General features: G+C 46.6%; 8 protein-coding genes across 16 annotated transcripts; 4 read left to right on the top strand and 4 right to left on the bottom strand.

Moving 5' to 3' along the window:
* Positions 1–3,543: 3,543 nt before the first annotated feature.
* Positions 3,544–5,282, bottom strand: RPL35 (ribosomal protein L35). Its single transcript, XM_083875563.1, has 4 exons — positions 5,228–5,282; positions 4,818–4,954; positions 4,394–4,475; positions 3,544–3,761 (listed from the first exon to the last, which is right to left on the bottom strand). Exons 1-4 carry the CDS (start codon positions 5,228–5,230, stop codon positions 3,612–3,614), a joined length of 372 nt encoding a protein of 123 aa, XP_083731689.1. The 5' UTR covers positions 5,231–5,282; the 3' UTR covers positions 3,544–3,611.
* Positions 5,283–5,931: 649 nt separating this feature from the next.
* On the top strand, positions 5,932–42,882 carry SCAI (suppressor of cancer cell invasion). Its single transcript, XM_083875815.1, has 18 exons — positions 5,932–5,984; positions 13,701–13,762; positions 16,700–16,831; positions 22,777–22,872; positions 23,480–23,566; positions 24,105–24,203; positions 24,852–24,948; positions 25,702–25,800; positions 26,413–26,565; positions 26,746–26,847; positions 27,414–27,515; positions 27,999–28,077; positions 30,103–30,202; positions 30,669–30,750; positions 35,144–35,216; positions 35,771–35,944; positions 36,025–36,125; positions 37,227–42,882. Coding segments are annotated over exons 2-18 (1,728 nt in total). The 5' UTR covers positions 5,932–5,984; positions 13,701–13,760; the 3' UTR covers positions 37,377–42,882.
* Positions 42,883–42,903: 21 nt separating this feature from the next.
* GOLGA1 (golgin A1) lies at positions 42,904–59,961 on the top strand. 2 transcript variants are annotated; one of them, XM_083875814.1, is made up of 23 exons: positions 42,904–43,067; positions 43,423–43,731; positions 45,329–45,419; positions 46,546–46,620; positions 47,095–47,192; positions 47,691–47,723; positions 48,243–48,371; positions 48,642–48,811; positions 49,197–49,308; positions 49,432–49,527; positions 49,751–49,876; positions 50,710–50,805; positions 51,239–51,334; positions 51,592–51,744; positions 51,978–52,073; positions 52,778–52,867; positions 53,664–53,766; positions 54,039–54,157; positions 54,374–54,535; positions 55,024–55,083; positions 55,630–55,794; positions 56,637–56,723; positions 57,521–59,961. In XM_083875814.1, exons 2-23 carry the CDS (start codon positions 43,597–43,599, stop codon positions 57,599–57,601), a joined length of 2,373 nt encoding a protein of 790 aa, XP_083731940.1. In that variant the 5' UTR covers positions 42,904–43,067; positions 43,423–43,596; the 3' UTR covers positions 57,602–59,961. The 2 variants fall into 2 exon arrangements, with proteins under 2 accessions (XP_083731940.1, XP_083731939.1); XM_083875813.1 differs by having other exon boundaries at positions 42,905–43,067; positions 54,039–54,196; positions 57,521–59,959.
* Positions 59,962–60,495: 534 nt separating this feature from the next.
* Positions 60,496–63,360, bottom strand: ARPC5L (actin related protein 2/3 complex subunit 5 like). The gene is made up of 4 exons (XM_083875816.1): positions 63,185–63,360; positions 63,003–63,075; positions 62,627–62,803; positions 60,496–61,073 (listed from the first exon to the last, which is right to left on the bottom strand). The coding sequence occupies exons 1-4, from the start codon at positions 63,322–63,324 to the stop codon at positions 61,011–61,013; spliced, it is 453 nt and encodes a 150-aa protein (XP_083731942.1). The 5' UTR covers positions 63,325–63,360; the 3' UTR covers positions 60,496–61,010.
* An 85-nt stretch (positions 63,361–63,445) lies between these two features.
* On the bottom strand, positions 63,446–66,470 carry PPP6C (protein phosphatase 6 catalytic subunit). 2 transcript variants are annotated; one of them, XM_083875959.1, is made up of 7 exons: positions 66,360–66,470; positions 66,141–66,236; positions 65,987–66,052; positions 65,539–65,680; positions 65,066–65,145; positions 64,734–64,943; positions 63,446–64,245 (listed from the first exon to the last, which is right to left on the bottom strand). In XM_083875959.1, the coding sequence occupies exons 1-7, from the start codon at positions 66,432–66,434 to the stop codon at positions 63,997–63,999; spliced, it is 918 nt and encodes a 305-aa protein (XP_083732085.1). In that variant the 5' UTR covers positions 66,435–66,470; the 3' UTR covers positions 63,446–63,996. The 2 variants fall into 2 exon arrangements, with proteins under 2 accessions (XP_083732085.1, XP_083732084.1); XM_083875958.1 differs by having other exon boundaries at positions 66,141–66,470.
* Positions 66,471–66,543: 73 nt separating this feature from the next.
* RABEPK (Rab9 effector protein with kelch motifs) lies at positions 66,544–68,722 on the top strand. Its single transcript, XM_083875850.1, has 7 exons — positions 66,544–66,615; positions 66,706–66,842; positions 66,931–67,083; positions 67,159–67,320; positions 67,553–67,702; positions 67,882–68,031; positions 68,214–68,722. The coding sequence occupies exons 1-7, from the start codon at positions 66,557–66,559 to the stop codon at positions 68,474–68,476; spliced, it is 1,074 nt and encodes a 357-aa protein (XP_083731976.1). The 5' UTR covers positions 66,544–66,556; the 3' UTR covers positions 68,477–68,722.
* A 496-nt stretch (positions 68,723–69,218) lies between these two features.
* On the bottom strand, positions 69,219–73,188 carry HSPA5 (heat shock protein family A (Hsp70) member 5). Its single transcript, XM_083876012.1, has 9 exons — positions 73,125–73,188; positions 72,791–72,929; positions 72,354–72,585; positions 71,987–72,124; positions 71,621–71,733; positions 71,142–71,532; positions 70,634–70,871; positions 70,275–70,442; positions 69,219–70,095 (listed from the first exon to the last, which is right to left on the bottom strand). The coding sequence occupies exons 2-9, from the start codon at positions 72,904–72,906 to the stop codon at positions 69,536–69,538; spliced, it is 1,956 nt and encodes a 651-aa protein (XP_083732138.1). The 5' UTR covers positions 72,907–72,929; positions 73,125–73,188; the 3' UTR covers positions 69,219–69,535.
* Positions 73,189–73,466: 278 nt separating this feature from the next.
* Positions 73,467–102,369, top strand: GAPVD1 (GTPase activating protein and VPS9 domains 1). Of its 7 annotated transcripts, XM_083875914.1 has the most exons (27): positions 73,912–74,089; positions 79,880–80,079; positions 80,418–81,261; positions 82,437–82,523; positions 83,649–83,783; positions 83,882–84,071; positions 84,987–85,067; positions 85,868–86,028; positions 86,815–86,944; positions 87,713–87,838; positions 88,674–88,847; positions 89,140–89,277; positions 89,877–90,011; positions 90,588–90,707; positions 91,158–91,235; positions 91,370–91,743; positions 92,264–92,351; positions 92,728–92,808; positions 93,461–93,583; positions 94,068–94,197; positions 94,567–94,676; positions 95,309–95,468; positions 95,792–95,979; positions 96,640–96,853; positions 97,364–97,436; positions 97,803–98,000; positions 98,690–102,369. In XM_083875914.1, exons 2-27 carry the CDS (start codon positions 79,895–79,897, stop codon positions 98,828–98,830), a joined length of 4,464 nt encoding a protein of 1,487 aa, XP_083732040.1. In that variant the 5' UTR covers positions 73,912–74,089; positions 79,880–79,894; the 3' UTR covers positions 98,831–102,369. The 7 variants fall into 7 exon arrangements, with proteins under 7 accessions (XP_083732036.1, XP_083732040.1, XP_083732042.1 ...); XM_083875916.1 differs by lacking the exon at positions 84,987–85,067 and having other exon boundaries at positions 86,815–86,881; XM_083875915.1 differs by lacking the exon at positions 84,987–85,067.
* The last annotated feature ends 6,935 nt before the right edge of the window (positions 102,370–109,304 follow it).

Here is a 109,304-nt window from a genome sequence, read left to right as displayed (position 1 = left end):
GCTGATGCAGGGGCTTTCTCCATCTCCCTACGGGTGCCTAGCCAGGCTGGCTGGCAGCCAGGAGCCCCAGCACGCAGCAGCCCCCAGCCCTGGGAGCCCCAGGGCCACCTTTGCCCCCGGGACGGCGGGAGCAGAGCCCCGCAGTGCAGCGCCTGTGTCCAGACACTGCCCGTATTCATGGAGCAGCAGGGCCAGGGCAGCGTGGGGGTACGTCCTCCCCCAGAGTGGCCAACAAAACAGGCATTCAGGGCTGGGTGCAGGCGCCTGCCCCAGCAGGCCCAGGGACATGGCATTTTCCTGCCAGGGCTCACAGCATCGGGCTCGTGGTCACCAAATGCACCAGACACGCTGCTCCCATGCAGGGCCAGCTCTTCCAGCCTGCCTGTGCTGGGCATGGCACAGCCAAGGGCACTGGGACGTGCCCAGGTGGCCACTCCCAAGTTCCCTGCCCCACAAAGCGTTTGGCATATCCCTCCATGTCCTGCTGCCCACACTGTGTCCCACTGTCTGCAGAAACCAGAGGCAGCCCTGTGGTAGCAGTCAGGGCAGCAGCCAAGGATTGTTCTGAAGGAGGAAGGTGACAGGAGCAATGCCAGCAGCATTAGGAGACCTGGGAGCTGTGTCCATCGCAGCGAACACCAGCCAAGGGAGGTGGGTCCTAGGCTTTCCTCAGCAATATTTGGTTTACTGTTGGACTCAATCTGGAGGGTTTTTCCATCCTAAAAGACTGATTATACAACTCACATCTGCCTCTGCCCCCTCTGCAACCTCTCTTCCTCCAGCCCTCAGGCCCTGCCCAGATGCAGAACGGGGTCCAGGAGTGGGTGCTGCCAGCTCCCACAGACACCATCCGCTCCGGGCCGGTCCTGCTGTGCTGGGCAGAAACATCTGGTCCTGTTGGATGTGTTCCAGGGCACAGGGCCAGGGCTCCCTCCACAGCAGCACCAGCCCTGGGCCGTGCCCTGCAGCCAGCCAGCAGCTGCTCCTCCATCCTCATCCCCACCCGAGAAATTATTTATTTGTTCAAGAACGTCTTTTCCCAGGAAACCTCTCCAGTGCCGAGGGACATTTTCAGTTACAAGGAGCAAATAAACAGTTTGAGCGTCTGAGGTTCTGACGCTCTGCAAACACCGGTGCTAAGCCCAGGGCCAGCGCCAGCAGCTGTGCGGGGTCAGCACTGCAGCACGGCGGGGTCCCTGCAACGACCCCAGAGCCAGGCAGCCCCGTGCCAGAGGGGGACAGGCGCCACACAGCCTGCAGGCGCATAGGGGACATGCTGTGTGGTCCCCACAGAGGCAGCACGACACTGGGATGCTCTGGGAGTGTGTTACCCTTAGCTGGGGGCTCCTGCCACTGGCCTCTCTCCTTCTGGGGACCTGCAAAGCTGGATTCACTCAGCCCTGACAGCAGTGGCTTCTTCCAGGGAGCTGGGGCAGCATGGGCACCCTCTGGGGCTGGCTGGTAAAGTGGGAACCAGCACAGACCACTGGAGACCCCAGCCAGGACAGGCTCTGCCTTGCTCTCACAGCAGGGGCAAGAGTTTTCTCTCCACCAGTGCCCTGCAGGAAGCTCATCACTTCACCTCTGTGTCCTCTCAATCAGTTTGTTGTTCCTGGTCACTTAAAGGGCTGCTTGTCTGCAGGACTTCTCCTGTAACAGGACAGGGCAGTTCTGATGGAAGGGCTGGACTGGTTGGTTTTGTCACACAGCTACCGGTGGACGGAGTAATTCAGCCCCAGGATTTAGTGCAGTGCCAGAAACATGCTCACCTCCTCAAATGGCTGCTGTGGGCTGTGCATAAGCTGAAGCTTGAGCTGTTCTCCAGTACTGCCTCCCACTTCAGCATGGTGATGGCTCCTGGACGTTGAGTGCCTGCTTAGTTGGGGTTTTTCCCCAATTTTGTGTTTCCCAGCCTCCCGTCACTGACTGGCATGCCAGTGATCTGTACCGATTGGATCCTTGAGACAGCAGATCCTCTCTTGGCAGTGCAGCTGCTCCTGTGGCTGGGGTGGAAGGCGACACCAGGAGCACACTCTTACACTGCCACTAGTCTCTGCAGTGCAGAGTTCATGCCATGTTTGCTTTGTTGTGTTGTCAGGAATGCTGGCAGAGCTGTCTGGCTCCCCTCAGCCGCACTGCTGGAGCAGCACAGGGCACACGCCTCTCCAAAGAGAACCCCGAATGCAGCCAGGTATGATCTGGCAGCAGCCACCTGCCCCAGCCTGCCCCATTCCCAGCACAAGGGATCAGCCCCTCTCCTGTCTCCTGGCATCACACTCCTGGGATGGCAGTGTGCCCATCTGGGATTCTCACAGGAGGTGCTCCTGGGGGGGCTGTGTGTGCATGGCAAGGAGCTGATGCTCCCCGCGGAGCAGCTCTGCTGGCCACAGCAGGACACTCAGACATGGAGACACAGCCCTGTGTAAGCCTGCTGCCTTCCTGGGAACGGGAGTGAGAGCCAAGGAGCCGGTTCCCACATGCAGCTCCCCCTCCCAGGGCATGCTCTGGCAGCCTGGCCCAGCCCCGTGCCAGCCCCGCTCCTCTCGCTGCCAGACACGTCCTGTCCTCCCCGGGCCCCAAACAAAGCCCCGGCACAGCCTGGGTGACATCACAGCACAGCCACCCCTCGCAATGCCACCATGTAGGGGAAATTCCCTGCACCACACTTGATTATGCCTCTCTGGATAAAACTAGCTAGAGGCTTAAAAAGTCTTAATTGAGGCAGCAGAATTAAGATCTTTTTCCTAAACAGAATCTGGATCCAATCTAGGAACTCCCTAATGGATAGGGATTTTTTTATGTTCGAATGCATTGGCTGCACTAACACAAACCATGAGTGCTGCAGCCCTCACACTCCAGCAGCACTGTGGAACTCTTCCCCTCAGTCAGGACCAAAAAAGGCTTTTAGAATTCCAACTCCATCTGAGTCCCAAAGGACTCCATGGGGGACAAGCAATTTAACCCATGCTGTGCTTTGCAGGTAGAAAGAAGTGTGGAATTGTGAGGCCAGGAGTGCCCTGGGAGCTCAGCAATGCCACCCTTGGAGCTCAGACCTTTTTTACACCCTGAGCTCATGTGCCCTCAGCAGCACCTACACCCGGTCTGAAAATACCCCTCTCCCAGGGGGCTCTTGGGAGCTATGAGCTGACCAGGGATCTGAAGTGCTGACCAAATGCTGACAAGTTTCCATGAAGTCCTGTAAAATCCCTTGGCTAAATAATTTATTTCTATTAACACTTAAGATAAAACTTTAAACTGTGACAAATGGTGATAAATATCAACTGACTACCATTTTTTGTGAAAAGCTTCCGTTTTACATCAATCTCAGGTTAAATACTTCTTCCATGTTTGGTTGAACCAGCCTCACAGATCTGTACCCATTCAGTGCCTGTTCCTCAGAGGAAAATAAACTGCCAAGTCCGTATTTCCATTAGCAGTCACAGTTCAAACACCTTCTGTGAATCCTCCCATTTCCCTCCATTAGGCTGATGACTCCTTCACAGCCTCTTTACCCACCACTAGCAAAGAAAGCACCAGTGACACTTCCAAACCAAACTCCATTTAATGAGCCATCCCCAGCCCCCCAGCCCTGAGCTGCAGCTCGCTCAGGGCTATGCCTTGATGGCGAATTTCCGGGCCGGGTACAAACGTTCCTTTCGCTGCTGCTTCTTGGTCTTGAGGTTCTCCTCGTGCTTGTTGAGCCTGCGCCGCATGGCCCGAGTCTTTTTGGGCCGCAGGTCCAGGGGCTTGTACTTCTTGCCCTGTTTGTGAAGACACACAACAGCTGAGTTCGGATACAGAGCTCCCACCACAGCGCCAGCACCACTGTCCAAACCTCTTCTCCCTGGGACTGTCATTACAGCCTGGAAGTTTAGGAGACTCCTCTCCACTGGGAAAGATGAGTGGATTGTAACTTTTTGCAGCAGCTCTGGCTCAGGTTTAAGTAATGCCTAATCTTATAAGCACCAGTTATCCAGCACCTCTTGAAAAGTTCTTTTTTTCTACACCCAATATAATCTAATTAAAACTCCAGGAAGTGATATTCTAAAAATTACAGAACCTTATTGCATTAAAGAATTTCTTGGGCACCTGTGAGGTGATTAAATTTGAAACAAAAGAGTTATGTGCATTTCTGCAAATTACATCTCCCAGGAAGCTCACCCCATCCCACAGCAGGGATGCTCCCAGAAGACTCTCCTGCAAAAGCAGACTCATACCAAGCTTGCAGAATTCAACCATGACCAGAGAACTTTAAACTGTTGTTTAAAAAACAAAACATAAATGATAGTTTTTCATTGAGTTTTAAGCTTCTAAGCAGCAATCCTTCCCACAAACTTTGTAACTGTGAACAGCAAGAGCATAAAGGCCACTTACAAAAGATGTTTGTCCTTACCTTGTAGAACTTCCTCAAGTTCTCCTTCTGGGTCTGGTTGATGACAGTTAGCACTCTGGCAATGGATTTGCGCACCACGCGGCTGCGGGAGGGAAAGAGAAGGATCTCAGGACAGGCTGCAGGACCAGCTCTGTGGATCCAGCCCGGGGCACAGAACCCCCCACACTGTGCCTCACCACAGCAAACACCGGCAGCGCCCGGCTCATCTCTGCCCAACACCTCTGAGCAGAGCAGAGACACACAGACCGACCCTCAGGCCTACTGAGATGTGCCCCTCTTCCACGCCGGTTTTTTTTTTTTTTTTTTTTTTTTTACAGTACACAACAACCGCTGCCTGCGAGAGCAGCTCCCAGACACGGCACACGGCCCACCCGGGGACTCGGCGGCCCCTGCCCAGCTCCCCTCGCCCCCCGGGCCCACTCACATCTTGGACAGCTTGGAGGCCGCCCCGCCGGTCACTTTGGCCACACGCAGCTGCGACAGCTCCACCTTCAGATCGTCCAACTGCTTCAGCAGCTCCTCCTTCTTCTTCCCGCGCAAGTCTCGGGCCTTGATCTTGGCCTGCGAGCAGCGGACAGGCCGTCAGTACCCCCGCCCGAGCCCTGGGCCCGCATCCCGCCCGCCCTCAGCCCCCGCAGCGCCAATACGCGGGCCCAGGCCCCGGCGGGATGTGGGCGGACGGCCGGGATTGCCGGTCCCGGCGGGACGGGGGGGATTGCCGGTCCCGGATGCCGGTGGATCCCCGGGTGCCATTCCCGCGGAATGACGGCAGATCCCGGGTGCCGATCCCGCCGGATGCCGGCGGATTCCCGAGGCGCGGCCCGGTTCTCTCACCATGGCGGGCGGCGCGGCGCGGAAAGGCGGAAGCGGCCCAGGGACACGGGCGGAGCCAGGGCCCGGCCGTACCAAGGAGCGCGGGCCGGGGGGAGGAGCCCGCGCCCTCCGCCAGAGGCACTTGGTCCCGGCCGGGGCGATGACAGGGAGGGCGGGAGGCACGGCCGGCCCCGGGCGCTGGGGCTGCAGCCCCGCGGGAGCCGCTCGGTGCTGCGGCTGCCGCCCTCGCTCTCTCTCGGCCGCCGGAGCCCGGTCAGAGCGCAGCCGGTGTTCCCGCGCTGGCCGAGGTGCGGCACTCTTACACCGGCAGTGATGGGGACGTGATGGCGGGCGGGGCAGGAGGAGCCGCCGCGACACTGCGGGGCAGGGGCAGAGCTGTGCGCTCAGGCGGCCGCGCCAGACGGACGGACGGACAGACAGACAGACAAACAGACAGACAGACACCGCTCCCCGCGGTGCCGCCGCCGCCGTATCCAAGCAGCCGCCGCGCCTCACGGCAGCGGGGGTGGAGCCTCTCGATTGATGGCCAGCTTAGCCAATCAAAGCGTTTTCTCGCCCGTAGCCTGGGCGCTCGGCCAATAAGGGCGCCCGGGGGCGGGGCCGGCCGGCGCGGACCGGCGGGAGGCGGCAGCCGCGCTCCCCGAGCCTCGGCGGCGCTGCGGCCGCGCCCGCACCGGGACCGTGCTCGGGACCGCCGGGTGCGGACGGTGACCGGGGCCGTCCGGCAGCGCCCGTCCCGCTCCGGCCTGGCCTCCAGGTGTGGGGGGCGGAGCGGCGGCGCGGGCGGACGCGGGCGGGGCGGCGGCAGCGGCGGCGGGGGCGGGCGGGAGCGGCGGCGGCGGCTGCGGGCGCCTCGGGGCAGGCCCGGCGGCGGCGCGCCCCTCAGCGCGGGCTCGCCCCCTCAGAGCTGCGGGCTCGGCGGAGGAGCCCCGCCGCGTGTGGGAGCGCAGGTAAGGCGGCAGGTGCGGGCGGGGCCGTGTCCGTGCCCGGGTGGCGGTGAGCGGTGAGCGGCGGGGCTGAGCCGCCGAGGCCCGGCGGGGCACCGGGCCGTGCTCGCCGCTGTCTCTCCTGCTGACGGAGAGGAGGAACGCGATGTGACACGTCTAACGCTTAGGCCTGGGTTGGCAGCGTAGCTGAAATAATTACCGAAACGACCCCCTCTTTATTAAGTTCTCCGTTCCCGCTCGAGGCTGGGGGTGTTGAGCACGCCGGTGACAGGTAGCGGCGATCGGCATCGAAAAACGAGCCCGTCGGGATGGGATGTTGCAGGATTTTACCGGAGCAGTCTGTGCAGTGCTGGGCATCCAAGCTGCCCGTTTGATGGAATCGTCATGGTTTCGTTCTGATTTTAAACTTCCATCGCAGCAGTTACGTTGTCTCCAATTTTTTTTTTTTTTTTTTTTTTTTTTTTTTTTTTTTTTTGTACAGAAAGGTGTCTTGGACAAAAGGTGACATGAGATGCCCTTGGGGACAGGAACCCGATAGTTGTTATGTTGTGTCATCCCCTCAGATTTCTTGCCCTATAAAAATGTCCATAACCTGTTTGAACATTCAAGATCAAGACTGCAGGTTTTCAGCTCTAGATCTAATCTCCTACCACAGAATAGGACCTGTTTTCATCAATGTCTGAGTTGCACGTCTGTTGTTTAATAACAAGACTTGGAGCTTCTGTGCTTTAGCTGTGTCTGGGCCAAGCACTTCTAGTCCTCCAACCTGCAAAACGGGCCCCTTAATATTAAAAAAACCCTAGATTTTGCACAAGCTATCAAAATGCAACGTGTGATTCATGGCATCTTGTCCAAGCTAATGCAAAGCAGCGCTGTGGGACCATATGAAGACTAAAATGTGAGTGAGTCTCCCAGCATGTGTGTGCTCCTGTGGACAGAGCTGCTCTGGTGGTAACAGTCTTTGCAGATTGTTAAAAATCATCCCAGTATGGGTCTTGCTGTGGGATTTGCAGTTGTAGTTCCTGCCTGGGGTCTCCTCACCTCACCTGAACCCGTGGTGTGATGGTTGTGCTGTTCCTGGCATGGTAGAGGAAGCATTTCAGGAGCCTGGTGCACTGCTGGGGATTGTGTGTGTGTAGAAAAAAGAGGCTTCATTTTCAAATCAGATTAATACAGTCTCATTCAAGATGTTTGGATAAGTTGGACCACGATTTATGTTAAATGAAAGAGTGAGTCACTTCACTAGGAGCAGTGAGCATTATTCTCCAGTCATTCTGGGCTGCCAGAGCAATACAGACAGTTACGAATATGATGGCCAGGTCCTTTACTGCAGGAAATAGAAAAACCATTCACAGAAACTATATGGAGAGAAGGGATATTTTGTTGTGCTACAAAGGAGAATGTGATCATTGTTTTGTCTTGAAATGTAGCTACAATACAGTATCAAAATTCAAAAGTTGGCAATCCATGTCCCTTACAAACAAAGGAATATTTTATCACAATGATGTCTAGTTGGGCTTTGCTCTATGTGTGAGAATGATACCATGTTCAGTGCTCATTGTGCTCTTTTGAGAAAGTCGATCTACAAGTGATAAAAATGCTGAAAGTGTGTTCCAGCGGGAGGAACATGAAACTCATTGTTAATCATTTCTGTGTCCCTGTTTTATTTTGTGGAGGGAGGTAATAAAAATGGAGTGTAACGATTCAAAACATCGAGAAGCTTCTAACCCCAGTCAGTTCTGCACTGGAATCAGAGGCTGGTGTCTGGCCTGGCACGGAGGGCACAGATTTGGGGAGGTGGGAGCTGCAGCTCTCCCGCGGCTGCTGCTCTGTCACATGATGCTCTGCACAGTCCCCTGCTCGCACTGCAGCTGCCTGCCTGCCGTGTGCCACTCACATCTCCCCTCTTCTTGCATCACTTTTATTCTGGTTTAGCTCTCTTGGCGTTAGATGGAGTTGTTGATGGTCTGCTGCAGCACGGATGGATAACGGGAATTCGTTGGATTATCTGGACATGTTACTTTGTTGGCTTATCTTTTATTCTGCTTGGTGTGCTTTGGGTAAGGAAGGAAGATCTCTGGTGTGAAAATCTGTTCTGAGGTGGTATTACTGCCTAAAGAGCTGAAATGGAACTGATATTAAAGAGAAACCCCCCAACACCCCCACTAGCCCTCTAAAGCACAGTACAGCTATTGGATTCTGACCATAAAAACCTGGATGTTGATGTCTTTTTACGCAGAACTGTACACAGTTCTCATTTTTTCATAAAAATGATTGCTTTCGTTGGAGCAGTCTTGGGAGCAGAACAACCAGGACCTGGTTCCATTCTGCAGGCTTGGCTTTTATAGCTGAGGTGCACTGTTGAAGCACAAAAGCTCTGTTCAAGATGTGTAGATTTTAAACAGGCTGGAAACAGAGGTATGGTACACGGAGCATGTGTTGCAGCGGGAGGAGACAGTTCAAAGGAATGGACCAAGTTGTGGGAGCTGCACTGAGGGTCAAATGGAGGTCTGGTTCTGTAAAGTATGTAAGGAAGTTGCCAACACAAATATTACCTTGCAGCTTACGTGTGCTGAGAGAACGCAGCACAGCCCTGCAGCGGGGATGGAGCAGAGTAACCATCAATCTGGTTCCCTGAGGATGTCAGTCAGGAAAGGAAGCATGCGGTGCCAGAAAGCCTGGATGGAACTGCAGGTTTAGAGGACTTGTTGTTCGAAGTATTTTTAATTATTGCTATTAATATAATGGAATACAGAGTAGAAGCTGAGTTTTTAAAATATAATTAAAGCAGAAGCCAGCAGAGGGATTTCTCTGCTGTGAGGTAGAGGCACGGCTCAGGAGCAGTTCCTGCTCAGGAAGGTGAATTCCCAGAGTGATGATGCTCTTCATGCAATTCCCAAGTGTGGTGGCAGCTCCCACCGAACACTGGTTTGGAGGGAAGAATTGACCTGAAGGGATCAGAAAGCTTTCCCAAGCTTGTCCTGCCTTCCCTTTTGTCGGAATACAGTTCCAGTTGGAAGGCAGCCATTGGCACCTTGGCCGAGGATGGGAACAGGCTGCAGAGTGTGACGATAGCTGCCCTCCAGATCGGTGCTGGCCTCAGCTGCCATTTGGGCCAGCCAGTAAATCATTTGGCTCGCTGAAAGGAAGCCTTTCCATCCCACTGCTGTACAATGCAGCTTCATGTTAGCTGTTCCACTTCAAATTAGTGAGTGTACTTAAAAGAGTTAAAACATCAGTTGTCAGAGGAAAGAAAGAAAAATCTTCTTGTAACTGGGATGCTTTTCAGGAACTTGGCTGCTGGGAAGGCGAGAGGCATGTGCTTTTCCGCCCTGCTTTAGGTGACGGCTTAGTTCAAGGGGGCCCAGATTTGGCTCAGTCAACAGTTGTGTTGGCGTCTTGCCATCAAATGTGCATAAAATGGAGCTGACTGCAATTCCCTCCTCACTCTAACATGGAGGGGCAGCCAGAGGGACCCGAGGCCCCTGTGCCGTGCTGTGGGTTGGCTTGGCTGTGGAGGTTACCCTGGGATGTGCAATCCCTGCAGCACGAGCTGTTGCATTGTGACTGGATCGTTGCTTTCGAGTCCCTGGGTTATATTTTGGTGTCTTGTCATAACTAATGCATTTCAGCCCTTGTTGTGCCTGTGCTCCCAAAATCTCTCTCCTTTCTCGCAGTGGCCTGTGTGCTTTTCCAGATATAGGAGGTTCATCTCTCGTTTGCAGGCTCTTGCTATGATTCTGTGGCTTATGCGCATTGCCACAAAATCGAGATAAAACACAACTGGCATTTTAGCTGCTCCAAGAACATTGTGTGTAAATAAACCACTAAATAGTTCAGCCTGTGAAATGTAAATACACACAGCTCATTGCCACAGCTGATGGTGTTTTTCTGTCTCCCTTCTACCCTCCCACCCCTGCCAAGAGTGGGCCAGCCTGATGGTTTTTTCTCTTGCTCTTTCATACAAAGCAAATGACTGCTAAGTACCATGTAGGTGGTATTCGAGCACCACACAGATTCACGATTTGAATTTGGATTAAAAGAAACTCTTGTGTCCTCTTCACATTGCTTCTGCACCATCTTCTGGAGGTTCCTAGACTCTGATGACCCAGAAATTCTTCTTTGGTTTGACTTTGAGCTTGAGCCTATTTTTAATAGCAAACCAGTGAAGTCAGTAGAGGAGCAGAAGCCCAACTGTGATGACATTTTTAGCCTATGCCCTTTGTTCATCTTATACACAAAAGGTCGTGAACTGCAGTGAAAAGAGGGATCACAGAGGGCGCAGAACAGACAAAGGTGGAACAAATTGTCAGTGGCGGAAACATAAAGAAGAGAAGGGAAAGTTTTGTGTTCTGAAGGCGATTAAAGGCCACGTGCATCCCATGGTGAGATCATGTCTCTTGTGTTCAAAGTGAGTCCGCCCAGAGTGAATTCAGAGGAGTCTGCTGCTGAGGTGTGGCTTCCATGATCTCAGTGTAGGAGGCAGGAAGGGACTACATGGTTTCCATGGCATGATGTTAATGAGCACCTCCGCATTTTTATGAGAGAAAAGATGCCAAAACTGCAGTTCTGGATACAGACAGGTGTGCTTCTAAGCAATAAAAGGTTTTTTAAAGATGTCTGAAACATATGAAAAGCCCGATTCTACAGACAAAGCACTTATTTGAAGTTAAAATAGTGGGATTGACACTGCATGTTGTATTTTCCAACTCATTTGACTGAGAATGGAGTTGAATTTGTGGTGTTGCCTATTTTCCTACAGGAAGTCATGAGACTGATCCTGCCAAGATGTCACAGGTAATGCAGAGGTGGCAGCTCCCATTAACTCTGTGGTCTTACTGTGAAGCTGTTTGCCCATCTTCTCATCTTCTGATGTGCTGAGGAAGGAATTATGCATTCATGTGAGAGTAGTAAACTTTCAGTTTGCAGTGATAAAATTTGTGCAACTTGTATAACAGTTCTTGTGTGAGTGCCTGCTCTCTGCCACTTCCCCTGGCCACAGCAGTGTGCAGCTGGGGAATGCGTGTGCGTGGGTTTATCTTGTTTTCTTATTTATTCCCTGCCCGCTCCTTTCCCTTTTTTAGGAATGCAATTGCACGATCAGGCTTCCTATTTTTTCTTCTTCTCCAAGCAGCTTTTAAATCCCTTGTCTGATGTAACTGTTGTTGCTCTAGGGAGAAAGGTCCTGATCATTATCTAGTAGAGTAATTTTCACAAAATTCAAAAGAAGTTGAAGTAGAGTGATGCGTTTAGTGCATCTGTTAAAGTGAAGGACAGACAGAAGACAGTTGTGTTGTAGGAAGCATCTGGCCAGCCCCTCAGAACGTGTGGAGCCCCGGGGCAGTGGGAGAGCTGGGTTTATTGGGATGTGAAGGGAAGAATCAATCCAGGTCGATGTGGGACCAGGCTCCCTTGTCTCTGTAGGAGCAACTGCTGGTCCTGACTCCTTGTGCACAGGAGTGTGGGTCTCTTCATACACAGGCTCACTGGGGTTTGTGCGTTTTTATTATTTTTTAAAGCGACTTCCCTCTTGCCTGATCTTTAGAGGTAGCAGTATTTTTTGCAAGTTAGCTGTAAAAATGTGTCCTTTAGTAGGAAAACCAGTTTCTTGGAGAAATCCCAATAGGAGGTAGTTGCTAGACCTAGGTATATTTGCAGGTGATTTTGTCAGCCAATTTGTGTATGAAATCAGGCTTTCACCCTTGTAATTAATTTCTCCTTATTGTCCTTTGAAGTAGGCAGAGAAAACATGACTTGACCAGCATTATCAGTTACATGCAACAGCTACTTGTTTCTGTTTCTTAAGTTAAAGTTGCTTATCATTGTGGCATTCAGACAAAAGTGCCCCCACAGCCCAGGCTGTGTCCTTTTCCTCGTGCAATCCATGTGCACGTCCACAGAGCCGTGAGCAGAACTGGGACACGAGTGCTCCGGTTGTTCTGGCCCTGGGTATTGCTGTCCCCCGGGACTGAGCCTTGCCAGGAGCTCAGGTGTGGGCTCAGCCTGCTCCCAGATGCCTCCTGCAGCATCCATAGAGCTGCTGGAAAAGGAGCTGGGTATGTCTGGAAGAGCTGCAGCCACTGCAGTGCAGACGTGCCCTGAGGTGAATTGAACAGTGGTTGGGCTGAGGAATGTCTGTTATTGGTTCCAAATTTTACTAAAAACCTTGGAATAATATAGAAGTCCTTCCTTCCCTGCCTACATTTTATGAAGAAAAAATGGTTTGATGTATAACTGCTCATCGCCATTCCCTCTGAATTCCTGACTCTAGCAGGCATTGATGCTTTCAGTGCTTGTCTGGGGGAATTGCTAATTATTTATTTCAGTGTTTCTTGGGCAGAACCGAGTGGTGTCTTGGGAACTTCAGAGCAGTGGCTCTTGATGGAGAGTTAGGTATTCTGGCAGGAGGAATGAATTTGGTTTCTGATGCATTTTGTGTTGTCTGAGGCTCTGTCAAGACTAGCACTCTGAGCAGATCACATGGAAACACACAGATGGTTTTCCCAAAACGTGCAGTATAGCGTTGAAAGAAAACATGAGACATGAGTGTGCCAATCTGCAGAAGAAAAGGACAGGCAAATAGGGAGTCAAGGTAGGCATCCTGCTTGGTGAAGGTAAGATCAGCTGGTTTTGGGTAGAGTTTTGAGACATGATGGTTCCATGCTTTGTCTATGAGCCATCAGGAACTTAGTTTTCTCCGTGTTGTTGATTTGCAGATAAGAAATAGATACCAGCTGGGTGTCTGGCTTTGTGTCACATCCCCTTTTGGCAGTGATGCTGTGGGAGATGTGTCAGGATGAAAAGTGGAAAGAGAGCTGGTCTCTGACTCAAGGTTTGACAGCTTTAAAATCCTGATAGACTGGAATGTGTTTTCCACCATTGGTTTCTGTAGAGAGCAGTTCTAGGAACATTTTAGTTTGGGGAGGATCCTGTATCAACAAGATAAATTAACAAAGTGTGTTTGCTTTTGGTTTTTAGTTACCACTTGTGCTTCTAAGCAGGAAGTGGGAAGCATTTGAAAACCAATCAAGATTCCATAACTGCGAAGAAGTGATGGCTTAAAAAAAGGCAGTTGGGTTGCACAAGTGCTCTGTCAGGAGGTCAAGGTGCCGTGTTCAGCTAACTGCTGTGCAGCTCCAGGAAACTGCTCCTGATTCTACTTGTCCTCACTGATATATGAGCTTACAGACCCCTGACATCCTCCTGTCCCCTGTGCCCTCTGGTTACACCTTCAGTGTGTGAGGTTTTATTTGCTCCTACCTGTCAGGTGGGAAGTTGTGACCCTCCCCTTCCAGCAGGCAGCTGAATGGCAGCTTACAGTGATCCTGGCTATGTAGCAAATGTAAGAGGATGTAATGCACTTATTGAACATATCCATGCTGGACTTGCATTGTCAGCTTGATTTCCCTGACCCAGAGCATTCCCTCACGGCTCACAGAGCCTGCCTAGCTTTGCAGGCCTGAATTCCAGGGCAGGGCCAGTGGGGAGTGCATACCATTAACTTCAGCACTCTTTTTCCCTTCCAGCTAAGCCTGGAAAACCTTAGCCAAAAGACAGCAAACCGCAGGGAAGTGGAGACGTGTGTGATGTAAGTGACATCTAACTTTAAAAATACTGGCCAGCACCATGAAACCTCTATCCCTGTCCTGTATCCCTCCTCCTGCTGCTCTTCAGCTCCAACTTGAACTGCCATCCTCTGGGTTGTCTGTGACCCTCTGCTACCCTGGGTGCTGCAATGGGATGAATTTGTAAAATCCAATAATGTATTGCATTAAGCAAACCTGGAATTGTGTATTCTGAGAGCTTGTAGGGAAGAACCTGGCACACCAAGTGTGGGCTTGGCTAGCACAGGTTTTCTGCCTTGTATGGCCTGAGGAGTTGGCAAAATCTTTGAGAGAATAATAAGTTCTGCTGGAAGCCACCATTTTCTGACTTATTCTTACAGTCTTTAAAACTAATGTTTCAGTGTCTCCTTCTGCAGACTCTGGAGAACATTTTTTTTTAATGTGTTACTTTGGAAAAATTGTCATGCAAAACAGCCCAACAGTTTCTTTTGCATGAAAGAAAGCAAAAAGCATCAAACAGGGAACAAAAAATTAAGTAAGTGATATTCCTGCTATAGTTTGGCTGTCAAAACTGGGAGAACTGTCTGTCTGCAGATGAGCACAAATCCATGTGATAACTTCTACTATCAAAGGGAAGGAGAGGTCCCCGTTGTGGATGTGCTCCCGGTTGCTTTTTATTTATATTGTTCATTTGGAGCTGAGCAGTCCCTTAGGAAAGAGCCATGTCAGGAGCTGTATTCCTCCCTTTACTGTGCCCACTTGCTGTTCTAATAATAATTCTCCCTCCTGTCTGTACTGCTGCTGCATTACAACACAGTCCTTAGTGCAGGAGCACCTCCTCCTCTCCCGAGCTGCTCCTGATAGTAGCTCTTCCTTTGTACAGCACCAAATACCACCCCCTCCAGAGCATGATAAGCCAAAACCAGTGCATGAGATAACTAATTTTATTTTCCTTCTCTGGAAGCTGGAAAAGCCAGCTTCACATATTTTTCTTGCCTTCCGATACCTTTCACATTAGCAGGCTATAGAATTTCTTGTGTATTTTTTACTGATTGCATAAATGGTGAACTCCTTGCATGTGAGAACTACTTGGTTTTAAAAAACAACCCAAAGGCTTGTTGGTTTTACTTGCCTGTGCCAGGGCTAACACAGGTTATGTTGGCAGCAGTTGGGGTTGTTGGGTAGTATAACTTAAGGGTAGTGTAAAATAAAATTCACTGCTATGAAATGAAAAGACTGATATCTAGATTGTATGAAACATACTTTGCAACTCAAGCAAGCTCCTCAATTTTTGCAAATGTATCTGAAGCTGCTCTGGAGTGCCTGGAGTACCACGGTGGAGCACAGAACCTACGGGCTCGCTGCAGGAATTAGGTCACCCTTGCTGTGGAGCACACAGGACCTGGGGTATTGTCCTCTTCCTGAAATTCCTGAATCACCTCCTGGCTACTTCTGACATCTGTTTTTTTAGGTCTCCCTGTTCACTTCAATCTCATATGTTGGAGCTTTAAGTACTTGGTGTTGTTTGTTCTGTGCTGTGTAAATGTGAATGTGCTGAGGTTTCAGACACAGGCTGGTGCTTCACAGGCTTCACGCTCTTCTTGCCAGGCTCATGCCAAAGGTTGTGACAGCTGGGTGGTATGTTTTGGACTCTGGCACCATATTGTGGTTACCTGACTATACAGAGACACTTTTTACCTTTTTCTGGAGCTCTTCAACAAGTGGTTTGTGCAATGCCCCCATGGCCTTGTACTGGTGCTCTGGTGCACTGTCATGGGGTGTGTAAAAACAAGTCTGTGTGGGCTGCATCTTGTCTAAACTGGGAAACCATGAGACCGCTTGGTTGGCAGGATGGCCCTCTAACTTACCCCAAAAGCTCGGTTGAAACTGCATTTGTTTCTCCTGCATTTGTTAGGCATGAACTATTTGTTCAGGAAAGCATTTCTGAAGCCTCTTCAGTTATTGTGAAGGATTTTTTTGTGATAGTTGCTGAAAGATGCTTCTGGGTGCTTCTCGATGGCTGGAAATAGTGAGTTTTGCCATTTTATGGCTTGGACTGGGAGATGTAGGTAATTGTTTGTGCAAATAGCATCCAAACAGAGCTGCTGCACAAATGGGAACTTCTTGCTTCACAGATACACTTCCTAGAACTAGTAGAGAAGCTGCTGGAAGTAAAAACTCTACATGTACCCAGTTAGAGGTGTCTTTATCTTGCACAAAAATCCTGAGCATGGCAGAGCTGAAGACCCAGCAGCCATTTTCAGACTCTGCCTCTGTAAGCATTCATATTCCCTTGCTTACTCAATACTACAATTATCTATCTTTTCATTCTGGTGGTTATTGTACAATATAATATTTTACTCATATGAAGACTAGAGATGGATCTGCAGGTGTGATTGTGGGCAGTGCAAACCATGGAATTAAACAGTCATGAGGATGCAGAGAGGAAGGATAGTAGGGTACTTTTTAACATTCTGGCTAAATTTGCCTTGTTTTAGCAATAGGAACTATCAAGCTACAGTTTTCAGCAATTACAGAAGAAAATGAAATGTAAAGAGAACTGAGGCTGGTCTCTAAAATCAGCTGCAGGATAAATACCTCTGCAAAAGGCAAATTTGGAGAGGATTTCTTTGTCCAAGTGTGAAACCCAAGTGCTGTTTGTGCTACAGTCCTTTCATTGTCAGTTTTGTGTTTGTGAAGACAGTCCTCAGAATTATTTTATTTTAAATATTTTATTTATGTTACTTTTAATTTTACTCTGTTGACTAGTGCATTGTGCAGTAATTAGTCCCATGCCTTGATCCTCAGCTGTTTTTTTTTAATGAGTCTTGAGAAGAATAACCTGTGGAGACCTGCATGCTCTGTGTTACATCCCCATGGAACTGAACATGTATCTCAGTCTGGATGAGTTCATAGCAGCCCTTGTTTTTTGAGTAATATGGCTATTTTTTTCTTCATAGGACTGAGCTTGCCCTAAAAGAAATCATGTCATCAGGAGGAGCTGAAGATGATATTCCTCAAGCAGAGAGAAAAACGGTGACAGACTTTTGCTACTTATTGGATAAATCTAAGCAGCTCTTCAATGGCTTAAGGTTAGTGGATTTTTGGCAGTATTCCTTCAGAAAAGCCTTGGAACCCACATTGCAGTGGGAACTGTACAACCCACATTTCAGTGATGCTGAAGTGGGTTGTACAGTGACCATTCCAAACCCAACCCAGTAAGTTTGTTTAGGAGAGAACAGTCCACCTCTCTGTGGATACTTTTGGACCATGTATATAAGAATGTAGGAGCAGAGGTTACAGTTAATAGTAAACTAGAAGTTGGAAATCCCATAAAATTGATGGGATTGTTGCTGAAGTGGTGTGTTTGAAGACCACCATTAAGGATTAGTGTGACTGCAGTCCACAGCATGCAAATCCAAATCCAAACCACTACTGTCTCTGTGGAAAAAGAAAGGAATGAGGAGGATTGGTCTGGGTGGGAGGAAAGGAGGAGAGGGAATATCTTTGGGGAAGAAATTTAGGAAGCAATAAACAGAAACATCAAAACCATGCCCTGGCAAAACAAGTGCTTAATCTGAACTGTGGAGAAAGGTAAAATCTACATTTGTCTACTAAGCAGCTGCAACAACAACTGGAAAGTCTGACTGGTTTATCTGCAGGGGAATATACGTTTGGACAGTAATATGGATATCCTGTTTATGTCAATAAATACTGAGTTAAACAGCACATATTCAAAGCTGCTTTATTTCTAAGCTTTGCTGTAGAGTCTCTTAAGTAACAGGGATTTGAGCTACTATCTAGTTGGCAGTTCAGCTTCTTACTGGTCTCTGAGTAATGCTGTATGTTTGGGCCCTTATAGCTTGCTGTTAGTCAAACACAGATGGTTAGCAAAGATGCTTTTAATTCCTCCGCCCCCCGCTATTGATAATCCTTTCATGTGCTTTAGAAGTTGATTACCAAATCGAAAACAAACATTTTGTGCTCCAAAATCTGAATGGCAAATGGGCAGTAGAGACAAGGAGTTCTTGGTGATTGCATTTGACCCTCCATGAAAGACAGTCTAAAGCAAAAGAACTGAGATCTTGAGACCAGGATTTCCAGGACTGTAGATGACATTACACTGGCTTTCTGATAGATCTTACTTGAAATTTTGGCCTAAGTCACTGAAGAGTAAAAATGAACACAGTTCATTTTCAGCCTGCTGCTCCACTTCAGATCAAAGAGGTGGCAGAGAACCTTTAGCCATTCTGTCCCTCCTTTGGCCAGGAAGGGAGATAGTGCTTGTATCAGTTTTTGAGATGAGAGATGGAGTGTCTCAGTATATCCATGGTACTTTTCCAGAAAGAAACTTGTCCAGCTGAATGAAAAGAAGATGAAAAATACCTTTGGGTGAAGTATGACAAATAAAAATAGAGATGGGATTAAGCAGCCAGTTCTGCTGAGTGAAAATAGGAACATTGCAGAATGGGAACCTGCCTCTGTCCTTACTGTAACCTGGCACAGTTACTTCTTACACTTGACCACCATTTCACCTCTAAGACCTGTGATTCCCGTGGGCATAATAACAGGATAAAGCAACATAATTCTCAGGTGTCTGCTCTGTTAGTGCTTCTTCTCTGGGGAGTTCACCTGGAAATGTCTTGGCAAACATCCCAATTCTTAGTCCAGTTGCTTGTTTTTCCCTCCAGCATAATAAATGCATTTGATTCATACCTGGCACCTTCTGTTTTGAAGATGATGATGACCTTTTCTGATGTATTTTATGCTATTCTCTTGCCCCTACCACGTTTCATAGAAAAGAAGTGATGGGGGAGGGAGAGAAGAGCAATGATTTCTTTCCCAAAACCTCCTCTGGGCACTTCAGCTACAGGGAGCTGAGCCTGTAGCTGTGTTGGCAGCTGCTTAGCTGTTGCTGCTGCCAAAAATTGCAAGGGCTCAGCCTGCCACGTCTTTGTTTCAGTAGCATTTCCTTCCTCTCTTCCCAATACAGATGCCAAATACAGCATTTGAGGAAAACATATGATGGTGTGCCAAGGTTGCTGCTCAAAAGTGTACTTTGTGCTCGTGCTCCCAGTGATAGCATCTCCTGTGGTCATGCCTGCTAGGATAACCCAGGGGGGTTGTCTTTCTAGTGTCTCTACCCTGGGCTGTAAGTTAGAATAAGCTGTTAATGAAGTATGTTGCAATGGCTCTCTTCTCCCCTTTCCCCACTCACACTTGCTTTTTTCTTGAAAAAGGCTGGGAAGAGGGAGTGTGTAAGGAAGCAGTTTGTCATGGTGTATTGTCACTGGTATTATTTGCTTTTAAATGTTAAAAAGTGCTTCAATGTGTTCAGTATTACAGAGAAGCCTGAAAGTTCAAGGAATTAAGAATTTCTGCAACTATATTGTAGGGAAGTGATTTGTCTCTTTGTACTGGTCACTGGTGAGGCAGCTTGTCCTGTTCTGGGCCCCTCATGGCAAGAGAGACACTGAGGGGCTGGAGTGTGTCCAGGGATAGGAACAAAGCTGGGGAAGGGTCTGGAACACCAGGAGCAGCAGAGAGAGCTGGGGAGGCTCATCATGGAGAAAAGGAGGCTCAGGGGGTACCTGCTGGCTCTGTGCCACAGCACTTTTATCCCACTGCTGCTCAGGTTCTGGGAATAGGAGCCTGTAACTACTACAAGCCCATGAACATAAAAGGAAATTGCCTCTTTTTATCACCTGTCAAAACTGTGAATGTATTTAAGGCTTTGAATGTTAAACTTACAGTTATTGTAGCCTTCCTCTTTGAAGCATACTGCTGAGTCTCTAGGACTTTCTCAACATCTTTAATGTCCCTGTGTGACAACTTCCATGTGGCACTGGCCAAGCACACCTCAGCACCTTTAATTGGGTTTCAGCCAGTATTATCTGGCAGCATGGCTGAAATGAACTCCTGACAGAGAATTAATTATGAGCACGTAAGTAGCGCTGGTCTTTGTGGAGACAAAGAGTACGGCAAGAATTGGATAAAATTCTGGACTGTCTGTGAGATTTATCCACCAGCTACACTAGTGCAGCAAGAGAACCAGTCTTCTGTGCCCAGTGTGAGAAACCCATCCCTCTAGAACATCAGATTTTGTGTCTTCACATCCCATTTAGAATGTTTTAAAAGCCAATAAATTGGAAATGGTTTCCACTTGTTGTTGCAGGCTATTGTACTGTCCTAAATCACATCTCCAGTCCCTCCTCTGCATTTGGATTCATTTGGTTGCCCCTTTATCCCTCCTGTAGTGTTCAGCCAGAGTGGGTCCCTCCTGCCTGTTCTGAGCCAGAAGCTTGGGCTGGGCACACCCCACAGGAAAACCTGCTGCCTTTGTCTCTACTCACTGCTCTGGAGTCCTTCTGTAGATCTGGAAGTAGCAAAAAGTCTTGCTCTAACATAGGCCTTGAGCTCTCAAGTTGGGTGTGTAATTGCTTCTGGGTCATGTATTCCCTGTCTCCTTTGGTGGGAGGAGCTGTGTTAAAAGCATGCTCTGCAATCAGCTGAGGCTTTGGGATTCTTTTGAGCCATTTCTCACCAAATAATGCACATCCCCATGTTCTATTAACAAAACTGCTCTAATTGTCCTCTTTTGCTTATGCACCCATTTTATTATGGAAAAATTTCTTGGTACATGGAAGCAGCATGTATGATGTTCAGCACAGAGCAGTAAAGGGATGGCAGGAAGGGCAGCTCTTGTCTGCGAAAAGCTGTAGTGAAAGCTCAGTAATGTATTGTCATAAATGAAGTTTTATTACAGCCATGTCAGAATAGTATCAAAAGAACAAGTGCTACTGTCTGTTTCCATGGAGATCCTTCCCGTTCCCTGGGGAGCCGAGGAATCCATGGTATTGTGCAGTTATGCCAGCTGCAATTAGGTGAGCAGGCTGCTTGAGGAATATCCGTGTGGACACCCAGCAGTGGCCAAACCCATGGACAGTGTACTAACAGAGGCTTCTTAAAACACCACTGATTTCCAGATACTCAAATCTAATGCAGCGCAGTGAGGTGAGCTGGGCTTTATGTTTAGGTTATGTTAGAATGTTTAGGCTTGTGCAGAGGAAGGTGTGCAATGAGGAGATGACAGGTGAGGTTTGGAGAGTGTGTTAATCAGCTCACTGATGAGGGACAGATACATGAGCATCATCAGCCCATAATTACCTGCCTATTTCTTTGGGCAGATACTGGTGTTTGAGAGAAGGTTGTTTTCTTGAGTTAGGGTTCTTCAAGTCAACTTGAAGAAGTTCTATAAGTTAGTGCCAGGGAACTTTGATTTCTATAATTTTTTACAAAATAATCCATTTTAGTGTTTTGTATTTTTATTTATATATCTATATATATATTAATATACTTAACACTGAATCTTGTGGAAGGGCTAATTAAATTAAAGCTACCTCTTGCTGTGTTGAAGTCTGTGCTCTATTTTGGGGTGTGTGTTTGAACAGTGCCTTAGCTTCTTTTGTTTAGCTAAAATGTTTACATCTATTACAGCAAGAGAAGGTGATGAATTGTTCCTTGTAGAAAGTGCTTTAAATTTGCATGTGTTGTATCAAGCTGTATCTGAATGAAGATGTTGATACGCTGAAGCACATATTTATATTCCTGTTTACCCCTTGCTACACCAACATACGTTGCAAGATTTTGAGCGGCCAATTGCAAGTTTGAAGGTTTTTTGGTTTTTTTTTAATTTGGTAAAATCCTGTCCAGATTCCTTGGCATCTTCATGGAATATCAGCACCAAGTACTGGAATGCTTTTCCAGGCTGATAAGAGCTGTAGCTGGTAAGGGATTCATTTTACTTGTAGTATCTGAGCTAGGTCCCTCAAGCTGTGTGGGAAGTACAGTTGGCTGACGAGCAGAGGAATATTAATTTCCTTTCCTACCTTGGGTGCTGTTAAAGCAATTACAGTGAGCAGAAACAGGCCAGAATGCTGCTCTGAAATGGTGTGTACTGCTCTGCTTCTCTGATTCCTTCAGAGGACATGGCAAGGTTTCCTAAAGGTGGTGCTTCCCTTGGTCTCTCCCCTCCAGGCTTGGAAGTGGAATGTGCTGCTTTTCTGTCTGCTGAAGGTGGTACATGAACGAGCACAGTGCTTTGAGAGAGCATTCCTTATAGAAATCAATCTTGAATCAAATGAAAGAGGATTCTGTCTCAGAAAAGCTGTTCTACTTCCACTTACAGAGTTGTGCACATCCTTTGAATGAGCTTTGGTGTAGATGTGTAGGGAGTATGTGCTCAGTGGACTCAGGGGTTTGGTTTGCTCTGTTGCATTTGTTCCAAGATTTGGGTCACTTGCAGTAGATGAGAGGAATGAAGGTTGAGAGCACAAACCTTTAAAACCAAAATCCTTAGGAATATGTCATTGTTGTGGGGTGGAAATATACCACAGCATGGAAATCGAGGGGAGAGGTTGGAGAGCAGAACTGAACTGGGTTGACTGACTCACCTTGTATCACTGGAGACTGACAGGAAAAAACCAGAAGTTCTCAGGTTGTGTCATGTCACTAACTGTGAGCTAAAGGGTGACAAATGTGCTGATGGTGTAACAGAACTCAGTGAATGTTAACTGTGAGCATCCATCTGCTGGCCTGACCTGGCCTGGCCTGACTGTTTCTGAAACATGGCCATATCTGTTTGAAAAAGATAATTTCCTTAATGAGTAACAATAAATATTATGAGTCTAAATTAAGTAATTTCCATTGAGTTTTTCTGTATCATGATACTTTAAGAGTCCAGTTTGTCTTTCTGTACATATAACCATAAAATTATTTCTCTTTCAGCAAAAATGTAAGATGGTTTCAAACACCTGTTGCATGTAAGAACATGATCATTTCCTGTTTGGAGAGATCCAGTAACAACAGGTTTTGAGAAACTCTGGCAATCATGGTTCTTGTAGTTCTGACAGAATTCTAAAGTATGTCAAGTGAATTCTGAACATAGCAGTTCTGACTTTGACACAGACATGCTCCTGTCATGTTGGGCTGACTGGATTCTGCTTCCTAATTCTGCTTTTGTCACTGTCTCTTACAGGGATTTACCTCAGTATGGGCAGAAGCAGTGGCAATCCTATTTTGGGCGAACATTTGATGTTTACACCAAACTCTGGAAGTTCCAACAGCAGCACCGGTAAGGAAATGCTGTAGGCAGATGCATTGTGTGGGTTTAAGTGCAGCTTTAATCTCTGGAACGCCCGGGGCCCCAGCTGAGATTGAGATTTCACTGTGTTGTTCAAGCATGAAGAGAGTGAACAGCAACTTCCAGCAGTGCTCACAGTCTATTGAATTAAAATGTTGCAGAGTGTTCAGTGTGACTTTTTTAACAAACCCTTTTGCTTTACCTGGGTGTGTGGTGCTTTAATTTCTTACTGAGGAGGTGATGGATTCTGCAGAGCAGAATCTGGAATGGTGTGAAGTCTGTTGCTGCAGCGTGGGCTCTGATCCTTCACACCTTTATCTGGCTGCATGGTCTGAGCGTTCTCCTGGGAAGTTGTGACCTTTTGTTGTGTGTATTTTGTGCAACACACTTATGTCTGGTTTTGGCAAGTTTATGCAAGATAAATGGCCCTTGTTGTGGTGTGTGTGTGCTGTTGACTCTGTGAGGGGCTACTGCTGGCAATACTACACCAGTAATGAAAGCTGAATTTGGCCCTGCAATGGCTCTTTGTCTTGTCTGGTGGGATGTTCTGGGAAATTTGGGAATCCTTTTAATCTTTCTTTTCTCTCCTGTGACATAGACAGGTATTGGACAATCGGTATGGGTTGAAGAGGTGGCAAATTGGGGAAATTGCTTCCAAGATTGGGCAGCTCTATTACCATTATTAGTAAGTAAGCACAGAAGAGGATTCAGTGGGCAATGCAGGGTTAGTGGCAGCTGCATGCCAAATGTGTGGATGCTCAGTCAGGAGGAATCAGTGATTGGGCTGAGTCACAATGCCTATTTCTGAATGAGGGCCCTGGGGGCTGCATGGGGTGCTGCAGGGAAAGGCCCCTGTGAGCCTGGTGCCACATTGCTGGTCACCCTGGTACTGCCCAAGGACTTTGCTCCTGCCTCTGAAGTGTCTTCCATGTGTCCTGCATTGGAATGTTGTGCAAAAGTGTGATTTACAGGTTTGGGAGTTTAATGTTCCTTTAAACTGTTCAGTGAGCCCATGGTGCAAGATGGGCAGCTTTGATTGTTACCTGAAGTGGGATCCAAGCTCTGACATCTGTCTTCCCAGAGTGAGAGTCTGGCTTTCACATGATGGCACTTGAGGAGGGAGCTCTGCCATGGATGCACAGGAAGGCTGAGGGGGCAGGAAGGGAGGGTTTGGCATGGCTTTCCCTCAGAGGCAGTGAGCTAAAGCCCATGTTCCCCTGCAGCCTGCGCACCTCGGAAACCAGCTATCTCAACGAGGCTTTCTCCTTCTACTCAGCCATCAGGCAGAGGTCATACTACTCCCAAGTCAACAAAGAAGACAGGTATGTCTGAATGGAAGCCCTTGTCTTTTCAAGACTAGAAAGCTGTGTGGAAGCAGCAAGGAGCTATAAACAGTAGGAGCATAACTAGGATAAAATCAAGGAAGTTTCTTTTTATCCTTTTGCCATGATTGAAAAATTCAGGATAAAGAAGAGCTTTGTTGTATGACTGGAAGAATATTCTGTTACCTGGTCCTGGTTAGAAGGCTATTAGCCCCAAAGTTTTGTAATTTTAAATCCTGAGCAGTGTCAGTGCTGGGAGCTGGCATGCTGTGGGTGGAGGATGGGTCAGCTGGGCTGAAGCAGAGGAATCTATTTGATTCTCATCAGGCCTTTCAGGGGAACAGCAGCTCCTACTGCAGTACAGCAAGGTTTGAAGAGCTAGCCATGATATCTGACTCCCATGCCCCTTCATGTAAGGAGGCTGTGGCTTTCTTAAATTATTTTTTATGTCCCTCTACTCAATTTTAACTCAATTTAAACCTCCAAGCAGCCAGGTGGCTATTCATAACCACATGAGTTCAGTCAGAACTCTTAATCTGCAAGTGTTCAGCCCTGCTCTGGTCTTAAACTCCTCCTCTCTCTTACCCCTGCTGCCTGCCTCTATTTTAATCTCAAATTTGGCTGTGGTGTTTTTGTTGTTGTGTCTAGGCCTGAATTAGTGGTTAAGAAGCTGCGTTACTATGCAAGGTTTATAGTGGTTTGTCTCCTGCTCAACAAGATGGATGTTGTAAAGGACCTTGTAAAGGTATGCTAAAATCAGGATAAAGGTGCTGAGGGGTGGGAGGTTGCTGATCCTTGATTTTCTGTTCTGACATCCAACATAGGGAACACCTTCTGTGATTCAGACATTTAATATTGACACTTTAGGATCAAATGGTTTGGTAGCACTGTTTGAACAGCAAGTAAAAATGCTGCAATAGCTGCAGCCCAGACAGGGAAGTGGCCTGGAAGTGCAGCAAAGGAACAGCAAGCTGCTCCCCAGAGCATATGCTTCCCAGCCCCTCTGACAACTTCGCTTCAAGCAGTTCCTGGGCTTGACAGCTTTGTGTAGGTTGCATTGCTGTCTGTGTCACAGCTCCCTTGAACTGCAGGCTGAGCTTAGCACAGCTAAACCAGCCACACCATCCCCTTCCTCAAGGTATTTAAAGTTACTTGCAAGCTGGAATTTGAGTCCTTGGTATCCATAGCTTATGGTAATAACCAGTGACATAGCTGTGAGTGGGATAATTATACTCAACTCCAGATATTCTTTGCATTTGGACCTACGTAAAAGACAATTTGCATTGCCAGAACTCAGTGTAACATTGGCATTCTGTGTGCTGAGGGAGCGCGTTTTGGCTGGCATGTTAGTCAGGAGTGTGCTGCATATGTTCTCGAGGAATTTATTTATTTATTATTCTTAAAGGCCAGCACAGCTAACCAAATACAAGGTTACTGACTGCCTGTTAAAGTCTGTTTTTAGGACTGACTGTGTCTGTCTCTGAACTGTTTACATCAGGAGCTGTCAGATGAAATTGAAGACTACACGCATCGTTTCAATACTGAAGATCAGGTGGAGTGGAACCTGGTTCTTCAGGAAGTGGCAGCATTTATTGAGGTGAGAATACCATCCCCTGTAGCTGTTTCAGAATTTTCTATCTTATTGATGGAAGTGTTCCTGTGTCACCACATCTGTGAGGAAAGCAGGTGTGCCAGTGGAGGGACAGTATGCCTGTCCCATGAATCACTGACATGTGTTCACAGGAACATTTAAATATTGCCAGAATGAGTGGCAGCATTATCATTCACTCTCTTCTTTTGCTATTCATTTCTACAAAGGGAAGGCAAACTGAAATTATGATGAATGTACGAATAGTTAGTTTATTCTGCATGAATTTGTAAGGTTGTTGATGACATTTGACTCCTCAGGTGTAGCAAAGCTGAAGCACAGTCCGTGTCATTGGAGGCAGAATACTTTTTTCTTTCTTACCTTCATGTGCTTGTCCCATGTATTTCTTGCAGTCCCTAAGAACTTTGATTCTCCAGGTGGGGATGCTTTACCCTGTAGACTGCATACAAATAAATAAATACATGTATGGCAAAGTAATTTAAAAAATCTGCCTCATTTTGTGAAATGTTTATTGTAAGTGCTGAGACCTGTGGACTTCTCTCTGACTGCAAATCTGTATGCTTTCCTGAATTCTCGATTTATTCTGGTTGCTTTTTTTAGGCAGATCCTGTCATGGTTTTAAATGATGACAACACCATTGTAATCACCTCTAACAGGCTTTCTGAGACTGGAGCTCCATTGCTGGAGCAGGGAATGATAGTGGGACAGCTTGCTCTTGCAGATGCGCTCATTATTGGGAACTGCAACAACCAGGTAAAGGAAATTCTGGGCACCTGGGTTTGCATCTTTGGAGTCCCCCCCTATGACATCCCTTCTGATCATACAACAGAGATTCCAGCAGAGGAAGGTAGCAAGAGGAAGAGGGTTCTTAAAAATTCTCTCTAAAAATGAATTTATTCACACATAATAATAAACTGTGTGACTCTCTTACAGGTCAAGTTCAGTGAATTAACAATTGACATGTTCCGAATGCTGCAAGCCCTGGAAAGGGAACCCATGAACTTGGCATCACAAATGAACAAACCTGGAATGCAAGTGAGTTCCACTTCAGTAACAAACCTGGCAACATATCTTAACTGGGTTTTTTGTTTGATTGATTGGTTTTAAGTAGTGTACTCCTTCAGTATTGTCTCTGTGCAGAGCAGGTTAGTAAAGGTGGTGTAACTTTCACTAGGAATTAGTGAAGAGTAACTCAAACCCATGGACTCATCAATTACTAAGTCATCTGAAAGTTAAATATCCCCTTCAGAGAAATCATCAAGTGTTCTATCTGGGGCCAAAAGAAAATACGAAGATTTTAATTTTATTTAATTGAGATGAAGTGTGAATTTCGTCACTCATTTCTTGGGTGATACTTGAGAGAGTAAGAAAGCTTTAGTTCACAAGTTTCAGTGATGGATAATTTAAAGTTGTGGTTTGAATACTGTGCATCTTGTTCTACTGTGTAGTAGGAAGTGCAGTATGGGCAGACCTTTTGTGTGGGTAGTGTGTTGGAGATGAGCATTCTAATAAGCAGAAATTTAGAGGGTTATGAAACTGCTTTGATAATATCTGATTGTTGGGTTTTTTTGAGTAGTATTTTGTTTTTTTTCTTTTAACAGGAGTCAACAGAGAAACCAGCCAGGCGGGAAAACCCCCATAAATACCTACTTTATAAACCAACTTTTAGCCAGCTATATACATTTTTAGCAGCATCATTTAAGGTTTGTGAAATTGGTAAATTCATTTGTAATAAAGAGTGCATCAGGAGGTTGTTGCTCTTGAGCACTGTATAACTACTGAATCTCCAGTCCTGTACCCCATTTGAACTGTAAAGAAAGCTTCCTTTGTGAATTGTTTGGGAGTTGGGGTCTGCATGGATCTTGGCGGCTTTTGGGTTCCATACCTTGAAGATCCTCAGATCTGGATAGATACTAAAAGAGTCTGTGTGGAAGCAGATGCTTTCTCAGTGCTGCTTGGAGCTGTAATATCAGCCTAGAGGTTTGTGTGGAGAAAAGTTAGACATTTCATCAGGTGACACTTCTGGTCTGTTGGAAGGGGTATGTGTGGTGGGGCAGGGCAAATCTATGTACAAGAGCAGAGTGGAGGGGAGCCAGAAGCAGGAGTAGCACAATTATAATGACAATGTGTGATAATTCAGTATTAAAATAAACTTGTACCTTTCTTCCCTTGCCACTGGTTACCAGGAGCTGCCTGCCAACAGTGTGCTGCTGATTTACCTGTCTGCCACGGGCGTGTTCCCATCAGGTCGTTCGGATAGTGAAGGTACAATAAAGGAATGCTCCCTGTCATGAACAGGGCTTGAATTCTCTTTATGTTCCAGGACAAGTGACCAAGAAAGATGTCACAAAGCTCCTTTTAAAAGACAACTCAATTTGATTCTCCTGTCTACTTAGTAAGATAGCCTTTATTTTCCACAAACAATAATTGAATCTTTGTGTTTTAATTAGTGTGCATTAACCTGAGAACTTTTCGAAGGACACATCCAGTTTTTGATGCATCTGAAGTATTAAAAGCCTCCGAGTTTGGAAGACCACATGGCTCAGTTGATGCATCAGCACAAAGTTCATAAAATGGCTCAGTGGCACCAGGAGAACATGTGGCCAGGACATGGGTGGTGAAAGGACTCAAGCAGCTGCAGGGACTGGTCTATTTGCACACTCATTAACCTGACAATTCAAGCCCTTCTCATGATTTTTGACAATTCCCCTCACGTCACCGTCCTATTCTTTTCAATCTAGTAGAATATTTGGATGCAGCTGCAATATAAAAGCTGAAAACTGGTTGGCTGAAGTAAACACGGTCCAAAGATCTGTTTATATAATTCAAGAAAAAAAATAAACATTAACATCCTAAATATTGTAAAAACCCCATCTATTTGAGACTTGCATTCCTTTATAAGATGCATGCTTTGTCCTCCCCAGTGCATGATTTATAGAGCTCTCAAAATGTTAAAAGAAAAAAAAAATCCCTGTCAGCTTTGAATGGTGGCAGTGATTTTTTAAAATGCTTTTAACATTTTACTACTTGCTGCAGCTTGGTGATAGGTCCTAACTGAAGTGTGTTCTCTGAAGCCTGTGGTATGTCCCCCTCTCTGCATGTGTTGTTTCAGCTTAAGACCTTTTGGCAGAGGCATCCAGGCTCAGTCACCTGAGGAGCTGCACAGCCAGAGTGCAGCTTTCACTCAATGAATCCATCACAACTGCATTCTTTTAATAAGGTGGTGTGGTCTGCACACAGTTCTGCCTTATTAAAAGGGAGAGCAGCTGCAAGTTGCACTGTGCATTGCCTGCAAGCCGTGTGTTTGGCAGACCATGTGAGGTGTTTGTAACAGTGCTAAATTAATGTTTGTTCTGTTCCTGATTTTGTGTCCCCAAAGCTTCCCTTGAATGGAAAGGCGCCTTGTATCCAAACCTGAAAAAATTGCATTTGGTGGCCAAGTGTGGGTCAGCCAAGTCTGCAAATGTATGACAGAATGAGGAAACCCTAATACTTTATTTTAATAAAGTTAGTGACATTCCATACCCATACCAATGGCAGAAACATTTCTTGGTATCTTGTAGGATTTGATATTTTTTATAGCCTTTGCTTTTGTCTTTGCTCTCCATCAAACATTCAGGGGTAGGCTCAGTTTTGCAAATTCAGCAGAATATTCAGCTTACAGTGTCCAGGGCGTGTGCATGTGAAACTTGTGAATTCTGACTTTGAAATCTTGAAATACAAACATTTGCTACAGATTTGAAATCTGGTTAAAGCTGTTTTGTCCCTTTATCATTCTCTGAGTTCTCTCTTCTCCCCTTTGCAGTGGTAGAGCTGCAAATGACAGTAGTATTTCTAGTCTTTTTGATTCATTTAGCCTTATTTTTTGATCAAATTCTGAATCTGGAATATGCAAACTCATACAGTAATTTTATAAAGGTATTGATTTTCCTGTATCAGACGTGTAATGGGTTTTAATCTTTTTTCTCTATAGTGTAACAAGAGCCAATATTTGGATCATTTGCATTAATGTTTTGTGGGTAAATAGTGAATAATTAAATCAGAAGTTATGAAGTTGCATTCCTTGCTTTTATTTGATAGATGCTGAAACTTCTAAAAAAGCATTAAAAGGGATATGCAGTTAGTGAAGTCTCCACATTCCTCTCCCCCCTCCTTACAAATGTAGTAGTTCAGATTCCCTTAGTTTTCTGGGATTTGTTGTTGCTTCCTCCCTTTCATGTATGTAATCACTATATGTCTATCAGGGGTGAGTTGCTCCTACTGATTTTAGCTTCCTTTTCCCACGTGAAGGTCCGTACGATTTTGGGGGTGTGCTGACCAACAGTAACCGGGACATCATCAATGGGGACGCCATCCACAAGCGCAACCAGTCCTACAAGGAGATGCACTGGTGAGTGTCGTGGTGCACACCTGCAAATTCACAAGAGCCTGTCTTTAATAGAGAAAAGTGCATCAATGCCTCTGGAGTTCAAACTCCTCAGTGCAGGATGTCATAATGGGGATTGGCTTGAAAACTTAGAAATGAATGTGCATCTTTAAATGATTATTTAAATGCTTCAACCTTGCTTATGTAAGTTAATATAAGTTCTTAATTACTGGCAAACTTCAGATCAGTGGTGGATGACTTCTCAAGAAGTTAAACATCTCCTGAACTAATAGGAAGTCCCATAGCCCATATGATAGACAAAATATAGACAATCGTGCAGTTGCTCTCTGAGGATGGATCTGGGGACTGGGGCATGGGTAATTTCTCTGCTTTTTATCTGGCTGTGGGCAACTGTATGGCTGAGACACTTGTGCAGTTTCAGAGCTGTGCAGCAGTTGTGGTGCTCTGAGGTGCCCCTTTCTCTTTGCAGCCTTCACCCTGGAGATCTCTACCCTTTCACCAGAAAGCCCCTGTTCATCATCGTGGATTCTTCAAACAGTGTTGCCTACAAGGTAAGGCCCTTGGAGGCAGTTCCTCGTGTGGTAGGATACAGTGCCAACCCCTAGTTAGCTTACACTTTTAACAGGCTATTTTTTTAAACAGTTTGTATTCAGTCTTTCTTTTCTTTTGAGGTTGTGCATGCTAGTCAGGATCTGACCCTATGAATAGGAACAAGAAGGAGAAGCACATGAACAGCCGCTCATTGGAAAGTAATAAATCCTCCTGGAGGGAAAAAAGGTTCAAGATTTCCAAGGTCTCTGGTGGGAGGTTTACTTTTGTTTTATACCAAAGACAAATCTCGGTGTGTGTGCATGGGGGAGGGAGATAACTAATGTGCTTTTCTTTTTTCCAGTCATCCAACATTCAGTTGCTTTTAAGCAACAGAAAGGAGTCAAAGCATTGAGCCTGATCTTAAAAAACACGGGGTGTCTGTGTCTGAAAAGTGTCTGAACCAAGGAAGTAACAAGCCTCAAATTAGCATCCAGTATTACTGTAGAGTGGTGTTTGCTTGGACATTGAGCCTCCTTCCTGGGGTGCTCTGGACTTACAGGAGAATTGCTCCATGCCAGATCACCTCTGGGAATCTGCAGTTCGGGTAATACAGAAGCAGGCATTGCATTCCTCGTGGCCAGTTGAATCTGGAGAGCATTACACATGTATTTCATTCATGAACGGGGTAATAAGAATGTGCTATATCTGGGGAAAGTGCCACTTCTTCTGTGTTCCTTTTTATAGCTCCATTATGTGCAGTGAGGGAAGGGAACATCCACAGCTGCGTTTCGGAGGAGGAACAGGGACGTCTAGTGGCCAGAGGAACTCGTGCCTTGTTCAGTGTCCACAGGCTGTGCTGTTTGTTTTGAAGGCATGTGTTGGCCAAGGAGAGGTACTAAATCAGTGGTCAGTGTGATTCAGGAGAGTTCTGTATTGAGCCAGGGAGCTCCTGCCTGACAGCCAGATAATGATCTGGCCTCTCTGTTGGGCCTTCAGTTTGTTGTAGCATGATGTATCTCAGAGGGATTTTTAAACACCACTTTATTTAAGTTTGCCACACTAGTTTCAGAGCAAATCTGCTTTTTCTTGAATTCCCTTCCCCATTTAAATGGAGGGAAATACAACTGGAATGATGTCTTTCAGAGAAAGTGAGCATTTGGAAGGGAGTTATTTCCCTATGCTCTTTCATGACATTCATTCCAGTATAATATCAGGGGGATCGGTTTTCTTGCAGGGGAAAAAATATGGCTTGTTTTAGGGTTTTGGTTTGGTTTTGGTTTTTGTACCACCTTCCTCTCTAATAGAATTGTTAAAAGATGTCAAGTGGATCAGTTCTGTAAGAGAGCAAGGCATTCCAGCTCTGAATAGGCTGGGGTTCTGTGTAAAGCTTAGGGCAAAGGACTTATTTGATGCAATGGATTTCCACATGTTGGTCTTGTGAGAATAATGTCAAGTGTTTACAGTAGAATTTGCTTTTTGTATTACATTTAAATTTGATAATTGAGTTTTCTTTAGATTTTATGGGGCACACAGTAAGCAACTGTAACCTCCATTGAGTTTCTTTTTCTGTTCTGCAGTGAACTGACAGGGGTGTAAAACCCACCAGTCTGTTCAGCACAGCTGGTAGCCAGAGCATCCAGCTCTGCCTGTGTGGAAGGAGTACAGAAATGTGAGCTCTGGAAGTATTTAAGGACAGGATTATAGAAGTGGCTGCTAGGAGCACTGACCCAGATCAGAATAGTGTGGGCAAAACTATGAGGAACCTGAAAAGAAATATGTTCAGCATTCCAGAAGTGACATTCACCTTCCTCATCTCTTGCCACTGAACATAGGCAGATGTGTGAGGGCACTGGTTTAGGTGTCTTGTTCTGCCTTCCACTGAAGGTTCTCTGTGGCAGAGCTCTCAAGGTCAGTGTTTCCAGCCCTTGTACACTCCTGCCTGTGGTTGTGCTGGGTCCTTGTCCCCAGAGTGTCCTGACAGAGCTGTCCTGCCACTGTCCCCCAGCGGGCTGGGACGTGTCTGGAGGCTCAAGTGCTGGCATCAACAAAGAGGTTCTCTGCAACCCTGTGAGGAATTGAAGTCAATACTGACTTTTTTCCACATGGCTGCTCTGATCTTTCCTGATAGGACAGGAGCTATCCTGACATTTAAATGTCACTGCCAGCAGTACTGGCAGGAACAGCAACTGCTCACACATCTTTTTCTGCAGCCCGTTCCTGCTCTCCTGCACGCATCCCCGTCCTCTCCCTCTCTCTGGAGGACTTAAATGGTGATGACTGAAAGTATGTCCTGCCAGGAAGTGACTTGCCAGTTTGTCAAATCAGCAGCACTTGAACAGCTTCCTCCCCTGTATATTTAGCTGAAAGTGGAAGATAACTGCAAATCGAGCATATCTGCTGAAAGCCGTGAAAATTTTTTTTAACACTTCCATTTAAATATAGCTGTCTGTGTGTTCTTGAAGGTTACCACTGCATATGTGGATGAAATAATATTTTTAAATCCATATCTTCCTGTAGCTGTGGTTGTCTAGGATCTTGGTAAAATGCAAAGTCTTAAAACCAAACCAAACCAAAACCTCCAGCCATTGAGAATGCAAGGCCTCTGTCAGTGATGTGTTTTAAATACTTAGCTTAGCAAAGCTTAAATGTGAAGTGACTTCTTTTGGATATGATGGGTAGTTCTTTCTTGGAAGGAGGTGTACATGACATGCATTGTAAAAATCAGCAATACTTCTGTTGGAAAACTTGAGTACTGAAGTCAAAAACCAGTCAATTTTGAAACAAAATGTGGTTTATCCTTTTTGGAGTTGTCCATGCACTGAAGGATGGGGCATTCCACATCCAGACCTCCTGTCAACATCTGGATTGCAGGGCAGGTTTTCCTGGCTTGACCTCTCCTGGGACAGAGTCCAGAGTGCTCTCAGCCAGTTCCTGAGACCCACAAGTGACCCAGGGGTGCTCTTGGCTCTTGGACTGCAGGGGCTGTTCTCACTGGAGGCGTGGCTGCTTTGGTCTGTAACTGGGTGACACACAATGGAATTAATTAAACATGTCAATCTGCTCATGGTACTGAGCATATGAGTTACTGGAGAAGGTAAAACCTTGCCAGTGTGTGTACAGTTCAAACCAGCTTTGTCTGGGGTGATTCCTGGAGTTTGAATTGTTTCTTTCACCAGTTCCTGGGCTGGCCTGTTGTTACTGTCTGCAAGGGAGTTGTCTTTGTTTCTTCCTTAGAGACCAAACCTTAGTATCCAGCATTATCAGTCTTGCCTGGGCTCCTAACGAACCAGAAGGGTTTTTGGCACTACTCAGCTCTCTGTCAGAGATGGGAAATGTTTTATTTTGATTAGACTAGATTTTTGTCTCTAGTATTTAACAGATTTAGATGAAATTAATTCTGTAAAACTAATATAACTGGAATATACTGTCTGGAAGGGAAAGTTCATTTGGATTATGCAGAGGCCAAAAGGAATTAAAAAATTAATTTTCTGAGGATTCTGCACAAGCAAATACTAGTGGTGTTTTGTGTCTTACACTTGTAAACTGCAATCTTAAGAATCTAATCTGCAGATATGTGTGTGGCACTTGTATGCTCTGGAGGCAGGGTTTGAGTCTGTGCTCTGAGAAGATGCAGACACAATCACATTTTCTATAGCTTTGCAAGCCTTCAGTTTCAGGAAACCTGTTCTGGTGACATCTAATGAGGTTGTGTGCATGATTTTTGTCTTTTTTTCCTTTATGATATTTGTTTACTGTCAGACAGATACACAGTAGGACTGTTACCTGGTAAATATTGGTGAAAGTAGACAGTGGTGATATTTCAGGTTCTGGAGAAATTCTTGTGTAATTGGACTCTTTGGCAACATTTAAGGTGCTGGTGAAAGAGGCATGAAATGAGGCTGTAAAATGAAGGTTCAGTACAGGAGATGTTAAGGTTGTGGCATACTTACTTTAAAGGAAACTTAATTTAAGAATTTTCTCTGGGCTGTCCTGTTTCATCAGACACAGCTCCTCCTGGTAAAAAGAAAAGGGGAAAGAAATGGTTTTGACTGGGCAGTTCAGTTGGTCTTGAGGGAAGATGCTAAACCAAATTGCTTTCACTTTTACTGCAGGGTATGATTTTTTTATTTTCAAGTGGTATGTTACTACTGAAAGCCATATTTCAATGAAATTAGTGTCTGCCATCAGTAGCAATGAAATGAGAGTATTGTAATTCCTTTAAAATGTAGTTGGTTATATTCCTTCTGTGCTGTGATCTCTGAGTAAGTGAACTTGTCAGGCTCATTGCCAATGCTGAGCTGTGTGAAGGGCATTAGTGTCTTCTGTCATTAATATGATTTGTACCCTTGACTTGCTGAATATTTAAGGCAAGCAAAGTGACCATCAATACTTCAAAATTCTTATCTGTTACAGAATTTCACAAACTTATTTGGACAACCATTGGTGTGCTTGCTTTCACCAACAGCATATCCAAAAGCATTACAAGGTATGTGCAGTATTGCATTTCCCAACAAGCTGCAGTTGCATCACCTGTTTCTATCCCAAAGAGAACTTAGATTCCTCAGGAAAAGACAGCTTTTCACTAATGTGTAACCCCTAAATCAGGTTACCCATCCCTGAAGTAGTATAATAAAGTTTAGCTATTGTATGTGGTAAATAATTTGTTCCAACGCTGATGACATTTCTACAGATGGCTCCAACAAGAGCTGGGAGCAAAGGCTGTCCTACACAGGGACTGAGGAAGTGGCCAGCCCAGTGTGGGCTGATGGTGGTTATTACAACTCTGCTCCCTTTCTGGGAGCAAAAAAGCTGCCCAGAGTCAGTTAAGGTGTCTTGGTGTTAAATGCACGTCTCCAGCAAGCCTTTATTGGCAGTCATTGATCAGGCTGCACAAGAGAAGGTATAACTAACTAACACACAGGAGTAGCTCCTCTGCCATGGAATTTAGCGGGTGAGCAACTTTGTTGTGCGGCAGGGACAGCGTTTCTGTTTCGGGTGCCAAATGTATCCCTTTGTCTATTGATTTATTTTTCCTTTTAGATCAGTCTCAGCGGGGTAGCCTCTTCACACTCTTTCTGAACAATCCGTTAATGGCATTCCTGTTTGTCTCTGGATTATCAAGCATGCGCCGAGGATTGTGGGAGAAGTGTCAGGATTACCTCAGAAAAATCAACCGGGACATTGCCCAGCTGCTGACCCACTCCCGATCCATAGGTATGGCCTGGCCAGGCACAGCTGAGCCTTTGGGGGAGTTGGAGCCTTTCTAAACTTAGCTTTCTTTGCCTTCTGCACAGATCAGTCCTTCCTTCAGTTTTTTGGGGATGAATTTCTTCGCTTGCTTCTCACAAGATTTATCTTCTGTTCGGCCACTATGAGGATGCACAAAATCTTCCGGGTATGCAGGGATGTCTGTGCTCTGTGGGAGCTCCAGGCCAGAGCCTGTGGAACTGTCCTGGCTCAAGTGGGAGGGTCCAAGGGCTGAGCAGATCTGGGTGACTTCAGAAAGGTGACTGATGTCACATGCTGTTCCTGCAGCTTGCACTGAGGCTGTGCCTTTGTGTCTCTCCAAAGGCACGAAGCCTTTGCCTTGCAGGAGCCTCAGTCCTGCACATAACACAGCAGGCACACTCCAGTTCAATTATGTCTCTCTGGACAGCCTTGTCTGCTCAAAAAATTCCTCTGAATAATTTAAGATTATTATTTCTACACAACCAAAAAGGTATAGAACAAGAATATAAGAGGAAGTGGGGAGGAGTGGGTCATTATTTCTGGAATGTATTCATGTGAATGGTTTTGAAAGGTCTTTGAAGTGTAAATGAATACACTAAATAGGAAGATGGTATTTTGCCTCCCTATTGGTTAAAGCTGTGCCAACAGAGAAGTCTGCTCTGGATCTACACCATTTTATGTGAGTGTTGGCATGTAAACTGCCTGCTCCATTTTAAATACTGCAGGGAAAAACAAGACTAGGGCATTGAAAGGTGCAGTATTCAGTTGTGGAACTGCAGATGTCCAGCAGCTCTCCAAGCCTAAGTGAGCTACCTGGGCTGCTCTGATACCAGGGAAAAGAAGTAGGTCTGTGTTAGTGGGGAGAGATTTGCCTCCAGTGTCTTAGATATTTGTTTTAGGATGAGATGAATCTCCCACTGGAGATGCTTACATGTCTGTAATTTCAAGAAATGAACTCCAGCCTAGTAGGTAAGTGCAGGTGAATTTTTTTTTTGTCTCTTTTAGTGTTTTTTTTTTTTTTGTTTTTGTTTTTTTTTCTGCAAAGCCTCAGTGAACATACCAATAATTATCTGAGATGAACAGACATTTGTATTACCACTGTGACCATCTCAGAGTCAATGGAAAAAGAAAACTGAAAATTGTAGAATATTTTCTGTCTCTGTGCCATACTGAATAGATTAGGGTGAAATTGGCCTTTTGCAGTCTTCTTCCTAGAGGGTGTGAAAGAAATGAGTGTCTGATTCTCTTTGTTTTCACTGTCATCTAGCAGGAGACTCGAAATTATCCTGAATCTTATCCTCAGCTGCCAAGAGATGAGACGGTGGAGAACCCTCACCTCCAAAAGCACATTTTGGAGCTGGCTTCCATACTGGATGTTAGGAATGTTTTCCTGGAAAACACACTCGATGACTATTAAAAGAAACTGTCTTACTGCAAGGGGATTCCCTGGCCACAGATTTTGAATGGTGCAGTTTTATAATGTGAAAATCATAAAAGGAAGTACTTGATTTTATTTTTAAATTTAGGACCATTATTTTAAAAAGTAATAATAAACAGCTGCTAGTTGAGCTGTTCCATTCTGTATGGGGTCAATTTTATAAGCAGAAGTTTTCATGTCTTTTAAATGTTAAACTAAAGAATCACTGGAGGTTTATTTCTGGTCTTGTGGCTGTCAACCACATTTCCAACAGCTGATCCTAAGCATAGAAGTATTATTGGTTACCTTTAGCCCACATTTGTGGAAATCCTTTATTTTTATACAATTTTAAGAAATTGGAAAGAAAAAAAATCAACAGAAAAAACCCAATATTTTATCCCCAAAGAGTTTGGATTTGAAATGGTAAAGATGGAACCACACAGTGCAAACCAACAATAGCAATAATACAGATTCCTTCATAACAAATATATTTTTTCAGATTTAGGGAAGTGAGGAGACAAAACTGTGGACAATTAAGTTGCATTTGGAGCAGTGCTTTGAAGTGAATTTGTAAAGATACTTAATGCTCCCTATAAGTTTGATGCAGCAGTTTTCTGTATGAACTGTGTATTGCTGGCCAAGGGCCTGGTTGGGCAGGTGGTCAGTAGGTGAACAAACTGCAAACCCTGAAAGTTGGCCCCCATCTCTCACTGTCATGTGGGGCATCCTGCCACAGGAGGAGGGGGCATCCTTCAGTTTGAGGTACTATTTAGAAATTCCGGAATTTCCAGCAGGTGTTACCCCTGCTTTCAGTGTGTGGATGGAATGTGTGGCTCCCACAGCATGACCACTCCCTGACAGGAGCTGAGAGGATGTCCTGTACAGTGCTGTACCTGTCACTCGTGTGTCTGACCCCTCTGTGCCACAGCCCCTTGCCCCAGGAGAGGTGCTGATGTTCCCCTTGCAGGTGAAACCAAGTGGGAGCTGCCATAACCCCCTGGATGTTTTGCATGTCCCCCCATGGCTCAGTCCTGCCCTGGAACCAGGAGCAGTGAAGGGCTCCCCAGCCCAGGAGCGCAGCATGGGTGTCTGCAGGAGGACAGTGGCCTTTGGGAAGGAGCAGGCTGGAGAAGACTCCTGTGCCTGCTGGGAAGAGTGCTGGCTGGTTCATTTGGGACTGCACTGCCTGCCCTGCAGAGCTAGAGGAGCTCCTGGCAGTGCAGGGTGAGCAAGGATGAGGGAATGGAGATACTTTAAAATAATAAATGGAAAAGCCAATTGTCACTGTTCCATGGGTTGCTAGAAAAGAAGTGAGAGGACAAGTCCAATCCATGCTTTTTGTTGGACCCCAGCCATGCCTCTGTGCTTAGGTGGAAACAGTGCAGAACTTGGTGACTGCTGTAGTATTATGGCAATCCTGGGTGCAGAGCATCACCCAGGGTGTGATCTGGTCAGCCAGAACAGCACTGATGGATCCACTCTGCTGAGGGAGCACAGTGTGGAACAGCAGGAACGGCTGCAGTGTAGCTGGGGAGTTTGCATGAAGGTTCTTTGTAGCTGAGCTGAAGCTTGGACCATCCATTATTTCCCAAGTGTACAAAATCCTGTGAATGCTTGTGTTTGTCCTAAGCAGTCTTGAAGCTGGTACATTGAGACCCCCCCCTTGGTGCTGCTCTTTGGACTCTGGCAGGACTTAATTTCCCGGGCTGTGGAGTCTGTTCTAACGAGTGTGTGTTCGTGTGTGTGCATGTGTGTGCTCGGCGTTTGTGTGTGTATGTACAGTACACATATATCTACTGGCTGGTGTAAATTGTAAATATGTATATATGTATAGGTACTTGTATATGTATTAAAAAGAATGAACCACTACAATGTCTAGATACAAAATTTATATATACACACATACGCCATGTTGGGTGTATTCCACAAGGTGCTGCAGATCATTTGTGGTTGTACTAAAGGTTATTATGGCTCTTCTTCCACTGTAATTTGCTGTTTCCAGGGACTTACCCTTGGACCTTGAAGTAGTTGATAACTGATTCCAGGTACAGGAGCCCTTAGTTAGCCTGGGGAATGGGTACCCCTGTATGTATTACAGTGATAAGATCCATGTATTTACTGTGAAGCTGATCCCTGCCTTTCTGCCTGGTAGGAGGTTCCCAGTTGCTAAAATGTGGGATTGTATGTGGAGGCTAAAGATGCAGAAAGCCTTTAATGCAGCAGCAAGTGATTTGCCCTGCCTGCTGTTCCTCTACCAGCTTGCATGGAAAAAGGGAATTGAGTTTTCCCCAGCTCACTGCCTTCCAACCAAATGCTTTTGCTTTGCTTTAGCTTTTGCTTTGATGAAGCTATTCTCATTTTGTTCCCATCTCTGTGGAAAAGAAAAAAGTATGCTGTTTCCATGCATAGGAGTGATGATGATGATTCCACTCGTGCAGGCTGGTGAACCTCTGGGACATTGCTTGTGAACTGACTGGGAAAGCCTTGGTGGTCCTCACCTTTATTTAGCCAGGCTGATGTGGGGAGTCCTTGCCTGTGACCTGAGAGGCTTCTACCATTTGCAGCCCTTCAAGAAAGTTCTGTTTGCTTTTTGCCAATGTAGATTTCATCAGAGAAGAATGCACTTTTTAAAATACAAAATGCCCTGAAGAACCTGGAATGTAGGAGGAGAATATAGGCCTTGAAAATTAGTTCAGAAGTTGAATCTAGCAGCAATGACTAATGTCCAAGTCAGAAATTAATTCTTGAGGTTCCTAATTCTCCTCTTACCTGCTGATCTTTGTTAGAAGGTCCAGTGCTGGGACATTCAAAGATAAAGATTTTACTCCTGTTGTGTTGGGAGGAGTATGGAATTGTACTGTGGAAGCAGAGGGCTCATACCCTCTGTTTGCCCTAGCTGTAGCTAGGATGAGTGTCTGGTCTTGGATTTTGAGCCCCTTCTTTCCCACCCAAAGAACTGCATTCAAGATGAAAATGTTGATATTTTCCCCTCCAAGTAAAAGCTTGTCTTGTTTGAGCTAAGTCATTCTAAACTTGTGCTACTGTGTGCTCTGTGCTATGGTCGTAGGTACCTCTCGGTGTATGCTTGTGTGTACTGAAGAAAATCTGGTTTCTGTATCTCGCAGTCCTCAGTGTGGAAGCGAAGCAAAACTGAACCATTTTTAAGTGAGAAGAGAACAAATCCTTTTCTTCTCAGGCCTGATGCCTTCCCTGTTGTCTCGCTCTCCCTTTCTCCATGTATCTTTATTACTTATATTAGCAGAGAAGACTTGCCAGCACCAGGCAATGCCAAATTAAAGGGGTAAATTCTGCATGTAATACATTGAGAGGACAAGGTGAACTGGACCAGCTGAGTCCTTACAGGACTGCTCCTGCCTGGCTCCCTACTCTCTGCATGTGGTGTGCTCAGATGAATCCTGCTCCCACAGTAGGTTTGTGCTCCTGCTCAAACTGGCTTTGGAACATCTTGCCAAAGTTACTGCTGCTGCCTTTTTTCCTCTTTGATTTCTCAAAGTAACAGTGATAGGGCAATGCAGCGTTATTGTCTTTAATGCTCTGGTTTTTAGTTCCTCTTGGGATGTGATGTGTCATTTTGCTTTGTGCTCCAGCTAAATGAAGCACTAACTTCCATGAGCTGCACAAACAGGACTTGCTCCCTGGAGCGCATTCTTGAGAAGTTTCAGCACCTTTCTGTGAGTAGTTCATCAAAATGATGTCTGTCAAGTCATGACTGACTAAACCTCTCAAGACTGTTCCCCAGGGAGATGTGCAGAGCTGTTTTTAAAAAGTCATAAAAAATAGATGGGGGCAACAGGAAATTTGGCTTCAGCTAATCATCTTCAAGAGGTATTATGTGAGTAGCTCTGGTCAGGCTTCTCCCCTATGGATGGGATGGAGGTGCTATTCCATAGCCTATCCCTGGCATGAGTTAGGAAGTACCTCCCCTGCCTCACCACCTCCTGTGTCCTGTAACCATGCTTTGCTGCAAATCTGCTCCTTCCCAAAGCTAAAAATCTTGGAATCTGTCTGAATAATCTTGGAATCTGTCTGTTTTGTCTTGAGGATTTTTTGTAAAAGCTTTACTTGTATTTGACTCCTCAGTAACTGTCCGAGTGCAGCTCAGTGGTGCAGCAGCCTCACTCAGTTGTGGGTGTGTTGGTAGCTGGTCTGTGGTGGCTGTGACTGCTCCTGGGGCTGAGGGAGCTCTGCAGGCAGGAACAGTGATATGAACAAGGGAAAAAAAATTGAATACAGAGAGCTGGAAACTGCTCTGTGTTCCTTGTAAAGTCAGACTGGACACAGCAGCTGGGACAAAGCTCTCTAGAGCAGATTACACACTCCTGAAGGAGCTCTCTTATATTGTAACACCAGACTCTTAGAGCAATACTGTTCTGTGACCAAATGTATTCAGGTGCTGTGAAGATCAATAGAGATTTGCTCAATAGAGCAGAGGACACACGTAACTGATTAGATGTAGGAGTGACAGTCAGCCACTTTCTGTTTTCCTGTCTAAACCTATACTATGCCAAGACTGAGGAGAGCTAGTTCAGGATTTCTGAATCTGACATGTTTTTTGGTTAAGGACTGTCTCTGAATTCTGCCCAGATGCACACATAGATGTTTTGTTCCTGGTTTCAGTCCCATTGGGAGCAGACTCCAGCACAGCTCGCTGGCCTGCAGGAGCCCCAGAACAGAACAGATCTCAGCAACCCAGTCCCAGGAGCTGCTCCTTGCAGAATAAGCCCTGCTGGGAGGATCTGGCCCCTTGTTTATTATCATTCTGCCATTGAACTGGTTTGTTGGGAGCAGGATTTTGCCTCATGCAGGCTGAAAAAGCACAAGTTGCTTCTGGCCCAGCGAGAAGGATGAGGGGAGTGCAGGTGGGAGCGTTTGGGAATGCAGAGGGCCCGTGCAGGGAGCCTTTTGCCTCTCTGAGAATCAAATTATTTATTACCAAAAGTAATTTTATAGTGAATTGGTTTAAAGTTATTTTACAGCTGTGTGCCTGTATATCGTATTTTGGTAAAAACGGATATTTTCCTTAAAATATATAGAGATATATAAATAAACTTTTTTTTGGAGCAAATGGACTTTTTTTGCAAAGGGATCTGTAATCGCCAAAGCAGTGTGATGCCAGAAGCGACTCTGGGGAGGAAAGAAGCGTGTTTGTGTCACCGCTGGACACTGCGGGGAGAAGCCAAAGCCGCGATGGAACTGGGCCCTGCCGCTTGTCCTCACACCGAGCGCCAGCCCCGCGTCCCGCTCCTCACCGCTTATTCCAGCCTTTCCAGAGACTTTGGAGCAGATTTCCGTTCGCTTTTGTCCCCGCCCGGTGTTGGCGGTTGTGCCGTGTCCGAGCCGTTCGCTGTCCTGTCCCTGTCCCGGGCACGGCCGCGCAGGCCCCGCCGGCGGACTGTGCTGTCAATAAACCGTGGTAAACGCTCCTGCCCAGGCGCCTGGTCCGCTGAGGGACTGAGGGACTGAGGGAGGGCCGGACTGAGGGAGGAGAGGGAGGGGCGGGGCTGAGGGAGGAGTGAGGCCGGGGAAAGGGGCGGGGCTTTGCCCGGGGGCGGGGCTGGGACCCGGGGGCGGGGCGATGCCGGCGCCGCTTCCGCCCCGTGCGGCGCTTCCGGGTCGGCGGTGTCCGGGGAAGCGGCGGCGGGACCGGCGGGGCCCGGCTGGGCATGGGCGGTGAGGAGCGAGGGGACCGGTAGCGCAGGGGAACCGGACCGGTTGGGCCGGGGCCGGGGCCGCGGGGAAGCGGCGGTGACGGGCCCGCGATGCCTGGGGGCAGAGCAGGCTCCGCGGGCCGGGCCGGGCCTCCCCGGCGTGTGGGTGCGGGCCGGGCTGAGGGGACCCTCTCGCTCCCCGGCCCCGACGCCGTTTGGGGCCGTTGGTTTGGGACTTTAACTGATTCCGCTCCAGGATAGCCGGATTTTTAGCGTGTTGTAGCGGATGCGATGCTAAAAGGTTTTCTGTTACCTTTAAATAATTCATGCTGGTGGGATTTTTTTTAGTGTGGAACCCATTTCTGTTTGATTTTCAGGTACTGCCAGGCCTTAAGGGCTTTAATGGCGCTAAAAATGCAGTAGACCCGTGGATGAGGCTCAGAATTAAGTCTCAGCATTTGGACGCTTTAGAGCAGAGCGTCAGTGCATTAAACGTTGGAGGTCGTGGCTTTCCAAAGGACCTGGATATTTGAGGGCTGTAGAGCAGTAAAATGTTTGCCAAATTGAAGAAGAAGATCGCGGAGGAGGCGGCGGTGGCTCCCAGGCCCGGAGGAGCCGCCCGCATCCCCAGGTCTGTCAGCAGGGAATCCATCACCTCTGTGGGAGCAGACTCCGGGGACGACTTTGTGAGTTACACCTTGCTTTGAAATCCGATTTCTCTGACAGTGGTTTTATTACAGTTTTGCAGACAACCATTTTAAGTCTAGTGTGCGGCTTGAATCGGTGCTGTGGTGTCTTTGTAAATGTATCATTAGCATGAGTGAACTTAAATATTGAAGAGAAAACGTTTGTTAAACACAGTAGTTGCCGTGAGGGTTCTGTTCCCATGTAAACATGAGTTACGAACCTGTTTCTGTACATTGATAAATAGACATTAAATACTGAATACAGCTGTAGTTACGTATAAGATGCTTGTTAGTTAAGTTAAATTACTGAAGCACAGAATCCTAGAATGGTTTGGGTTGGAGGTGACCTTTAAGCTCATCCCCCCCGTCCATGGACAGGGACACTTTCCACCGGACCAGATTGTTGCAGGTCCTGACCCACCTGGCCTGGAACACTCCCAGGGATGGAACAGCCTCAGTTTTCATTTTACCTCTTGGCTTCCTGCTATTCTTCCTACCTGAGGCATTGTATATGTCTCTGCTGAAAACATGTGCAGTGTTGTTGCGCTCAAAACTATTACAATTCACCTCTTTCATTATAAAACATTGCTTAAACAAGTGGTAGAATTCCAGGAGCGTGTGGGTTAAATGAAACCCTGGAATGCTCTGGCACCTCTGCCCTGGATGACTGGCTGTCACATTTTTAAAAGCCTGGATTAAGGCAGTGTAACCCCACTGCTGGAGCCAGCAGGACCCACTGCAGAGCCAGCAGCAAGTCTTGTTTGCTGTCTGCAGAGTGAAGAAGTTATTTGCACAGTTGAGCTTTAAATAATTTTTTTTGATGCTCAGCTGAATTTTCAGTTCTGTTAAGCAGGAGGCTGGAGCGCCTAATGTTTAAATATATTTTATAGTGGATATATATTAGTCTTGCATTTTTCTGAGGGTTTTTTTTTTTTTTCTTTAGCACTCAAGAAATTCTCATGTAGAAGTTCTGTTTACCATCTTGCAAGGTTGTAGAACAGGAAACAAATAATGGCAGCGACCGAAGTCTTGAGTGGTTTTCAGAAAACCTCCAAGAATTAGTTGTTTTATCAATATTCATTTAACTGCTCTTGCTATTGATTTTTATGGAGCAAAAACCACCAGAGGACTCATAAGTCAGTTATGCAGCAGACTTTGTGTGGACAGATTGCTGCATCAGGGCTTCAGTGAGTTTATCCCACCTAAAAGTATTACTGCTTCTTTTCTAATTACTTTGATTTTCTGACTCTCTTCTTTGACCTTTCCTGGTGCCTCTGCTGTAGAGCCTGATTTCCTCCTCCTCAGTCATTCCATTCCCCTGTCTCGTCAATGACAGTTTGGACAAACAGTTCCCAGCCCCAGCTCCTTCCCAAGCCTTGTGCTCTGGGGAACAGGCAGCCTGGCACTATTAAACCCTTGCTGGTTTTCTCCTTCAGCATTTTTTACACATTCTGCTGTGCTTAGTACAATTTTCCCCTCTGTGTGAAAAACCAGTGCTATTCCTAGGCAGAAGAGTGGTTATTATCAGGGACTTAATGTATGCCAGGGTCACTTTTTCTAAATTTTGTAAGTTACAGGGTGTTGCTTTTCTCCCAAGGCTTCTGATGGAAGCAGTTCCAGAGAGGATATTTCATCCCAGTTGTTCAGAAGAAATGAACAAATAAGAAAACTGGAGGTGAAGCTGTCTGGTATGTGCCCTGATACATATAAAACTTGTTACTTTAGGAAACGTTTTCCTTTGAATTTGCATGGTTTAATTTATTAAAAATAAATGGGGTTAGGGTCTTTTGAAAATCGATTTGTAGTATCCCTGTTCATTGACAACAAGTGAGCATCCAGTATCATTAATTTTTTATGAGGGCGACTGGATCTTTGCTGATTTCAGCAATCAATTTATGTGATTCCTTGGAACATCTGGGATAGCTTTCTGTCCCGTGTTTCAAACAATGTCTGTCCTCACTTGTGTGTAATGATTTGTTTCTCAGAGGGTCTGAGCTTTCTGATGTTGGCAGTAACACAGTGCCATCCTTAAAGAAGTGGGCTGGGAAATGAAAAAGAAACAAAGAATTCAGCATAAAACTGTCCTGAGGCTTTTTTCTTTCTAATCCCTTGCTCTGTAAAGCTGTAGTGAAGGCTGGCACTGCTCTTCATGCTCTCCCTGTTGTAGGAGACTGGAGACCAGGCTGAACTGTGTTACACTGCTGCTTCCCAAAGCTCATGAGAGGCCTTGGAAAATTAGGAAAGGTTATAGCCAGATCAGGATTATTTTAATTTGTGCTGGAGACTTATTGGGCTCCTGTTCAGTTCAAGAAAATATAGGCTTCAAAAATTATTTCACATTGAATTTGAAAGGTCCAAGTGCTCATCTTCTTGCACAAGAGAAACTTAAAAGTCCTGGCTGGGGCTTAATGCAAGAGAGGGAGGCTCTGAGTATCAGGAGTCTCATGAATTAACCCTTCCTTGCACCCTCCAGTGCCAGACATCTTTCCTGAACAGTGTTAAATATGTCACTGTCCTGGGATGAAGTGAAAAGGGAGGGAGTAGTTGTTCATTCTCTGGTTCTGCTCTTGTCTGTGTCACTGACACCCCTGGGACAGGCCCTTCTGTTTGTGCCAACCCTGTGGACAGTAGAGAGCTATTTGCTTGTGTTCATTGTTGTGGTCACCCAAGTTTTCCTCAGCAGGAATGATTTTCTGACTGAGAAAATCATTGTCATTTGCCACTCATTTTTTTTTTTTCTTTTATGTTACCCTAAAAATGTCCTTCCCCAATGTCTGTCCATTCCTGGTCTCTTCTTCTCCTTCCTCACACAAGATTATGCTGATCAGATCCGAAATCTGCAGAAGATAAAAGAGAAGCTTGAAAATGCATTAGAAAAGCATCAGGATTGTACGTATTATTCTTTTTTTCCTTTTTGTTCAGTTGAGTTGAAACTTGCTGTGGTTGGAAGGAAAGAGGTTTGGTGTACAGGTGTGCTAATGATTTCCTTTCAAACTGTGCCCCTCTGTGCTGTGAACAGTTAGAACACGAGTTGTTACCTTATTTACAGCATAAAAAGCAGCAGCAGTGTGTTGAACAAAGTTGTTATTGTACTCCTTCTGCCAAATGTGGGGCTAACCTGCTGGAAGGACCTTTTAGAAACCCACAGCTTTGTTCTAATCCAGCAAGGAGCAGTATTCCTGTCTGCTGTTAGCTTTGGCTCTTGGCCAGTGAGGGAATGAGGAGCACAGCACTAGTGCTACAGTCAAGATGGGGATAATTACTTGCAGGAGAAGTCCTTAAAGTCATAAATAACTTACAGAAAAGTGAGAAGCAATTTTAAAAGATAAGTTTTTAATATAGCTGGTGGTTGTCTGTTGATAGCCTCCATGAGGAAGTTTCAGGAGCAGAATGAAGCTCATCAGGCCAGTCGAGCCAAGATGGCTGAAGGAATGGCTTTGGCCTTGGAAAAAAAAGACAAGGTAAGAGAGCTTGAACAGGACTTCTGACTCTTATGACCCTGATGTTTTAAGTGGGTGTTGCTATTAATTAAAATAATTGTTCAGCACTTTGTGTGAGTGTGCAGTGGTGAGGGAAGGAGGAAGTGCTGAGCTCAGTGCCAGGAATGGTGCAGGACTTGCCACTGCTCAGACTGTTCCGACTGGTTTTAACAAGAGCCCACAAAAATTCCTATTGAAAGGTTAAGCTTGTGCTTAGATAAGATTCAATGGCAGTAGGCCTGTTGTCACATTTCTTTTACTTGCATAAAACTTATGTATTTGGGTAGCATAAATGATTCCTCAGCCTTTATCTATTCAAGCATGGGCTGTTACTGTACTGCTGCAGATTATTTTTTTAATCATTACTAAAGCCTAGTATCTCCTAATAATACAATTTTAATTTTTTTAAACCATAATTGCTGTCCTTGAAAGTCTAAAAATGAATTTTGATACATTTTTTCTCCTTTCTTTCTTGTGCAGGAGTGGATGGAAAAACTTGGTCAAGTTGAAAAGGTAATTAACCTTGGATGTTTTTCTGGGGGGGTGTTGTGTGTATTTGTGTGTATTTGCAAACATCATCTTGTACACTTCCAACTCTATCAGAACTCAACTCTGTTCAGTCCTTTTTATTGTTTGGTCTTTGTTCAGTGAGAGAGGCCGATCATTTGCCTTTTGTTAAAATGCTTGGGGAGGTGTTTGTGGTCTTATTTTTCACTGGGGAAAGAATGATGGGTTTTGATGGGAAAGTTCTCCTTCTGTAAGGTGGAATATTGTCCATTTTTCAGAGTTCAGTTTAGATGGTCATTGATGGCATTGTAATGATTTCAGATTTCTTTTTATGGGGTTTTTTTTTTTAAGTTTGGTAATTTGCACTGTGATGTGAATCTGAAAGGATTTCTGTTTCTATGTTGAGCACCATCAGGAGCTCTATGGCTGCAAGACAAAAATTTCTTTCCCAGAGAGTTTACCTAAACTCCCATTAACCTGACATGAGCATACCTTTGATTTCCTTTGGTTCTGTTCATTTATCAGGAAAAGAAAATGCTTCAAACACAGTTACAAGAAATGAGGGAGCAGAGTTTGAACCTTTTCCAAAAACGAGATGAAATCGATGAACTGGAGGGCTTTCAGCAGCAGGAAATTGCCAAAGTTAAGCACATGGTAAGAATACTTCAAACTTTCTATTTGCTAAAATTTTTATTAGGATATTAAGTTAGTGGTAGCCCAGCATTCCTTTTTTCAGCCTTTATGCTTGTACACAGATTTGGTTAGTGTCAAAATCCTAACAGTAGGTACTGAACACAATATTACACAGTTTGTTATCTCACTTAATTCAGCCCACAAATTAGTAAAACAGGCAAGTTTCAGTGAAAAGGTTTATCAGTGTTACTCATCATCTGTAATGCCAAAGATGATCCTTCTAATATTCAGCTTTTGAAAAAGGAAGAATCTCTGAGCAGAGCAGAGCAGGAGCTGGAGGCGCGTGCTCAGGAGCTGACACATGCCAGAGCGGAGCTGCAGGAGGCCAGGAGTGAGTCCTCAGGCCTCAGGAAGGACCTCCAGGACTTGCAGCAGCAGTTCTTGATGCTGCAGGCTCACAGGTATGGAGCTGAGGATTTCAGAGGAGCAGTGGATGTATTTCCCCTGTATTTTTACTTGATGCTCAGTTCTGTCTCTTTGGAAGAGTTTATATACGTAGCAACTTGACTGAATTTTTGCCTCTGCTGTGGCCATGGGGATGTAAATGCCAAGCCAATGATAGTAATACTTTTTTTCGTAAATTATTTCCTTTTTTCATTGCTTGGATGCTTAACTGTCACTTTTTTTGGAAAATTAATAATCAAGCAGTGATTGATGATGGTGGCTGGTTTTAGGCCAAGAAAATTTTGTTGATGCTTAATCCATTTTCATAAGCAGCAGAATTATCTGCTAAAGATTATTTTTCTGGAATGGTATGTCACTTGTTTTTATTCTCTTTCTGTGAAGAGATGAACTAATGACAGCTGAGACAAATGCAGAAAATAAGATCACTGCTCTGGAGTTAAGAGAACAGGAGCTACAAACTGTCATTCAGCAGCTTTCTGTAGACTTGCAAAATGTAAGTTTAAGCCAAGTGAGATGTGATTCAAAGAGCTCCATGTCTGCAGAAATTAGATTAGATATCAGTTATGTGGTGTTGGAAATTTAAGTTTCAAAGTAAGTAATTTCTCAAAATGTTTAGGCTCGAGTGGCTGGTTCTGGTTATGAGAAGAGACTGGAAATGTTACAAGTGGAGCATGAATCTCTGAAGGTGGAATATGAGCAACAGAAGCAAAAGGTGAGATGCTTTCAGATGCATGTGCTGTTGCTGGTATGAAGGTGCACATTTGATTAATGTACACCTTTGTGTAGGTGGAAGTTTGGTGTCTAGAAAGTGTTCCAGGATCATTTTGTCTTCAAATAGGACTTTCCTTTTTACTGACATTTTCAAAAATCAAACTACCACAGATTAGCTGAAAGCTTCATTGCAAAAAAGATGCTGTGATTTATCATTCTCACAGATGACTTTTGAATTTGCTGAGAGAGATAAACTTACTGAACAGCTGCAGGAAAAGGTATCTTCCCTGGAAAACAAGCTAGAAAGAAATCTCTCGGGAGATGAACATGTGCAGGAGCTGATCAAAGAGGTAATTACACAGTTAAAGTCTGCTTAGAAGTACAGTGTTAGTGATTTGTTTGTTTTGGGTTTTTTAGGTCATACATTACTTTTCACCCATGGAAAGAAAGCTACTGATGTCATACAGCCACGTTTGTCCTGTCAGTGTGTTTTGGCACACTGTGCTGGGCAGAACATGTGGTGGCTGCACTGAGCTGGTTTGTATAGATCCTGCACAGATGTCTGTGTTGGCCTTTCTGCATTGTCTGTTTGGGCACTGCATCTGACTGCTTAGATAGAAGAGCAGATTTCTAGTATCCCCATGGGAGGTGGAACAATTTGGGAGTTTTTTAAATTAATCCTTACAAGAACAGTACAAGAAGCTTTTCCTTGTTCTTTGGCAAGGCAGTGGGGCTGGGAGGGGAACTATTTGCACACAGGTGTGCAAACAGAATGTTGTATGCTGAGAACCTCAGCCTCAGAAGTGCTAAACAACAGCTGAAAGCAGAAACTTAGCTGTGGTTAATCCCTTTTCTCTCATTACTTCTTGATCTCTTTCTCAAGCACTGCTGCTCCTGCTCAGAATCAGCCTGGAGCAACATTTCCCCAGCTGGGTCCTGGGGAGAGAGGGGGATGTTTGCTCTTCCCTGGTCAAGGTGCCTACAGTTGCATCACCTTGTGACAAAAGCACTTTGCTTGGCTTAGTAAACTCAAGGCAGTTTAAAGTTTATAAAGAGACATTAAAACATTCTGTCCCATTTTAGTTTGACCTTATTAACGAAATAAAAAGGAAAATTTTAATTACCCCCAACTTATGTCTTTGTCCATCCTTCCTGGTGTTCTTCACCTCAATGCAATCTTCAGAAAGCTGCTCTTGAGCAGAGGCTGGAGGAGAGCAGGCAGCAGGCCCTGGCAGACAGGACACGGCACAGCGAGGCCGTGAACCGCTTGGAAACACAGGTGAGGAGTTTTTAATTTCACCATAGATTCCGACTCTCTTTGTCCCCTATTCCTCCTCCCCTCACTGCACTCCCAGCCTAAGGTGAGACTGCACATTTAGTCACATTTAGTCCTGAAAGGAGAATAATTGATTAGTGTCTCTGGGCATCTCCCCACTGCATGGGTGGAGGAGGGCCTAGAGGGGAAGATAGAGGCTTTGTGCAGATCCTCCCTATACTAAGAAACAAATAACTCAAGGGCAAGCATTGCTGGGGCAGTGCTGTGGTGAAGAATTCCTAAAACCAGCATGTGTTGAATGGCAGCCTCTTTAATCTCTGTGGTTTCAGGGATTTAACATTAACCTTCCCCTCCTGGGCCACTCTGTATTATGCAAACTTTTTTAAATAACATAGATGCCAGTGGATGCTGAATTTAATTCATGGTGTAATTTTAGAAAAAAGAACTGGAAGAGAAACTACAGATTGCAACAGAAACATTGAAAAAGAGCAAAGAAACAGCTGCTGACCAGGATCTGAAGATCCAGAAGCTGGTGAGTATCCTGCATGTTTCACTGACCAGTAACAGCTCAGTCTTCAGCACCCCCAGAGACAATCACTTCTCTGTTTTGTTATTCAAGTATTTGTTTTCTTGCTGTTTGTCTCCTGAACTCTGGTCTGTGAGTACATGACACTGCTGCCAAAGGAATTATGTTCCTCAGTTTCATTGTCTCATGGAATGGTGTCTGATCTTGTCAGAATGATGTCAAAATACAATTTTATTAACGTGGTTTTCTTTATTTCTCTTAAGCAAAGTGATCTAGAGGATGAAAGAAATCAACTGCAGCAACAGATTTTAAGTGAGAAACGTCAGTATGATCAGAAAGTTACTGGGCTGGAGTCTCAGATTGCTGCTCTTGAAGAAGCCTGGGAATTGGAAAAAACAACAACTCAGCACAGGATTGTAAGTACAGAGACTGTCTGCTGGGTTGTGAGAGTCTTCACAACATGGTTTCAACTTGCAGAACTTGCTTGTTGTCTGAATGTTCTTATTCAGTACTCTTGTCATTATCATAGAAGATAATATATATAATACTTTGAGGAACTAAGTATGAGCAAAACATTAGATGTGTTTAATGTTTTAAACAAAGCATTAGAATAATTGAACTGGGTATTTAAACACTCTTTATTTTACAGAGTGAGTTGGAAAAGGAAAATGAAAACCTCAAGGGAAGCAAAGAAGGGTATGAGAGTTCTTTAAAACAACAAGAGTCTGAACTGAGCAGGCTGAAGGTGAGGGATGAACTGGGTACTGGAATTGTCTTGGAACAGAGCTGAGGCTGGCGAACAGTAAACAGCACAGTGGGTTACATTCAGTGCTTGGAGGTCTGTTGTGTTCAGGGTGCAGGTACTTGGAGCTGCAAATCATCTCTGGTACTCAGCAGAAATGTGTTGGAGAAGCATTACAAAGGGCTGATCCTTTTCTGAACCAGAATGCTTGGGTCTGCCTAAATCAGGCAGAAATAATACATATATTGTCAGGGATGTGAAGAGCTTGGAAATCCTGTTAGCAGTGGTGAATACAGAATGGTTCAATGTCAGATTCCACTCACAGTGTTCAAACCAAAAAGTTAAAAACTTAATTTGATTGGGTATTTACAGTTTATCCAGTTTTGACTATAATTTTAGATGGCTGAATTTTTTTCCATAGCTACTCCTGGATGCACAATGGGACTAAAGCTCTGTTGTAGCAAGGAGCTACTTCTTTGTAATAGAGTCTTCAAAATGAAAGATCTTGTAAGCATTGAGTTTATTTGGGTACTTACATCAGTTCTGTGTTGCTCTTGCATATGCAGGGAGCAACAGTCAGTAAAAAAAAACCTAACTCATTTGGAAATTGTGTGTCATAAATGTCATCCTAATGAATTTGGGGTTAAAGATGAGAGACTGATTTATTTATTGTCTCACATAACCTCTCAATTACTTCTGGTTTACAGAGTGAGATGAGCAGCAGAGAAACTGTCAGTGTGGAAATTGCCAAAGCATTGGAAGAAACACGGAAACAGAGAGAGGAATTACAACAGCAGGTTGGTTAATAATGGCTGTTTTAAAATGTATCTGAGACGTCCCAACCTTTCAGAGAGCAGGCTAGGTTTGGATTTATTTATCCTAACGTTCAAGACCATTGGTCAAAATCATATCCACAGCAGGTGAGACAGCAGTGGTTGCCTCAGTAAACTTAAGACTGTTTCAGAGCCCTGTAATCTGTGAGGTGTTACTGTGTCAGTGCCATTGGGAGCCTCTGACATCTGGCAGCTTCTTTTGAAGAAGCCTGTTTGTTCTGGTTAGTTCCTTTCAGTGCCTGTGTCACATCTGGGTTCCTCTGGAGAACATTAGTTGTCAAATTGTACATTTCCTCATAGGGAAGAGCTCATATCCAGTACTAAATGTCAGTTCTAGGTAGTCTTGTTTTGCTCTTCCTGTATAAAAAACAGTGGGTAATGTGAGCTTGTGTTTCCTTAAATAGGAACTGTCAACTGAGCAAGTTTGACTGGAGTTAGTCCCATCTTTTGGTTTCTTTATTCTTCTGGACCTGCTGTAGATCTGTGCTTGCTGGGCCAGATCTGTGTAGAAGAGGTTTAAGGCCATCTCCTGTTTTGCTCAGGGGCTTTGGCAGCTGCCACATGCTGGCTGGGCAATCTGATGGTGGCACAGAAGCCAGGCAGGGTTTAGCTCTTCCAGCTGTAACTTCAGTGCTTGTTACTGAGGGCAGCATTGGGGAGGCGATGCCTGCTGAGCCTTTGAAGGATGTTGGACCTTTCAACATCCTCTTCCTGTTTTATATCTTTAATGACTTCTGTTCATTGTTTTTCTCCTTTGAAGGTTTCACATCTGAACGCCCTAATAAAGGAGAAAGACCGGCTGATTGATGAAAAACATGATCTGCTGCTAAAACAGAAGGGAGAACTGAACCAACTCAGTCAAGGTTAGACCAAATGAGTCCATTGTATCCTAGACAACTTTAAATACAGTCTGTAGTTCTGGCCTTGCCTGGCAGAGTGTGATTTTTCTAGATTTCTCTTCCATATTTAATATCTTAGAATTATCAAAATAGTTTATAGTTCACTAGCAATTGGACAGTCTCTCTTTTGTCTTTCTGTCTCTCTCCTGGCTTTCTGTCTTCATGACAGACAAAATGGATTAGAAACTCTCACCTGATGTGCAGCACTGATACTAAGCAGGTCTCTCTTTTCCCAGATCATGAAGCTGCTTTGCTGCAGGTGCATCAGTTACAGTTGGACATAGAAGCAAGTCAGAGCCAAGCAGTGGAGAAAGAGGAAACAGCAAGAAAAGAAATTGATGAGCTGAAACTGCAGGTACAAGAGTGCCTGTTGGCCAAAGAGCATGAGAAAAATGTGAGTGCAGTTGCAAATCCATTCTGTCAGACTTCCTGGGAAAAGAGGGAGGTTTGCAGGAGCACCCCAGTTCTGTCCTGCCTGGACAACCAAAAAGAAGTCTGGCCTTCTCCCTGGGGAGTGTTCTTGAGCTGAAAATGTCATGCTGTCTCTCCACTTCACTGTTTATTTTTATAGGTTTTGGAGCTGGAGGAGTCGACGAGGGCCTTGAACAATGAGCATTTCCCTTCTCCAGAAAACTCTGTGGTGGAACAGAACGGAGAGGTGGCAGCTGCAGATGTCATTCAACTTCAGAAGGATAACAGAGAGCTGGAACAGCAAGTTGCTGAGAAAAACAAGGTGAATAGAAACAGCTGGTAGTCTTTCCCCTTTTAATTAGGAAGCTGAGTAATTGGTGCTGCCTGTGGTGCAGCCTTTAAAGGACAGGCCTGTCCAATTTGAATCCAGTACACTGTGAGTAAATGCTTTTCTCTGGATTGCACAGGTATCTACCAGCCATGAATAAAAATTGCAGCAAGAGCTGCACAAATCCTGATCTATTTTGGCAGAAAGATGCAGAAATGATACCATTTACAGCTTTCCTGCAGAGCCCTTTTGTGTGAATTTGGTTCAGTTCCACGGCACTGGCACATGAAAGCCCAAGTGTCCTGCCACAGGCCTGCTGCTGTGTGCAGCTGGCAAGGCAAGGCTGTCAGGTTGCTTCTTCACAGTTGTCAGTGTTGGTTAATTATTACTTCATTCAGTACTCGCTTATCATGGGTTTTTCCAGATACCTGGGGGTCCTGACAATGAATACTGTGTTAAACTCTCCTTTGCTGTGCTTACAGATGATAAAGCAGCTTCAGCAAAGGATGGCAGAACTCAAGAAGACTCTCCAGAAGGAGCTGGTAAGGGTTGTGTGTTTTCAGTCTCTTCAGATGGCACTTGCTGGCAGGTACTTGCACTGTCATTCCAAAAGCTTGACTGCTAACCCCCCTTACATCTCTCTGCAGTGGTTTATCTCTCCAAGAAAAAAAAAATCTATATTAAAAAAAAAAATTAGCAGAGGTTTTAAAATTGTTATTTTTGCTCTGATGTTGAAAATTATTCTGAAGAAAGCCCATGTTTGAAAGGCTCACAGCAGATTAGTGATAGGAGAAAATTACCAAGGGATAGTTTCCACCATGGAGCCAGTTCTGTGCTGGTTTGGGTAATGTACATGGAACAATGACATCAGCCAGCTCCTGTCCTGGAGTGTAGAGAGCTGGAGACACTTCTCTGCTGTCACCCCACAAAGGATGAGAAGCTGTTGATGCCCACTTTGTACTCACCTGTGGGTACAACCCTCTTTAGATATCCTGAACCCAGACCCCTCCCAGTGTCAAGCTAACGGCATCTGCAATGTACTTCTCTTTTTCTTCTTTTTTTTTTTTTTTTTTTTCTTTGTTTTGTAGAAAATAAGGCCTGACAGTGAGGTACTTGAGCTACGTGCAAATTCTGAAGTGCCTAATGCTTCTGTGACTGTCACCAACAACTCTGACTTGAACGACTCAAGGGAGATAAACTTTGAGTACCTTAAACATGTTGTACTAAAGTTCATGTCCTGCAGGGAGTCTGAGGTAAAGATACCACTTCTCTTTCTACATCTGTCTTTCTCTAGAAATTGCCACCTGTCACCTCCCAAGGACACTTTATGCCAATACCATAATTTTACAAATAAAAAGTGCACAGTGGGAGCAATAAGACAAAATGGCTGTCAGCAGCGTGTTTGGAAGTACAGACTACTGTGAACTGCATGAAAGGGAAATGTGAGTTTTTAGGAGGTAGTCACATCTGGGTATTAGAGATCTGCATCTACAAGAGATTCCCTCTACACTGCTCTGAAGAGCATTTGGAATATGAAATGGCTGTACATTTAAGAAAGAGGTAAAAAACCAAGAAAAAAAGAAATCACTTGTTATTGGTCTGTAAGAGGTAATTCCTTATGCATTTGGAGCTCCTTCCTGTTCTCCACATGTTCTGTTAAAGTTAGAAAGTCATGCCAACAAAACACTTAATTGCAAGTCAGTGGGTAAGGTAGAAAAATAACTGTACAATTTCATGGTATCCCGAGTGCTTGATTCTGTCACGGTGCACCAGTTAGACTGTGGAGTTTGTGTGCCTCAGTGTGTATTTGAAATGACAAGAATCTCTCCTGCCGGTTTAAACCACTTTTCAAAGCAGGAGCCAAGCTGCTTCTCTACTCTGACAAACCAACCCCCCACCTGTCTCTCCAAAACAATTGTTAAAGAACAGAAGGCCAGGAAACACAGAAGTAAGATGCCATCCTAGTCCACTGAAACTAGGAATAATGGGAGGTTGTTGGTCTGCTGAAGTCTGTGATAGACCTACAGAACTCTCTGTGCTGCACCATAGTCCTGAGTGTAGAGCCCAAGCAACACAACTCTCTGGTTTCTTTCAGGCATTCCATCTCATTAAAGCTGTGTCTGTGTTACTGAATTTTTCACAAGAGGAAGAAAACATGCTCAAAGAAACTCTGGAGTACAAGGTAAGGGTTCTGTGCCATATGTAATCTCTAATGGGATTCCCAGGAGACAATGAAAATTCCTAGATGCTGGGAGATTAGGAAAAGTGTCTTTTTTCCAAATGTTAGCTACAATAATAAATGTAATTTATTATTAAAATGTTAACTGACCACATGCAGGAATTGTCCATTTCAGTGAGGGAAATAGCAGCTTTCTGGTGCTTAGAGGAGTTAGAGCACAGCTCTGCACAGTAAACTTGATCCATGGGGAGAAGCTGGAAGCTCCTTGCCTGAACAGAGTCAGTGTTTAGCAGCACGAGCCTAATTCTGGGTCTGTGTCTCCTTTCATGGGCTAAGATGAGATCTGCATGACCCTGGCTGTGTGGTGGTTAGGGAATGTTCAACAGTGAGTGCTGCCTCAGCTCCAGGTGCTGCATCATCCCTGTCTACCCAGGGAGTTGGGATGTTCAGTCTGCAGATGAAGAGATTTCCTCACATCTGGTTCAGGGAACACTGTAATGCTACATTGACTAAAGGCACTGTGTTTCAATGACTGTAAAGTTCTAATTTGAAATTATTTTAAAGGAATATACAAAGTATAATCTTCAGTCATTTTCACCTGTGGGAAGTGGGTGCTGTTCCTTCCAGATTTGATTGTGTGAAGCTGTCTCCACTTCTTCAGTCTTGAGTCTGCAGCATTCTGATTTATAAATAGGTCTTTGCATCAAATGATGAGAACATGGCTGTGTACCATATTACTTCTTTTCCACATCTCAGAAGTGTGAGCCCTGTGTGATGTGTGTCATGCTCTTGTGTCCTAGATGTCCTGGTTTGGGTCAAAGCCATCTCCCAAAGGCAGCATCCGGCCATCTATCTCAAGCCCAAGGACTCTGTGGCCTTAAGGGAACCTGAAGGTGGCAGGCAGCATCCAGGCACTTCTTTCTGTGAAAAGAATGCTGAACACACTGCTCCAGGTGTGTCTTAATCACTGTCATTGCAGTATTTTGTACAAGAACTTCTGGCTCTGTTTACAAAACTAATGCTGTGCAAGGAGACATTTTCACTACAGACTGAACAGCTCTGGGCTGGAGTCGGGGACCACCTCGGTATCTGTGATGGGAGCAGCTCCTTGTGCTCATCACTCCTGGGTTCCTGGAACCAGAGGGTTCTGAGCACCTCGCTGACAGCAGGGCTGCCAGTTCAGGCTCTTGGGATGGTGATTCCAGCTGCTGTTCCAGGGTGCTGGAGTCCAGTGACTCTGGGCACAGAAAAGCTGCTTGTCTGGCTGTGGGAAGCCAGCAATGAAAAATGTGTTGGCAGAACAGTGTTGAGAGTAGGATGGTTTGCAAAGCCTTTCACAGGACAGGAGCAGGAGCTTTAACCAAAAAAGAACTCTGCCTTGCCTTCTAATACTGACATAACTAATGGTCGGCATTTTTTCATATCACTGTGTAATTTAAGGTGCATTTATCCTGGCCTGCAGTCCTCAAGGCTGCATGTTGATGATTATTTAATTTGAGAGCACAACTTTAGAGTTGTCTGATTTTACTTTTCTTAAAGAAAAATAATATTTAAAATGGTCTTAATTATAGTACCTAATCCTCAGTCGCCTTTAAAACTAATCCATTAGCCTGTTCCATGGGTTGTTAGCAGTGGGAAAAGGGGTAGGAAACCATTTTAAATTTTTAAAGCTGAGTTCCAGGTATTGTAAATCCACACTAAAAAATACCTTTTATTTAAAAAAAAATAAAAAATAAAAATCTAGTGACAAAGGGTGAAGAATGCTGGTACTAAACACTTTAATTTTTTTTCTTCCAAGTCTGCTAGCAACAAATCCTCATAACCAGGATCTGCCTCTTTGGTTGTGGTTTTCTGTACTTCAAATACTGATGCTTAAAAACTGTTATGTTAATAACTGTGTCCTGACTATTATGGTAAAAGAAATGCTGTTCATGAGGGGTTTGAGGGCAAAATTCAACTCTTAGTGAACAAGTCGTGGTTCCAGCAGCTTGTTTTCCTTAATACAAAAAAGAAAGGGGATCAAAGTGGTGCTTCCTCCCTGGAAGCACAATTTTGCCCATAGTTATTAACATCACTGCAAAATCTGGATCCAAATGGGAAACAGCACTAAATCTGACTTCTGAAAACTAAGACCTATTTCCAAAAATCTACGTGTATGGAACTCAGTGAGCACACTGCAGTTCTGGGAATTATCTTACAAGGAAGTTCATACTTCTCTTAAATATATTCAGAATAATTCAAGCTTTCTCCAGTGGAGATCCAGCAGGAGATGAATGTGCAGATCCAGAGGATCCAGCCCCTGCTGGTGTCCCAGACAGCCCCACCTGAGACACAGGTACCCCCAGGAGCTGTCACTGGGCACAGGTGATGCTCCTCAGCCTGGAACCAGGTTGGATTTGTCTGAAGTTAAGAAAACCAACATAATTTTTTGGCACACTAAAGCTTGTCCAAACGGTCTTTAGTAACCAGATTCATGGCACCTCCAGACAGGATAGAGCATGGAGGGGTTCACCCCTGCTCTACTGTGAAAATGGACAATCAAAAAGTACATTTATTTCAATTGTTTCTCTACTGAGATACAGTGGGGTGGAATAACCCTGTTAGTTCTAGGAAGGTTTTATTCTCTGAGATCTTTTCCTTCCTAATGTCCCTTTGCCCTGCCCCTTTTCTGTGGGACTAGGGCTCAGGACTCCCTCACTCCCACTGCTCCCTCCTGGATGACTATTGGGTTTATGCTGATCCTGGCTTCAAAGGTTACTGCTGAACAGTAGGACAGGCAGCCTGGAACGGAGTGACAAAGTAAAATCTTGGGTTAAATATTTACTAACAACTTCAGTTTCAGATCCCAAATCCTCATACAGGATCAACTTACCATAAACTAGTTCTTAAGTGTTGAATTTTCGTTAGGTATCAGAGCAAGACTGGTGTGTATACATGTATCAAAAAGCTAATGCACTTTCCCTTGTCTCAGAACAGTGGTTATACATAATCCTTTCTATCACCATTGGATTTCTTTCCTTCTGTGCTGTAAATATGGATTGTATGATGAAACACTATGAAATTTGTGGTGCAATACATTTTGGATCAAACCCCTAATCTTGATTTCTTTCTTTTTATAGTTCTGGTTATCTCCTCAGGGATGCTATAGCTATTTAGAATTGACTTTTAAAGCATGACCCAAACCCCACCTTTGCCCAGGGTGTGGATGGGTGTGCCAGCTCTGCCACCAAGGCCTCTCACAGGGAGTTGTGCCACAGTGAGGTGGCACTGCTGCCTCCAAAATCACCTTCCCACCAGAACGAGCTGCTGCTGCACTTTGAGCAGCTGATGGAAGCAAGGACTGGGTGGAGCTGGGGCTCTCTGAGAAGCTGCTCCTTGGTGCCAAAGGGCAGGGAGCCCTGCCCAGGCCAGAGGGACATGGGGACAGCCATGGATCCAGGAGTCGTGTCCTGCCTGGGCAAAGCACAGGCAACACCTCTGGTGCAGAGGACACACTAATATAGAAATCACAAGTTCTGAAGTATCTTCTCAACTTTCTAGCATGGACAAGAATATAAAAATCAAATCTAGAGTGATTATATGTTCTATTCACTACATCTTAGAAGTCTTGACTGGAGCAGCTGAGCTTGGTCCCACTCCCTACAAAGGACAGAGTTGGATTTGAGGACAATTCTCTAAGCAGGTGGAGTTAGGAGCAGTCCTACAAAGGTGGACACTGGGTTGGACTGGGTTATTGCAGGCCTGCTTTGGAGTAAGTGTCAGACTTACAATATAGCTGAAAATAAATTTAACTCATGTGATCCAAGAGCTTTATTGATGCAGCAGGCACTTCACTTTACATTAACCCAACCCCAGAGTCCAAGAGTCCTTCACCCACGCGTTCCAAGGTGCCGTTGCAAGCCCTTCTCCCACCCTCAGCTGCAGGATCTCAGCCCAGACACTGCTACCCTGGGACTAAGCAGGACACACGGGAGCTTGTATCACCACATCTGGCTAAAGCAGAATCTGAAATACCTGTTCACTTACAGTAACAGGAGGCAGGAGTGTGCCTTCTCTCTGCCTGTTAAAGAAGGGAGCAGGAGAATGTCTTAGCTCCTATATTTGATAGTCGGAATATGCAGGAATACCTTTACTCTTCCCCCACCTTTAAGGTTAAAAGCATTCCAAGAGGAGGTTACTGTAGGATTTCCGTAGATTGCAATCTCTAATAAAGATGGACCAGTGTAATTTCAGCTCATTCCTTCTTCTGAGTCCAAACCTGACCGTTGCCTCTGTCCAAGTTAACAGTCTTTACACAGTCTTTCTTGCTGTGAGAACTCTTACTATGGAGCCCAGGCCTCCTACTGCCAGTGCCTGTGGGAAAGGAGAGAGGTTGCAGAGTCACCACATCCCACACAGAACAAACACTGAAGAGTTTAGCCACAGAAGGGACTAGAAACTGACATTCACAATCTAACCCTCTTTTGGATCTGGAGGGCTCCAGTGTTGCATGTCACTGACAGAGCAGATGTCTCACCTCCCCTATCCCTGAGGAGGAGCTCGCTTCAGTTTCATTTGTGTCCCTCAATGTGAACAGTGTTTCCTTCTGAAGTCTAGACGATGGAGGTCATTATGAAAAAATAAATATTTAAGCTGACTGCTGAACGTGGGGCATTTACTTTGCAGTCACAATGCAGTAGAGCACAGGGGTATCAGAGCAGTGTGAGATGGGTACACGACTGGACAAAGGCACAGCACCCACCTGGAGCAGGACTTACAGGTGCTTCAGGCAGGTAAATGTTCCTGAGCTACCAGACCTGCCACAGGCCTTTTGCAGAGGACAGACTGGTACTACCACTAAGCTGACTCCATTCTGAGCAAGCCACACATCCTACCAGGCTTTAAACCCTGCCCAGCCTACTCAGACCTGCCTTGTTCCTTTCACAACAGAGAGGACGAGATGCCTTTCATGTCCCTACATGCTCTGAGTACCAGTCAGGGTGATGGTGTGTCATCTCCCATGCTGGGAGCACCACCCACACTTACCTGAAAGCACCTCAGTGGAAACAACAGGGAAAAAAAAAAAAGAAAAAAAACAACAAGCAGAAACATGTTCTTTGCTATCCTGAGAAATTCCCTCCTCCCTTGTCAAGGCTTGGCAAAACTGGTGACAGCAGCCAATAGCTGGAGTCATGCTACATCACAGGAAAAAGCTCTGCACCTTGGGAAAATGAGACCAGCATTCGAGCAGCTGCCCTGCACAGGGAGCTGCAGCATTCCCAGGGATCAGTTTTCCTGGGAGGACTGACAGCCAGGGCTGTAGCTAAAACCCCTGTAGTGGGGGAAGATTTCACTTGGATTCCTGCCCAGGGGCAGTGGCACCCAGCAGCTGCTTCAGGGATGTGCCTCACCCCAGAGTGTGGCTTGTCCTGTCACAGACAGGGAAGAAGGTTCCACAGTCAGTGGCTGAACACATCCCACATTCCCTGTTTCACAACTGACATTCCACAGCAACACAAGAGGCCCCTGCTGGTCCCCAGTGGAATCTCTGGAGACCTCAAACTCCTCTCTTGCTAAACCCTGTGACTCAGCTGATGAAAACTGCCAGACCTGGGGCAGCCTGAGCCCCCTGAGCTCGGCCACAGAGGAGCTGCAGCTGCCCCGTGCACCCAGTCACATCCCCACTCCCACCCCTTCTCCTCGCTGGGAACTCCCTGCCACAAGTTTCCTCTCCCCATGGCAGAGGGTAAGCTCTGAAATACAGGCAAAGGCTTTGTGAATGCAGGCTCAGAGAGACCAAAGATCAAAGGAAACACTGAACTCCTCAGGGATGAGGCCTTGCCATGACCTGGTTCTCTCCAAGGGCTCTCCTGAAAGCACAGAGCAGGACCCTGTGAGTGTGACTGAGCCCAGAGGCGTACACGTACCTTTTCATGCCACTGGAGTAATATTGCACTGCTGTTTTCTGTTGGCTTTTCAAATCCTTTATAAATGTACTTCATTAACAAATCAACACCGTTTCTGTCTAAGGAATTCACCGCTTGTTCTATTTCACTGCTTTTAAAAGACGTGAGGACTTTAAGCATCGTTCCCTGGGCCTGCTCCTGGGAAGACAAGGCAAAGAGAGAAATGTGAGGACGAGAAGAGTTGAGAACGATCCCGAGACTCGTGTTTAGCAAGAGAAGGCTGTGCTCCAGGCTGGGTTATTTCTGAACGCGAGGTGAGCGGTTTTGGGGTTAAAGGAGGCAGGGGTGAGCACACGGGGGGGACAAGCTGCTGTCCCCTCAGGGCCCGCCCGGTTACCTTCATGGCCGGGTTCCTGCTGCTGCCCGGGGAGCTGCGGATGGCGGTGTGGAAGGCCCGGAGCGCCTCCCCTGTGCGGCAGCGGGTCAAGGACTCAAACAGGAGCTGTGCCCCGCACGGGCCCGCCCCGCGCCCCACGGGCCATCACCGCCGGCCCCGGGACCCCCCGGCCCAAAGGATATTGCCTGAGCAGCGCCTCCACCTCGGGGCCGGCATCGGGCTCGGCCGCCGCCGCCTCCTCGGGCTCCTCCACGAAGCGGTTTTCGTCGTACTGGTCGATGTCGAGGCGGCGGAAGCGGGAGGAGAGCGTGCTCCGCGCCATGGCCCGGCCCGCCCGCAGGAAACGGCCCCGCCGACCGGAACCGGAACCGGAACCGGCGCCCGCCCCGCCCCGCCCCGGGTCACACACACCCCGCGCCGGGAAAACACAACAGAGCCGGGGAAAAATCCGAACAATGACTTTAATGTACAAATCCCGTCGCTGCAGCAGGTTCGCGGGTCGAATCGGGATCCCGAGGAAAACGGAACAAACCGGGGACGGGGAACAGCCCTTGGACCGCTTTACCGGGATCCAGGAACGCTCGGAAAAGGCTGGCTCGGTCTGCACGGGCAGCCCCGGCCCCGCCGCACGCCGGGCGCTGACTTTGCTGCTGAAATTTCTTAAAACTTACCAAAAACAAAAAGCTGAACGAGAGACGGGCCCGAGCGGCTCCCGGTGCGTGGTGGTTTAAAGGAATTGGTTCATCTAACCCAGGACTAGGCGAGGACTACATGCAGTAGTACAAATCTCAAGGACATATTACAAATACTCTGAAATTAATCTAGGGGAGGGGGGGAAAAAAACCAACTTGCTACAGACACCATAATACACAATAAATTTAGATAATTTAAAAATAAAAAAGGCAAGAGGCAGCATTTCAGCAGCAAAGTGCTCAATAAAAAGTATATTGTAAAGGGGCAGGGCAGGGAGAGGCGACAGCAGGCAGGAGAGGGCTCAGAGGAAGTATGGTGTGGTTGTCCTGGGAGGAATGACACGCTCTGAGTCTGGAACTGCACGGAATAACTTTGGTTCTCTTGTATTTACATCTTTAAAGACCATGATGGAGGCGATGTTCCCGCAGCGGTAGCAGTAGTTGGGAGCTGACCATACCGTTACCAACTTCTCGTCAAACATGAATTTGTATCCTTCGTGGACCAGCTGGTGTGCTCTGCAGATCAGCTTCAGGTTGTTGATGTGAACAAACTGCAAGGGGAGGGGGAAGGTCAGTGTGCCCTAAGTGTCCTGCTCCTGCACAGCAGGAGGGAGAACACAACAGGGGACTTTGGAGACCCCAGCAGTGAGACACCCCTGTGAAATACAGGTGGAAACACCCCAGCATGAAATCCAGGCAGCAGGGCTGTGCTGTCCCCAGGCTCATTGTTTAAAAAATGGTATTTTTCTCCTAGATCCTTAGGAAAGCATTCCACACAGAGGCCAGGGTCCACTAGTAAGTCTCACCACATCACACTTTCAAAAGCAAGACAGGTATTAGTACCTCTGGCATTTATATTTGTGCTTTTAGGTTCCAGCGCCTCATTTTTTTTCAGTTGGCACAAGAAACGCTTCCCCACCACCACAAGTTACTGGCAGAGGTGTGACAGGGGTGCTCATTGTTTTGAACACCACAGTGAGCTGAGCCCTTGGTGCCCCCGTGCCCAGAGCTGGGCTGTGTGCCCTGAGCAGAGCGTTACCTCGTTGGTGACCTTGGCCCCGAAGAGCCAGCCCGCCCCGCGGGGGCTGATGGCCCACGTGTCCACGTCCTCAGGGTCCGACCACACCAGGTCACAGAAGGCGCCTTTATGGGGGATCTCCTGGTTGCGCTCGATGGTCCGGATCTGGTCCAGGGTCTTGATGTCAGGGGAGAGGCCTCCGTGCACACACAGGATCTGCTCGTCTATTAACTGCAGAGAAATGACAGAGAACTCAGCATTCAGCCAGCCCAGCGCTCCAGGGGAGCCTGCACAGCTCACCACCACCTCTACAGTTCCCATTCACACAACTTGCTGGTAGTGCTTGCACTTACAGCTGCTATTGTGAGCATGTCAAAGACTTTGGTGCAGTATCTCCAGGCGTTGGCGTTCCCGTATTTGGTTTGGCACTCGTCTGTTGGAGAGAATGCTTTGATTCCTCATGGGCCACAGCAAACACTGACAGCAGAACCTGCATGCTCAGGTGTGTCACACGAGCCCTGCCAGGAGCCCTGTGCTGGGTCCTGCTGCTGGCCAGGACCAGCAGCAGGAGGGACTGATGCTCTGCCCGTGCCTGTGCAGCTCAATGTGGCACCACGACACAAGCAGAAACCCCACGTGCCAGAGGAAAAAGAGCAGCGAGATCTGCCTTAAACACATTCCATTTGGGAAACACAATGGCCACGTTAACAAATGACAACACTGGAGCCCGTGTCCCACCCAGCCCCTTGAGAGCCCTGGATACTGTGGCCTGGCCAGGGGGTTCCCAGGGCAGGCAGAGGTGCTGGGACAGGCAGGACTCACTCACCGTAGAAGCCGTACACCTGGGTGATCTGCCTGCTCTCATGGTTGCCCCGCAGCAGCGTGATACGGTCAGGCCACTTGGCTTTTAGTGCAAGGAGGTACGTGAACGTCTCAAGGCTGTAATACCCCCGGTCTACAAAGTCCCCCTGCAGGCAGAGACAGCCGTACGTGGAGCAGCAGCCACACGAGAAATGCCTAGTGACACATCCACTCTGGACTACTTACTGTCACAGAGAAACCCAGCCCTGGGGGGCAGCCGGGCCCCACTCGAGTGTGGGGTGTGGGCTGGGCACTCCCCCGATGTGCCCCCGGGACAGCCGGGCAGGGCAGGACGCTCTGTCCCACCCCGCGGGGCCCGGTAACACAAGGGGTGGGCAGGGCCCGGGGCTCGGGATTTCCCCTCTCGGCCGCTGTCAAACCCGGCGGGGCCGGGCCGCGCCCCGAGCACCTACCATGAAGATGTAGTTGGTGTCGGGGACCTGCCCGCCGGTCCGGAACAGCTCGCACAGGTCATAGAACTGCGGGGGGAGAGAGGCGTGAGGGGCACCGGGCATCGGCACCGCCTCCGGCCGGGGCTGCACCGGGAGCGGCCCGGCCCGGCCCTACCTGCCCGTGGATGTCCCCGCACACGGTGACGGGCGTAGAGACGGGCTGGACGTTGGACTCCTCCAGCAGCAGGTCACAGACATAGTCACAGAGGCGCTGAGGGAGGGAGCGGCGCAGGGTCGGGGTCAGCGCCGGGACCACCGGCACCGTCCGCCCCGGCCCGCCCGCCCCGGCCCCGGCCCGCCCCGGCCAGTCCCGGCCCCGCCGCCGCGGCCGCACCTTGAGGTCGTTCTCGGGCAGGTACTTGCAGAGCCGCGCGATCTCCACGTACTTGTCCAGGTCCAGCGGCGCCATCTTGGCACGGGCCGGGCAGACGCGGCCCCCCCGGCACTTCCGGGCGGCGGAGCGCGCCGGCGGCGCGGGCGGAAGCGCGGGGCACTTCCGGCGGCACTTCCGGCCGGGCCCAGCCCGCCGCCATGGCCCCGCGGGCGCTGCCGCTGCTGCAGCCGGGACGGCGACCGCGCCCGGGACGGTGGTGAGCGGGGCGGGGGTGAGGGGGGGATAGCGGTGAGCGGAGCAGGGGCACCGGCGGGACCCCGCTCTGAGCCCCGCCGTCGCCCCGCAGGTACCGGCTGAGCCTGCGCGGGGAGCGGCCCCGGGGCCGTGTGGGGCTCGGCTGCCTCCCCCTGCCCGGCCGCGTCCTGCTGCTGGGCGGCGCCGACCCCGCCGGGGCCTTCGCGGACGCGCATTTCGTGGAGCTGGGTGAGGGCCGGGCCGGGCCGGGGCGGGGCTGGAGCCGGGACGGGCACCGGGAGCGGCCCCGGGTCCGACCCCCTGTCCCCGTCCGCAGCCCCGCTCCGCTGGGTCCCCGCGGGCTGGCGCGGACTGAGGCCGCGCTACGAGCACGCCACGTTCCTGCCCACCGCCGGCCCCTCGCGCCTCTGGGTGTTCGGCGGGGCCCACCCCGCGGGGAACCGCTGCTGCGTCCAGGTGCTGGACCCCGGTGAGTGCCCCGGGGCCGGGCCGGGGCTCGGGGCTGCGGGACGAGCCTTCTCTTCCCATCAAATGTCTTAACTAGAAATAGGAACGTGGGAGAGCCCTGCAGTGAGGGGGGTGCAGCCTCAGCCCCGGACATTCCACACGTCCTCGGCAGCCATCGGGGCCCGTCTGTTCGTGTTCGGGGGTGGAGACAAGGGAGCGGAGCCCGTTAAAGACCAGCAGCTTCACGTGTTCGACACAGGTACCTCAGCACCCGCCGGGCCACTGGGATGGGAGTTCAGTCAGAGGGGTGGACGTGTTGAGGTCTGTTTGGAGATGAGTCCTGCTGGATGGGTGGCTGTTCCTCCCCTGACAGGCCCTTACATTCCTGTGCTCACTGGGAATTCAGACCCAGTGGCTTGGATGGGAAGCCTTGGCTGGTCTGTAGAATCTCCAGGGTTTTCTTCCTAATGCACATCTGCCTCCATTTTTAGCCACCCTGACCTGGTCCCAGCCAGAGACTCACGGTGATCCCCCCTCTCCTCGGCATGGACACGCCGTGGTTGCAGTTGGGACCAAACTCTTCATCCATGGAGGTTTAGCTGGAGATGTTTTTCACAATGACCTGTTCTGCATTGATACAAGTAAGTGTGGATGGAGGTACTGCAGGGCAGTACCTGTGTGTGATGTGCTTTGATTTCAGGGGACATTTTTTTCTGAAATACTAGTGCTAAAATGCTAAAAATATTGCCTTGTTTAAATCAACAAAATGTGCAGGATTACTGTAATACATTCCTGTGGACGTGTTGTTTTCCTGCAACAGATGACATGAGGTGGGTAAAGATCCCAGCCACTGGGGACATCCCTGGAGGACGGGCATCCCACTCCTCAGCAGTGTTCCAGGACCACTTGTACATTTTTGGTGGAATAGGTCCAGATGGGACACTGGACACTACGTACAAGTATCACACAGGTAGGGAGGCTGCTCTCAGGGGTGCCAGGGGAGATGCCAGGCAGCTGGGCAACCTGCTCAAGTCCTGGGCTTTCCCCTGGAGTTAGACCACTGCGGGACTGAATGCCCAGAACTGTTTTAATTAATGGTGTCACTGTCTGGTGTGTGATGTTTAAAGCTGTGACTGTATCTTTGCACTGCAGGAAGGCAACAGTGGACACTCCTGCAGTTTGAATCTCCCCTGCCCAGTGGGAGGCTGGACCATGCCATGTGTGTCATTCCCTGGCAGGCTGGGGCACACGGGGACACAGGAGACACCCCAGCTGGGACAGAGCCACCTCTGTCAGCAGGTGACAGAGCTGAGGGCTGTGCTGAAGACACCTTTGTCCACCTGCTGTTCGTGTTTGGGGGGATGGACACAGAGGGGCAGATACACACGGACTGCCTGGTCACCCTCATCGAGTGATGTCTCCACAGCACCAGCCTCTCCCTGTGGGGTTAATTCTGCCCCTTAAACACCTTGAGCAGCTTGGGCAGTGCTGACAGCCCTGAAGGAGAGGGGCTCTGCCTGCTGCAGCCCCAGCCCAGAGAACATGGCAAGAGCCAAGGTGTTTTAAGGTGCTACCAGAGCTGGCACCAGACAAGGTCATTCTGGACTTAACTAATCCCATGGATTGTGTAAGGATCAGTTAAAATAAAGAGACCAAATTTCAATTAGGCTTTTTTTTGTAAGAACCTTTATTAGGTGTAAACTACTTTTCAGTCTTAAAAAAACTGGTCTGTTTCATGTGGGACTTTATTAAAGCTCTAAACTTTTTAGTAGTGCAGGAAAATATTATTAGGCCAAGCTCCTCCCTCCCTGCTGGGCACCACTACAGCTGGCAGTGGGTTCTGATGGATAACCTCCCTCTCCCAGCTCAATGAAAGCTGCCCCTGCAGCAGTTACTCAGGCTTGATAACCCCCATTCCTTATCAGGGTCTCTTGTAGAACTGCAGAGAGGTCCAAGGCCACCCACTCCCTTCAGAAGCTGAGTCCCAGCTCACCCCAAGGCAACACAGGCCCAGCTCCCGCTTTCAAACCTCCCACTCTCCATGAGCCCATGAAAGGAGACCTTGACGGGGTGAGCTAAATAAACTCCCTCCTTCTTTAGGGTCACTCCAGATCCTGGCTGGAGCTGGGTAATGGAAATCACAGAACTAGAACAGAGTCCAGTGTAAATAACAAATTTATTGTGGTCATTCCAGGTAGAAAAGCTCTACACCAAGTTCACATGACCAGGGTTGTTAAATAGAATGTTTCACTGCCAATACTTCTAAACCCACATTTACACTCCCACCCCCAGTGCCCTCCCCAGACATCGAGCAACTGCTAACGAAAAGCAGGATACAGCCACGTTGGGCTAGCGGTTCCAGCTCCACTCATGAGTGAAGATTCAAAGTTACATTCCAAATTAAGAGTTCAATATTTTAAACAAGTGTTCCTGAGTCCAATATATACACACACCACATTCGGAGACACCGGTATCTACAACTCATCCTTCTCTGCTGCCTCCTCCTCACCGGGTGGGGGGCCAGCGCTGCCGTACAGCTTGCTCACAATGGGCTGAACCACCTCCTCCAGCTCCTTCTTTTGTGCTTTGAAATCTTCTATGTCCCCATCCTGATGGCTTTCCAGCCACTCGATCTTTTCCTCCACTGCTTTCTCTATTGTTTCCTTGTCCTCAGAGGACAGCTTCCCACCCAGCTTCTCCTTGTCACCAATCTGATTCTTCAGGGAATAGGCGTAGCTTTCCAGCTCATTCCGGGCATCGATGCGTTCCTTCAGCTTCTTGTCTTCCTCGGCAAACTTCTCAGCATCGTTAACCATCCTCTCAATCTCCTCGGGCGTCAGCCGGTTCTGGTCGTTGGTGATGGTGATCTTGTTCTTGTTACCCGTGCCCTTGTCCTCGGCTGTCACACGGAGGATCCCATTCACGTCGATTTCAAAGGTGACTTCGATCTGGGGGACACCACGAGGGGCAGGAGGGATCCCCGTGAGATCAAAGGTGCCCAGGAGATGGTTGTCCTTGGTCAGGGGACGCTCACCTGCAAGAAACAATGAGACAGAGTTATTTTCTTTCCCAGTTGTGGCTTTGTGAAACCAGGAGTGACACAGGTCCATGAACAAAGTACCTACAGCCCCTTGTGACAATCAGGAACAAGAATGAAAACCCTACAGAAGGCAGATACCAGCTGTCACATGGGCCACCACAGGTGACACCCACCTTCATAGACCTTGATGGTTACAGTTGGCTGGTTGTCAGAAGCTGTGGAGAAGATCTGAGACTTCTTTGTAGGAACAACAGTGTTTCTTGGGATCAGCTTGGTCATGACACCTCCAACAGTCTCAATGCCAAGAGTCAGGGGACACACATCGAGCAACACCAAGTCACCTGGAACAGATCAAAGGCAAGACTGTGACACAACTTCAACATTAAACACAACACTGCAGACAGGATCCCGAGGCCTTGGGGGCAGAGAACTCCAAGGCCTGGAAAAGATCCAAGTTTGCCTGTGTTTGCTTGTCAGTGCCCAACAGCAACTGTTAGTTAGCTCTCTTAGGTGACAGTGAAGGTGTCATTACCTGTATCCTGGTCCCCAGAGAGCACCCCGGCCTGCACAGCTGCACCATAGGCCACAGCCTCATCTGGGTTAATGCCACGAGAAGGCTCCTTCCCATTGAAGAACTCTTTAACCAGCTGCTGGATTTTGGGGATGCGAGTTGATCCACCAACCAGGACAATCTCATCAATATCAGACTTCTTCAGGTCAGAATCTTCCAGAACTTTCTGAACAGGCTTCATAGTGGAACGGAACAGGTCCTGCAAAGACCAAAACCCAAGGACTGTGAGGCTGTATTCCCAGCACGCCCCAGTGTGCAGCCCTGGGGGTGCAAAGTACAACCACTACAGAGCAGAGATGCCAAACTGAGGCACAGCCTCAGCAAGAACAAGCTCCCTGGCAGGCAACAGCTGCCTGCTTACACAGAGTTTATTTATACTCCTAAGCGCAGTGTCACAGCATGAGATGCTGCACATTCCCAAGTCCCAGTCCAGAGCTGAGGCTGTGTAACTTTACCTTTCTAAACTTACCATGTTCAGCTCCTCAAACTTGGCTCGAGTGAGTGTCTCCGAAAAATCTTCTCCTTCAAAGAAGGACTCTATTTCAATCCTGGCCTGGTGCTGAGATGACAAAGCTCGCTTGGCCTTCTCCACCTCCCTCCTCAGCTTCTGCACAGCTCTGTTATCCTTCCTAACATCTTTGCCAGTTTTCTTCTTGTAGAGCTTGATGAAGTGCTCCATAACACGCTGGTCAAAGTCTTCTCCACCCAAGTGAGTGTCACCATTAGTAGCCACAACTTCAAAGACTCCATTGTCAATTGTGAGGAGGGACACATCAAAAGTTCCACCACCCAGGTCGAACACAAGGATGTTCTTCTCCCCCTCTCTCTTGTCCAGTCCATAAGCAATGGCAGCAGCAGTTCTGTAGAGGGAACAGGCTGTCAGAGCTGGGGGTGGCAGCCCACAGCTGCCCTAGGGCAGGACAGGGCAGGGCAGGGGGAGGTACTCACGGCTCGTTGATGATCCTCATCACGTTCAGCCCCGCGATGGTGCCGGCGTCCTTGGTGGCCTGGCGCTGGGCGTCGTTGAAGTAGGCTGGCACCGTGACAACAGCGTGGGTCACCTGGGCAGGGAGGGAGGGACAGTTTACACAAATGACACAAGAAACTGTCTGTAAATAGTACCAGCCACTCTAAGCAGTGCTGGGAACGAGCATCTTTAGAGATGAAGACCCAGCACCAGCTTAGCCCATGGAAGAGGCCTGCAGCACTGACTCTGGTTTGGGATGGCAAGATTAGTCCTGACTCGGCCTACCCCTTCTCCTGTTTCCTAAAGCCACTAATCCAAGTGGTTACCAGTGTTTCCTATGCACTTACTTTCTTCCCCAAGTATGCCTCTGCTGTTTCTTTCATCTTCGTCAGGACCATTGCAGAAATTTCTTCAGGAGCAAATGTTTTTGTCTGTCCACCTCCAACATCGACCTGAATATGGGGCTTGGCTTTCTTCTCAACCACCTGAAGAGAACAATAGATGCTGTCCCATTCAACTATTCCAACTTGTTCCCGTAGTTCTTTGTGAACATCAAGCAAAACCTCTACGACAGGCATAACTTGAGTGCAGATAACACCAGGGAACTGTTTACACACCAATCCTCCCGTGGGGGTACTGTGAACACATGCCTTTACTGGCCAGAACTGTAGGTCCTCCCCTCCAGCCCCCCCAACCTCTGCACTCGGGGCCCACCTTGAAGGGCAAGTACTTGATGTCCTGCTGCACAGACGGGTCGTTCCAGGTGCGGCCGATGAGCCGCTTGGCATCGAACACGGTGTTCTCCGGGTTGGATGTGAGCTGGTTCTTGGCAGCATCCCCAATCAGGCGCTCCCCCTCGGGTGTGAAGGCCACGTAGGACGGTGTGATGCGGTTCCCCTGGTCATTGGCGATGATTTCGACGCGCCCGTTCTTGAAGACGCCCACACTGGGGTTGGGGGGGAACGGAACGGTCAGGCGGGGCCTCGGCCTCCACATCCCCCCCCCCCCCCCCCCCCCCGCATCCCCTTCTGCTCCTCCCTGCGCTCTCCCAGGCCCTGCAGCCGCTTCCTTGCACCTCTCGTGGCCCCACAGGCCCTGCCTCCTCAGCAGGGGCCCAGGCACTGCCCCTCAGCCCGGTCGTGCCCCCGTACCAGGAGTAGGTGGTGCCCAGGTCGATGCCCACCACCGTGCCCACGTCTTCCTTCTTCTCCTCGTCGTCCGCCCAGACGGCGCCCAGCGCCAGCAGCGTCAACAGTAGGAGCCTCATACCGACCGCTGGCCTGCGCCCACCTACCGAGAGGCCGCCGGTTACACAACGGAGGCGCCACGTGCGTGGCCGCCCCCCCTCAGCCCTCCCCGCGCCGCAGCCATCCTTACCGCGCCCAATCACCCCCCGTCCCCACCCGATCTTTCCGCGTCCTCAACCGCCATCCCCCCCTCCCCGGCCCAGCCCCGCGGCCCTTATCGCGCCCGGCCGGCCCTCACCGTGCAGACCCGCCGCGCCCCGATCTCCGCTGAGCCACCAGGCCGCGCCGCCCGCCCTTTTATACCTTCCGTTACCCCTTCGTGGAGCCTCCCCATTGGCTGCCGAGCCCTCGCTGGAGCTTCCCCATTGGCCGGCTGCTACCAAGCTGGCCTCCCGCGATTGGCGAGCCCCGCGCGGCCGCTCCGCCGTGCCCGGCGCGCCCCCCTCGCGCCGCCCTATTGGTTCCACCCGCCGGCCGCGGCCACAGAGAAGCGTGAGCCAAGCGGAGCGCTCCCATTGGCTGGGCGGGACCACGGCCGCGGGGCGGGGTGGGGGGGGCCACTTCTGGAAGTTTCCATGGTTACCGGCCGGGAGGAATAACCCGCCGGTGTGTGTGGGGAGGGGGGGAAGCACAGCTGCTCCCGGGGGCACCGGGGGGACGGGCGGTACCGGGGCACTGCCGGGAGGGAGGCGCAGGGAGCTTGGAGCCGGGCCATGCTATGCCGGATCAGAGCCCCGTCCCTCTCCCGCCGGGGATGAGGTGACACGGTGTGCCCGGCGCTCCGAGGCCACACCGGGGCCCGTCCCGCCGGTGCCAGCAGGCCGTGAGGCCCCGCCGTGTGGCGACACCAAGCCGGGGCCGGGGCTGACGGCGGGGCGAGGCTCCCAGAGCGGCCCCGGCTCCGCCCGCTCCCCGGCCCTCGGCCCGCTCCGCTCCCGCTGCCGGCCCCGGGACTACAAGTCCCAGGAGCGCCGGGGCCGCCTGCGCAGTGCCGCGCCCGCCCGGGCCGCAGCGGGGCCGCCGGGGCGCTGGCCGGGCACGGACACGCTCTTATCCCGCCACAGCGCTCGGCTTCCCCCGCGGGGAGGAGGAGGGAGCGGTGGGAGGAGGAGGAGGAAGGCCCGAGGCCCGACAAAACCCTTTGGATTTTCCAGGGAAGCGAGAGGGAAGGCGGGCAGCCCAGGAGAGACGGAGCCCAGGAGGGTATGTCGGGTGGGTTTATCGCGATAGAGCGCCCGGGAGGCGGCGGGAGCGGTGCGGGGGCGGCGGCAGGAGTTGTCGGTGGGGTTTGCTCGGGGGTGCCCGTCTCCTCCTGCCCGCCCGGCGGGGCTGGGCACCGGCGGCCCCTTGGCAGAGCCGTTTGGAGAATCGGAGCGCTGGGCACAGCGGGGCCCTGGCGCTGCCGCCTCTCCTTTATGGCTTTTGTGTCGTGCAGGTTTAAAACTTGAAACTTGACCAGTGCGGTGACTTCCCTTTTTGGTTACTCGCAGATCCCTAAGGCTGGAGAGCTCGATCCAGGCAGTATCGGGCTTTTTTTTTCTTGCAAAGTCATGATAGTGTTGGGATGGAGCTCTCGGGGCGGGCATGTGACACTCACTGATAGGTAAAGTGCTATTTTGGTGGACTGTGCAGTTGACTCACAAGTAGAAGCTGCAGTTTGAAGAGGATGGAGGGGAAATGGCACGGGCAGTATGTGAAATCCGAAATACTCTGCAAAAGCAGCAGGATGGTGGCTTCAGGAAACGCTTTTCAACTGCTGCTGCCGAGGAGGGTTCCAAAATATTGAAGATGCTCAGCGCATGGATTTTGATGGGATATTTGTCAGATCATGGAGAATATACTCTCCTCAGTAGCAGGTGGATGGGAAGGGAGCTGCTCTCAGGAGAACAGGCTGGGAACAGGTTGGTTTTGTCAGTTTGACTGGATTCAAGTTCTGCACTTGTTCTGACTGAAAGTTTATTAGTGTGACCCTCACCTAAAGAGAGCTCCACTTTCCGGCATCACAAGCAACTGGAATAGATTTTAGCCTGGTTATGTGCTTTTGGTGATTTTATACAACATGGCAATGCCATAATAGATCATTTAGCAGACAGCTGATCCTGTGCTTTACTGATGGGTTCTTTTATGGGGCAGGAGAAACGAGGTGCTCCTTGCACAGGGATGGAGAGTATGGATAGTATGTCCAGGGCCAGCTGAGAGCAGCCTCTGGGCAGAAACAAGCGTGAGGGATGAGTTTCTCATTAATATCAATTAGACAGTGGAGCTGCATTTTGTGTGTTGCACATGTGTTTGATCTGGTGGGTGTAGTAACATGAGGGTTCAGCAGGGAGCCCTAGTCATGGTGAACCATTCTATTGGAAAAAGGGCTTTTTTAGCTCAGCTGTGGGAGACAGGCACTTAGCTTGTGTAAAGAAATAAGGCTTGTGAGAGGCTACTATAAATACTAATGAGGAAAGAGGTACTTCATCAGGGCTGAATTAGCTTGGAAGCTATTCGGGCTTGCTTAGGAGTTATTTTTCAGCAGGATGGAGTGATTTTGCCCTGCCCTGCCTAGGTTAGATGTGCCCAAACTTGCTCTGGGAGTTGAGTCTTGTGTAGTAAGACTCAGGAGGAGCAAAGAAACCCAGGGGGAGGAAGAAGGATCTGGTGTACCAGCAGTATTTACCACTTTACTAAATCTCTTTTCTGTCAACTGAATCACAGAAATATGCAACAGAGATGTGGCTGGTTCCTGTACGTCACAGGGCAAACCCAGGGACATTGTAAAGTGGAATTCAGCACCTGAAGATTCAATGTCATGTTTTCCAGGATTTTTAAGAGTCGGAAGCAATCTGTGTCCTGTGTTCATCAAAGGACAGACTGCCTTGGGTTCTGAACAAATGTGTGCTGCCAGCAAGGCAAGGCAGGGCATCTCAGATACTGTCAGGTCATGCAGTCTTTGTTGTTGATATGTGGAGCATCATGAAGGGAAATTGTTTGAGTTGTTAGGCTAAACTGCTCTCACTGTGTCACAGTTAGCTGTAGGTTCCTGAGTAGTCTTGAAATAACTGGCAGCAAATTAAAATGTTTTCATATCAGCATGAAATTCCAGGATTGAAAAGTAATCTGCATGTAGCACAGTCTTAGATATCTGTTGTTCCTTCAGGCATGGTGGGGTGTTGGTGATCTAAATATCCTAAAATGACTCCTTTATACAGCTGTGTACAGATATCTGCTATTCCAGGTGTGATGTGTGGTAGTCATAAACCAGATTGCTGGGTAATTAAAAGCACTTTTTTGTTTATGAGCAGCTGATAAGGTAATCTGACAGGCAAGGAATCATCAGAGGCTCTGCTCCAGAGCTGTTCTGTGGTGTGTCACCAATGCTGGCTGTGGCCAGGTGCTGCTGGAGCTTTGGCCCAAGTACTCTGGAGCGAACTTCGTGGAGCCTGGTCAGAGGATGCAGCTGCTGTCTTTTTGTACTCCTGTAAAGGGAAGAGGTTTTGGGGAGGAGCACTCTGTGTCAGGTAGGTGTGTTAGTGGTACAATAGTTTCCTCTTTCAGGACAAGCTCTGTTGGTAATACCAGTGTCTGGAGAGAGGAATATCATGAGCATCATGCCCAACTGGGTTTTTTGGCTTTTCTTACTGAGCCTTGCTGAAGTACATTGTGTGTTAAACTGCTGCTTTACATCTTTGCTGTTCTCAGGTGAAGACAGAGTTGTTTGTGCTCTTGCTTGCTGTGCATGTGTGACTTCAGAATAATTAATTTAAAAACTGGTGGAAGGCAGTGATGAGGTGTTCCTCTCCACAGAGCTGGCTCTCAGCAACAATCCTTGCAGTTGAGCCACTTTGATTTTTGTGGAGGTTACCAAGCTGGGGAAGCTGTTGATCCCGTTTTCTTGTACATAGGGTGAAAGCTGCTGTCATACAGTTGTCCTCCTGTGGATTGACAGGGAAATCCTGTGGATTTTCACAGTTCTTGACAGAACAGTGGTGCTCAGTAACCCGCTGGGGCTCAGTTCTGAATAAATTCTCCTCTAGCTTTCGTTATTTCTGTGTTCTGCAGCAGAGGCAGATAAGACACACACGTGGGTAGTGGCCAACTGATGGGATGTTATCAGGTAGTCACAGGACCAATATATTTAGCAGCACAGATGCAGCTAAGGATGCTCTTTGGAGCCTTGTTTAGGGCCTGGAGTTCAGAGAGGCAATTAGTTTAAAAGGAAAAATCAGAATGCACAGCAGTTGGCAGCTTCCCGCAGCTTCTCAGGGCCCTGTCTGTGGAAGGGCTGAGATGCTCTTCATGAGGAAGTGCCCAAGTTGTTCTTCTGTTGGATGGTCATCTCACTTTCCAAGTAGGGCTGAGGTTTCTGCTGTCAGTTTTTTTCAGGTGACATCACAAATGGTACAATGCAGGAGTCTGACCTCATTTTGCTGGACAGGTGGATTAATGCACGTGTAACAGGAGTCTGGACTATGGGAGACTTGTTTGCTTCCTAAATATTAACTTTGCATATTGATTTTGTATATTCTTCTTTTTTCATTGTCCATAGCTCCAGAAAAGGTTGCCAGCAATGTAACTGCTGTTTTGATGATCATACCTTACCACAAAAAGTCTCTTGTTTCCAGGACACCTTTGTCTCTTTTGCTGATGGGGCTTTTGGAGCTTTGCTCTGACCTGTGAGCCGAGGAGGAAGGAGCAAAACATCTTCCTCAGAGGCTTCTTAGGGAGCTTTGCCCGTCCCTGATGCTGGAAGCCTCTTCTCTAATAAAAAAAGAACAGAAAAATACCCTCAGTGAAACTGAGAGGAAACGCTTGGAAGTGTAGGAAACACCTCAGGAACTGTTTAATGAGCTTGGCTGCTCTTAAATGTGTTTGTAATCAGTGACACAAAAATAGACACGTGTTTTGAAATTTGGCAAAACAAGGGTATAAGACTGTAGGCAGAGGCAACAGGCTGCTCATAGGGGTACTCCGTGTGGGTCTCCTCTTCCTTCCCAAACTTGATTAGAAGCAGGAGATCCACTAAAACTGTTCAGGTTTGATCAAGTGTGAGCAGCTCTTGAGCATGGCCCTGCAGTGGGAAGCTCTGAAAAGGCAGGAAAGCTCTGAAAAGGCTCTATAGGTCTTGTTTGTATGTGTTTTTATGGATTCAGCTTCCTTTTCCTGGCTGATAGCAGGAGCTCACAGCCTAAAAACACAGTTACTACTGTGTTTGCAGGCAGTAGCAAGTCTACTGCTGGTTTGTTGTTTTTTTTTTTTTTGCAAGCGCTTAAATTCTGAGACTAAAAATAAATTTGTTGCAAGAAGTTATTTGTTTCACAAAGAACTTTGGCAGTAACAGCAATGTTTCTTCTAATAATAATTTCTCTGAGACTGTCCTAGTTAAAAACATCTGAATTAGCACATCCTTCAAGTTCCTGTTGTAATCTCATTTTTGGATGCCTCGGCTGTAGCCTCTGGTTAGGGTTGCTGAATTTGGTTTGGGGTCTCTTTGAGTTTTCTGTGTTTACCAGGAATGGCCTTTAAACCTTCAGGTGTAATAGAATTGCAATTTTTTAATGCATTTTGACAGCTTCTCTGTTCGTGTCTGCCTGGCTTCTGGTTGTGAGGTTAAAACTATAGCTGAAAGGACTTAATTACACGAGGAGCAATGATGGTTGTCAGTACATCTGGTTGTCAGACTGCAAAAACCCAACTAATGGGAAACCTGTGCCTAATTAGGGAGCTAATCTGTATTCTTCAGTGAGGATCACCTCCTGCTCTGCCGAACAGTGAAACACAGATCTTTAAAACACTAGCAGGGGAGAGCACTGGGCCAGCATGAGGTATTCTAGCACATTATTTGTAGTTTCTCAAGCATGGTCTAAATGGATCTGTGAAGCAAGAGTCACTTGAGATTTTTGGGAAGTAAGTTTTTATTTTGACTGTAGTATGACTTTGTAGGGTTCCTCAGTAGAGCCCTCTGACATCTCCATTACTCATACACATGACAGGTATGTTATGATCTGTTACAGATCATATCTGCATCAAACCCTTGTCCTTCCCAAATTAGCTGGTGTGGCTGTTAGTTCTGATGGGGAAAACATAAAACTGTTAACCATCAATTCCATGATCTGCATGATTGCCCCTCTTCCTTTGTCAGTATTAATGCACTTCATGGGGTTTCTTCCTCCCAAAAAAGTTAATTTTTAGATGGATTTGCTCCTGGAACATGTCTTGTCTGGTGCAGTACTCTGCTGAGATGTTTTGTAGTTGTGGAGTTAAAATGGATATTGCATTCATGCAGAACAGTAGTTTGTGTAGATTTTAGCCCCTGATGTGCTATGAAAGCCTATGGTTGTTTCAGTTTTTCTCTCTATAAAACAACATTTTTGGATCATGGCCCAAAGAAATATTCTTCTGAATTGAAATATTTGAGGAATTTTTTTCTGAATGAATTCTACTGTTCAGCAAAATCTCTAAACTTACTTCCAACTACTGCCTTATCTGGGTATTGATACTCCTTGGTTTGGTGGGTTTTTTTCTTAATTAGTAATATTATTATTTTTTTTTTTAAGCAGAAAAGAGCAGCATTGGGAGCTTGGTGCTTGTGGTGCATAGGTGAGAGAGGTAACAGGCCAGAGATTTGGGTAGTACTGGGTTATGTGGATGGGCTTTAGGATGAAGGAGCAAGTGCCTGTTTCCCAGAGAGTGAGTGGGGATGGGGCTGCTCTTCACCTCCCTGAACTTGTGCCACCTGAGCTGTGGCCTCATGTCCCCAGGTAAAGGCCTGAGGTGTGGTCAGGGGCTGTGCTCCTGTTCCTGAAAACACCATCTGCTTCTCTGCCAGTGTCCCTGCTGTGTGACAGAGCAATGGAACTGGCACCTGGGGAACCTTGCATGAAGAGAGAGTCGCTCAGTGGGGAGTGGGGGATTTGAGGGGAGCGTTCCCTGCCCGGTGTGAGCCCTGGGGGCTGGCAGGGCCTGTTCCCTGCCTGCTGGGGCTGACCAACTCTGTCTGTGTGCCAGGGCTGCTGTGCCACCATGGTGAAGCTGGACATCCACACGCTGGCCCATCACCTGAAGCAGGAGCGGCTGTATGTGACCTCGGAGAAGCAGCTGATCCAGCGGCTCAACGCTGATGTGCTGAAGACGGCGGAGCGGCTCTACCGCACGGCCTGGATCTCCAAACAGCAGCGCATCAACCTCGACAGGCTCATCATCACCAGGTACTGGCACCACACCTCACACTGCTGGCACTCACACACAATGCTCACAGTCTGGAGGCCTATGTTGGACTGGTTGTAAAAATAGTGGGGTTGGAAACCAAATCTCAGCTAGAGAATCTTACGCTGAAAGTTACTTGTTGGCCATTTAAGCAAATTTTTTTTATTACCTGTGTTTGTTTTGCTTCTGTTCATGAGAACAAACTCTCCAGAATTTGCAAATAATTTGTAGTAACTATCTGGAAAGACTTTGCCTGGTTAATAGATAGATCATGTGAAGTCTCTTAGCAAGTTTGTTTACTTAAAAATTACTTAAACTGGTTCAATGTTTTTCTTTAAAGTGCTGAAGCTTCTCCTGCTGAATGTTGCCAGCACGCAAAAGTCTTGGAGGACACACAGTTTGTGGATGGATACAAGCAGCTGGGATTCCAGGAGACTGCTTATGGAGAATTCCTGAACAGACTGAGAGAGAACCCCAGGCTTATTGCATCCTGCCTGGTTGCCGGAGAGAAGCTCAACCAGGACAACACCCAGAGTGTCATTCACACAGTCTTTACCTCCATTTATGGCAACTGCATCATGCAGGAGGATGAGAGTTACCTCCTGCAGGTGCTCCGGTACCTGATTGAGTTTGAACTGAAGGAAAGTGACAACCCCAGGCGGCTACTGAGGCGAGGCACCTGTGCCTTCAGCATCTTGTTCAAGCTTTTCTCTGAAGGACTCTTTTCTGCAAAACTTTTTCTTACTGCAACCTTACATGAGCCAATCATGCAGCTTCTGGTTGAAGATGAAGACCACCTGGAAACTGATGCAAACAAGTTAATTGAAAGATTCTCCCCAGTACAGCAGGAAAAGTTGTTTGGAGAGAAAGGCACAGAAAAGTTCAAGCAGAGAGTCCAAGAGATGGTTGACTCCAACGAGGCCAAGCTAGTGACCTTGGTCAACAAATTCATTGGCTATCTCAAACAAAACACGTACTGTTTCCCTCACAGCCTGAGGTGGATCGTGTCACAGATGTACAAAACGCTGTCGTGTGTGGACAGGCTGGAGGTGGGCGAGGTCAGAGCCATGTGCACAGATCTCCTCCTGGCCTGCTTCATCTGCCCTGCCATCGTCAACCCCGAGCAGTATGGCATCATTTCAGATGCTCCCATAAATGAGGTGGCAAGATTTAATCTGATGCAGGTATGATTCACAGTAAGGCAGTCCTAAAATATATATAAATGGCCTTTTTCTTCCTTCTAGAACTGATGCTACTACAGTAAAAGTGAAGGTATTGTCTCTCTTACTTATAAAATGAATGCTAATGAGGTATTTGGGTTAATTTTTGTTGAAAAGGCAGGCTCCAAAGTTTATCTGCTTGCTTAAAATACTGACTTGAAAAAATTGACAGCATGTATTCCTGTATCCCTTAGAAGAAAATATCCTTTATAAAAGCCGTTTTAAGGGATGGAAGCTAAGGCATAAAAATGACTATAAGATGAATTCTGGAATGTGTGAAAAAGGATGTTGTGCTGTTCTTGCTAATGTTAAATATTATACCAGGTATTGCAAAAAATAATTAAATACTTTGCTGAAAACCCCTTGTTGTCTGGCAGTAATGCCCAATGCTCTACTTGGACCATTCCCCAGCCCTCATGACCAGTTCTTGTCATTATACAAACACTTGGACAATTTAATGATATTACATAGAGGAGTCATCTGAAGTGTTGGGCAACACTTGTCTGACTGAGGAGGTTCCTTCACATGAGGAGCAAAACCTGCTTTTTACTGTTGTCTGTGAAGTGAGAGCAGGGAGTGATTCTCACAGTGCAATCACGCTGGTGAGTTTTGCTCAGTGTTTTTCTAAAATCCAGCAGCAATCCTCTCCTGTGTCACTGCTCACGCGCTGTAGCAGAGCAGTTGGCAACTCTTTAAATTGAGGGTTGTTTTGCAGTTGGAAATGAATAAGGGATATGTGCTCTGAAGTAAGAGTTAGCCCTCCTGCTATTTTTCCTTAGTAAAATATATGCAGCCTTTGAAAATCTCTAGGTTTAGATGACCTAGATTCAACTCTCAATTCTGACGTGTTGCAAAAACAAAACATGCTTTGTTCCTGGGAGGGGGAAGTATGGATGCTCACAGCCTACTGTGTGTGCACATTTTCTTGTTAAAGGCAATGACTGCTTTTTTTCCTAAAGCTTCTTGCATTTTTTTCCTCTTTGAAAGCAAGCAGAAAGCTCTGTCCACTCAATCAGAAGTATTCCTTGGAGTATTAAATGAAAAAGGATTTAGAATGGAGGGAGTTTTTTGAATATTTTTTATAATCAGGTCCATCATGGTTTGAAAGGCTTATTCTGTGGACTTCTTTTTAATTTCAGGTTGGGAGACTTCTGCAGCAGCTGGCAATGACAGGCTCTGAGGAGGGAGACCCACGAACGAAGAGCAACCTTGCTAAATTTGACAAAGTAAGAATCCAGGCTGAAAAAAATCTAAGACTTGGTGAATACGTCATCATCCTTCTGCAGCTTCCTTTCTCAGACTTTGCAAAGGACTTACTAAGTGTTTAATTTCCAAGTTACATGTAATGAAAAGCAGATTAAATCCTGCAGAAAGCTGGGAAAAAAAAAATCTTGAGTACTAGAATTAAGGGTTGGGGATTCTTGCTTCTACTCTGACCTAATACTTCTTAAAAGGAAATATTTTTAAAAATTAAATGAAATAGTATATTCAGTTGTGCACTGTAAGTGTTCAAGGCCAGGTTGGACAGGGCTTGGAATAACCTGGTCTAGTGGAAAGTGTCCCTGCCCATGACAGGGAGTTGGCACTGGGTGGTCTTTAAGATTCTTCCAACCCAAACCAGTCTGAGTTTCTGTGAAATGCTGAATTACTGTCTGTGGTTTTTCAACTGAACCTAACCAAACACTTTGATCTGAAGACAACCTTAGTATAATGTCTGTTTTAGCACCAAGTAATTTGTTAGTGCGAGTAACTTCTCTTTCTTTTTTGCATCATTTTGCTTTTTTCAACTTTTCCTGTTGGTATGAATCATCCATGGCCATAGGGCAGTTACGTTCATCAGAGCAACAGTGAAGCTGATGACCTTTGCTAGATTGTCAAGTGTTTAAAAACCTGTTGGATCCTTGGTAACTTTGTATCCTTCCAGGTTTTGGTAATTTTAGTTGTTACACAGTCACCACACAAAGCTACACATTTATTGTACAAGTAACATTTTCACTGCGATTAGAAAGTGATATTGTTGTTGCTTCCTTGTTTCATTTTCAGTCGGTGCTCAGCAGATCCTTCAGGAAGGGCCAGTTTATTGCCGTTATTTTTTTCCCTTAAATTGTAAGAGGACACTTAAGTAAGTAACACTTTGGAATGCAGGAAAGGAACGAAGGAAGTGCTAAAAGTAACTGCACACTTTCTTTGCTTGCTCTTCAGCGACCTTAAAGCATCTGCCATTTTATCCTAATATTTTAGAAGTAGGAAGCAAAACTTCAATTATTCTGTAAACTACCTAACTCCTGTCACAAGTTCCTTTCCCAACCCTAGGGAATGGTGTCTCATTCCCTCTCTGTGCTGTCTCCCAGAGCTGTGTTGCTGCTTTCCTGGACGTGGTGATCGACGGGCGCGCGGTGGAGACTCCGCCAATGTCGGCTGTGAACCTGCTGGAGGGGCTGAGCCGCACCGTGGTGTACATGACCTACAGCCAGCTCACTGCCTTGGTGAGAGCCACTGCCAGCGTGTGCCCCTGTGCTCCCTCCTTGGCAAAGGCAGGCTGGTTTGCACTGCACTTCTTACCAAAACAATTGTCCGTGTTTAGGTTGGCTTCATGCGGAACGTGATGTCAAGCGATCAGCTCAAGGAAGATCGGATGGCTTTGGAAAACTTGCTGGCAAATTTACCCCAGAACAAACCAGGGAAAAGCAGCAGCCTTGAAATGACTCCATATAACACCCCCCAGCTTTCTCCTGCAACTACTCCAGCTAACAAAAAAAATCGACTGCCCATAGGTAAGGAGAGCAGGTGGAGTTCCCACATGATTTCTGACACCTTGGGCATTCTTGTGCCATTTTCTGTCATCTCTTGGAATTACTCATCACCTACCCTTTCAGTTCCTACTTTTTCTGTGTGTGTGGTGAAGAATTTTCTTTAGCATAGAAAACCAGGTAACTTCCTTAGTGTCTAATGGAAGTATGGTGGATGACCTTCATCACTCCAGCCTGAACTGGAGAAAATTGCTGGAGTGGTTGGTAGTCATAATGGTAGTGGTTGGCAGAGATAATAAAGGGAAGGTTTGAAGGTGGGAAGCAGATCTAGGGGGAAAATTGCTTAAGAAAGTAGTAAGATGGAAGCAGAGGCATTTAATTAGTGAATAGAATAGGTTTAACATTTTTGTTAGAGAACAAATAGGCAGGAGCGTGAACAAGCAGGAGCAGGACTTTTAGAGTATGTGCTGAGAAGAGAAGGTTTGTCCTTTCTCCATTCCTTACCTGCTCTTAATTCCAACTGTCAGTATTCTGGAATGCAATTTTGGGTTGGTTGGGTTTTGTTTTTTCAATAGGACTTTCAGTCTGGGTCTCGATTTTTTCCATATTAATAATACTTTACTTTAAAACAGGAAGTGTGGTACTCTTCTTCAGTGTATATTTATGTGAACATGACCACGTGGGATATTTTTGTTTGAGAGTTTTGGTGTTGGTGTGTAAAAGAATGAAAATATTTAGAGGCCAATAAGTGGCAAAAACCCCCAAAAAACCACCCCCAAAACTAACCTCTCCCATGTTGGTTTAATTCTGCTCTTGATTGGTTCTGGTCTTACACCTCTAAAGTAGTGGCACTTTACAGCATTTATTTTATGGTATAAAATAGTTTTTGCTCAAAGTTTTTTGTTTCTTTTGTTTCATTTTAATGCTTTCGAACTCCAGGACAGCAGTTGGCAGCGATTACTGCCTGGGATACCTCTGCTACCAATCTGTCAGCTCACATAACTCTAGTAACCCCTTTTGGTGGGTAATGCCCTCTTTCCATTCTTCTGTAAAACTTTGACTCATGTCACATAACTCAGCATGCCTTTGGGTCACCCTGGCAATCAGTTCCCTTGGCAGATTTCTGCAGTGTATCAACTCATTTTGTGTATATGTGGGTTTTAAAAACCCCTCTGTGCGATAATCAGGATTTGGCTGAAACTTCTGCGCACTTGCCTTGTTTTCCTTGGGTCAAATAAAGAAGTAATGGGTGTCATGCTGCAGTTCTTAGAAACCTTAATTTCATGTGGGTGTTTTTACTTCCGTGGAGCCAAATGTGGGAATCTCAGGCCAGTTGGAAACAGGACTTAAGAGTGGCAAAATAATCAGAGTAAACATGATATTGTATTGTGTGTCTGGGTTTGAGACACCTGTTAGAATAAGATTTCCTGCTTCTGAGGAGAAAAAGCCTTTTAAATTAATTAGAATTTTAAGCCACATAAACATAGGCGTTTTTTTGCACCAACTTTATTTTCTCATATAATGTCTAAAAGGTTTTTCTGTGATTGGAATAGGCTGTAGGTAAACAGGTCACAGCATACCTTGTTTTTCTGCTTCTCAACTTTTATGTTGAAAGTTTCCATCTTCACAGGCCAATACTCAAGTTTAAACACCAGTTCCATCTCTCAAAAGTTTAATAATGCTTTGATTCTGAAAATTTATTTAGTGCATATTGCTAATTAAAACATTACAGTTCTGTATTTCCATTGTATTGTCTCTTTTTTCTCTTTAAACAAGGGGGAAAAGCTTTCTAATGTAGATATTGTTAAATATTTTCTTAGCCACTCGAAGCAGAAGTAGATCAAACATGCTAATGGACCAGCATGGAGATCATGAAGGATCCTCCCAAGAGACTATTCCAGAAGTTCAGCCAGAAGAAGTGCTGGTGATTTCTTTGGGGACAGGTCCACAGATTACTCCAGGAATGATGTCAGAAAATGAGGTATCCAGAAACGATGACATCTCAGATGTTTTGAACCCTGCAGCCTTTGTCTTCTCTAATAGCGCAGCAGTGAGGTTGCAAAGCTAAGTTTTGGTAATAAATCTGGAATGGGAATTAAAATCCTTACTCTGTGCTACTGAGCTTGGGGGCTGTAGCTTTCAAATTGGCCTTTGTTAGGTGGGTTTTTCCCCTCACTTAAGAAGCTTAAGAGGGAACCTGGGCTCTTGTTTCTGAGCCTTAAGAAACTGGTGTGTCTGTCTGCATGCCCTGTCCTTTGGATCCAGGGATGCAGGTGAATGGCAGAACTGGGGCACTGATCCTGACGCTTTTGGCAGCTCCTGAAAGGCACAGGCCCAGGTTCTTATGAGGGCAGAGCTGACTCATGGTGCCATCAGTGCCTGCAGACTGTTCCTAGGGCAGGACTGGTGTCCCAGCCTTTTCTTCCTCCAGCTGTAGCAGAGCTGCTGCTTCCAGCTTTGCTCCCTGCCTGGTGGTTGGGATTATCTCCTCTGGCAGCCTCGTGCAGACTCATTCCATACTGCACTGCCCTGGGGGCGATGAGGGAGCTGTGGCTCCCTTGTTATCAGGACATTCCTCATGTCCATGGGGTGATTCTATCCATTCTCCCCCGCTGTGACTTGGGAGGTTGCTGTCTTCTTTCAAACAGAATGTTAGAAATTTGATAGTTCCATTAACAATACAAAAACATGTCTCCAATGTTTTGTTTGCTGTTTAATTATCTGAAAAATAGATTATTTTAATGAAGTCTTGTTTCTCTCCCTCCAGGTGTTAAATCTGCAGCTTGCAGATGGCGGGCAGGGAGATGTCCCCATCGACGAGAACAAACTCCATGGTAAACCTGATAAAACCTTGCGCTTTTCCCTCTGCAGTGATAATCTGGAAGGAATATCTGAAGGTGAAGGGCTGCTTAAGTCTTGAAGAAGTTCTGTTTCTCTGTTGGTTTTATTTTTTCCCCCTAAACTGTAAATGGAAGGTGTGTTAAATGCAGCATCTTGTCTTTGCTGTTTTGTAAGGCTGTGCTGTTTCACTCTGGGAGCTGCCTTCTTTCTTAGTTTTTCAGAGAATAAAGCCTGGAGCTAAATTTTGACCTACAAAAGCATAACTGAGTCTGAGAGTTAGGAACAAAAAGACTAAGTGTGTTTAGAAAGAGAAACGAGAGGGATTTTTCTTTTTTTTGAAACTTAAGTGCAGTACTAGTTATAAAGATAATCTAACTTAGCTCTAAACTTGGACTTCTCAGACTTATTTTTCATCATGTTCTAATTAGCTGTTATGTATCTCAGAATAGTTTCTGCACAACTCCTTTATATGAACCTCAGACATAACAAAGCACAGCTGTCTGTGGGATGGAAGAGGTTTGGACATGTCACCTTATTTTATATAACTTCCATAGCTTCATAACTTTATATAGCTTTCGTAACTTTTTGTTCTCTGTCTCCTCAAAATAAGAAAACAAATTCATGAACAAGTAAATAAATAAAAGACTTTATTGCCTTTTAAGTTACACCTAAGTACAGTAGTGATGAGATTCAATATTTTGTGTTGGAACTGCTACTTCATTTCTTGTAATTTTTCTAGTGAGTTTTTGTGTCCTGAGTTGTTTATGCTGTATATTTAGGAACTGTTACTCAAGTTAGTTTTAAAGTAAAATCTGTTTTCCCAGGGCCTTCCAATCGCTCCAACTCTGTGTCCTCTCTGGATCTGGAGGGGGAGTCTGTGTCGGAGCTGGGCGCGGGCCCTTCCGGCAGCAACGGCGTCGAGGCTCTGCAGCTGCTGGAGCATGAGCAAGGCAGGTGCCACTTCCCTCTTCCCTCTCCAGCCTGAGCTGCTGGAGATGCTAAAGCCAAAGTCTTTGTGCAAAGAGGTTGCAAAATTGACAAATTCAAGGAAAAAAAAAAAAAGTAGAAATTTTCCTTGTGCAATCACTCTTGTATTTATTTAGTTTTGGTTTGGTTTGTTATTTTCTTTTTCCCCAAGAAATGTTCTTTGAAGTCTGCTGTTAGGAAAAGGAATCACCTGGAATTTTGAGACTTAAGTCCTTTATATGAAACTGCTTGTAAAGTTTTGCTTGATACCAAGCTTTTCCCTTCAGGAATAGGGTGATCTGGATTGGAGTAGTCTAGAAGAGTCTGGATAATTTTCTGTTTAATGTCTGTTTGTCAAACACTGAACAGTTTGCCTATAGGTTGTAGCATCTCCAGCCTGGAGATATTCAAAATATGACTGGACATGATCATAAGCAACCTGGTGTCCTTGACCAGGGCAGAGGGTTTGGGCTGGAATGATCCCTGGAGGCCTCAGCTTTTCTGTGATCCTGTTCCTCTACAGGAATTGTATCATGTCTTTGTAGCACTACATTTCATTTATTTTTTCTGTCAATTTAGTTGATAATTACCATGTGTACTTCCAGATTTTTCTTCTAATGTCTCAAATGTGTTTCCAGGCAGCATTTCCTGAAGAGTGTAATAGTGCTTTACAGGCCTTCATTTAAACCACTGCCTTACCTGACAGAATTAGGGGGTTATTTGTTTGGGATTTTTTCCCTAATGTACTCTTCCAGGTTTTCAATCAGAAGTAATTGGACAAGGCTTTCAGAAAATCAAGAACTGTTTATTTTTCCATAGCCACAACTCAGGATAACCTGGATGACAAGCTCCGTAAGTTTGAAATCCGTGACATGATGGGCTTGACTGATGACAGAGATATTTCAGAAACTGTGAGTGAAACCTGGAGCACAGATGTCTTGGGAAGTGACTTTGATCCCAACATCGACGAGGACCGGCTGCAGGAAATCGCAGGTAACGAGTGTGCTCTGGGTAGGTCTTGTGCTGCTCTGGAGCCCAAGGCTGCAGAGCCCTCCTCCTCCTCCTCCTTTCCTCAACAGGGGCATTTCCATGGATTCAACTGGAGATTTGCTCTAGGAGGATTTTTGTGTGCATGACCTGGACTGTACTTAGTTACTCTTTTCTTTTCAACATTATGTTTCCTGATTGCTTTATTAAGGACACTTAAGATGTGTTCTTACTTTTCTGTCTAGAGCTGACTCCTCAGGCCCAGCTCTTGCCATAAGCTCCGGCTTTACTTTTGCAGGTGCAGCAGAGAACATGCTAGGCAGCTTGCTGTGTTTGCCAGGTTCAGGATCCGTGTTGCTTGATCCCTGCACAGGTTCAACCATATCAGAAACCACAAGTGAGGCGTGGAGTGTGGAAGTATTACCAAGTGATTCAGGTCAGAATTGGGCAGTTTTTGCTTCTTTCTTTAGCATGATTCTAAGACTCTTCCAGAGGCATAGAATGCAAAGCAATGGCCTCTTCCTGTTTCTTCAAGACATTACTGTCCTAGGGTTAAGAGTTTTTGTGAATACTTCCAGGATTAAAAGGACAAAATGCTCCAAGGGAGAAAGGAGATGGAAAGCTTTGGGAAAGACTTCTATTACTTAAGAAATTCTTCTTAAGGTCTGAAGGGGAAGAGAAGGGTTTGCAAAGCAAACTTGTGCTTGCTTTCCTTCCCTGTGGTAGGAGCTATCCAGGACCATGGTTACTTTGGCTAGAGAAGATGTGACTGTATCCTGTTGTCTAAGAAATACAACAATTAAAACAGTAAACACTCCTTAGCATGCCTGTGCAGACAGAGCATTGCTGTCTGTGCAGAGTCCTGCCTTCTGTACCAAAGGGTTTAAGAAACTCTTGCTGAAGTGGTTGAGTTACCTTAAAACTTGATACACTATATCACACCCCACCTCTTCCTTCTGCTTGTGAGTGTTTAGGGAGCCTGGCATTGAGTAATGATACTTCCTCTCTCTACTCTCCATTGTCTCCCTTTTGTAGAGGCTCCAGATTTAAAACAGGAGGAGAGACTCCAAGAGCTGGAGAGCTGCTCTGGGCTGGGCAGCACGTCTGATGACACAGATGTGAGGGAGGTCAGCTCTCGGCCCAGCACCCCCGGCCTGAGCGTTGTGTCAGGTGTGTGCAACTCTCTCTGACAGTGCTGCTCTATCACAGCGTGGTCAGCACTCACTTTGCTGCATGTGCTTTATTTATACATCACTTCACTCATAAAATAACTTCCTGCGCTCATTCTGGAATTTTCAAAGCCGTGATTCTTTGTTCACTTCATGGAAGAAATAAAAAAGGCAGCAGAGATGTGAATGCCCTGGGTTAGCAGGGGAGTGTTGCTTTGGAAGAAACTCCAAACTTTCTTGCATTTAATTTTATTATCACAACTTGTTTTTTTTAAGTAAATCACAGCTCTAGTTCTTCACTTTGTGCAAAAAATATGAGTGGCGTGTCTTTCTAATGTCCCTTTGTCAGAGTGTATTCATGGCTATGGAAACACTTTTGAAGATGTAGAGCAGAAATAAACTGCTGTTTTATGAGTATAAAAATACATTATGAGTATAGAAATTCGTAGTGTCTGTAGGTGCTGCTGTGAGTTGGAACTTGATTACTCACTGTCCACCAAACATTTCCACAGCCTCAGGATTTTGCTTCCTTGCTCTTTGAAAGACTATTAAAGATGCTTCTTTTGTTATGTGTAAGGTATTAGTGCAACATCTGAAGATATTCCTAACAAGATTGAGGATCTCAGATCTGAATGTAGCTCTGACTTTGGGGGAAAAGATTCTGTAACAAGTCCTGACATGGATGAAACAGCCCATGGTAAGTTACTTATCTGGAATATGACAAAAAAACAAGTGACGTTTATAGAATTCTTAAATTTTACAATTTCTCCCCTATTTCAAAATGCTGGTGACTAAGGTTAATATTTTCCTTATTTGCCAGTACTGTATTTGTTTGACAAAAAGACTCCAGTGCTTTGCAGTAGTAGAGCTTGAGTACTAGATTTGAGATCCCTGATTTGATTTGATTACATTGACTGTGCTCTTCTGATTGGGAGCTGGGCTGCTCCTCAGGAATTCCCCATTTTTTGTGATATTATTCTTTGATCATTTCAATGTACTACAGAGATCTTTCCAAACAGGAATATCTTTACAAATACTTTGCAGTACAAGTTTTGTAAACTTTTGTTGCTGAAGTCTGTTCTTCCTGTGTCTCTTATGTTGGAGGCAGTTTTAGTATGGCACTAACTTTGTTCTCTCTGTATTTCAGGAGCCAGTCAGTTGACATCTCCTCCTTCTCAGACAGATTCTTTGCTTGCATTGTTTGACCCTCTGTCCTCAAATGAAGGTGAGTTATAAAGATTAAACTTTGTTTTTAAAAATGGGCATTTTCAATACTTCTGTGTTAGTACCCGCTAATCAGGTAATTTGGAATAATACTAAAAGAAATGTGCGTGGCTTCTTTTCTGCTTGTGACCACAGGTGTGTCAGCTGTAGTAAGGCCTAAAGTGCACTATGCAAGACCCTCTCATCCACCTCCAGATCCCCCCATTCTGGAAGGAGCTGTGGGAGGTAACGAGGCCCGACTGCCGAGCTTTGGGTCTCACGCTTTGATTCCAGCAGAGCTGGAGGCCTTCAAGCAGAGACATTCCTACCCGGAGAGGCTGGTCCGCAGCAGGAGTTCAGACATTGTCTCCTCAGGCCGGAGGCCTATGAGTGATCCTGGCTGGAACAGGCGTGCTGGGAATGAGGAGAGGGAGCTGCTCATGGCCTCCAGCAGCGCCGGGGCAGCAGCGCTGGCGGCCACCTCTCAGTCATCATCTTCATCTCCTAGCAAGGACTCCTCCAGGGGAGAGGTGAGGCTTCTATTTATCTATTTATTTTTGCCTCTCATGCCCACTTTAACTACACAGCTAATGCCAGAAAATTGGAATTAAGTATCTTTAGCCAAGGAATTCCAACACACTTTTGTGTTCCTTTAAATGCTGGCCAATAATGTTTTATAAGATGAAGCTGCAGATGTTCAGAGTGGCTTAAATGGATCTGGCTTTTCTTAAATTTACTGGATGGGGTTTACTGAATTTGGTGGTACTTCAGAAACAGATTCATTGTAGTGTTAAATTGCAGCAGCAGCCTGAAAATTAATTTTCCTTTAAAGAGAAAGAAGTGAAATCTAAGGTTCTTTGTGGCTATGGGTTTGCATTTGCGGGATGTTCTTCTTTAGGAGAGATACTTCTGACTTACTTCACACTGCTCTTTGTGCTCTGCTGTAGTTCTGTTTTTACAGTCAGTGTAGCAAAAGCTGATGTGAAGGAGAAATTTTCTCTTTACACTTGATTTGGTAAATGCTCAAATGTAGACTCTGCCCTTCTGTAGATTGAGGAACGGAAAGACAGTGATGATGAGAAATCTGACAGGAACAAGCCCTGGTGGAGGAAACGTTTTGTGTCTGCCATGCCCAAAGGTAGGTTCATATCTCTCTGGGTTTGGTACTTCAGTTAGAGTTCACACTGCCTTTATTATATCTTTAGTCACTTTTATGGTTAAAGTGTAAATAAATATGTGAATAAAAATGGAAAGCTATCTGACTCCCTTGGCTAGTAGTTCCCTAGAGTGTGCTGTACCTGGAAGGCAAAACCGTTCTTCCTGACCTCATGTCTGTTAAAGCTGGAGCGAGCTATAGATGATGACAGTACTTTTCTGTTCTACCCCATGGAAAAGCTTATGCTTTTATGGAAGTTGATTTGATGAAAATTTTCTGCATTAGCCCCTTCTTTAACGTTTCTGCTATTTGGTCATTATCTCAGAGTAGTCTTTGATGAGGTACCTTGCATTTTCAGCTCCTATTCCATTTAGGAAGAAAGAAAAACAAGAAAAAGACAAAGATGACATGGTGCCTGACAGATACGCAACGCTTCAAGGTATGTGAATAACATCATCATAGTAATTTTCTCTCAGAATGTGCCTCCTGGAGCTCCAGAGTACCCACCAGGTAGCTATTGACAGACAGGAGTGTGCTGTTGTAGTTGGTGTTCAGAACTGGCATTTTGAATAAGAAAATGGATAAAGATTTCCTGACTTGAAGGCTGGTTTTAAGTTGTCACATCTGTCTGTGCATGTAGTGGATTCTCAAGGCCTCACTTTTCCCCCACCTTCATTGTAGAGCTCCTGTCCTTGTCACAGTGAGCTGTAAGGATAGCTGCACACACAGTCCTGTAATAGTTTCTTAAGTGTTAAATGAAACATGATTTGAGCCTGAGTGTTTCATTTTCTGTTTGCCTGATCCTTTCTAGAAGTCTTCATATGTCCAAGAGCCTTTTGTATATGCAGTATGAATGTGCTGAGGATCTGCTCAGGATCTGACTTCATTTGTTCACTTTGATTGTACCGTTTGTTTTCTGGTTTGCTTTGGACTTTATTAATACATTTGAATTTGGGCTACATGGGACACAAGCAGCTCTTTGTCTGAGCTGGCTAAACACAGAGTCCAAATGTGTAGGCTTAAGTTTTTGTATTTGCTTTCAGCTGGCCCAACACCAGGATAACTCCTGTTGTTTTTTATGGTCTTTTCAGATGATCCCAGCCCAAGGCTCAGTGCACAGGCACAAGCTGCTGAGGACATTTTGGACAAATACAGGAATGCAATCAAGAGAACAAGTCCCAGTGAAGGAGCCATAGTGAACTATGACGGTGCAGGTGAGAACCTGGCTTTTATAATCACAACCAACATAGTTTCTGCTCCTTAAAGATAAAAACATTTCAGTGTTCTAGACCAATGTTAGTATTAGCAGCTGAACAATGTGAGCTCTGAACAAGGAATGTTTTGTCTAATGATCTGTGGGACAGTCTCTCAGAGGCTGGGAATTAAATCAGTATTCCCAAGGACAGCTCTTTCCTATTGCCATTGAGGGAGCTGGTTGTTGATAATACATCTGGTGTCAGTTTTTTGTTATGTTTGTTTTAAAGGCACACTGAAGAAGTGCCTTCCAAAACTTTTGCAGTTTCTTCTTGGGAACTTCTAGGTTGTATGTTTTAATGTGCCTTTTTTCATATATCCAGAACAAGCTGGTTTTATTTGCTGTCTCTGTTCTCTCCCTGACCTTAGAATAATGAGCAGAAAATTAGTCTGGTTTCTTCCTCTGACTCCTCTCTTGAGGTGTAATGTTTTTCATTTTCACAGAGGCAATTGGGGATGGTGAGAGCATGCATGACTCCCCACGGGATGAGGCTTTGCAGAACATGTCTGCAGACGACCTCCCAGACTCTGCAAGTCAAGTAGCACAGCCACAAGGTTCTGCTTTCTCCTATAGGTAAATATATTTGCAGGTTTCATCTTACCCACAAGGTAGAATTAAAAGCTGAAGCTGTGTGACTGGTTCCCACAAGAATCTTAATACAGATTCATTGTAAACTTTTATGTGCTTTTAGTTTTAAGCATCTCAAAACTGTCATATTTCCACTGATGAAGTAGAGATGTTGTAATTAGAGAGGACAGAGCAATTCAGTGTTTAAGAAAATCCTTTTGAAAATGGTGCTGTATCAAAAGAACTGACAGTCTAAAGTCTTGACAATGTTGTATATTAAAACTTCTAGGCATTATTAAATAAAAAAGAAAGTAAACACATTGAAGAAGCAGGCCTCTCATCAAATGTGTTAAGAAAATATTTTTCCTCTTTAAGGGATGCAAAGAAGAAATTGAGATTGGCTCTTTGTTCAGCAGATTCTGTTGCCCTCCCAATGCTGACACATTCAACAAGGAATGGTCTCCCAGACCACACAGACCCCGAAGGTAAAGGCTCTTTGCACTGTGTGTGTCTCTCCTTGGCCCCATGTAATGGCACTTGTACTGCAGCATTTATGGTCCCTTCTCTTTGCCATAAATATTGAGGGCACGGGCTGCCTTTTGCCCCCAGAATGTTTTCATTCTCACTCCACACACAAACTGCCATCTCAGCCTGGTCTAAGATTTTTTTTTTTGTAATGAAGAATCACCGGTACAGTGCAGGTAGAGCCTGGAGCTATAGAATACACTCTCAAAATACATGTGCTATTGGGAGTTGTGTTACTTGAATGATTTACTGGGTCTTTATGTTGACTTAGTATAAATGTGTTGGGTTGTATCCTTTCATTCACTCTAGGTTTATTTGTAGACAGGTGAATATGTCACCTTATCTGGTCCTCTTCACATTTCAGAATGGTTCTAAATACTAGATAAGATAGTGATATGGAAGCTTATCCTTTGATAGCTGAAAAATTCAAAAAGGCTTATTAAATAGTTCTAAAATAACATTTATTGACTAATGTACAGAAGTTCTGTTTTAAACTTCTATTATATTAATGTGTTTCCCATATTCAAAAATAGTTTATTTTCATCGTGCCTACGTTTCTTTTCCTTAGTATCTTTCTTTTGTCCTTTATTAGATAATGAAATTGTGTGCTTCTTGAAAGTTCAGCTGGCTGAAGCCATCAACCTGCAGGACAAGAACCTGATGGCACAGCTGCAGGAGACGATGCGCTGCGTGAGCCGCTTCGACAACCGCACCTGCCGCAAGCTGCTGGCCTCCATTGCAGAGGACTACAGGTACCTTGTCCAGTGCCTCTGCAGCAGTGGGCTCCCAATTCATGTATTTATTCACCAGCAGGTTGGGGAGTTCCCTGTTGTTTTAAGTTGTAATTTACCAAACCAGGTTATTGCTCTTCTGCTTCCTCACAAAAGGATGCAATTGTCTCACCCCCATGTGAGGCAAACTTCTGAATTCAGGCATTGTTTTGTTTTAAAAGCAACAAGTGAAAGAATTCTTTGCACTACAGCTCAGCAATTTGTAAAGCTGTTAGCCTCTGTTAGCCTTTATTGTCAATCTGATATAAAGATCTGATGTGAATCTGATGTTCCTATTGCTTTAGGAAAAGAGCTCCATATATCGCTTATTTAACTCGCTGTCGCCAAGGCCTGCAGACGACACAGGCGCACCTGGAGAGGCTCTTACAGAGAGTCCTGAGAGACAAAGAAGTGGCCAACAGATACTTCACTACAGTCTGTGTGAGGTTACTGCTGGAGAGCAAGGAAAAGAAAATAAGAGAGTTCATTCAAGGTAAGATTAATGCAGATCAAAGTTTTTATATTCCTTTACTCCGTATTTAGATGCTGACTTGGGTTAATGTTTTAAAGTATGTCTTTTGATCTGACAGTAGATTCCTAAAATAATTTTAATTTCATATGGTGAATTAATGGCTAAACAGGCAGATTACTGTGACTTTACAGTATGTTGTGGCAGCTAAGCCATGGTAATTGTCTGCATTTTTCATGGGCTGAGAGAATGAAGGTAATTTGACCTTACTTGGCTGAAAAAGTTACTCTAAATCACATTATCTGCTCCATGGCAGAAGCATGAATACTGTTAATTATTTTATATCTACTGATACAAGATAAATTAAATAGCAGCATTCAGTTCTTAGTTGGCTGCACCTTAGAAGATATGGGGGATAGTAATAGTGTGAATTGAGTGAACCAAAGGTTCAAAAATATCACAGCATATGAGACAGTGGCACTAGGAAACTCAAAACAGCCACTTATACCAAAGTGGTTCTATGTTCTCTGTGACATATCTGACTAAATTAAGCACATAAGGAATTTGGAGTCAGTTCTTGCTCCTGGAGCATTTAGTGCTGCACATTAAATGTGCCTGAAAAACCTATCAGAAGTAATTTTTTTTACTTAAGTGAATGTTCTTTCTCTTCCTCCTTTTCATCAGATTTCCAGAAACTCACAGCAGCAGATGATAAAACAGCCCAAGTAGAGGATTTTCTCCAGTTCCTGTACGGGGCAATGGCTCAGGATGCCATATGGCAGAATGCCAGTGAGGAGCAGCTCCAGGATGCACAATTAGCCATCGAGCGCAGTGTGATGAATCGCATTTTCAAACTCGCCTTCTACCCTAATCAGGATGGAGATATTTTGCGTGACCAGTAAGTTAATGGAATTCAAAGGACTTGAGTTCTCTTTTACAGTTGGTGCAGTGGAAGCTGTGCAGCCCTCCTGTGGCAGACTTATCTGAGTCAACCACGCAAATTCATGTTTTTGTTCAGAACATTTTGTAAAAGAATGAGGAAGGGCTTTAGCACCATGTGCAAATGTGTTTGCAACAAACTGCTAGAAAAGAAAAAAAAAAAAGTTGTAAGTGTAATGATTTCGGATACAGACTGTCAGGTCTGTGAGTGTGTGTGCTGAGAAAATGATCAAAACCTGGTTCAGGACTGGACCTGGTCCATTTTCTGGTTTCAGTCAGTATTTTCCATGCATAGAGGACATGTGGTTATTAGCTGTACAGAATAATCCTCTGCATCTTCACTGACCTGGTGTCTATCATCTGTAGGGCCACATTCCTGAAGATCTTTCTTGTCCTATCAAACATGAAACAAGTTTCTTCAGCTGGCTGGCTGCTGCTTACTTTTCACTCTTGTTTTTTGTGTTTTCAGGGTCCTTCATGAGCACATACAGAGGTTATCCAAAGTAGTGACTGCAAACCACAAGGCACTTCAGATACCTGAGGTAACAACTCTTTTCCTTTGCTGCTGTATGAGTGCTGGGGTTTGGACTGGGATTGGGATGGGGAGAGGATTGTTCTGTTTTACACTTAGAAGGATGGCTTTGCCGTCTGTGATAGCAGGAAAAATACACCATCCCCGTGCTGTGGCTGTACCCAGCCACAGCTTCCCTGGGCAGCCTGTGCCAGGGCCTCACCATCCTCACAGCAGAGAATTTCTTCCGTATATATAACTTAAATCTCCCCTCTTCCAGTTTGAATTCATCTTAAAACTTGCCATTTCTCCAAAACCTGTGAGCCTCTGGTCCTTCAGCTCCTCAGTGGAGCACAGCAGTGGTTGGCCAGCTGAGGGCTGGGCTGTTTTTCCCCAGGTGTATCTCCGGGAGGCGCCCTGGCCATCGGCGCAGTCCGAGATCCGCACAATCAGTGCCTACAAAACCCCCCGGGACAAGGTGCAGTGTATCCTGAGGATGTGCTCCACCATCATGAACCTGCTCAGCCTGGCCAACGAGGATTCGGTACCTGGGGCAGATGATTTCGTTCCTGTTCTGGTCTTTGTCCTCATAAAGGTGAGATTTTTTGCAGAGATCACAAACCCCACTTAATTCTTGTAATAAACAACCAAATTTAGGAGGAGAGAGGATGACTGTGCATTATGGGGAGCTGGCCAGACTCAAACCCAGATCTGATTCAGCAGGATTTGAATAGGAATGTCAGAAATGTGGTCAGAGTCACGGTTTTTTAATCTTAGCAAACTTTGCATTTGGAACCAAGGAAATTGGGATCCAGATGTGTAGAGTAGTTCGTTTGAGGTCCATCCAGCAGAACCTGTCATCTGTGCCTACTTCTTGCTGTCCTCAGGACCAAGATCCAAACCAGGACTAACTTGGGTTGTATTGCTGCTCCTTTGTGACATGAGCAGAGAATAGTCTGACCTGTAAGATGCTGAAACAACAGGCTTTACATGTGTTGAGGTCCTGATGACCTTCACAGACTGTGTCAGAGTTCCCCTTCTTTCTCTTGGCCTGCTAGTCCATTTTCCCTTGTTGGAAAAATGTTCCTTTCATCAAATCTGATGCCTTCTGAGCTTGGGGCTGGTGAGGATAAACAGTCCCTACCCTGCAGGTAGGTTACACACTCTGTAGGATGAGGATCACTGCACAAAGGGAACTGTGGTTTTGTTCTGTATCTAGGGGTGTTTTATTGATGTTGAGCTTTGCAAACAAACCGTGAGTATCTCTCTTTTCTGCCACCCTAGGCAAACCCCCCTTGCCTGCTGTCCACTGTGCAGTACATCAGCAGTTTCTATGCCAACTGTTTGTCTGGAGAGGAGTCGTACTGGTGGATGCAGTTCACGGCAGCTGTGGAGTTCATCAAAACTATCGATGATCGCAAGTAGCTGGCACAGCACAGGCAGACTGTGAGCAGGAGGGGAGTTTCTAAGAATGTACAACAGCTGCAAAGGCTGAAGAAAAAGACTTTCCTTGTAAAATACTGTACAGAATTGAGGCATTTTAAAACACACCTTTACTAATCTAATTAATTTAACAGATTTTTTCCTCTTCTCTTTGGGTTGCGTTTTTCTCCCCTCTAGATACTGGCACTGCAAAAGGGACCACAGTTTTCAGGTATTTTGGAATCTCAAAACGTTCAGAAAATTCTTCATGCTTTCTCCATCACCCTTCTTCCTGAATTCTTATTCACGTGAACAATTCACTTCATTTAATTTCTAACAGAAAACTGAAACAAGAGGAATCAGGGCAGCCATGTAGTAAACTTTCTAGTTGAATACACCTTTTATTAAGAAAACACCAGCCACACTGAAGGTTTGTAGTAGCTGACATCAGTTATCGGTTATATTTCACCTAAATTTAAAATCTGAGAGGACAGTGTAAATATTATATAACTATATTTAATGCATTTCAAGTATCTTTGGACTTACTATCCTTTGAATAAACAAGCAAAAGCCTCTCTGACCTCTAACAGGTTATGCTGTACCATGTTTTGGTGACAAAAGGACTTCCTCAAAAGGCTAAGATTTAAAAAGGGCAAACTGAACTATTTATTAAGACGTAATTAAGATTACTGAAATTTCTAAAACTGGAATTTATAATAGGGCTTATTAGCTAGCTGAACACTTCTTGGCTAGGGCATTAGGGTGTTACAGAGGTTTGGATATATAGAGAAGAAGAATTGTAAGTTACAATAGAGAAGTCTAATATAAAAAGGAGAAATAAAATACCTTACTGTAATATTTTTTTCTGAGCTTTTGTGTATACTGTACAAACCCCAAACAGAGATCCTTAACAGAACCTTGGGCTGTAATATATATTTTGATTAGTGACATTAAATACATATACCAGGGGGGTTCAGTGAATGTTTTTACTAAATGTTCTTCGTGTTGTCTGCTATGCAGCAGTGCAAGTTTTACTGTTCATAAGAAATATTTTAAAATAATATAACACTGTTCTTTATGAAACATATCATGACATCAGTTCAGGGTGTTTTATAGATTTCTCACCCCACCTTCCCTTTAAACTGACAGTTATCAATTTAAAGAGGTTTTTATGCACAACACCACATGGGTTTTTCATGAGTGAAGTGGTCTGGGGCATGGCCAGTGGATGTTGGCTGTATATAAGCACTTGCTGTTCTTTTTCAGCTTCAATACAGTGAAAAAGGACAGCAAGCATTGAACTTTTTCATGTCAGTATTATTTCTTGCTCTTTCTAGAGTGTTCATTGCACTTCTGACACAGGGATGTGGTAAGACTTGGTGTCTGTGAGCAGTAAAGAAAACAAAATCTTTCTCATATTCTTTTCAAAACACGATTGGTTCATTTTGTGTGTGTGTGCATTTTGATGATTAAAACCTGTAAGCAACTAGTACTTGGGAAAATCACGTGGTTAATTGGAATTAGAGCAATTTATGTGAAATTGGTTTGGCTGTGTGACTTGTCAAGGCATAATCAGGAAACTTACTTTTTAGGGCTCTCAGATATAACTCAGCCTAGCAGTTTTGCCAAACAAATCACAGGTGAGAATGTGGGATGGTAACTTTTTCCTTTTCTTTATAGTCTTTCTCCTCTATTAGAGACTTGATTGTGTAGAGGAGCAATACTCAGTCAAAACAGAATTCTTCTGATCTGCCTTACTTGGTGTCTCAGTCTGTCTAGCATTGCAATATTCTGGTTATTTAGCCTTGATGGATTTTTGGTGCTGATGTAACTCAATATTGCAAGCACAGCCCTGCAGCAAAGCACAAACACGCCCTTGAAGATATGGCCAGATCGTATCAAAAAGCAATATAAATTCATTTCTATTGAAGTGTCCTGTAATATGTAATTACTACTTGAATATCCAAGATGTTCAGACTGACATGTGAAAGTTCTGCAGTTGGGTGTTGGTTGAGAAGAGTATTTGTAGGATCCCTGAAGAAGGCACAAGGGCACAGGAGGTGATGATCACCCTCTGTGCTGGCCTGGCTCACAGGGTTTGGTCAGCACCATCGAGGCTTTCAGATTCACTCTCCTTTATGGAAGGGGCAAGAACCATTTCCTTCACAGCTTTTATCACTTTGTTTCTCTGCATTGAAAAATACTTAAAAGAACTGGAGTCTTTTTTTTTAAATGTTACTTAGTTATTTTAAAACCAGTAGGTGTTTCAGTGAGCCCCAGGTGAGCTGAGAGTTTTTGTAGCAAGATGGTCCTTTGTTTCTTTTTTCCAGCCTACTCTAAAGGTCCTTTAAATAGTCTTGATAGGTGTAGTTAGAGAATTAGGCTTTCCAAAGAATTAAAAACCTGCCTGTAATGTCCTGTTTTTCCCAGTGTCCCGTAATGTTTTGTTTTAAAATGCTAAATTCCATGTCTAGGATGTGATGTCGTTAGGTTTGATGTGCAATAGCAAAGGTGAAAAGACACTGCATAAAGGACCAAAAGTACCAGAACTGCTGCCAAAAGGTACCAGCCACAGGCCCGTTGCTGTAATCTTGGTGCTTTCTGTGAATTAAACTATTTCAGCCACTGGAGGAGGAATGGAACATTTTGGGCAAAGTGAAGCAGGGAAAGGTCCTTGGGGGCAGGTCACAGTTGTGGACTTCAGGCTTGGTCATTGTCTCAGTGCCGATTTTTGGCAAGTTCCAGGAAACTGCCACATAAAACAATGGCATGTCTGTGCCTAGGAATGTTACAGAGGTGCTGGTTTCCTTTTTGGGTAGAGGAGGGAAAGGAAGGGGCTGGGTTTTTCATCTCTAGGAGATTCCTTTGTGCTCCTAAGTGAGATTTCTCTTTAAACCTTTTAAAAATCCTCTTTAAGGAGAATCAGAATGTGTCTGGCCTATCAAGGATTTGAGTTTAAAAGTTTTTGTTTTGAAGACCTTTTACTACCAAATGCTGAATGTAACTGCCATAAACTTCAGGGAAAAAAAAAAGCCACGAACATGATGCTGTTTCCTGTGAGTGAGTCTGGTGAGCACAGTGTTGGTTTGTATTGCTTGAAAATGTTCTTGTTCTGTTAAGCCAAATTCTCACAGAATTGGAGAACTCGCTGCCATGGGAATGGGGTGGGGGAAGGGGGTAGGAGAGGGAGCAGAGCTGTGTGTTGGCACGAGTGAGTCAGTGTGCCTGGAGAGCTGGAGCAGCAGGAAGGCAGTGGGGATGGAGGGGGAAGGATGCTCATGTCTGGGTATGGCTGGGGACGTGGTTGAGCCTATACTACTTGAGAATTAACCTCTGCTGAGTTAGTAGTGTGTGTTCTGTACCTTTTAATTGTGCTTTACCTCTATTGAAAAGCTTTGTACTGCCTCTCCTCTTTGGTAAAGCCTTTATAAACCTAAATTAACAAGCTTGCACAATCTTGTATACAGGAACCCCATCTTGTCTCTTGACGTGATTATTAATGTATTATTCTGTAAAAACTGATTAAAAGGAGAGCAGTTTAACCACCTGGCTTTGACGTTTGTTCCAGTGCCATCAGCAGTTGTGCTGGGGATGGCAATGCAAGTGTGAGCAGCTCCCCACTAATTCTGTGTGGTTCTGCATTGGGCATTGCTGCTCTGCGCCATCCTCACACCTCACAGGAAAGGGACATTGGCAAAAAAGAACCAAAATCCAGTAAAAGGGAGAGGAAGTTCCGCTGCATTGACTACTTAACACAGAGCTCTTCAGTTATTATTCTGAATCTGTAGTTTGGCTGCTCTAGTAGAGAGTAGAGAGGAAAGAAATAGCTCTGCCTGCAGCAGGACTGTGCCTGTCCCTCTGCTGGCTGCTGTTTGATGCCTTATTGAGAACGGTCAAGTCCAAAAGTACTACGTTTGGCGTCTTTTTTCTTAGGAAATGTTCATTTTTCCTGGAGAGACAGGAGGATTTCTTGAGCTGTCATGCACCCACTCAGTCCCATGCCGGGCGGGGCCGGTGCTGCCGTGAGCTTGGTCCCGGCAGTGTTATTGACCTTGATTCTCTCTCATTTGCATCCAGCATTTTTCATCCTCTGGAATATGGTGTTTGGGGACCTTTCCATCATTAAGTGGATTTACAGCAATTTCCTTATGTGTTTTCTCCAAGGGATTCTGTTATGAGAGGCACATTAAATCTCCATTAATACCTCATTATCCGACTGATAAGATTACCATGATAATGAGGCAGAAATTCTAATTGTTTCACTTCTTATTGTGCCTTTCATTAAATCATATACCTGGAAGTTGCTGTCAGAGTGAGGATCTCCAGCCCGCAGAGCTTGGGAGGTGACCTAGTCCTGTGCATCCTAGTTCTGTCCCATGGTACTCAAGGGATACTGGGGTGTGCTGGCCTTTTCTCCTGGGCTCCTGTGCCTCCTGCCAGGGCCTCTCTTCCATGGCCATGCTACCAGAAGGGCTTCCAGTGGCCCGAGGGCCCTTGGCAGCCTGCACTGGATTTGGAGAGACTGTTCCAGTGGCCCCGTGCCCGCGCCAAGGTTGTCCAGAGCTCCTGGGGGTGGTTTAGCACAAGGCTGTGCAGCCTCTGTCGGAGCTGTTACAGCCCATCAGGTCAATGATCCATGAACTAAAAAGTCTCTAAGAAAGAGCAATTATTGTCTATCACGTGTCAAAGGCGCCTATATTGACCCCGATGGATGGAGCCATTAGGGGCTGTTGGGGCAGCGATCCATGACCGGGGTTCCTGGGAGCAGAGAGGTCTGGACACCCACATCCACACCAGCAGCACAAGGTGAGGGGCAGGGCTGGTTCGGGGAGGGCAGCAGTGGATTGCTGCCAGCTGCTGTGTCCTGCCATGGGCAGCCTGGGGTGGGGAATGGCTCTGCTGAGCCCCAGGGCCTGTCCCCCAGCTCCTGCTCCCCTGGTGTCCAGAGCTCTGGATCCACCATGCTATCCCTGCCCTCAGCCTGTTCCTCAGGCCCAGCTAATGAGGCAGAGGAGCCCGTGGTGGGGCCGGGCAGGGCTGAGCTGCTCTGGGGGGCCCTGGCCCCAGCTTGAGCTCCCAGATCTGCAGAACCGCACTGAGCCACGGCGCCAGCACAGTCCTTGGGCTGGGGTTAATCAACATTCATTCATGTTTCCAAGTGTAAATTGAGCATTTGTTTAATTATGTGTAAGCAGCAATACATTCTGGCCATTATCTAAATCACTATTTTATTTCCTGGATGTGGTTTCATAATGCCGGGTTTGTGCTCCAGCCTCTGCATCATTAACAGAGAAGAGTTAATGAATATAAAAGCGTAAAGGCTAATTACACTTTAATTTACAATCATGGTCTCATTTTGGGACCACATGAAATCTGTTTTGAAAACAATTAAAACAAACAAAAAAAAAGCCCAGTGAAGGCCTGGTGAGTGGAAGGGTTTTGACACAAAGGGAGCAGGGCCGGTGGTCACTGGGCTGGGGCTGCCCAGGGGGGTCCCTCGTCCTCCCTTGGCCTGCAGGGTGATGAGCCAGGCTGGCAGTGGCACCCCCAGGGACAGTGCTGAGGGATGTAAATTGGAGGCCGAGCGGGAGCACAGTTCACTGGAAGGAGACAAAGATTTATTGGGCTGCAGATGTTGAAAGCAAAATCCAGCGATAGTGCTGACTGCAGCGCTTTGCAGTATTTACCATTCCTGGGGATCCAGCTGTGTGCCTGCTCCTTGGAGGGACGGTGGTTGGGGATGGAGCTGTGAAGGTGAGGGGGGCCAGGCTCTGTCTCTGCCACACTATCTGTGGGAGGGTCATGCTGGGCAGTGAGATTTTTGTAACCTCAGGTGCAGGTCCCTGCAGGCTGTGCCAGGCAGAGCCCCTGGCCCTGCTGCCACCATCCATGGCAGAGCCCACAGATGTCTCAGAGCATCTGGGCAGTGTTACAGCTGATGCCATGTCCAGACCCAGGGCAGGAGCTGTTCCCACTGGCACGGGATTGCCTTTCTGGATCTGGCTATGGGTTACAGGTGGGATTCCAGGGCCAAGGTGTAGGCTGGGAAGACAGTAGGGCCTGGAGGAGCACAATTGGAGCCTGTGCTCTTGTGCTTTGCAATGGGTGAATATCTGTTTGTGTTTCCTTTATTCTGATTGCCTCAACTATGGGACAAAAACTGTGTGCTGAGACCAGGAGGGAGCAGTGGCCTCAGCACATCAGAGGCTTGTTCCCTTCTCTGGGCTGGCTGCCTGCAGCTGGCAGAGGAAATAAATCTCCCTGAGAAAACCACTTTGCTCACACAATTCCAATCCAACAGGGCATTGTGGCATCACTCACTTCTTGTTTTATTTAGCTGATAATCTTTTATTGGGCCAGTTGAGCCTTGCAGAAGCACAATGCCCTCGCTGGCTGCCGTGGGTGCTCAGAGCTGGGTGCTCATGGCCCCGGGCACTGTGGGGGCAGTGATGCCCATCCTGCCAGGGCTCAGCTCGGGCAGTGCTGTGGTGGTGCTGGGATATGTCCCCTAGGCGACTGCCCTGAGCTGATGCCCTGCAGAAGCACTAAAGTCCCTGTGGTTTTGCTCACCCTGCCTGTGGTGGAGGACAGGAGCTGTCCTTCCACTGCCTGGTGTCTCTGGAGGTTGCTCAGGGACATCTGCTCAGTGAGATTTATAGGACTCAGCACTCATGGAGCCAGGGGTTCTGTGGGTGCCTCTCCTGCTGATGGATGTGCTGAGCTGGGGCAGGGGAGTCTCCTTCACCAGTGGGCACCATGACAGGTCCTTTCAGGCTCTGCCATCCCCCAAGTCTGCGTGGGCTCCATGTGCCCAGTGGTGGGAGCCCATCCTGCCTGGGAACACCTCCCCTCCCTGTCCCTCCAATGTAGGAGCTGTGCCACAGCTGAAACCTCCCTCAGACAGGTTTGTCATCCAGCCTGTCACTGTGGCAGGGCCGTGTCACTAATGAGCACATCCAGGCGCCGAGTGCCTGCGGTCGCTAATTGAAAGTGCTCACAACTGGGAATTCCTGTGGGTTAGGCACAGTACCTGCACTAACAGGGATTTGACTTTCAAAAATCCATGTTACTGAGGGCAGCAGAGGAGGAACAGCTGCAGTGCCCTGCCCACCCTGGGAGCAGCCAGTGCCACCACATGGGTCAGACCTTCATCGCCTCCACTTCCCTGAGAAATGCAATACCCAACCTGCAGCTGAGGGGGTTTCCAGGGCTGCTGAGGGCTCCGGGTATCTTGGGGAGGTGTTGGCTCCAGTGAGTTGTGTCTTATGAAGGCTCAAGGCTCACTCAGGACCCTTTGCAGTGGCACTGGTAGTCACAGGGCTCAGCTCCCCTTGGCAGCAGTGTGGGGATGCTGCTTGTGCGGGGCATCCTCAACTCCCCCTTGTCAGCATTCTCACCTTCCCACTAATCCTTGTCATCCCAAATCCTATCAGCACTGATTTGATATTTACCTCCAAATCGCGGATGAACATGTTGAACATCATCATCCAATGATGACTCCCCATTGACAACCACTTTTTGAGACCTGTCAGTCAGCCAATTCTTAATCCTTCTAATGTGAGCTCTATTGATATTATATACAGCTAATTTTTTAATCAAAACGTCATGTGCTATTAAATCAAATGCCGAACAGAAGTCAAAGCACACCACTGCTCCTCAGTAACTTTTATTAGGTAAACTTTTAAATTCAAGAGATGAAACCAAATTTTTTGACAAGCCTGACTTTCCATCCAGCCATGCTCCTGGCTCTGGTTACAGCCTCACTTGCTGGCACCTGCAGCCGTTCCAGCTCCTCAGCCTTTTCCCGGGATGGGCACGACTAGAGGGTGAGTGTGCCCGGAGAGGGCTGGGTGCCAGGGCAGAGCTGCTGCTGGGATGGAGGAGTCGTATCCAGGCCACTTCACAGTTAAAGTCTTGGTGGGGAAATGGGAATTTTCCTCCTGTCTGCATGCAGCCTCTGACCTGAAAAGCGGGCCCGGCCTCCCCGGGTGCGGCACCGGAGCAGGCGTGCAAATGCGATATGACAGCGCAAGACACTCCAATATGGTTACCAGCTGTCCGGCCGCCACCGGGCCCGGCTGGGTGGGAAGGAGCTGCCCCAGTCACAGATGCATTTCTGGGGGAGGAGGGTTCGGGCACGTACGTGCGGGCAGGCACACTCTGCCCAGTGCCAGGGCTGGGATGGCACCAGAGCTTGTCACACTGGGACCAACCCATGAGTCCCACAGGAGTCGCCCTGGATGGTGCTTGGGTGCCACCTGTGCCACCGTGGCAGAGCTTTGGGGACCCCTGCCCAGAGCCATGTGAGCCAGGAGAACCCCTCCAGCTGCCACCTGTAGAGGCTCCTGCACTGGTCCATCCAGCACACGGCCACTTGCCCAGCTCTTGTCCCCTCCGGCTCAACTAGCCCTCTGTAAATCTGAATTAATAAGGTTGCACAGCTACAGACACAGGAACATGGACTGTGTCTTGTCTTTGTCGATCAATGCTTTCTATCATCCCATAAAGCTGATTAAAAAGCAGAGCAGTTCATCTCACCAGGTTCCGCATCCCAACGTTATAAATTTGATATTCCAGTTAATGATTGTCAGCACTGGTGGAGGACACGGAAGCTGGTCAGTGTTTGTGGTTTATAATTAATATTGGAGCATTGCTGCAGAGGGCACCAAGGAGGAATTTGGGATGGTTAGGAATTTATTATCCCTAAAATGCCAAAGAGCAAGAGAAAGGCAGTTTGTGTGTCCAGAACTGCCTCTGCCAGAGGGACACAGAGTGACCAGCATGACCTGTCACGGTCACCAGCTCCCCACCTGTGTCCCCAGTGTTGCTGGGAGGGTCAGCTACATCCCAGCCCTTCCCTGCTGTCCGTGGGGAAGCTGCACTGAACAGATGTCTCTGCCCCAGCTCCGGACACAGGGATGTTGGTCCCTCAGGCTAGACAGTGACCTGGTTGCTGATGCCACCTGCTTAGAGAGCCCGTGGATGGATGATGCCTGTGCCTCCCTGTCTGCCAGCCCTGCCAGGGGTCACAGCCCCTCAATGGCCCGGGCAGGGCTGCAGTGGCTGCTCCCTGCCAGCTGTGTGACACAGGGCAGAAAATGCCACCAGTGCAGCCCCCAGCCACTGCCTGGGCCAGCACAGGGAATTTGGGGACTTTCTCCAGAAGTAAGAAACTTGACCCCAAAGGAATGCCCTGAGCTCTTTTTCTGGGATAAAACCCCACAACTTGACCAGATTCCCAATGTCAGATAACCTCATGTCCTGGACCGGTGAGGTGCACGGGGGGTTGAGGGGGTCACCGCCCTCCGGACAGGAGCGGGGACAGGGATAGAGATATGGGCAGTGATAGGGACAGAGAAAGGGTCAGGGGAGAGGGCAGGGACAGAGAAAGGGTCAGGGGACAGGGCAGGGACAGAGAAAGGGTCAGGGGACAGGGCAGGGACAGGCCGCGCCGGAGGCTGCGAGCGGCGGCCTCAAGGTGGCAGCGTAAGAGTGGGAACAGCGCGACAGAACAAAGGCACAGCCGAGAGCCTCCAGAACAGGGCAGAGCTCCCAGCACTGAGCCCCCAGCCCCACTGAGAGCCCCGAGCCCAGCACAGAGCCCCCAGCCCCACTGAGAGCCCCCAGCCCAGCACAGAGCCCGGACTGAACAAGAGGGTCCCGATGCCACCGGCAAAAATCCCGGCACGGATGAGAAGAGGGTGATGGCAGTTGCAGGATGGGGCCGTGGGACCCTCAGGAACACCCAGCGTGGGGCTCTGCAGGGCCCGGGGCTGTGTCAGCCACAGCTCACAGGGGACTGGGCTGATGCTGTGTGTCAAATAGGAGACCATGGCATGGACCCACCTGGCCCTTTGGTGCCGGGTTTGATGCTGGGGTTCCCAGCTCCCTCTCCCTTGTTCGGGGACAGGGATGATGATCCTGAAACGCATCCCGAACCCCCTGGAGGATGTGTGGTGCCCTTTTGCCCGGCTCCCCCGGCCACCTGAGGTGCCCCCCCGCTAATTGGAGTGTGCTGAGGAGGAACCCACTCAGCTCTGCCTGCCTTGACATTAAGACCTAAACTTGCTGTAAAACCAAATGGATACACACACCCACATCCACGAGGCTTTTAGTTCAGCAACAAGTGAATCCATCAAAGCCCAGCACCTAATTTAATAGCAATAATGAAAGGTGTGCGTCACTATTAATTTAAGCACTCCAACATTAGCCTTGCACTTAGAAACCAGCAAGGCAAAGCTATTTACAAATGAATGTACCAGGGCAATAAATTGAAAGGACTGGTCTGACCTGTGGTGGCGGCTTTCTTCATTTATACATAGATATATTTCTATACATGCATTTATTCCCATCTCTTTAGCGAACTCTCCCTAATTAAGTTGAAGTGGCAGTGGAAGTGTGGCAGTAAGTGTGGAAAGAAGCTGCTGAAAACGTATTTAATTCATTATAAATTATCTTTGATACCGTGAGGTTGCAG

This window comes from Zosterops lateralis (genome assembly GCF_965231275.1).
Source record: "Zosterops lateralis genome assembly, chromosome: 20".
Lineage (NCBI taxonomy): Eukaryota > Metazoa > Chordata > Aves > Passeriformes > Zosteropidae > Zosterops > Zosterops lateralis.
The sequence above is the reverse complement of the archived record's forward strand: the minus strand, read 5'-3'. Positions and strand labels throughout refer to the sequence as shown.

Bases quoted from the DNA above. Each gene is read 5' to 3' on its own strand.
- RPL35 (XM_083875563.1), bottom strand. The intron at 4,476-4,817 runs GTGAGTGGGCCC...TCCCTCCCGCAG, and splicing joins GCCTCCAAGCTGTCCAAGAT to CCGCGTGGTGCGCAAATCCA. The intron at 3,762-4,393 runs GTAAGGACAAAC...CTTCACAAACAG, and splicing joins ACTTGAGGAAGTTCTACAAG to GGCAAGAAGTACAAGCCCCT.
- GAPVD1 (XM_083875914.1), top strand. From the start codon at position 79,895: ATGGTGAAGCTGGACATCCACACGCTGGCCCATCACCTGAAGCAGGAG. The intron at 84,072-84,986 runs GTAAGGAGAGCA...TTCGAACTCCAG, and splicing joins AAAAAATCGACTGCCCATAG to GACAGCAGTTGGCAGCGATT. The intron at 94,198-94,566 runs GTAAATATATTT...TTCCTCTTTAAG, and splicing joins GGTTCTGCTTTCTCCTATAG to GGATGCAAAGAAGAAATTGA.
- HSPA5 (XM_083876012.1), bottom strand. From the start codon at position 72,906: ATGAGGCTCCTACTGTTGACGCTGCTGGCGCTGGGCGCCGTCTGGGCG. The intron at 71,734-71,986 runs GTAAGTGCATAG...CTCCCTGCCCAG, and splicing joins AGGCATACTTGGGGAAGAAA to GTGACCCACGCTGTTGTCAC. The intron at 70,096-70,274 runs GTGGGTGTCACC...TGTTTCTTGCAG, and splicing joins AACCATCAAGGTCTATGAAG to GTGAGCGTCCCCTGACCAAG.
- GOLGA1 (XM_083875813.1), top strand. From the start codon at position 43,597: ATGTTTGCCAAATTGAAGAAGAAGATCGCGGAGGAGGCGGCGGTGGCT. The intron at 43,732-45,328 runs GTGAGTTACACC...TTTTCTCCCAAG, and splicing joins CAGACTCCGGGGACGACTTT to GCTTCTGATGGAAGCAGTTC. The intron at 50,806-51,238 runs GTGAGGAGTTTT...GTGTAATTTTAG, and splicing joins TGAACCGCTTGGAAACACAG to AAAAAAGAACTGGAAGAGAA.
- ARPC5L (XM_083875816.1), bottom strand. From the start codon at position 63,324: ATGGCGCGGAGCACGCTCTCCTCCCGCTTCCGCCGCCTCGACATCGAC. The intron at 63,076-63,184 runs ATATCCTTTGGG...CCGCTGCCGCAC, and splicing joins GTGGAGGCGCTGCTCAGGCA to AGGGGAGGCGCTCCGGGCCT. The intron at 62,804-63,002 runs GTAACCGGGCGG...TTGTCTTCCCAG, and splicing joins GCAGGAACCCGGCCATGAAG to GAGCAGGCCCAGGGAACGAT.
- RABEPK (XM_083875850.1), top strand. From the start codon at position 66,557: ATGGCCCCGCGGGCGCTGCCGCTGCTGCAGCCGGGACGGCGACCGCGC. The intron at 67,703-67,881 runs GTAAGTGTGGAT...TTCCTGCAACAG, and splicing joins CCTGTTCTGCATTGATACAA to ATGACATGAGGTGGGTAAAG. The intron at 68,032-68,213 runs GTAGGGAGGCTG...TTTGCACTGCAG, and splicing joins TACGTACAAGTATCACACAG to GAAGGCAACAGTGGACACTC.
- PPP6C (XM_083875958.1), bottom strand. From the start codon at position 66,434: ATGGCGCCGCTGGACCTGGACAAGTACGTGGAGATCGCGCGGCTCTGC. The intron at 65,681-65,986 runs GTAGGTGCTCGG...CTCTGCCTGCAG, and splicing joins ACACCAACTACATCTTCATG to GGGGACTTTGTAGACCGGGG. The intron at 64,246-64,733 runs GTAACGCTCTGC...CTCCCCTTGCAG, and splicing joins GGGCCAAGGTCACCAACGAG to TTTGTTCACATCAACAACCT.
- SCAI (XM_083875815.1), top strand. The intron at 22,873-23,479 runs GTAAGGAAATGC...CCTGTGACATAG, and splicing joins AAGTTCCAACAGCAGCACCG to ACAGGTATTGGACAATCGGT. The intron at 26,848-27,413 runs GTGAGTTCCACT...TTCTTTTAACAG, and splicing joins TGAACAAACCTGGAATGCAA to GAGTCAACAGAGAAACCAGC.